Source organism: Vigna unguiculata, chromosome 1, assembly GCF_004118075.2.
Source record: "Vigna unguiculata cultivar IT97K-499-35 chromosome 1, ASM411807v1, whole genome shotgun sequence".
In the NCBI taxonomy this organism is placed as follows: Eukaryota; Viridiplantae; Streptophyta; class Magnoliopsida; order Fabales; family Fabaceae; genus Vigna; species Vigna unguiculata.
This window is the reverse complement of record NC_040279.1, coordinates 32103168-32226409: the sequence shown is the minus strand read 5'-3', so window position 1 is coordinate 32226409 and position 123242 is coordinate 32103168. Positions and strand designations below refer to the sequence as shown.

The 123242-nt window shown below is 30.5% G+C and overlaps 11 protein-coding genes across 13 annotated transcripts; 5 read left to right on the top strand and 6 right to left on the bottom strand.

Annotated features, from left to right (window-relative positions):
• Nucleotides 1-6149: 6149 nt before the first annotated feature.
• On the bottom strand, nucleotides 6150-7742 carry LOC114163065 (LOB domain-containing protein 16-like). The gene is made up of 2 exons (XM_028047130.1): nucleotides 7236-7742; nucleotides 6150-6657 (listed from the first exon to the last, which is right to left on the bottom strand). The coding sequence occupies exons 1-2, from the start codon at nucleotides 7539-7541 to the stop codon at nucleotides 6367-6369; spliced, it is 597 nt and encodes a 198-aa protein (XP_027902931.1). The 5' UTR covers nucleotides 7542-7742; the 3' UTR covers nucleotides 6150-6366.
• Nucleotides 7743-14772: 7030 nt separating this feature from the next.
• On the bottom strand, nucleotides 14773-24190 carry LOC114194611 (poly [ADP-ribose] polymerase 1). Its single transcript, XM_028084952.1, has 20 exons — nucleotides 24012-24190; nucleotides 23736-23785; nucleotides 23423-23639; nucleotides 21878-22064; nucleotides 21434-21776; nucleotides 20861-21056; nucleotides 20625-20786; nucleotides 20386-20446; nucleotides 20223-20283; nucleotides 19881-20132; nucleotides 18504-18738; nucleotides 18291-18403; nucleotides 18143-18219; nucleotides 17850-18010; nucleotides 17272-17463; nucleotides 17049-17157; nucleotides 16566-16648; nucleotides 16321-16458; nucleotides 15908-16090; nucleotides 14773-15105 (listed from the first exon to the last, which is right to left on the bottom strand). The coding sequence occupies exons 1-20, from the start codon at nucleotides 24159-24161 to the stop codon at nucleotides 15058-15060; spliced, it is 3018 nt and encodes a 1005-aa protein (XP_027940753.1). The 5' UTR covers nucleotides 24162-24190; the 3' UTR covers nucleotides 14773-15057.
• Nucleotides 24191-28642: 4452 nt separating this feature from the next.
• On the bottom strand, nucleotides 28643-30400 carry LOC114190804 (pentatricopeptide repeat-containing protein At1g06140, mitochondrial). Its single transcript, XM_028079853.1, has one exon. The coding sequence runs from the start codon at nucleotides 30398-30400 to the stop codon at nucleotides 28643-28645; it is 1758 nt and encodes a 585-aa protein (XP_027935654.1).
• A 329-nt stretch (nucleotides 30401-30729) lies between these two features.
• Nucleotides 30730-40466, bottom strand: LOC114191873 (deoxyhypusine hydroxylase). Of its 2 annotated transcripts, none has more exons than XM_028081319.1 (9): nucleotides 40310-40466; nucleotides 40098-40203; nucleotides 39427-39716; nucleotides 39093-39226; nucleotides 38741-38976; nucleotides 38512-38650; nucleotides 32946-33072; nucleotides 31050-31168; nucleotides 30730-30976 (listed from the first exon to the last, which is right to left on the bottom strand). In XM_028081319.1, the coding sequence occupies exons 3-9, from the start codon at nucleotides 39584-39586 to the stop codon at nucleotides 30944-30946; spliced, it is 948 nt and encodes a 315-aa protein (XP_027937120.1). In that variant the 5' UTR covers nucleotides 39587-39716; nucleotides 40098-40203; nucleotides 40310-40466; the 3' UTR covers nucleotides 30730-30943. The 2 variants fall into 2 exon arrangements, with proteins under 2 accessions (XP_027937120.1, XP_027937128.1); XM_028081327.1 differs by having other exon boundaries at nucleotides 40098-40222; nucleotides 40310-40439.
• Nucleotides 33929-34991, top strand: LOC114191864. The gene has a single exon (XM_028081307.1). It carries the CDS (start codon nucleotides 33939-33941, stop codon nucleotides 34968-34970), a length of 1032 nt encoding a protein of 343 aa, XP_027937108.1. The 5' UTR covers nucleotides 33929-33938; the 3' UTR covers nucleotides 34971-34991.
• A 4611-nt stretch (nucleotides 40467-45077) lies between the features above and the next one.
• Nucleotides 45078-48821, top strand: LOC114182968 (bet1-like SNARE 1-1). The gene is made up of 6 exons (XM_028069813.1): nucleotides 45078-45185; nucleotides 45313-45348; nucleotides 47916-48069; nucleotides 48252-48308; nucleotides 48394-48453; nucleotides 48606-48821. The coding sequence occupies exons 2-6, from the start codon at nucleotides 45335-45337 to the stop codon at nucleotides 48693-48695; spliced, it is 375 nt and encodes a 124-aa protein (XP_027925614.1). The 5' UTR covers nucleotides 45078-45185; nucleotides 45313-45334; the 3' UTR covers nucleotides 48696-48821.
• A 9399-nt stretch (nucleotides 48822-58220) lies between these two features.
• LOC114163022 (transcriptional regulator TAC1-like) lies at nucleotides 58221-58908 on the bottom strand. Its single transcript, XM_028047068.1, has one exon. The coding sequence runs from the start codon at nucleotides 58684-58686 to the stop codon at nucleotides 58285-58287; it is 402 nt and encodes a 133-aa protein (XP_027902869.1). The 5' UTR covers nucleotides 58687-58908; the 3' UTR covers nucleotides 58221-58284.
• A 10890-nt stretch (nucleotides 58909-69798) lies between these two features.
• Nucleotides 69799-71340, bottom strand: LOC114164159 (transcriptional regulator SUPERMAN-like). Its single transcript, XM_028048711.1, has 2 exons — nucleotides 71008-71340; nucleotides 69799-70934 (listed from the first exon to the last, which is right to left on the bottom strand). The coding sequence occupies exon 2, from the start codon at nucleotides 70898-70900 to the stop codon at nucleotides 70268-70270; it is 633 nt and encodes a 210-aa protein (XP_027904512.1). The 5' UTR covers nucleotides 70901-70934; nucleotides 71008-71340; the 3' UTR covers nucleotides 69799-70267.
• A 4025-nt stretch (nucleotides 71341-75365) lies between these two features.
• On the top strand, nucleotides 75366-78332 carry LOC114164456 (F-box/kelch-repeat protein OR23). Of its 2 annotated transcripts, none has more exons than XM_028049143.1 (2): nucleotides 75366-76434; nucleotides 77987-78332. In XM_028049143.1, the coding sequence occupies exons 1-2, from the start codon at nucleotides 75545-75547 to the stop codon at nucleotides 78042-78044; spliced, it is 948 nt and encodes a 315-aa protein (XP_027904944.1). In that variant the 5' UTR covers nucleotides 75366-75544; the 3' UTR covers nucleotides 78045-78332. The 2 variants fall into 2 exon arrangements, with proteins under 2 accessions (XP_027904944.1, XP_027904936.1); XM_028049135.1 differs by having other exon boundaries at nucleotides 75378-76434; nucleotides 77850-78332.
• A 38497-nt stretch (nucleotides 78333-116829) lies between these two features.
• LOC114163904 (cytochrome P450 94A1-like) lies at nucleotides 116830-118477 on the top strand. The gene has a single exon (XM_028048291.1). The coding sequence runs from the start codon at nucleotides 116913-116915 to the stop codon at nucleotides 118449-118451; it is 1539 nt and encodes a 512-aa protein (XP_027904092.1). The 5' UTR covers nucleotides 116830-116912; the 3' UTR covers nucleotides 118452-118477.
• Nucleotides 118478-120215: 1738 nt separating this feature from the next.
• LOC114173644 (cytochrome P450 94A1-like) lies at nucleotides 120216-122091 on the top strand. Its single transcript, XM_028058149.1, has one exon. It carries the CDS (start codon nucleotides 120381-120383, stop codon nucleotides 121926-121928), a length of 1548 nt encoding a protein of 515 aa, XP_027913950.1. The 5' UTR covers nucleotides 120216-120380; the 3' UTR covers nucleotides 121929-122091.
• The last annotated feature ends 1151 nt before the right edge of the window (nucleotides 122092-123242 follow it).

Genomic DNA, 123242 nt, shown 5'->3' with positions numbered 1-123242 from the left:
CGTTGATTCATTCTTTAATATAAAATTATAAATATATAATTATGATAAAAAAGAGCAGTGATTATAAGATATAGTTTTAATATATTATAATTAGTAATTCTGAAAATATAAATATATTTTCTAAAACCTTTTATCTTTAGATAAATTCTAGTTTATGATATATTGAAAATTTGTTTTGTAATAACTAAAAAGTATAATATCAAAATTAATACATGGGAATAAATTATAAGTTATAAACTATTCACAAGTTAATAATTTAAAGACTATATGAAAAATTTAATTATTGAATAAAAAATAAAAATACTATATAATATGTAGTTATCCTATCGATATTAAATAGTAAATATATTACTTAATAAATCATCCATAAAAATTCAGTTACTCAAATTTAAGTATTATATGTTGCCTTAGCTATATTAATATATAACTTTTCGGTTAAATATGTTTTTTTTCAATGAACTTTAAAATTGAAATTTTGATATATTTTAGTCTCTAAAATTAAAAAATGAATGAATATAATTCTTTTACCCCAATTACATATTAATTTTGGTGTGTGTGTCAAACGCGTTTCATACTAGCATAACACGTTTCATGCTATCATTTAATTTGTTTACACCATTAGGTACATTTTCGCTTCAATGTCAGCTCAAAAATACATTTGACAAGTAGAAACTAATTCACGTAATTGGGTTAAAAATACTATATTCATTCATTTTTAAAGTTTGAGGACTATAATGTTTCAAAGTTTCAGACTGAGACGAATTTTAATTGTGTCAAAATTCAATGACTAAAAAGATATTTAATCCATATTTTTTTAATGTTAAATAGGAGTGTCAAAATGAGTCAACTGAATTCATATGAGTTGAGCTAAAAACTAGTCGATTTAGTTAATTTTTGTTAAGTCGTTATAATTTAACTTGACCCACCACAAATTTGTGGATTAATTTTAAAATTATTTTGTTCTTTTAATTTATTGTATATATTGATGGAAGTACAATCAAAGTAAATTGACTTAACTCATCTTCTTATTGTAACAATAAAATCTAAGTCACCAAACATCATTATAAAGATAGCAAAATTATGGTTTCAACCTACATAATTTGACCAGTATATAAATTAAATATTCAAACTATTAAAAAATTATTTAACAACATTATAGTTTTTGAAAAGATTCAAATGTCAATCATATAAGAAGTAATAAATAATTAATTAAAAACTTCTAAAAAATAATAAAGGATTGTTGATAGGTTACTGGTCAATCTACTTTTAACTTAGTATGAACCTATTTAACTCGCAAATTAAGTGAATCAGAATTATATCTAAAAATGTTGATTTTTTTTTCAACCTAATATATCTCAAACCTTGGTTAGACTCAAATATTTTAATGTTTTAAAAAATTATAACTTTAAAATAGATGTATTTTTAAAATTTAAATTGAAAAATAAAATTAATCTAAATAATTAGGTGGAAATATTTCATGTATAGATTTTAGAAAAAAATTAACATGTATTTATAAGTTGTAATTAGACTTAGTTACTAATTTGCTCCCTTTTTGGAAAGGACAATATTGCTTTATTTTGTTTTTAAATTAGGACTAAATTGAGTTAAAGTTTTAAATATATAAATTAAATTGAATACAGATATTGACACATGACACTATCATTGTTAAGTGACACGTGACATTGTTATTACCACGTGATACCACAATGACCTGACACGCGACATAAAAATTAAAAAAGAAATCTAAAAAGTTTAAAAAAAATATTACGAACTGACACGAAACATGTACAAATATTTACAATGTTTAAGTTACTCTAACGAAAAATACCTTATTAAATATTTTTAAAAAATAAAAAGTTTAATTATACTTAAATAAAAACTATGGATTTAATTAAAATTTTTAAACAAATCAGAGGACCAAAGAAATTTTAGCCTAAAATATACTATAAAAGTGAAATCCGGGTTATTGTTTTTTCGTGTAGCAAACTTAATGAAATTCAATAGATTCTTTTTCTTGTATTTGATAAAAAGAAGTAGGTCCGTGTTAGGATCAAACATTTTATTAACATAGAAATAAAATAAATACAAGAAAATATATAGATAACTCTCCCATGTTCTTTGACCTTAAGTACACTCACATTCTCCATAGCATGAATTTAGTTACACTTCACAACATTCTACTACTACAAGAGAATAAAAAAAGTTTAACACTAGCTCAAAGTGTCTTTGGGGTAAGGAACATCATGGACTCAGAACCCATTATATAGTTACTAACATTCACCCCTAAGTTATCCTAGACAATGTGAGACTTTTCAAGACGTATTATTTTCATCAGTCCAACATTCTCCACTCTAATTAAAATAAACACATCTTCATTGCCTATACCAGCAATTATACTCCATCATAAAGAGTATCACTTGAAATCAAATCGTCCTGAAAATTTTCACTTGAAATCAAATTATCTCAAAAATTTTCACTTGGAATTAAATCATTCAAAGAATTTTCACTTAGAATCAAACCAATTCAAACGTCATGATTTGATTGTGATCCGACCTACTTGATCTCCAACACGAGATAATTAATGCCACTTGTCCGATCGACTAAATTTTATCATATAGATTATAGAGCTTGATAATCAACTTTGAAGTTTTTATCATTGATCAATCTTATGGTTTATGTACTTATAAAGTTAATCTTGATTTTACCCAGCAGCAGTTGAAAGAAGCTTTTTAATAGTAAATTTTGTGAAAATGAAGTGCACACTAATATGAAAAACAAAAATTTAGATGACTGTTTAGTCATTTACATAATGAGGGATGTTTTTTATGGTTTTAATAATAAAAAACAATAGTAATATAATTTACAGAAACTTAATATTTTGAATCTTTATCTCTGAGATTATACATTGTTATAAAAGTTTATAATATTTTTCAGTTATGGAATATTATATACTATTTCTTTGTGTCCACTAAAGAAAACTTTTGAATGACATATAAACAAACGTGTCAAATCAATAACAAATAGAAAAAAAAAAATATATATATATATATATATATATATATATATATGTGTGAAAGTAAGGCTTCTTTTTTGGTAGATTCCAGAATTATGGGACCCCATGAGGCCACCGTAAATATTCCAAATGCTGATCATGCATTCTGCAAATTGTGAATAATTAAGATCTACCTTCTTCACTTTCTGCGTTGGGTTTGAATATCAAAGAACAAATCAGTTCCTTAGTTTAGTTTCCATTAAGTTGATGACAGGTAAATGTTAATTCTAACAATGAACAACTTCAATTAACAAACGCGTGTAATAAAGATTAAGAAAATAATGTTTACAATAATACAAATTACTAATCACGATTTTGAATCTTGAAAATAAACAAGTACAAGTGCAACCTATTTGAATCCTTAAAAATCTGCCATTCTCGTTCAGTTAAAAACAAATAGTATTTAAACGCAAACGTGGCTTGCGAAAGTTTCATTTCTTTTATTCTAGTGTGTTGAAAATTTGTAATCTCATAATAAGAAACAAGAAAGGCAGTTACTTGTGTTGTTGTGAAGACAAAGTTCTCTGTCTAATACATGTCAGTGACATCCATGTTAAATCAAACATTTAAGTTGCACGTGTGTCCCACTTTTGACCTAATATCATATATTAATACAAACCGAGTCCTTTCGCCAATCCCGGAGATCAAATATATGCATACATAATAATTCATCATTCATTGTATACATGTTTAAAATATTTGATGTTTCAGAAAACACTAAATTTAATTCCATTAATCTAATTCATAAAATTATATATATCTATAATAAACTATAATATACACCACCCTTCACTCTGCTCTGATCTTCTGCAATTTATTATTTCTTTATTTTATTACACAGCAACTCATCAAATTAAGTAAAGACCAATACCAATCTTCTCTTCTCTGAGCTCAGGTTCCATTCTACTTTATTTTTGGAGAAACTTTTGCTCTCATGTTCAGCTAATCATAATCACTCAGCTTCAACTAAACTAATGGCTCTTCCCAATTAATAATTACTTTTCCAGGTGCAAATAATGGTCCGGCATAAAGTTTTTGCTTTTTTTTTAGTTGTTCTTATCCCTGCTTTAGACAAATTGTGGAATTAATGGCCGTTTAATTGGACTGATTATGTATAAACATATTTTTTTTTTCATGAAATCAATCCTGACAAAGACTGAGGATGTTTATTTTATTGTTCATATGTACAAGTTTGTGTTCATCCAAGGTTCTAAAGGTGGTCCATTAATACTTAAACAACAATTTTCCATGGCCTGCACACTTCATTCATTTTCTTTCAGTCCTATAAGCCTATAACCCTAGCAGATCTTTCAGCTACTTCTAGTTCTGTTTCCAGGATCTACACATATCATAATTTTCGACGTACGTGCTTGATAGAAGCGTTTATTTTAAGGAATAGCAAATTGACGTGACTCCAATTGAAAATTAATACTTAAATTAATTACTATAAAACTCGTTTGCAAAGGCACGTCAATGATTTGAAATTTCAGACTTAATTTATATCTGTTTAGTTAGAGAAACACACACATGCAGATTAAGTTTCGTTATATATAGGAGTGATTATTATTAGGTCATACTTTAATTTTTCCTTGTGTAATGAAAGTGTTGAACAAGATCCCTGTCTACTACTCTTGTCTCCCCTACTCAAGGTTTCACCTATTATTGTGTGTGCACAAGTCTCAGACCAAATTATAATTTCCTTGTATTTATAAATAATTTATGAGGCACACATTGCATGCTTGCTTTTTATTTCACCCATCAAATTACTACGAACTCACCAATAGTGATCGAGTCGCATGCAAGGAAATCATAAAATAGTTTCACGATTAGCAACTTAAAAGTACACTAATGAACTCAGTTATAATCACAAGAACAGCACTTTGATGGGATCAAAAAACAAAAAGAAAGAACAGCACTTTACAAGACCAAGTCGATTCGATACACGGTACGGTTCTCTATTTCTGTCGGTTTATTACTACAACTCTTTCATTGTTTGATCATCACCGTACGTAAAAGTGTCAACACCCCACTAAATTTTATTCATCCTAATGGCTCTTACCAAGTCAAAGCAGTGCGAGGCTCTTTGTTTGATGTTATTTTGTATGAAAAATTAGGTTAATTGGTTAAATAAAAATAGTGTTATGCAGGCATGTATTGAATCGGGGAGACACTTTGTCTACTTGTACGAATACAAAATCATTGGTATATATTGCAATAAGATTAGCATAGTAATGTTAGGTAAAACTACCTGTTAGCGAAGTAGGGTCCATTGGATATACTAACCCTAGGGTTGTTCTTGCCTTTAACTATGATGGTAGCATCTTGCAAAAAGAAATCTTAGAAAAATGTCTCATCAATGCACCCAAGGGGAACATTGCATTTGGATCAAAACGTGTTCAACAAGATGGGGCATCACACTGGTTTTTATGCAACACATAAAAAAAAAATATGGGGTGAAAAAGCTTTATGTTATTAATACGCAATGATTAAGACTCATGTATGATCTCTTTTTGGTCCCTCTGTTGCTTCCTCCTCGAAAAATCGGAAAAATAAGAAATAAAAAGATTTATTTTTGAGTAAACTGAGAGAGGTTAGTGTGTAAAGTATTTGTTCATGTTACTTTCTGTCGCCAAAGAGCTCAGAAACGTGAAAGAGATTATTCACTAAAGTAGACAGGTGAGGCCAGTATGTGTTTGTCTTTTAACAAATCGAGATTAACCCAGATGGGGATTCCCACCATAAATAAAACAAAAGGGTTGAACGTGTCAAGCATTGTGATCTAGAAAGTTGAATTAAGCGTGTGGTTTTGTTGGAAAAAAAGATCCCCATTAAGCGAGGAGGGAGAGGGAGAAACCAAGGACAACTCATAATTCAAAGGTACGCACCATCATTATTGAAGTTTGACAGGCAAAGAATGCATAATAATTTATGACAACCCCTATTTTATAGACTTCCCTTTTGCCATTTTTGCTTAAGACTGTCTATGCATCACTGTAGTTCATTCACATATATAACAAAGCCAACTTAGTTTTCTACACTCAATGTTAATTAACACTGCAAATTTTAGCAAAAGCATAAATATATATATGTATATATCGAGACTGAGCTAGCTAGGCTGTAAAAAATTAATTTCTTTTGGATTGAATCCACAAACAGAAAAAGCCTAATGCATAGTTTAAACTTTAGGCTTATCAGTTATGGCCAGTTTTGTTGATGAGACTCTGATTATATATACAAGACTTGCAAAAGACCATGTCCCCTCAACATCAAGGAACATCCTTCTATGAAAATGAAAAGGCTAAACCTAGTCATAATCAGTTCCTCATCATTCTGAGAGCCAGTTCTTGCAGCTCACCCAACTCATTGTTCTTGTCTCTGCTTTGTATATCTTGCATGCTCATTCCATCATTCATGCTGCTGTGATCGATTGACTCAAGAGAGCTTTGAGGAGAAATAGGGTTCATGTAAGTGGGACAAAATGGATGATGGTTCATTGCTTCTCCTGCAACACTTTGATTCCCTCCCCACTGCTGATTATTATTCTCCATCAGGTTCTGAGCCAGCTGAGCCTTCACCTGCATCAGCTGTGCTTGCAAGCATGCCACCTGCATTTCAACAAAAACACCAAAATGTAACAACATTACAAAAGACTCGGAAATTTTTATTACAGAAACTGTTTGTTTCTGAATAAATTGACTGGTGTGTATTTTATATACAAGCCAATGGTAATAAATATTATTCTTGGAGCACTGGCCCTTGAGGCGTCATAGAAGCCAGAGTTAGGTACCTAGACTTCAAGCAAGAGAAAACGACAGGAGTAGCTAGTTTTCTTGAATGACCCCCATTTTATTCCAAATTTCCAACATAATCTAAATAAACAAGAGGGGTTTCAGAAAGAAAATTAACACGATAAAAAACTGAATTTGATTGACGAGAGACTAGTTGGGTTGATTTTTATGTCTATGTCTACTTCTTGATAAAAAGCCATTACAGAATAAAACTTAAACATACTTTTTAAAGTGTTTTTGCTATTGACATAAACATTTGATTTTGATTAGACAAAAACATCTCTAAAACTGTATTCAAGTTAATGTGTTACTTATTCTCGATGTTTACGAGGAGATATATATAAACACAAAAACTCATGAGCATGATTAATGTTTGAGAGAAGATATAATGGTACCTGTTGTTGTAAGGCAAAAATGTGAGAGACACAGCCATAGACGGGGTCTCTGATACGAGCCTGAGCTTCATAAGCAATTGTGACAACAGCTTCACAACGATCATGAGCTGGTATATGCAAAAGCAGCTTGGAAACATTGCTGGCACCAAACACTTTATGTATGGCAGCAAATCTAGCAGGGCCTTGTTCTGAGCAAAAGTAAGGTGCAAAGATGCAATCAGCTGCACACTTTCGCCTGAGGAACTTGCATGCCCCGCAAGGAGAGCCAGAGCCATTAGAGCCACCATTTCCACTTGCAGAAGCCATAGAATGAGTATAATAGTGATCACAGAAGAGAAAGAGAAAGAGAAAGAGGTGTTGGTGTATTTTATGTTAGAAAAGAAAGAAAGAAAGAAAGGAGCCGAGTGGGAGGAAGTGAATAAAATTTGTAGGCACACGAACACACTAGGAAATGGTGCAAACTAAAATGTGAGTGAAGAGTGTGGTATGGGAGAGGGAAGGGGTCAGGGGAAGTGGGACAGTGGGAATAAGGAGCATAAAGAGTCTTATAAGAAATGTGAATGGGGACATGTGACCCTCATATGTAGGGTTCAGAGGGAACATTTCTTAATGGTGGAGGCATTACATCACTGGTTTTTCTATTGCTTCCACACTCTTATTTATCATTCATCTTTCTTCAATATTACCATACTTATCATTAAATATTAAGAAATTCAAATTCTCGATTATGTATTATTTTATCCGAAACTCAAAATGTTAATTAAGAAGTTATTTATGTAATAATAGCTATTTGTGTGGGGTTGGTGTGGTTGTGGTTTAGTTTAATAAATAAATTGGTTGATTAGTTTTTGTTTTATAATTTTGCGCCGAACGCCGCACCTTGGAAACTGCTGCTGTTTGTCGCTTCCTAACTCAAGTTAGTTGACCGGCACCTGCCGGTTAACTCTACCGACAACTTCCTACTTCTTACCACCCCATTCCACTACTGCTACTTCTTTAATTAACACAAACCTATCATAATATTAGTTTTAAATCAAGCTTAAGATTATTACTTACCACCTCGTTTTAGGAATACTTAACACTTATCAAATATGTTTGTGGTGAAAGCTACAGTGAAAGAACAATTATGTAGATAAAACAAAGATTAAGGGGTAAACCTTATTAGAAAATGTATAAACAAATAAAAGTCCACCCAAGAGATAAGTATGAGTTGATTAATAACATTTAATATTTCCGCTTATCATCTCAAATTTCTGATTTTAACGTTGAATTTTTTTTTCTTTTGCATGTATCCACACCCCTCAGTTTTTAGCGTTCTTGGAAAAGGAGACCGTAACACGTGGATGGATTACAATTAGAAAGGATCTAGAATTTAAGTGGATACTTTTTTACATAAAAAAATAATAAAATCATTTAGTTTTTCTGCATGTGGGGTTTAAAGTTTTTTTATTTGCTATTTTAAATTTTAAATAATGTGGCTTCTTTTAATTATATCTTTAATTTAATTAATATGGAGAGAAAAAAATTAGGTATCATAAAAGAGAAAAAAGTATATAATAGATAACTTATTCAAAATTATATTATAAATATGAAAAATTAAATGACTTTCTTGATTTTAGTAGAAAAACCTTAAAAGAATATCGTAAAAGAACAAAGGAAACAATTAATTAAACTTATTTCTTTATCGGCATTTTGTAAATACTTATTAGCACATTCCTCCATAAAAAATATGTTTAGATATCAATTCAGAGTAGGGATGGCAACGGGGCGGGGCGGGGACGGGTTTCACTATCCCATACTCATCCCCGCATAAAAAATTCATCCCCATCCCCATATCCAAACCCAACGGGTATCAAACTTTTTTCTCATCCCCATCCCCACCGGGTAACGGGTATAATCTCGTACCCATACCCGTACCCATGTTCTAACTACTTCAATATTAATTTTTATAAAAGAAAAAAAATTACGGTAAAGAAAACATAATATTATGAAATATTCAATATTAGGAGGATTTTCTTCGATGCCAAATACATTAAAATAAATTATAATTGTTTATATTTTATATTAGAATACCAAATAAAATTTCATGTGAACCAAAACATTTATTAAATTTGCAAACTACAACATTAATGAACTTAGTTGATAAAATTAAAAAATATTTCAAAAAAGTATAAAAGGAAAACAAATATTCAAATTAAAATATATTTTAAATGTTTGTTTACTTCAATTTTTTAAATTTTAATGAATCTCTTTTTTATACACTAATAAAAGTTATAATATATCACTTGATCAAAATGACACAAAGAACAAATATTCAAATTAAAATATATTTTAAATATTTGTTTACTTCAATTTTTTAAATTATAATGAATCTCTTTTTTATACACTAATAAAAAGTTATAATACATCACTTGATCAAAATAACACAAAAAACAAATAATAAACATAATAATAAAATTTTGACATAGATTTTGTATCTTTTGAACTTCAATATATGTTGCATAGTGACAAAAAAATATTCATAGAAATTACATTAAATTTTTATATTGTAGTAAATAAAAGTTATTTATACAATTAAAGTAAAAAAAATTACAGTATGATTAATAGTGAGTTATAAAATAACAAATAATTAGATAGAATATATCGAAATATTTTATTCTACATGATGAAAATAAACAATAAATAAAAATATTAAAAAACTAACAAATGTGTGTTTTAGAAATAATTTGAGAGACTATCGAAAGAAATCGCACAAAGGAAATCAAATGTATAATTAAGGTATGATAAAATGAAAAAAACCTTAGAGAACTAATTATTAAATTATGTTTGAAGTGGTTAAAAATAAATAGAAATATCATTAGTGACCAAAAAATTTATCATTAAATTACAAATAAATTAGTAATTAAATTGGTCACTAAATCAAGTACCGATTCGATCATTGAATCAGTCACTAATTTAGACAATAAATCAACTACTACCACCAATGACGAAAAATAGTGACTGATATGGGTTACTGACTAAATCAGTCACCATTTCATTTTTTCTTGTAGTGAATTATCATATACTATTCCTAAATATCATTATATATATATATATATATATATATATATATATATATATATATATATATATATATAATTTTAACCACTTCAAACAGAATTTAAAGTGAAACAATTACATTATGATATATTATTCTACATGATGAAAATAAAAACAATAAATAAAAATATTAAAAAACTAACAAATGTGTGTTTTAGAAATAATTTGAGAGACTATCGAAAAAAATCACACAAAGGAAATCAAATGTATAACTAAGGTATGATAAGACGAAAAATATCTCAGAGAACTAAGAAAACTTTTCAAATATCAACATATATACTTAATGGTTGAAAAATAACGAAAATTACTTTAATGAAACAAAAGAGTTCTTCAAATTAAACAAAAATTAATAATAATAATAATAATAATAATAATAATAATAATAAGTAAAGAATTTTTTTATATTACCTTAAATTGAGAGTATAAACATTCTCATGTGAAAGGAAAATTTATAATAAATAAAAATATTAAAAAATAATATAAATATTCAAATGTAACGTAGGCCTTCTACCTTCACGCGGCATTGCTCCGTCAGGCTTTCGTCCATTGCGGAAAATTCCCCACTGCTGCCTCCCGTAGGAGTCTGGGCCGTGTCTCAGTCCCAATGTGACTGATCATCCTCTCGGACCAGCTACTGATCATCGCCTTGGTAAGCTATTGCCTCACCAACTAGCTAATCAGACGCGAGCCCCTCCTCGGGCGGATTCCTCCTTTTGCTCCTCAGCCTACGGGGTATTAGCAGCCGTTTCCAGCTGTTGTTCCCCTCCCAATGGTAGGTTCTTACGCGTTACTCACCCGTCCGCCATAATTTTTTTTATTAACATACATTATTTTAACATAATTACATAAAGGTTATGATAAGATAAAAAATATATTGGAGATGAGAATGAGTTTAATGACAAATGAAATAATTAAAAGAAATAAAAAATAGAATATATATATATATATATATATATATATATATATATATATGGGTTACTTGATTAATTGTGAATATTTTGATAATTTAAACGAGAATGAAGATATGGCGGGGACGGGTATTATGGCGGGTATATGTACATCCCCATACCCATCCCCATACCCAACTGAAAAAGTCGGGGATTCCCCATACCCATACCCATACCCAGTCAATGCGGGGATTCCCCGTTAAAACGAGGACGGGTTTATTTGTCATCTCTAATTCAGAGATTAATTTTCTAATTAGTGGAGAAAATTTTTTTAGTTATTAAAATTTTGGTAATTAATATTATTAATGATCAATTTAAATATCATTTCATAATAAAAATGATTTTACTTATCAACTTAAAAATCAATTATATTTTTTATTTATAATAGAAACTATTTTAGTCACCAATAAATTTTAGTTTATAAATTGATATCTGAATTGGTTACTATAATAACTAATTATTTTTAGTCACTAAAATTAGTCATTATAAATTGTTTTGTATTGATTTTTTATCTTCACCCTAATAATATATTGATGTTACTATTTTATTTTTTCTTTTCATTAGAAAAATATAATTCTTAAAGACATTTTTTTTTGGATAAATTTGATATAAGAAAGAATTAGTAAAACATATTATTTTTTTTTATATGTTTTATCTTCTGTTTATCCAAAACAGGTGAGAAGAAGTTGACTCAATGATTAATGGTAGATTAAAACAGTTGACACATTTCATTTGGAAATGGATCAGTGAATCGACCTATCAATGAGAACAAGAAGAAAGTTTGAGTTCTTATTTAATAAAATAACTTAAATTGATGAATGTAAATGAATTATTTTATATTGATAAATTAATTTAAAGTCGTTTCGAGGATAAATTTTCAATTAATATTAAAGAAATTGAGTTATAAAATAAATTACTTTTAATTTTTGAAATACACCAAAAACTAAAACCAATACATAATGAAAGCTTGAACTTATATATCAAATAACATTACATACTTTCTTTTAATTAAATAGTGGTTGACAGGTCAACCTTCTCCAATTTGTCCATGATATACTCAATTGACAGATAGACTAGTTAAAATCAAACATATTTTGTCATTCTTATATTCCATAAAGAAATGTGAATTTTCGTAAAAAAGAAAAAAAAACTCAAAGGAAATTATATGATGTCCCAAAATACGCAAAATACATAAAAAAAATCAGAAAAGAATTTATATGTATTCTATACGTAAGAAAAATTATGAGTATTCAAAGAGGAGGAGATAAATTTGGTGAACCACACGATGCAGAGAGACATTCTCAAAAGGAGGGAAGAAAAAGTCAATTTCAGTAAGAAACATAAATGGTTACCGCTATTGAAATGATAAGAAGGGGTCTTAGTTATTGTGTTTGATAGAGAAATTTAAAAAATTTATGAAATTAAAATTGTGAAATTGTCAATAATCTGTTGTTTTTTTATTAATGAATTAATTAATTATTTTTTTTAAGAAGCAAAACTTGAATTTCATTAAGAAGTTTATTACCGCATGGGGGTAAATAACCAAACTAAAATACAAAAGATCATCTGGAGATTCATTCAATTTTTCATGAAATAATTTATTCATCCAACTATCAATTTGTGTGGGTAGAACATATCGACTGAAGCAACGCAAATAATCAAATAATTATTTTCGGTGACATTATATTTAGTCTATTATGGAAAAAAAGACTAACAAATATTTATTGAAAACGAAATTATGCATTGAATAAAAATAATATATTGCTTTTTACTGAAACTTTTAAAACATCTACAATATAGTAAGACTTAATATCTCTTATTGCCAGTAACCATATCGAACAAAGATCCCAATTTCCTACAACCTACATATGTCTTTCATTTCATGCTCGTTTAGGAATGAACTGTTAGAATGTACTTTTTATATTGTAAAAGGATCATTCCAAGATTAATGAAGGTGACTTAACAAATATGTGGAGTGAAGGAGAACACCCCTTTTGATGTGTCGTGAAGTTTGATGACTTTTATACACAGTTTGAATGTAAAGAAAGAGGAGGAAAATAGGATAAAAATACAAATTCATATAGGAACAAAAATATTCCACTAAAAATAATGAGAAATGGCGAAAACACCTCTTCAGTTTTTATTTCGTTTCTTAATATTTTTGTTTTCAAATATAAGTAAATGATGGAGAAAAAGCTTTTGGTTAAATTATCTTTTAATTAATCCACAAGCACATTTCATATAGTTCCTTTGCTCTCTCTATCACCTATCAAAACAAGTGTATCTTTTTTCTACTTTTATTTATATCATCCTATCGATACATTTGATTTAAGAGAGACAAGAAGAGAAAAATATCCTTCATTGATTTGTATGGGACTGAAAATATGAATAATGTAGTATTTAGTCTTGTAAACAATAATAGAAAAAAAGGGGGCAAATGTAATAAAATCTGACCCATGGTCCATGACTCTGATTTTTTATGATTGCTTAGAAAAATTAAACACTAAAGAAATAGTTTATTTATGAAAAAATAAATAATTTGTCGATTATATCTACAATATAGTCCGTGTTTAAACTTGGTAGTCATAGGTGTAGCACGAAATTCAGATCGTGTCTATTAGACATAGGATATACTGATAGATTCATCTAACATTAGATATCTCAAAGTCGTTATCAAAATCTTAAATCAAATCTGCATTCTTCAGCAATCACAATACAAAGTCAACTATTGTACATCATCACTTGCATCACTTTCTTGGTTAAGTCACGCTCAAAAGACGGGACTCCAAACGGTTTAATATTATACATTAAGTTCCAATTTTCAAAATTGCACTATGTATTTGCCAAGTCCAAATACTTAGACTAGATTCAGATGAAAAGCCATCAGAAAACACCAAAACACGATAATTCAGCTAAATATCTCAATGAAAAAACGCTGCTTACGTTACATTATCGAACTAAGAACCTTTTGTGAGAGGAACTAGTCAGTGAATCAAAATTAGGCAAAAAGCAGTAAACACAACATATTCAGAGGAACATACGTGATAGCAAACACAACCAAAAAAGACACGAGGAGACAACACTTCGTCATACTTGACAATGAGAAATGGCTGTTTGTATGAAGAAGAGTCAATGTCACGCATGGGTCTTACAAAGAGCCGCCTAAGTTTTAAGCACTCATAGTCAGTCACCACCATAGAGCTTTGCAAACTCCATTAATAGCCATATGCAAGTAACTGCAAAAAAATTTATATATACCTATGACATGATGTCATAATCACCTTCACATGACACATGCAGACCACGTAATGTGTTATGTAACAAAAAACCCCACAGCCATAACCGGGAATCTTGTGTTCATTGACTATTTTCATTACCGCCACTGTAGTCTTTTATCTGGCACCCGGTTCTAATTTCTGAGTAGGTTAGAGAAAAAAAAAAGTAACCTCAGACCAACGACCATCAACTAATTACTAGACTAGGAAAGATGGTGTTTAAAATGCAACGCATACTAAATAAGATTAAAATGGCGATTCTATACAGATAACCGGATCAGAAACTGCATGGCATAACTGCTTACAGGTGACGGGTTTCAACTACATAATCCCCGCACTTACATGCATGCGCCAAAAAAGGTTGAAAGATCTCCAGTCAACTCAAAATGAGACCTCACTAAGACAATTCTAGGGAATCCCAGATGGACTACTACGTACAAGTCAGGTCAAAAAACTGCTTAGTATAGATTACACCCCAAAACAGCAAACTTCTCACAGTGCTCATCTCTTGTGATGAAACCTCACCTTCAACAAGAATTGCATCTTAACCTGTACAAAAGAACGCATCCAATCATCACATGTTTTTACCAAAGAAGAAAAGGAAATATAACATCAGGCTTTATCTGTGCCCAATCCAAAAATGCTCAAACAGAGTATTATGTAAGTAGGTCACGGATCAAGTTTAACCACTGACAATGGAAAAACACAAGCTTACTACTCATGCTAATCAGCTACAGATCCTTGCTAACAGTTGTGTCCTATCTACCATAGGGATAAAAGAATCTTTAGCTTGTTGTTTATCTCAGAAACTGGAGTTTCCAATTATAAAAATTTTAGACATAATCTGTTGAGTTAATGACACCAAATTCTTGGGTCTGGCCTCGTGCTGCCATCAATTAGCTGAAGAAATAATTTTGATATTCTTTGGGGCCTGTGGTAGAGGTGGAGGCCTCAAGTTGATACACCGAGAACAAAGGTCACACCACTGATCCCTTTTTTAGGGGGAAGAGCCTTATGTTTTTGGGCTAAAGTTCAATATCCACTGGCATAATAATGTTATAGCAACCGCTCTCTTTATATCTCTATCATATCAATTTTTTATCAGTAATTTGTTTCTCCTCTTGCACACTATTTCTATCCCAATTAAAGTTAGCCATTAAACATACATCGCTATAATCATCTACAAGAAACTTCAATATAAAAATCCCCAATTTATCTGCACAAAATTGAAACTGCAAACCAATAATGACGTGATAGTAGGAATTTCCCATTCAATTATGTTACAATTTAAGCAAGTATTGCTTGCTTCGTTGGCCTTATATGACAGAAATACACCAAACTTGAAACTTACTTGGGCAGTATCATAAACAATATACTCATTGTACATGAGCTCGGAAGCCTTGACATTTGATGGCACTGGTTTGCCACAAGGAACAGTCACATCGCCTCTCCACTTTGCATATTCCGATTCTTGAGGCATTTTCTTGCCCAGTCCTTTAGTAGAGTGCTTTCCTTGGGGAGGTTTATCCATATACTGTTTCTCAGAAGACAGACAATAAGTATGAAACCAGAAGTTATTGAAAGCAACATTGTGGCTCATTTTGAATGCGAATGCACTTACAAATATTCAACCACATTTGATTCTTTGGATTAACTTATTTGGAGGAAATGGTTATTTTTTTAACTTTCCTGATTTTGTTTTTAGAATTATTACTTTAATTGAAGAAAATGCTAAATTCACAAATTAGATTAAAGCAGACTAGCCTTAGCTTTCTTGAGCTCATAGATGTTTCCAAGTGCAACTTCACTCAATAGCATTAGACCAACAGGGTTTTTCTTATCAGTGAAGCAATACTGGGCACTTTTGCTGACCAGGTCAGCAAAGTACACTCCTTTCCCAAACTGCAATACAAAATATTCAGACTTTAGTACTGCTTTGCAAAGTTAAATTAGGTATTGGTATCCAACAAAATATAAACAAAAGTTAATAAGGGAGTAATAGATGGAACCATATAGCCAGTCGCGGGGGCTTCAGGAGGGGCTATTCTGAGTCCTTGGCTAAGAATGCCCACAAAGTTTGTCAGCCTAGAACCTATATAGACAACAATTTTGTTAGAGGTGCCAATCTAAAATTTGTACGTATTTTCATCTCTGGCTGAAGGTATGCACATTAAAAAGAAATAGTCATCGGTGTGATTATAGTTCACAACTGAAAATGATCCAACCTTACAGTGATGAAAGAAATTTTAGCATAAAAGTTTCAGCTTTTGGAAGTTAGAACTCCTTTGGTCACTGGTTTTGTATTATCTTGGCATTTCTAGAGTAGTCATTATGAGAAGAATTCCTAGAGACATTTTGAGATTGGAAGCCTCATAGATTATCACGTTAAGAAATCTGTTACATGCCTTTCAAATTTTGCACTCTCTCATTGCCTCAGGAGAATATTTCACAACAAACATACAAGCAATTAGCATCACATATCCAAAGCTTACCATGCCATAGGAGCATTCTGTTTCCAAGTTTATCCCTGTAAGGAGCAAAGTTATCAAATTCACCTTCCCTTTCAAGTGAAAAAACTTCTTCCAGCTCAAGACTCCAGTCCTGTATAAATGATTACAAATATAGGGGAAACATTTACATTGTAAGAAATGAAAGAGATCACAGCAGAGACATTAATACACTAAGCACCAACTTGTATACCAAATATAATCATACCGTATGTGTAGGGGCATGAGTATTAAGGAGAAACTTTTTAATTAAACCAAAATCTTCACTATCATGAGGAAGTGGAGATATATCGCAGTGGAGCTTCTTATAACTATCATCAATTGAGTCCTCATTGTTGGCATCAAATCCAACTAATCTAGAGGCTATTTCAATGTCTTGAAGGGCTTCTAACATTTTCACCTACAACAAAAAGAAAGACCATATAGTATTCAAATTAGAACAATGGGGAATCAAATGTGCCAATCCTCATGGCCAAAAGTAATATATTTGATATTCCTTGAACATTATTGTAACAAAGAACAGACTAAATATTTCACGTGTCCAGCATTGTGGTAGGTCAAATTTCAAGACAACAAAACTTAAAAATCAGTAACTGTGTAGTATAAAGTTCCCATTACCGTATTCAAAATTCAAACAAAAATGATTTCATTTGATTTTTTAAAACGGTCAAAATTAAAATATTAACTTCCATGAGTGACGACTTCAAGTAGAAAACTAACAAAATAAGATAAATCAATCTAATTTCATGTTTCATTACAAAACCCCAAACTGAAAAAAAGTACCACCTTGGACTTAAAATCATCCTCATCCCTAATAATATGTGGATGAATAGAAGGGATCATCGTGAAGAACCGGTTGCTGGCATTAATAAGTAAGCTTTCCTTGACTGATGGATCAGGATCAGTAATTTTAAACAGATTTTGTATCTCCGTCAATGCTTCAAACCCTAGGAAGAAAAAGTAACCAACATAAAATCAAACATTTAATGCTTTGATAAAGACTATGGGATTGCTTGATGCAATCAAACAAAGGAAATAGGAAACTACCATAGCTCAGAAAAAGTAAAGTGACAACATACCCTTTTGGATATTGTTTTTGCTTAGTTTCCCAAGTGGCATTTCAGACATATTAATCTCAAACTCCATCATGGCAGATCTACAAAAATATAGACTCAGTATTGCATCATACATATTGTAATAAAATGAAGAGGTATATTTGACTATAACCTATAAGTTTCCACATTGAAGAGCATCTTAATCAATTCTATTAACGGAGGGGGTAATTTGCTGTCATTATCATTTCTTTTCTTGTTTGATACCTGTTTGTTAACACCATAATCCTGCAAGTCCAACATAACAACATTGAGTTGAATATCCACCTGACCAGCGAAAGATGATTACATAACATCAAACAAATAATTTAAATGATAAAACATGTACAATATCCAATGGGAAAAATCTTCCAGGTTGCTTCTGAATGGTCTTTTGTTCCCATGCCTCCCAAGGGTTTCCAGTCTTATCAAGGAATAATCGTTTGAATTCACAGATTGCATCAGATTTTGACATTTCCTCCAGTTTATTTCCTCCAATCTTGTCACTTCCTACTCGACCCCATTTACGAAACAAATAGCAATCTGACCCTTTATCTTCTTGGATTATCTGGCAAATGTAGTAACTTTACATGGGAAGAAAAAAAGTTAGGACAGTGATTGTGAAGACGGGTATAGGGAGATCCGTAGTTGGGAGAGGAAATATTAGCAAAACAAGAATCTTAAGAAAGGAAATGAGGCAGAAAATTCACCAAGTCAATACAAACAACTCAATACGAAAAGAGTTTTAGTATACACCAAAAAGAAGGCTCCAAGTCAAACAAAAAATTATTTTCCAGGTTAATCCAAAAGAATAAAAGCTGGTTTTGGAACATCAATACTAGGCAGTTTTTTATTTGGGACAAAACCAGTGCTGAAGTATTTAAACCATAAATAGTTTGCAAAACACAAATCTATCTGCCAATGGATAACAACTGCGCACAATACATATTTCCAGACAGACTACGTAGTATTCTACACGAATGAAAGTACAGTAAAACTATAATGAGTTGTGCCTTTTCAAAAGCTGCCGTGATGGAGGTGCTGTGAAAAGCTGCTGTTGAAACTAAGTTGGAACAGTGGGTGACAAACGTTAGGTGTTCAAAATGGTAAAATAGAGACCATAAAATTAGAAAAACTTCCAATAAGTTGTTTCTAACTAGAAAGCTTGGCATTTCAAAAGCACTGGAGGAATCACTACCAAAGTACTTTTCATCAAACACACTTCCAATTGTTCCTGTCCAAAAGCGTCAAATGCTACAATATTACCAGACTGAGCCTATATAAGACAATTGATGACAAACAAAACAGGTTTTCGTAGAAAACATTAAAATTCATTTTATACGATGTTAATGTACTAGGTAGATAACTCCTCTCAGTCAAACAAAACTAGGTTTACTTCACCATAATAAGAAATCTTAGGAATAAGATTGTGATCAGCAGATTCAAGACAGTTTTGAAATAAAATTATATTCTCAATTAATGTCCTAGCCAGGAATGTCAGTTACCTTCTGAGGAAGAACTAAATGACACATCAGCCCAACAATAGACACAGCTTGGTGATTGATGTTTTGTACCATATATAGTGTAGCAACATAAAATCTACAAGAATACTTTTAGGTTCAATTTTATTCATCAATGCATAGAAAACAAACTACTATTTCCTGGTTTGCCAACTAAACAAAATTTATACTGAATGAACAAGAAAGCTAAAGCATACTGAACCCACCTGTTAATACCAGTAGACAAATCAGACATATTCAAAGTTGTGTTATAAATGCTTTTTCCTTCCACAAGTATGTGACCAGACTCCTGTAGGCCAGAAGCCTCATGAACAGCACTTTGTCCCTTCACTTTAATGGTGACCATGCTAGAAGCCTCACCAATCATTTCAACCTTGTACATATCAAATGGAAGTCTCTTCTTTTTCTGTATGCAGTCAATTAAGTAGTCCTCTCTGACTATTGGTATTTTCATCCTCCTATATATCAAAACTCTTCCAAGTCAGTGATATTATAATTAGTCAAATAAAAAATGGTTGATATTGACAACTGGAGTCCACTGTGGGTACCTTGCCTTCCGCATCTCAGCTTCATCATTGAGCGCTCCACCAACCACCAAGCAGTTAGTATCTGCAAGTAGACAAGTTGCATGAAACATTACAAAAATTGTACGCGAGGCAGAAAATATTTTATGGAATGTTTTATTTTGGTAATTGTGTCTGCAGCGGATACCTTTCTTTACTTTTGCATGAAAGATTCCACCCATAGCCTTAATTTTGCGTTTCCATTCCTCCTGTAAAATCATGTCATAAAAGATGAGTAAGTACCATATACTGGAAAAACCAAATCAAATAGGATTGTTTCTCAGAATGTTCAAGGGGGAAAGGGAGGGGAATGGGGATGGGGGTGGGCGGACTTTATTTGTGGATGCTAAAGATAGATGTTAAAGGGAAAATAGAAGGAAGAAATACAATGGTGTCATTAGCTAATCCACAGATAGCAACTTTGATATCTTGGAAATTTCCAGCGGATGATTGATGCTGATTAGCAGTAATTTGACTTTCAGCAGATTTTCTTGGTGATGGAAGAGGCAGTATCCTAACTGGTTTCTTCCCTTTTTGAGATTTGAACCACTGTAAAGAGTAAGCAAAAACTTTAGTCATAATTTATTGGTTTTTGTTTTTATGAAAACTTTTTCTTTACAAACCTTTTTAAGGTATTGATTATGTGTTTCTTCTGGGATTTTCCACTTCCCTTCAACACGTATTGGTTCGCATGTAGAGTAAGAACATTTACTCCATTCGGAAATGTATCCAGTGCAACGGTACATTCCTCCAGAGTAACGCAGAAAGCCAGAACATATTGGGCAAAGACCAAGTGCTCCAAACATCATTCCATCAGCACTTAAATTATAAAAAATAGTAATTAGAGTTAGGGAAGTTAAACATATTTTGAAGGATAATATTTTCAGAATGCATAACAAACAAAAAAGAAAAAAACAATGAATTATCTCTCATCCAAACAATAATATATGTGCTAGACTTGCATTCATTTATCTTTTTCTTCCTTTTGATGAATAAATTATGATTTATCCATCACAAATTATATAAGAGCTCAATACCAGCGAGGATGCATATTAGGGGACACCTAACAAACAAACCTAATCCTTTATCAGTAAAACATGGACAATTATAACTTCAAAGAGAGATATATAACAAATGGAACAAGCTAAACACATCTTTAAACATTGAGGGTAAAAATCTGCATGATATTAAATTACCAGCGGTCACGTAAATCAAGTTCTGATCCTGTTGAGTCTTGACCGTTGGCTTCCAGCATTTCACGTAACTCTGTTGTTGTCACCTTCTTCTTGAGATCATCTTTCAGAGCCCAGATTTCTTTGCTCTGGATTTCCATTTTCTTCTCCAGATCACATGCTTCCCCTGTTTCATTATAATTCTTCACTGATGCTTCACTGCTCGCAGATACATCTTCCTTGGCCTTAGCAACTTTTGATTTTCGCTCACTATCAGCATCTTTCCCTCGTTTTATACCACCTTTGGAAGTGTGTGGTTGCGTGGATTCTTTACCCTTTTCAGTCTCAATGTTTGTACTACTAACACCTGAACGGAATCCAGTCAGCAAATAACTAAATAAAATGAAAATAGATTCAACCGTTATGGCAATAAAAACCAGACTTTATTAAACATATCAATCACCATACCCCCCTTGTTCATGGGATGACACTTCTTAGCGAAGTCACTGACAGCTGATTGATCAGAAGATGAGAGACTATTCCATCCAGATAACTTATCTACTTGGATTGATGGGGATAATTCCACGAGACATTTGGCATGGTGCCAAGCCAAACCTTTTGCACCTGGACCATCAGGCTTAGTAGATATACGAACCTGAATCAAAGAAGAAACAGTCAGCAAGGAGACAAATTCCACTATGATTGTGGTTTGCAAAAGATTAGAGAGAATTCTAAATTCTATTATACATCAGGATAAAAATGATATTAAAAAGGATGAGATGAATTGTTGCAAGCATGAATAATTGTGTTGCTAATATGACTTGTGCAGATTTCATGCAATCCTAAAAATGAAATTATGATTTATGAAAGTGGATTTATTTGAATACTCCCGGAACAACTTTTGGACTTTTTAACCTTTTAAGGACTTCAGAATTAAAGGAAATGCAGGAAAATTGGATAGATACATGATTTAGCGTTCAACCCAAAAGCAGTGGCTAGAATTCTGGACAGACTTAGATCCCCGATAAGCACTTCCTACCATGGCCCATCTATTTAACTAGCAAGACAAACATACAAGAGGCCAGAAGACTTTTATTTCTACAGGCATTGCAAATTTGAAGAGGAATATACTTCTTGAAAGTGCATGTGCCTAGTACGAGAGAATGAGCCTATATGCACATGTCCATGACACCACGTCACCACCCACAAAATGCAGCAAACGGGTCAGGTAGCCTTTTTGCTCCTCATTCTTCCAAAACTTCAATTACCCAAAATTTAAGAACTCTGTTGCTGTTCCTCACGCCATGAACCGGCTATCCCAAAAGCATAGCTGTTAAAGACTCGTGAATGGTTTTACAATACAACTCTCTGTAGTCAGGTTAATCAACCTGATGCTGAAAGTTCAACTTTTTATTGGAAAAATGATGACAACAAGGACTAAACTAGAGAATACTTGGCCATAAAGGCTATCGTACCTTGTCATGAACCAACAACCTCAAAATCATTTTGATCATACAACAAGATTCTCAAGAATCAAGATGAAGAATCCAATGATAAAGCATAAAAAATTCTAGTATCATGCACCAGGCTTTGTTCCAAGATTCAACACATTATGGAATAGTAACACACCAGCTAGTAAGCAAATACTAAAAGTTATAAGTTTAGCTACCAATGGAATAATGTTGGGAATCAAATTCAAACATGACATGCTAGAAGTCGGAAGTAAAAATAAAAACTATACATCCTGATAGTTTCCTCCCTTAAATTAGAAACATAGTCCAGCTATTACTAAAACCCAGGTATGTTGTTTTCCAAAGGTTAGTTTATGGTAAACAAGATAAATTAAAATAAAAAATCATTATATTATCCATCTTTAGATTATCAACATAGTTTTGCCTATGATCTCCCTTCCAGATCGCAAAATCAATCAGGTCCAATTAACGCACTCCAATAAGTTCTAATAAGTTAGTTAGCCTTTGGAACATGCCACAGAAGGAAACAATAAAACCCCACCTCTCCTTTGATAATCTTTTGACTGCAATCCCTGCAAGTAGCACGAGAAGTCTGTGAAACTTCAATACCACATTCAGTATCTTTGACAGCTTTTGAGCCTGTCTTTGTGGCAGCGCTGCTGCTGTTGTCGCCACTACCACTGCCACTCTCTATGTATTTTCGGATCTTCTGCTGATCTTCCCAACGAAGCGACTCTAAGTTTTCAACGTCCTCAACTCTACAGGTAAACAGTAGCACACGACAATATACTCTTGCAAATGTCAAACCATAAAAGAACACACATTTAGCGAAAAGAGTAGAAATATCCACATACAGTTTTATCTGATTAGCTTTCTTCAATATGCAAGCCGCATGATTCCACATCTGATTGAAAATAAAATACAGATTAAAACACCACGCTCATGCATTATAACGTTTTCTTGAAAAAACCTCGTGAAAACTTAAAGAATAAAACCCTATGGTTCATCATTACATGCAAGAAACATAAGAAATGCATGAAATGAAATACAATAGCATGCCTAACAAGTACAATAACATTGACGGAAAGTGATGTATATCGAAGGAGAAAAAGAAAGGAAGAAGAAATTACGGGCATGAGGCCATCGAACTTGGTGGATTGGACCATCTTGCCGAGACGCAGCGTTTCACTGGCAATGGGGCTCTTGCACGTCCTGCATGACGATCGCCCCGACTTCGCATATTCGGCCTTCCATGGTTTCTGATTTTGAGGGTTCGACATTCTCTTACTCTCACTCTCCCCACTCCCACTCTTCCCTCCTTTTTCTTCTTATTTATATGCATTTTCTTTTATCCTATTTATTATTATTATTTTCATTCTCAAATTGGTAGGTCAATCGCGTTGGTGGCAAAAAAAAAACAAAGATGTAATGATAATGTCAAAACTAATTAATAGTGTACCACATGCGTGCAATTCATCTCTTATGTCTCAATAATTTTAGTAATAAATTCAAAGTCTATTATGTTAGAGATGGCAAATAAACCTGTGCCCGTGGGTATCACCCGAACCCGTCCCCGTTTTGACGGGGAATCCCCGCTTTGACTGGGTATGGGTATGGGTATGGGTAATACCCGAAATTTTCAACTAGGGATGGGGATGGGGATATATATATACCCGCCCAAATACCCGTCCCCGCTTAAATTACTAAACTATTTATAATTTATTAAATAATCTAAAAAATATATATAAATAAATAATATATTTACACATAAAATATAATATATTATAATATAATATAATATAATATAATATAATATAGTATATATACATATAAATAAAATATACTTTTATATATATATATATATATATATATATATATATTTACACATATACATGTAATATAATATAATATAATATACATATAATATATATACATAATAATATAGTATAATATATATAATATATACGTATAAAACAAATTAATCATTTAACTAGTGAGATCTTTTATAAACAAATTTATAACATGACAAATTTATAAAAATTTAAAAGAAATATATATATATATATATATATATATATAAGCATAAAATATCTGCGCATATACATATAATATATATACATAATAATATAATATATATTATTATATTTATATTATTATATAATATAATATAATATATACTTAAAATAAATATATATCTATAAAAAAAATATATATATATATATATATATAAACATAAGATATCCACACATATAATATATATACATAGTAATAATAATATATAATATAATATAATATAATATATATAAATAATTATATATATATATATAAACATAAGATATCCACACATAAAATATATATATATACATAGTAATATAATATATAATATAATATAATATAATATAATATATATATATATATAACATATTTCTCATTCTCTTTATTTTTTGTTATACACTTTGTTTACTCTCTCAATTGTCTGGTTTGTTTTTCAAGATTTAATTTTGAAGGTAATTTTTCTTCTTCTTATTACATAATTTTTACTCTCTGTACATGGTTATGTTCAAATAGGTGTTCCTCAATTTCATTCTATGAAATAAATTTTAGGTTACACATTTGATTATCTTTATTTATTTATTTATTTTCATGAAAATGTTTGACTCTTATTTTGTAGCTATTCTTTTTGTTACTTTGGTTATACACTTTTTTACTCTCTTTTAATTGTTTGGCTTGTTCTTTAAGGTTTAAGCAGATCTTCAAGGTACTTTTCCTTTTATCATAATCTTAATTATACATTTTTTTTTTCCGTTATGTTATGTTCAAATGCATATTCTCAAATTTGGGTCACACATTTAATTATCTTTACTCCTTTATGATAATTTTATTTATTATTTATTTTTTGTTTCATGATAATGTTTAATTATTTACTATAGAGGCTTTGATGTGTACAAGAAGTTGGATATGGAACTCAAACCATCTAGGTAAGTTACTCAAATTTATTAATATTTTTTGTTAGTATTTTTTGTGAATTCTCATCTAATATTCTACATTTGGTGTTTGTAGGTGTTAAAAAATTAAAAGAAAAAGATGTTCTCATGAGTGAAAATGAATCTGATGAAGAAGGTACATTATATTCTAGTAATTAAAATTTTCAATTTCAATTATTATATCATATCTAATTTTTCATTTTTTTTCTATGTGTAGGTGGATCGAATGCAAATGAAACCACTGATCATTTGTAAAATTAATAAATATTTTGGTTATTATAAAATTTTAGTAATGTGTAATTTTTTAGCTTTTATATAATTATTTGAATTTTATTTAGTTGTTATTTGATACTTTAATTTGAGATTTATACTATTATAATATTTTTCTTAATATTTGACATCATGAAAATCAAAAAGAGTATGTTATTTTAATATTGAATATTTTGATAGTATCATGATTCCGTTGGTGTGATTTTTAAATTTTTTTTATAAAAAATATTTAATTGATATATGGAACAATAAAAAAATGGGTATGGGTATGGGTATAAGAAAATACCCGTTACCCGGTGGGGATGGGGATGAGTCAAAAGTTGTATACCCGTTGGGTTTGGGGATGGGGATGAATTTTTATTATGGGGATGGGGATGGGATCATGATACCCGTACCCGCCCCGCCCCGTTGCCATCCCTAATTGTTGTTATACATTATATAAAGCTAAGGGAAAAAATTGGAATGTGTTAACAAGTTTTTTTCGGAAACAATTTTTTATCGAAATATTTCTTAATTTATTAGGATACTCGATAATTTATTGTCTACAGTGCTAATTAAAAGGAAACTTACGAAGTAACATTGATTCCTTTCCTTTCAAGAGAAAAATGTTGTTGATGATGAGTGTCTTTTTTTTTACTTTTGGGATCCCACGTGGTGTTTGTCTCAAATGTAGTAATGAACAAAGTTAGATTCAGGTCAACCTTTCCATGCTTCTTTTTAGCCGTCTTTTTCCTTTTTTTATTTGTTTGAAGAGAAAGTGGAGAAATAATTACTTCAAACATAAATTTTCAACTTCTCCCTTCTCCTTTTTCTATTTGATTTAAATACAAATTTCTGTATAGTTTTCTCTAATGATTGGTAATTGTTAGTTCTTAAGTGGGTATTCACCAAAGTCCCACATCGAGTAATATGAAGAAGAGAGCAACAGAAAAATACTATAAAATTAAAGAGTTAGTTTAAGAGTTGTCACCACAACTCTCTTGGGTGTATGAGGGGCTTGGATAGTTGTGTCATTTGAAAGTTTGCAATTTTTGCTAGAAAAATTGCACTATGAAGGGTTTGCAATACTATGAAAGGTTTGCAGTTTTGGTCCATAAAAATTGTATGAAGGTTTGCAATTTTTGCCAAAAAATTTGCACTTGGGTATCAGAGCTGAGGTTCTGACAAAGGGTTTCTAATCAAGGGAGGAAGAGGAGCAATTTGGCATACCAACCAGAATCAACATCCTTTTGAAGGGAGTGGAGTTCATGTGTGGTGAGATGCTCCCAGCGATGTTTGATAATGTTGGATCTGCATGGTGAGTGTGGAGCTCGAAATGTCCAATGGTGGTGTTTTGCATGACTCACGCGATGCTTCGTCAACAGTGTTGCGTCGTTGTGTTGTGGTCGTGTCGTGGCTTGACCAAGGTGGCGTTATGATGGATTCCCTTTGAGTATCAGTGAATTATTAGTGACAATGATGTAAAAGTTGTCGACAACGAGTCTGATGTGCAAAGCGGTGAGGACCGTTGATGGGAAAGATTGTCATCATCAGTGAGTCTGTGCATATCACCAGTCACAAGAGTGGTTCAAGCATATCTGTTGGATCTCTAGTGGCAAGAGTGGTTCAAGCATATATGTTGGTGGTGTGTCAAATGTTTGTTTCATAGCATGTGAGACTTTTGGTGAAGGGATGATATGTTGGTTCTCAAGTGGATATTCACCAAAGTCCCACATCGAGTAATATGAAGAAGAGAGCAACAGAAAAATACTATAAAAGTAAAGAGTTGAAAAATACTATAAAAGTAAAGAGTTGGTTTTAGAGTTGTCACCACAACTCAATAAGTTTCTTGGGTGTATGAGGGGCTTGGATAGTTATGTGTCATTTAAAAGTTTGCAATTTTTGCTAGAAAAATTGCACTATTTGTGTCAGAAAAATTGTATGAAAGTTTGCAATTTTTGTCAGAAAAATTGCACTTGGGTGATAATATACTTCTTGTTGAGTGGTTGTAGATGTAGGCCTTGAGGTGCCGAACCACGTTAAATTTCCTGTGTGCTTTTATTTATTTTTCTACTCTTATTTGTGGGTGTGCTTCCGCTTAAAGAGATGACATTATTATTTTTAGTGCGTGATTTCCCAACAGTAATTACCATCTTAGTTTACTATCGCTCATGGGCAACTCATCTTGTTTTGTGGACAAGAAGTATGCATAAAAATAAAATGAAAGTCACCTACACTCTCAAAACCATGAGGTGCAGAAGCTTCAAGAACTACAGTATTAGCCGTTGGTAACTTCCCCATTGGCATAATACTAAGGGCAATCATCTACTCATACTAATTTTAACACTAAGAAGGTAGATTAAACAGGAACTTTTGTCGCATTAAACAATTTCAGGATGTTGAGACCCAACAAACTCTGAAGAATCCCAAAGTCTCCACTGTTTTACAATGCACATGTAAGAATACGAAATTTGGTGTACTTCTCTGCAATGACTAATCATAAAAAGGCCTTTTCTCTCATTTCTCTACTAAGAATTCCAAGTATGACTGATATCTGGGCTTGTGAATGCAAGTGTATCATTGGAACTAAATACACGTAACTTATTCCTAACTTCAATTGAGGAGAAGCCAAGACACTTATTAAGCCCCTCTTCAGCCACTGTCATCTTTCCTATCCCATCGATGTACATGTTTGCCAGTGAAGCTTGGCAGGAGAAATCATCATTAGGCTCTACAAGTGAAAGCCTCTTCGCTATTTCTTCAGCAAGTTCAACTCGTTTATGGAATCTACATGCACTTAACAAAGTTCCCCAAGCATTAAGACCAGGTTTTATGGGCATGTCTGATAGAAAGGATAATGCTGCATCAAATTGACCAGCTTTAGCCAAGATACCTACCATGCAGGCATAGTGTTGCTCAGTTGGAGAAATGCCATTATCTTTCATAGAATTAAAGATCCTCAACCCCTCCTGAACCATTCCAGAGTGACCGCAAGCTGATAGAACTGAAGTAAATGTAACAGAGTTGGGCACCTGTTTTCCGAATACAATACACTCATTTTGTGTCATTTGATAAAAAGTAGAAAGGGCTTCCAAATACAGGCCATGCATTGCGTATCCATTTATCATTGCAGTCCAAGAGACTACATTTTTTACCGGCATCATACAGAAGATTTTGTAAGCAGTTCTGACACAACCGCATTTTGAATACATGTCCAAAAGAGAGGTATAATTCACCACATCTAATTCAACCATGTTTCTAATCACAAATCCGTGCACACTTTTTCCTTGTTTCAAAGACCCCACACCAGAGCAAGCTAGGATCACGCCTGACAAAGTAACCGGATTTGGGGCGGTTGAATTTTCCAGCATCCTTTTGAACACGGACAAAGCTTCACAAAATTTCCCTTTTTTGGCACATCCATTGATTAAAGCACTCCATAGAACCACATCCCAGCGATCATGAGCTTTTTCAAACAACAAAAATGCATAACGAGTAAAGCCACATTTCATATACATATCTATGACCGATGTCAGCAAGCAGGCATTCACCAAAAGATTGTTCTTTATGCATACACCATGAGATGCTTTCCCTTCTCTCCCAGCCAAGACGTTTGCACAGGCTCGAACTAAGCCTTCCATTGTGAAAACATCGCATCGGAAATCAAAATAGTTAGTCATATTAGAGAGTAGCTCAAAAACGCGGGGTTCTTGCGAAGATTTCAAATACCCCTTTATCATAAAACCCCACATAACGGAGCTTCTGTAAGAATATCGTTCAAACAGCTTGTGGGCATCGTTCAGAGAACCCAACTCAGCATACATGTTCAAAAGTGCTGGCACGATAAACAGGTCTCCTTCCAACCCAGATTTGATGGCCAAACAATGAAGCAATCTCCCATTATGAAAAAACATCAACCTCTGACTCGCTTTAATGGCAAACACCAAGTTGAAGCTATCAACTGCATTGCCGTCACTTCGCAAGTCTCGGAAAAGCTTCAAAACATAATCATAGAGACAGCCTTTTGAGTAACCGGCGATGATGGTGTTCCAAGAGTGAGGATTCTTTGCAGTGATCTGATCAAAGGCTTTTGTTGCAAGTGGAAGAGAACCCGATTGGACATAAGCATTGGTGATGTTGGAACCATAGAAAACCTCCCTGTAGAGCCCGTTGATGATGACCTGAGCGTGAAGTTGCTGAGCCAAAGAGAGAAACTTGGCGCAAGAGAAAAGGGCATTAAAGGTGTTGAAAGGGTAGCGTGATAAAATGAGGGGTGCACTACTCATGATAATTTGGTAATAATAATGTAAGAATGATGCAGAACGACAGAGGCGTGGAGTCCTGTGCACTAACAGCTTCGGATGATAATAAAATTAAACCGATACCCGTAATCGCGTTTCCGTCAACCTTAAAGGGCACATTCATTGTTTGTTTTATTTATCCTAATCTTTTGTTGTTAAAAAGCATTTGCATCAATTTGATGCTCGCGAGAGTAGGAAACATTATTTTCCAAATGGAGTTGCCATATGACTATTAGACAGTACATAATGTTGACAAAAATTATCCTGAGATCGTATAGCCATAGTAGAAATATATTATTTAGAACAATCCTTAAAGCTTCCACTTCATAAAATATTTTTTTTCATAAATTAACAGAAACATAGTTAAACTCGTGTTTATGTAAGAGTAAGGTTTCTAATCTCAACAATTGTAAGTAAAAAATTCTACAATTTCTTTGTATGTAACTGCTTTTGTCTGCGTCTCTTCGTCTATTCTCATCCATCCGCTCCTTCTATTATATATGTTTTGGCAATACCGCGGGAAAACATTTAATGCACAGTTGGAGTTGGCATGAACAGAAACTGCATCCAATAGAAAAAAGGTTGTGTCAACGAACATTGAAGCAAAAATATGCATATACTCAATAGTGTATACCTCGAATGATTTCCCTGATCGTTCAAATTTTAGCATGCTTAGAGCAACTTCGCAACTTTGAGAGACAAGAGGCTCTGGATCTGCCGTAAATTCCTCAAGAAGTGCTACACTTTGATCATCTAAGGCACACAAAAAAACAACTATTTAAACAATTCACAATGTAAATAGAGATATTTCTGAAGTTTGCACAAGAACAATGTGACACTAAATGGTTAATTACCCACAATCTGTTACGAAACTCAACAATCACAACCAAATATTATATTAAAGACTGAGACAAAGAAAAAGTTCTCAAAAGAACTTTGTAAATGAACTGAAACTTGGCATATGTTATAGCCATAAGATTGGTAGATAATATACTACCTGAATCATGGGAGTGAGAGCCAAAGGCATAGCTGATATTACAAGAGATTTTCTTCGCATTTGTATTATATTTAAAATTATTAAATAGTCTTTCACTTTCTTACCTAGTTATGTTTTATAGTTTATGCTTGGATGATAAATTGTATATTCATACTTTCGGCAGGTTGCCACCACAAACTCAGAAATTAAAATCACAATTGACAAAAGAAAAATAACCTATCATATATTAATCTTCAAAGACCAACAGAATGGTTGCGCGTGAAAAGATTTTAATTTTCAATCTGAAAAACAAATAGAAGGATTATGCTCAGAAAATATTTGGCACCTCAATCTGAAGGACAGATAGACGGGATATGGTGAGAAATGATACAAGGGTTACGGTGAGAAATCTTTTTACCACTCAAACTGAAAGACTGGTGTTACTTACGTACTAAAATTACTACACTCCTCCAACAAGCATTTTGCGTAATATTTTAGTTAACAGTGAGAAAAAAATTTCTAAGACTCGTAGTGATAGGTTAAAACCAACACCTTTACACCATTTTCTTTATTTATTATGTGAACGAGGTGTAAATGAGCTATTTTGAGCCGGATCAGTCACAACCAGTCACAACCAATCACACCTAGAGATAGTGACTAGAAAAACTCGATGCAACAACCCAAGTTGGCTTGGACAGTTAATTACCGAAAAGGAGAACTAGTTGATATTTGACAACTACTATCTAGTTTTTCCTTTTATGGATTTGTTTGAATAAATTCTTTCCAATATTCACAGAAGATAATAATAAGGAAAAATAAAAGTAACTTTTCCACAAGTTAAAACGAAAGTTTTTTCTTCTCCTCAGTATGCTCCTTGGGCTCTTAGAGGTAGGTGGAGGGAATGCATTAAAAGTGGTGAGGATATGAAGTTTATGATATCTCACATTTTTCGTCAAGACAACCATTGGGCAGACAGGCAAGCTAACTTCGGGGTTGATAATAAACTTTATTTTAAGTGGTTTACTGTTGACATTAGCTAGAATTTTTTCAAAATAGGCATATCAACTCCCTAACTACCATTTTATTTAATCCTTTCGAATGGAAGTTTACATTTGTATGATCAATGTTTTTGTATTTGTTTTCCATTTTATATGTAGTTTTTCATGTGATGATATATGACTGATGGACTTTGGGGGTGTAAGCCTAATTGAGTTGTTAAGGTTCATTGTAACACCTAACATGAGTTTTTTTTTTATAAAAAAAAACGAACTTCGGTACAAGTCAAAAATCATCTTTGGGAGAAATTATGAGATAGGCTCTATAAATTAAGAGAAATTTTCTTCATTTTTCTTTCTCATTTTCTTTTTCCATTAGTGTTAGGGGAGAAGTTCATCTAAATAGATTTTAATATTATATTATGAATTCCATTTAATTTTATGATATTATTGCAGTACTCCTTTTACACGTGGATGGCATCACAAAGCACAACATTCTTTTAACTGCATTACTTTGACAGTAAAAGGAATCTCGCCATTCAATTTTTTGCTGAAATACCTGCAATTGAACCAAGAGCTTCAGCAGCCTCATGTCTAACCATCGGGTGCTCCTTCACATCTTTAAGTATATTGGATAGAGCAGCAGAAGCAGCTTTGTCTTGCAATTGACCCAAAACATATGCAACCTAACCATTACAGAAAGTACAAAAAATATGGACGATTCAAACAGGTGTAGGAAAATAAAAATCACATCATAAAATATCCACCTAATACTATTGTATAAAAAGTTTAAATGACATTTTTATACTTGTTAGATGATATAATATTGTGTTTAGTAGTTGGGCTCAGCCCATTATGTATTTCTGGGTTTGACCCATTATCAATATAAATAAACTATCCTTTGTGTAGGGTTTACACAAGGGAGATTAATCCCCAAACCCTATTTCATCTTATTTTACATTGTATCAGAGTCGATGGTTAATATCGGCTCAGACGAGTGCAGTACCAGTATGGTCCTAGTATCGAAAGTCTTCCTGACAGTGAAAAAGTAGAGCACTATATAAGAATCAAGACCCATAAACTCATTGCCTTAAGGTTTTGGGTTGAGAGTGGTGTCAATGCCTTATGTGGTTGGGCTCAGGTCTCATTGGTTTGTTGTATCTCCCCAGTGATACACCCTCCTTAAAAAACCTGACAAGTGGTATCAGAGCTTAGGTTAGTTTACTACAGCCACTGTCCAGCCGCTCATTGTCGCCGCTTCTGCCGCCGTCACCGTCACCGGAGCTGCAGTTTCGACCGACGACCAGACAGTTTTGTTCGTCTCGGCCAGGCGACTCCAACGCCGCAAAGATCGCCGCCATCGGAGTTCTCACGCGCCTCCATGCGCTGCCGCAAGCTCTGACAGCCGCCCCCTCTCCGCCGCGCGTGACGGCGCGTCGCCGGTCATTTTCTGCGCCGATCAACTTTGCCTGAATCGCCTTCTTGAGCTCTTTCTGGATTTGTGGTTGTTGTTTCAATCGGAGCACCTTGAATTTTTAGGGTTTCTCCCTCTATGGCTTCTTTCGCTGCTAATTCGGGTGTGTCGTCTTCAAGCACTTCGTTGTCTGAACCCTTTGTTTATACCAACTACATCAATGTGCATTTATCCATTGACAAGTTGGATGGTACAAATTACGCGACATGGGCATCCGATATCAAACTTTGGCTCAAGAGTCAAGGATATGAAGATCATCTCACCCAGAGTGTAACTACAGTTGCTGCAAATGAAGTTTCCCGCTGGACGAAAATTGATGCCCAATTATGCATCGTCATTAAGTCCACCATTAACTCTTCGCTGAAACAAATGTTTCGTTCATATGAAACATGTTCAGACAAGGCACAGGCCAAGTTGTTATACACCAATGACACTCAGCGTCTTTATGGTGTTTGTCAGGATCTTTTCACGGTTGTTGCTCCGCGGAGTCCTGGACCCATGGCTGAATATTTGGGCAAAATTCATGCCCTTTTCCATGAGTTTAATGAGTTATTGCCTCCGGCCTCCACTTCAGCTGAAGAACTTGAGCAACGATCAAAGTTCTTTATGTTGTTGGCATTACATGGTCTTTCTGATGAATATTCCCATGTTCGCGACCAGATTTTGGGGTCTCCTGTTGTGCCCAACTTCACTGCTACTAGTTCTGCCCTTTTACGTGTGCCAAGAAAACAAATTATTGATACATCTACTTGTGTTGATGATTCCTCAGTCTTGGTCTCTCAGCGGGATGATCGTAATCGTTCTCGCAAGCCGGGAAAGGGACAACCCAAGTGTGACCATTGTGGCAAACTAGGCCACAAGATTGACAAATGTTATGCTCTACATGGACGTCCTCCTCAGTCTGCTGTAGTGGTTCACTCTGATCCTCCTCCCCGATCAGCGACTGTGGATCCTGCTTCATCTGATACCGCAGGGCACCCTGCCATTTTCAACGACTTTCTCAAATGGTATGAGGAACGTCAGAGTTCTAGTTCCACTACATCTACCTCTGTTGCACGCACAGGTACATCATTTGTTGACCTGACTCACTCTGATTCTCTTGGTCCTTGAGTTCTTGACTCAGGCGCCACATACCATATTACTAGTAACAAATCTTTGTTTTCTTCTTTGTCTTGTCCGGATCATTTACCCTCAGTTACAATGGCTGATGGGTCTACATCTCATGGTGTTGGTACTGTTAATATTTTTTCATCCATATCCATTGATCATGTTCTTTATGTTCCTGGGTCTCCATTCAATTTATTATCTGTCAGTCGGCTAACTCGTTCTCTTGATTGTATTATTTCCTTTACCAAAGATTTTGTTTGTTTACAGGATCGAAGTTCGAGACACATGATTGGCACCGGATGTGAGTCTCATGGTCTGTATCATCTTCGTCCTCCTTCGCATGTTGGCGCAGCTATGGAATCACCATCCCTTCTTCATGCACAATTTGGTCATCCCAGCCTTGCCAAACTGCAACAACTTGTCCCCAGCTTGTCCAAGTTATCTAGTTTGTCGTGTGAGTCTTGTCAATTAGGAAAGCATAGTCGTAGTTCGTTTCCTTGTAGTGTCTCACAACGGGCTTTGTCCCCTTTTGCATTAGTTCATTCGGACATTTGGGGACCTAGTCGTGTTAAGTCTACTTTAGGTTTTCAGTATTTTGTTACCTTTATTGATGATTATTCAAGGTGTACTTGGTTATATTTAATGAAAAATCGTTCTGAGTTGTTACCTATTTTTCAATCATTCTTTCATGAAATTAAAACACAGTTTGGGGTTTCTATTCGAAATTTGCGGAGTGATAATGGTCGTGAATATATCTCTCAATCCTTCAAACGTTTTATGGCTTCTCAGGGCATTCTTCATCAAACATCATGCGCTTATACACCCCAACAAAATGGAGTGGCTGAGCGCAAGAATAGGCACCTTATTGAAACAACTCGCACTCTTTTAATTCATGGTGCAGTTCCTTCACATTTTTGGGGTGATGCGGTTCTTACTGCTTGTTATCTTATTAATCGCATGCCTTCTTCAGTCTTGCAGAACCAAGTTCCTCATTCTATTTTATTTCCTCACGACCCTCTTCACCCTTTACCTCTTAAAGTCTTTGGGTCCACATGTTTTGTTCATGATTTTAGTCCTGGCTTGGATAAGTTGTCTCCGAGAGCCCACAAATGTGTCTTCTTAGGATTCCCCCGCTCATAAAAAGGGTATAAGTGTTTCTCTCCTTCCCTCAACCGTCATTTTATCTCCGCTGATGTCACCTTTGACGAGTCTTCTTTTTACTTCACACACCCCTCTTCTCGTTGTGAGCCACCATCTACTACTATAGATATCCCTGTTGTGTGTGATCCTCCTAGTGTGCCCACTTCCAGTGCCACCTCGGATTCTCCTCAACCACCTCCGAGTGTACCTATTGCGGATAGACCACCTCTTCAAGTTTATAGCAGAAGACACCGTTGCCAACCACCAACACATGACTCACATCAAGTGCCAAGTTCTTTGTCTCCTCCGGTTCCAACAACCAAGTCTGATCTTCCCATTGCCCTTCGTAAAGGTATGCGTTCTACCCGTAATCATTCCCCTCATTATGCTGCTTTGAGTTATCATAGAATCTCTCCATCTTTCTATACATGCCTTTCGTCTATTTCCTCTTTGTCAATTCCAAAATCTTTAGGTGATGCATTAGCCCACCCTGGTTGGCGTCAGGCCATGCTTGATGAATTGAGTGCTCTCAGGCATAGTGGAACATGGGATCTTGTCCAATTACCATCTGGAAAATCTGTTGTTGGTTGCAGGTGGGTCTATGCTATCAAAGTTGGCCCTGATGGTACTGTTGACCGTCTCAAAGCTCGCCTTGTTGCCAAAGGTTACACACAGATCTTTGGTTTGGATTATGGTGATATTTTTTCTCCAGTGGCCAAGATGGCATCTGTTCGCTTATTCATTGCCATGGTTACTCTTCGCCAATGGCCTCTTCACCAACTTGATGTCAAAAATGCATTCCTCAATGGCGATTTGAATGAAGAAATTTATATGGAGCAACCTCTGGATTTTGTTGCTCAGGGGGAGTCTTCTGGATTGGTTTGTCGTCTTCACAAATCTTTATATGGCCTAAAGCGTTCTCCTCGGGCCTGGTTTGGAAAATTCAGTAGTGTTGTTCAACAATTTGGCATGTCTCGCAGTGAAGTGGATCATTCAGTTTTTTATCGTCACTCCAGTGTTGGATGTATCTACTTAATAGTATATGTTGATGACATTGTTCTCACAGGAAGCGACAACCTTGGCATCTCCCTCTTAAAGCAACAACTTTGTCGTCATTTTCAGACCAAAGATCTTGGAAAACTCAAGTATTTCTTGGGTATTGAAGTAGCACAATCCAATAGTGGTATTGTCATATCTCAGAGGAAATATGCATTGGATATTCTGGAGGAAACTGGGTTAATGAATTCTAAAGCGGTAGAAACACCCATGGATCCTAATATTAAACTTCTACCAAAACAGGGGGAGCCTTTCTCAGATCCTGAACAGTACAGACGATTAGTTGGAAAGTTGAATTATCTCACTGTTACTCGTCCTGATATTTCCTTTGTTGTTAGCGTGGTGAGTCAATTCCTTAATTCCCCATGTGAAGAACATTGGAATGCAGTCATTCGCATATTAAAGTATATCAAAAGCTCTCCTGGAAAAGGTTTACTATATGATTCCAACTTTGATACAAAAGTTGTATGTTATTCAGATGCTGATTGGGCAGGATCTCCTTCCGACAGAAGATCTACTCCTGGATATTGTGTCTCGATTGGTGGTAATTTGATCTCTTGGAAGAGCAAGAAACAAAGTGTTGTGGCAAGATCTAGTGCAGAAGCGGAATATAGAGCTATGGCTTTAGCCACATGTGAACTTGTTTGGCTTAAGCAATTGCTTCAAGAATTGCAATTTGGAGATGTCACTCAAATGACACTCATATGTGACAATCAAGCTGCTCTTCACATTAGCTCTAATCCCGTCTTTCATGAGAGGACCAAACACATTGAAATTGATTGTCACTTCATTCGAGAAAAAATTCTATCCGGGGACATCAAGACCGAGTTTGTCAACTCAAGTGATCAATTAGCAGATATTTTCACTAAGTCTCTTCGAGGACCTAGAATTGATTATCTTCGTAACAAGCTTGGTACATACGATTTGTATGCACCAGCTTGAGGGGGAGTGTTAGATGATATAATATTGTGTTTAGTAGTTGGCCTCAGCCCATTATGTATTTCTGGGTTTGACCCATTATCAATATAAATAAACTATCCTTTGTGTAGGGTTTACACAAGGGAGATTAATCTCCAAACCCTATTTCATCTTATTTTACAATACTCAAGGACAACTGGCTACTTTCGCCATGACAATTTAATGTTTATTCCATTCCAAAGAATAGTTCCACAGGCAAAGTATAAATGAAATATTGAATACATAACTATATAAAAAAGGCTAGAAATAGCATATCACCATGCAGCTCACACCTGATATACCTTCATGTATAGTGCATAACTTTTAAACTATTCATACAAACCAGGTAAAATAGATAAATCTTACAATAATAAGACTGAATTTATCAAACCTCATGGCGCAGTAGAGCACTTTTCGAGCTCAAGGAATCAATAATAGAAGCAACAGCTTCATGTCCACCATCATTGCGAAGTGCAAAAAGAGCTGCATAGCGTTCATGCATCCCTTTTTCTTCATCAAGAAGTACTTCCCTGGTGTTGATAGATACAAGTTAGCAACCTGCCACTTACTCCGTCAAAATAAGTTTCTTTCTAGTAACAGTATGAATGAACCAAACAAACCTAAGTTGTTGAACAGAAGCACAAGAGGTCGCTGGCACGGCTGGATCAACAGACTTGAAAGGCGATAGTTCAGTTGCAGCCAATTCATCAGTATTGCCAGCATCTTTCAAATGCTGAATTCGTTGAAGAGCCAACTCACATGTTTCTCGAACTTCCTCGGCCGGATCCGAATCCAAACTATTCTTCAGGAGAGGAACATTACCTTCTGAACCAATAGCACCCAATGCCTCAGCTGCCTATGAAATTATAACAAAGCCAATCGTCTCAATAAGAACAAGAAGCAAGAGCAGGGCAGCAGAAGAAGAAAATTCAAAGACCCAAAATAAAAAATAAAAAAAACAGAAAAGGGTACCTCATGGCGAACAATGGGATGCAAAGAGAGATCATTTAGAACTGAAGTCAAAGCAGGAATTGCTTCAAATTCCTGCATTTGACCCAACGCAAATGCAGCTTCGTGCGCCAACAAATTCGATTCATCCCTTGTGGCTGCCATGGTAAAGAGAATGCAAAAATTAAATGAAAAAAAAAAAACAGTGTGCGGAGTTTATTACACTAGGACATTCTAATGGAGCAAACGAAGCAGCAGAAATAAAATCATGTGACCTAAAACGAATTGAACGATAGAATTTTTTGTTAAGAAAAAGAGGAAGAATCTCTTTAGGGCTGTGAAGGTGGGAGAGACAAACCGAGAATAAGGGCATCGCGAGGGGCGGGGCCTTTGAGGTTGCGGAGAGAGAATAGTGCCCTGAAGCGCTCAGAAATTGGCTGGGATGAATCCAGCAACAACTCGCACAGGAACTTCTCCATCTCAGAGGAAACCAAAGCGACGTCGTTTGACGAATCCATTCTCGTGAGACACCTTCTCTACCTTCCGCAGCACACCAGCGAATCAGATACGGCTGTGCTTACAAAAGAGCCGCTCCTAGTTTTCTGTAGCTTTGCTTCTTTTAGCTGTTTCGGCTCTTCAAAACCAATACTATAATAAAATAAACTGCTTTAGTTCATATATCTTTTTTGTTGGGAATCTTTCGACTCTGCGAATAAATACATTTATTAAGCCATTTCATTTAGTTTGAAATTTAGAGTCTTAACACCTGCCTATAAAAATAGAACCATAGGGTGAGAATTAGGAGAGTAAAAACAAAAAGATGAACATCAAGTGCTGCCATATCATAGGGGTGCATAAGAGATTTACCCTCTCCGTCTATCTATTTGTTCTTAAAGATTATACCCATTGTTTGAGTCCATATGCATCTAAGACTACAACCCATATAAAACGCCACATCGCCGCCAATGTTTAAAAACAGATGATAAATCAAACAACCAAAGTATTGGTTATCAGAAAACTAAAACTTACCACACTGTTCAGGGATTCACCTCCACCAACGGAACTTTAGCTCGACCACCACTGGAATCCTTCTCCGCCTCTTCAGAACGACGAAATCGACACCAATTTCTAAGACCTTCAACGCATCAACGCAGCTTAGGGCAGTGTTCAGAAGGGTTTCTCAAACACTTATGATTTTGAACTACAATACTAAATCACAAGGGTTTTAGGAGATTGCTTACCAAACTTGTGATATTCTAACCGCAGACCTCAAGAATGGCACATGACGTGGACGAATCAGAGCAGCTCTCTGGAAGCGGGATTTCTTTTCCTGGAAAACGAAACTCTTTTGCTTTACCCTTTGAAGAACAAATAGATGTATTTTACTTTATTTTATTTAATATTCCTCCCGCATTAGTTTTATACTAAAAAAAATACGAATATTTAAGTTTAATCACACGTAACGTTCATGGTTCGTTAAAAAATCTTAGGTTATCGATTTTTAAGTCGTTTTAATTAAGTTTTAATTTTTTTTTAAATTTGTTTTAATTTGGTCTTTTTTATATAACATAACTGATGACTCTAGGAATTAGAGATGTCAAAAAATTTGTATATGTTGGTATCGACAGATAAAATCCGTAATTGGTAGAAAATAAATATTATAAATGGATACCCGCGGGTAACTCATACGAGTATTTGTAATACTGCATGTTAATGGGGTCAAATAAGAGTATCATAGTATTCGTACAAGTGGATACCTTGTACTTGCTCTATTCTAAATTAAATTAAAATAAATAAATAAAAAATATTACTAAAATATTAACATATTGATTTTGAATGAGTTATTTTCTTATCAATTAGTTTAAAAAAAATCATTTATGTGTAAACTCTCATTCAACACTATTTAAATGAGTTATTTGTACTTTGTTTAAAATTTATAAATGTTATGTATTGTATTTTATTTGAATTTACGATTAAAATATATTGTTAAATATTTATTTTTATTTGTTTGTAAATACCCGTGGTACCCTTGGATATCCATGGATATTAAATAATTTATGCGGGTACCCGCGTAACGGATACCCAACAAATATGGGTACGAGTACGAGACAGATATCTATCCAACGGGTGGGATACGGGGGAGCTACTACCCGTACCCTACCCGCCCCATTGACATGCCTAGTAGGGATGTCAACAAAATTTGTACTCGTAGGTATCCACAGAGAAAACCCACAACGGGTAGGAAATAGATATTGATAATGGATACCCACAGTAACGGATACAAGTACTTTTTATACCTATACCCACATGTTAACGGTGTGGGTACGAGTATCATATTATTCGTATAGGTGGATACCATACCCACTATACTCTACTATAAATTAAAAAAATAAGTTATTAAAACATTAACACATTGAATTTGAATTAGTCACCTTTTATCAATTGGTTTAAAAAAATCTCCATTTATTTGTAAATTGTCATTCAACCCTCTCTAACTGAGTTATTTTCACTTTGTTTGAAATTTAAAGAAGTTATGCATTGTATTTTTATTTGAATTTATAATTAAATTTTTTATTAAATATTAATTTTTTTTTTATAAATACTTGTGGGTACCCGTGGATATCCATGGATATTAAAAAAATATGAGGGTACCTGCATAACGGATACCCGCACGGATATAGGTACGAATACGAAGACAAATATTTATCTAGCGGGTAAGATACGGAAAGTTACTACATGTACCCTACTAGCCCCGTTGACATCCTAACTGTATGTCAAATGTGTAGGTTCATTTTTTTTTAAATCTTTATAATTTTTTTAAATTTAAAAAAAAAAACAGCTGACACATGTCAAATTAGGATTTTGTTACGTGTTAGCTTGTGATTTTTTTAATTTTTTAAAATTTGTTTAAAATATTTAAAAAAAAAACTGTCACGTGTCAAATTATGATTATACCACGTGTCAATTATTTATGTCAAAAATTTTGATTTGATTTATTCTAAATTGAGTCAAATATAACTTTTATATAAATATTATAATAATCTTTATTATAATAAATATTTTTAATCAAATTAAATTTATTTAAATTTAAATTTTGCATTAAATTTTATTTAAAAAATTTGTTTTAATAATTTTAAAATAATTTTATAAATTTAAATTAAAATTTTAAAATAATTTTATATAAGTTACAAATTTCAAATTTAAAATTTAAATGTTTGTAATTATTATAAAATTATTATAAAATTTTATATTTAAATTTATAAAATTGTCTAAAAATTATTAAAACAAAATTTTAAATAAAGTTCAATACAAAATCTAAATTTAAATAATCTTAATTTAGTTAAAATATTTATTATATTAAAAATATAATTATAATATTTATATAAAAGTTTAACCGTCTCTCACTCTTCTATTATTTTTTTTCCTCGTCTTTTTGCGTCCGTTTTAGCTGATGTTGTCTTGTGGTAACTATTTCTTCGACTTTAAGTGTTAGCTTATCATTAGTTCATAAAAAATAATAGGTACAAGTTGGTGCAAAATGAATTAAATATTTTAATCTGTTTTGTTGAAAAATGGGTTAATGAACCATTAATAAATTTCCTTTTAAACTTTTGTATTTTTAATATTTTGTTTATATATATATATATATATATATATATATATATTAAAAGTATGTTTAAATATATAAATATTTTTTAAGTTTTTAATTATTAATTAATTCTTTTAATATCATAATTTCATATAATTATTATTCTTGGATGTTAAATTTAATTTATCAATATTAATAATTTAAATTGTATATTATGTAACATCCCGTTTTCATAGTTTTTAAACTATTAAATAAAACATTTAAATTTTAATAATTCAGAAGCAGATGATGACGTAGGCCAGTATAATATATAATACAGTCATCCTAAAAAATAACCATACATACTTTGATCAACATATACAGCCCATATACTACTAAAGGGTTACGAAATACCCGATCAACTAAGCAAAAGAAAGAAAAGGCTACATATACTACTGGTACGTCTAATGTAATCATCTTACGTTCCGGAGGGGTGTATCCTCACCTGCACGATTATCTGCTCACGCCATTCAATAGGGACGATCATTGCAAAAGTAGAAGACACATAGAACACACCATAGAAACTAGAAGGGTAAGCTAACTTGAATGAAGAGCAAACCATGCAATTTATTTTATGCTAAGGCAGAAAACAGGATTTAATACACAATCTATCAAAAATCATCCAATTAATCCCAACTATAACACCACACACCATTCTAGACTCGATATTCAGATTATGTAAGTGGCATTGGAGCTCTTGGTGACTTGCACTTGAGATGGTTCCTAAGCTCTGCAGAGTTTTAGGCACAAGGGGTATTCACCCAACCACTCTCAAGGTAAATCCCATTACCTCTATGATGGATCGGATTCATAGACCAGGACCTCTTGCTACTCCCCCCGATGTAATCCATTATACTCTACTTGAGTCTTAATGGTTACTAGGAGCGTCAGGATGTCACCAATCTGAGTCCTCATGCCCTTACATTTACTAAACCACATTCCTTAGGATTTCCCTTGAAACCCTATCTCCAACATGTTCCCATTCACATCAAATTCGCACTCAATCCCATCACACAGTCTAACATGCATAAATATCACATACAAGATCAAATATCATCATCTTAAAGCAATCAATATAGCATCATGTAAGCAAAATAGTGAGAAAACTAAGTTCTGCAGGGAATCTCGCTTAGGCTAGAGAGTCTCGCCTAAGCTAGAGAGTTCATCTCGCCTGGGCGAGACATCATACAGTGGCGAATTAAAAATCCTGGGCGAACTCTCGCTCAGGCTAAACTGGCTCGCCTAGACGAGATGTTATCTCGCTCAGGCGACTCCAACTCGCCTAGGCGAGATTTCGCGCAGTGACAGGGGTGATCTTCTGGTATTTTCGCTCAGGCGAGAGCAACTCGCCTAGGCGAAACTACCAGGAAATCCTCCATGTTCTTCACATGCAAGCTCGCTCAAAAACATCCCCCACTCAATTTCACACACCAGCAGTCTCAAACACCAATTAAACAAGCAATCATGCAATTAAAGCACTCACGAACACAATTCACATCAAAATGAGTTAAAGAGTTAGCTTCCCTTACCTATTCTTGAGTTAAAGTTTGGGTGAAGACAACCTAGGAGAGGGGAGCAGAATTCCTCAGCCCAACCTAGGAGATGAGAGGCTATGAGTGGAGGCAGCAAAAGGCTCAGGCGTGGCTTCCTCTCCAGGACCTAATCAAAAAGCAAGGTTGGTGAGAGGGAGGCAAGGGTCAAAGAGAGGGAGACAGAGGGGAGAGTTGAGTTTGCAGAGAAGAAGAAAATGAGAGTGGGTTTGACTTTGTTTCTGGAAAAAGAGGAGTGTTGCATATTACACCTTTCAATTAATTAAGTTAATATTTTAAATTATTTTTATTTTTAACTAATATATATATATATATATATATTAATATTAACAAGCTCACTCATCTTATCTTGCTTGTCTTTCTTCGTGCTAATGAACAATCTCAATAACATTTTTCTTATCGCCATTAATATGGAAGATATGTTATCTATCCATGATTAGATTCTTCATTCATTACTAATCCTTTTTTTGTTCTGGTTCAACCTTCATTATTGTTTGAACGAGGACAACGATGACTAATTTTACATGTTTGATTCATTTATGTTTGTCCCATATGCAAACTACTAAAGTGGATGAGATCTAGGGTGGAAAGGAACATAAACGGATTTTGTAAAATATAAATTACCATGATAATTTAAATGAAGAGATATAATATTGATCATTCATTGATGTATAGTGAACAATTGTGCACTTCATCAGGTAAGTAACATAATGAAGCCAACATACTTTTGTATTATTGTATCTTTTTAATTAAATTTTAAAATATATTAATTATATATTTTTTACACTTTGTTTAATTTATTTATTTCAAGTAAACAGTTTGTTTGTTGACAGAGCATATATAAACCCAACAGCCAATTTCTTTCTTGTTTTCGTCGCTCCTGCGTTGCCCTCTGCTCAGTTGCCGAGCACTATCAAATTTCCTGCTACGCATCCTCAGGTTCGCTCGCAACTTTCCTAGATTCCTCCGGATCTGATTTTTTGTCTTGTGCATTGTCTTCGCTTCTTTTGTTTCTTTATGAGAATTATCTGTTAACTAATTGAGATAATTTTGTTCATGGAAACAGAGATTGGACGATCTCGCGAGTCATGAATGCTAGAAGGTTAGTAGCCATCACTGGTAGATTTTGAAATTTTTTCTCTCAAGAAGCTTCGTTATGTTGCGATCGTTATTTAATTCGTTGGTGCTTCCTAGGCTAGGCAATTCTTGTTTTGTTTATCCGGATCCACGGATACGGCGTGGTTATAGGATTTGGATTTAAATCTCATGATGACTTGATTGGTGAATCTCAGTTTTGTAGCTGCGGTTTTGTTTTAGTATGTTGCAGCTTTTCTGTACATGTTCTATTTGCTCGATAGGAGTGAAATTGTGTGGAAGGAATTAGCTAGACTGGTGAGGCATAGATATAGAGTTGCGCCTCTTGTTCTTCTGGAATTCCACAATTCGTTATCCTTGCATTGATCTGTCGACTTGTGTTATCACTTATCAGTGGCATGTACACTCCTGAATCGGATACGAGGAGTGTTGTCGGAAGAACTCTTAAATTGATCCAATAACGTGTTGTGTTAGTTAGCAGTGTGACAAAATAATATCTCCATGCCAAATTTCAAGTTTAGAAAATTAGGAATTGAGAGACAATATTTTATTAAAAAGCACAAACAAAAGCAAGGAAATACTCTCATAAAGTTGAAGAAAAATTACAACATCTCTCTCTAAGTGCTACTAGAGGAAAATTACACTCTCTTTTGTAATCAGAAAAACACTTTGAGAACTCTATATTTTTCTCTCTTCGATGAGATTACTACAGCTGATATGAGATGATAAAACTGACTGAATGAGTTGCTATTTATATGGGTAAAACCTCAAAGGCTTCCAACACCCACCTAAATACAGCTGAAGAAATTTTACATGGCCGTAAATGCATGGAAAATATTTTGAATTGGCAATTTGTTCCTTGAAAGTCTTATTCAGTGTCACTAAGGTCCCTCTGAAAGTATTAACATTAAGTACCTAAAATTGTGATTTTGTCTGTCACTTTAGCCTTACTGTTATAAACTCTTCCTATTAAGACATCGTTGTTTTGATTCCTTAACTTAACTACTTACTATCATTTTTTTCCCCTAAATTTAACCTCTTATAGTCATTTTAATTTTCGAATTTAAGCAGTTACTATCATTATTGTATCTAAACTTAGTGAATTCCTGTCATTTTAATGGAACTTAATTGAAACTTCCAAAGTTTTTGAGATGATTGTAAGTTTTTTTTTATCAGAAAAAAGAAATGATAGTAAGTGGTTAGGTTTAGAAACTGAAATGACACTGGTGGTTAACTGAGATCAAAATGCTAGTTTGTCACGTGGGGGAGTTTTCTAGTGGCAAGACTAAAATAACGGACAACTGATATTTTTAAGGAACTTGTTTTGAATTTTAATTCTCGTAGAGACTTCAGTGACAGTAAATTACACTTTCGAAGTTTGAAGTGACTATTTATCTGAAATATTTTTTTTACTTTCAAAGTATATAATACGACTTTTTCGATTCCATGATTTCATAATATTGTCAACTGGTGTGACTTGAATGTTAGGTCAAACGTGAGCATGCAACTTGCAATCATAATGAAGCATGTGATCATATAACATTTATTCACTATCTCCAGAAAAGTTGAGTCTATAATTATATATGTATGGTCAATTAGTTTGATTTGAACATTAGGTCAAATGTTATGTTAGCATGTGAAATTGAAATCAGATTCCTCCCTGTCCCCCTCTTTGAATAGCATGCTTTATATGCTCCAAGAATACAAATGGTAGTTTTCTATAATAAATACCTTTTGTAAATATTGGTTGATATTGCTTATGCATTATCAAATTTATTTTTATAATCTCATTGATCTTTAGTCTAAAAGCAGCAATGATTTTGGTGAACTGCTTTCTTGGCCCTTATATCCCAGTGTACCGTCCAACTTGACAAAGAGAACTACTATACTTTATCTTAAGTCTCTCTTCCTAGTTTAAGTTATAGTTTATGTCTCTCTTCTTCAGTTCCGTCTTAGTTGTCAGTATATGCAGTATGACATGTATTATGCTATAAAAAACACCCATCATTTGATTTCTTGCTCAGATATTAAGATTTCTCCCCTACTATCTATCTCTTTCTGTACAGGTGAGGTGGGAACGTTATTATCCTGTACGTTGAGAATTATGCCTTAGTTTTTTGTTTTTGTTTAACTATTTGATAATTGTACCATGCGCTGCTTTAAATAAACTCCTGTACATGAGATGCAATCAGTTTTTAGTGATTTTTTAAGTTTGTTTATTATTCTTGGGAGTGCATAATTTTGATCCACTATCAGTATGACAGCACAATTTATCCATTTTCTCTCTGTTTATAAAGACCAATACAGACTCTGGGCAGTATGACCTATCATGACTTTTTTGTAAAAAATTTAACCTAATAGTATAGTAAGTTGAAATGTATATGGAAAATATCATTCTGTTTTTCTATTTACTTTATTTATAAATCTTGGTATTTTATGCAATATGGAGAGTCTCATGTCTTATGAGACTCCTTTCTTTTAATCAGTTTAACTATGTAGAAGGGAAATTTATCCTGTTTGTGTTTGTCATGTGACCAATCTTTGTGGCGTGGCTTGTGCTTGTTATTGTTTTAGAGACCACCGTAACAATAGAGTTTCCCTTTTCGATGGTATCGAGGAGGGTGGCATCAGAGCACAATCTGTTTTCTCCTCTTCTCATGAAATTGATGAACATGACAATGAGCAGGCATTGGATGGACTGCAAGATAGAGTCAGTCTACTGAAAAGAGTAAGTTTAATATTGGTATCAGTATACCCTAGACCTCATTTAGTTGTCCTGTCCATGTAAAAACAGCTAAATATAAAGTATGATGGTTCATGCAATTCTTAGAACTGTAGTTCATGTAGCTGTTGTATGATGGTCCAAATCAACTTGCACGAATTTATTTGTTATGGGTGTGATTGCAACAGTTATCAGGTGATATCAACGAGGAAGTGGATAGCCATAACCGCATGCTGGATCGAATGGTGTGTTCACTGAGACCGGAAATTTCTCAGCGTTTTTTCTTTTTGTTTTGCTTTAGTGCTGGCTGATAAGATGCTATTAATTTAGGGGAATGATATGGATTCATCAAGAGGAGTCCTTTCGGGCACTATGGACAAGTTTAAAATGGTATGTATTCTTCTAGTCCTTTATGACTTTTGAATGAGTGTTACTTTGCAGTTTTCCTTTGCTTTTTTTTATTTTCGTTTGGGGTTAAAGAAAGGGCGTAGTGTAGTGGAGTTTGATCCATGCCTGTTCGAGTGATTTTGTGTCATCTTCAGGTATTTGAGACCAAATCCAGCCGGAGAATGTTTACGCTTGTAGCATCCTTTGTTGTGCTTTTTCTTGTAATATACTATCTCACTAAGTAATTTGATCTTTCATTCAATAGTCATCTTTACTCTAGAGGAAGCTATTTCCTCTATTACTGTAATTAATGCTGCTGCCCTGTAAGATAATGTTATGTATAAAGGTTTGATGTTTCAAACAGGTGCTCACATCCGATTTGCCTTATATTTTCTCTTTCCGTTTAATTCATGCACATGGTTTGAGTTAAAAAAAGTATACGGATGTAGAAAATGAAGATATTTTTTAGGGTTAAATATGTTTTTGGTCCCTTAACTTTCAGTGAATTTTGGAATTAGTCCATTTTGAAACTTTGAACCAATTTAGTCCTTCATCTTTTGAAATACGTGGATTTAGTCCTTTTAATCAAATTTTGTAAAGTTTATTTGACATTTCAAGCGCGTTTCACAATAGTATTTGACTTAACATTAAAGTAAAAATGTATCAAACAGTATAAACAACTCAAATACAATCCTAAAATGCGTACGAAATATCAAATAAACCTAACAAAATTTGATTAAAAGGACTAAATCCACGTATTCCGAAAGATAAAGGACTAAATTGGTCCAAAGTTTCAAAATGGACTAATTCCAAAATTCACTGAAAGTTAAGGGACAAAAACATATTTAACCCTATTTTTTGTTTAACCCTATTTTTTATAACCTTTTGTTAGATTAGGGTTTTTCAACTCTTTCATTCAGTTGGTGAGTTGTAACTAATCTGTTGTAATTTTGGGCTATAAAAATATTTTGATAATAAAATAAGCAGAATAGTTCAGAAACATTTGTGTTGAGAGTGTGTAGTGTGTTACCTGAGTCCATTTCTTACCTGAGTCCAGCAGTATAGCCGTGAGTGTCTGTCGTGCACTGCTGTGAGGAAAGGAGGCGGTGGAAAAGATAGATAGAATAGGCTGCAGTCACGTGAAGAGGTGAAAGATTGTGACTTGAAGGGGTGGAAAGGTTGAAGACAGTCACTTGAAGAGGTGGCAGGGAAAGAGTGACGTAAAGTGAATTTTTTATAAAGAAGACGTCTTTACAAATTGGTATCAGTTTAAGTCGGTAACTATGGTTATCAACAAGGAATTAGAAAGCAGGTCAATATTATCGAAAATACCTTATAACATATATCAGCATCTCAATAAATTATTCAGCAAAAATTAACAATTATACAGCAGTTCGTTGAAAGTCTAATCTCGTCTTTAGCTTTGTTGAATTTGGGTCACCAATAACCATCTACATTGAGTATCCAAGAATCTTCATGTTTCTGCTTCAATTCTTGGGAGTGTACAACTTCAATTTTCATCTTTTGATGGAACGGTTGGAACGAATTACAGGGAGTGGAGAGCTAAAGTTGAATAACTCTTTGAATCGGAATCTATGACGGTGAGGAAAATTGTTGCTGCTATGCATGGATGGAAAATGGAAAAGCTTTCTCTTGGCAGCAATATTACATACATCAACCTTCAAGAATCAGTCTTGGCAATAAATTTTACTGGATGTACCATGCCGATTTGAGGAGGTTACGGATTTTATGTTAAAGAACCGAATTTGGAAAGAATCCTCACCAGATTTCGAAATTTAGTACGCCTTTTTTACGGATTTCAAAAATAATATCGGATTTTGAAATCCGATTAAGGTTCTTTTCAGGTTTTCAAATCCAGTTAGAATTTTCAATGAATTTTGAAATCCGTTTATTAACTCTACCAAATGAACAAACTGAAATGCGTACTTATGTCTCTGAAAGGAAGATGAAGTAGATGAATTAAAATGAAGGAAGAAACGCATGAGAAAACATGAGAACGCCGTTGACATAGCTAAAACTTAAGCGGAAGAAGAAGAATAAGAGAACGTCATTAGAGCTCTAGTGAAAAAGTGATTTAAGGCGAAAAATGTTGGGGTGCAAAAAGAAAGTTCCTTAAAAAATTGAAATGCATTTACGAAAAAAATAACATAACTTTGTAAATTTTATCATTATTCTATCTGTCGGATGCTGCGATTATTTTAAATGGGAGAGCTCACATTTCAGTTTTGGGCTAAAAAAGTAGGAATGACAAAAATATCTTTTTTTTTGGGTATTTGCGAATAAAATCTACAACGAATAAGTGATAGTAACGGATATTTGTTATCTATATGTATTTCGATACTCATTTATAAATCGGTATGATGCGGTATCATATTATTTATATCCACATGTATTTGTTACTCACAAAAACTTAAAATTAAAATTAAATTTATGTTTTATTAAGTTAAATTTAATTAAAATTATATTCTAATTTATATTTTATTAGACAAAATTTAATTTTATTTAAATTTTATTTTTAAAATTTTTAAAATTAAATTTATGTTTTATTAAGTTAAATTTAATTAAAATTATATTTTAATTTATATTTTATTAGATAAATTTAATTTTAATTTTAATTTAATTTAATTTTAATTTAATTTTAAAAATTTATAAAATATATTTTTTAAATATTTATGAGTATCCACGAGTACTCATAAATATTTTTTAAATGGATATCCACACAGGTAACAAGATAGGTAACAAGTGAATTTTTTGTTACGGATTGAATCGTGAATAACTATAATTCGTGTTCGACCTAATTGTTGTCATCTCTAACTACAAGACTCTTGATAACATTGGACCAGGTAACAAGATGACCAACTTTCATAATCGGTAGATTGATTTGTTCAAGTATGAGATCAGAAAAACACATTTAGTTCTGTTATAAATTAAACTTCCTAAAATAATAAAAATGTTCAAAATTAATTTCATACTTTTACTATAATTAAAATTAAAATATAATTTAATTTAAATCAAACATCCACACACATATATAATTTTATTTATAAAACGACCATATGTACTAGTAGATTTTGTCCAGCTAACTTATTTCCTAAAATTCTGTTTACATAAAATAAGTAGAAGAAATGCAATAAAATAAGAAATTATCACAAAATACAGTATTTTTCATTTTTCTATCGTAAATTTTAAGATTTATTTATTATAGTTTAAAAATAAGAATAAATTAAAAAAATGATACAACGTAAGCTATTTTAAAATTCGATTAAATATCATTGGATTTAAATTTAGATGCAGAAGAGTTAGGTGGTTAATAAAATAGATTGTATAAGATATTTTTCACCCTAAAATTGATATAATTTATTTTTTTAATGTTTAGTGTACAAGATAAATGTTTCTATTCAAGTACAGTTCTCTTTTTCACTTTATTTATATACTCTACATATTTTTCTCACATACGTCAGCATCGTCACTTCACTATCTATATAATTCATGTTATGGATAATGTTTGTTTGATATCCTTATAAGAGGTTTATATGTCCTCAATTTTTTTTTACAGACGTTAAAACTCAGCTATTTTTTTCACTCAATTTTCTTTTATGTAAAATTAACATTACTTTTTCTTTTCGCAGATTTTCTTTTTAAGTACTAAACTCCTTTAGTAGATACTAACAAAAAAAATTCCCCTTAATTAATTGCTTAAATTATATATATATATATATATATATATATATATATATATATATATATATTCATGTACGAGAGTTTACAATTTATTTATAATAATTGTTGCATAGGAAGAAAAAATACAACTATGCGCAGTTTTAAGATAGTTATCATATTAATTAAAATTTTCTTTTATCTTATTATAGTTTAACTGTCAAAAAAAAGAGAAAAATAAAATATAAATAGGATATTTAAATATAAAATAGTGGTGATAAAATTGTGGATACAATTCAAACATTATTTTTTTTATCAGTAAAAATAAATATATTAATAGGAGCAATACGTTTGTCCCAATCCAAATTTAAAAAACAAAGAAAAAAAAAAACATCAAGAACTATTCTAAACTATACATATTTCTTTTTCATAATTGTTGTTCACCAAATTACAATTCAAACATTCTATGAACCAGGAAAAATAAAAAATCTAATGATTATCGTCCCAATTTAAATTATCACTTTTGGTAGATTTTTTCATGGATTCTTATTTTGTCCTTGGTAATTTATTTATTATAATTTACTTTCTTGCAAAACTTCATTTTCATTTCCATTTCCATCATTTTTATCTACTTTTTTCTCCATTTTTATTCTTTTTTGTTTTCTTTTGGAGAAAAATGCACGAATTCCTGATTGAAATATATATTCAAAGAGAATTCAACAATTTAAATATAATTGTGACATTGGTCTACAACCAACGACTTATACGTCATGTTCGTGTTAATAATGAAATCATAAAAATCCTTACACTCTAATTCATAGAAAATTTAACATTAGTTTAGTAGTCCAATTAACAAAAAAATTCACATCAAATTGATTTGGTTTTGTTTCAATTAGATCGAATCAAAATTCTAAAAAAAAAACACATAATCTGAAAAAGAAAGTGGATTAATCATGCGAGGATTAAAATATAAAACCCATACTTAAATAGGTAATTAGACTTTGTTTGGAACAAGGAGATTAATCATCTCTTTCATTTTGTATTTTATTAATATGTTATTTATAACTTTGTTTGCAATATTTATTTCTACGACAACTCAGGCATCGATCCAAATATAAATTAAGAGAATTAGTCAAATTTAAATTCTTTTTAATTCTAAACCATTTTTGAAATAAAATAAACATTCTTTATAAGAAGTGAATAATGAGTATAAGTATCATAATAAATAAATATAAAAAAGTTAAATATCATTTAAAAATAAAAATTCATAAACTTATTGTCTTAAAAAATTATGATCAAGACGAGTGCTAATCCATTATGAGATCAGATTCGTGAGTTATATAAATAAAAGTTACTCACACGAATAATTTTTTAAATATCCACCCATTGCGGTAATTTGAAAAAACCAAACAACCTAACAAATACTGTTAAAAAAAATAATTATAAAGAAATGCTATAATTTTTTTAGGTAAGAATAATATTGCTTTGTGGTGGGTCCACAAGTGAGTGACCAGTGACCCTATCTTTGTTTTATCACTCCTTTTTGTGTACTGACACTTCACTTTGTCCGTTGTCTTTGCCTTTTCAAAGTGTCACGTAGCGCCAGCGCTACATGTTTTAGAAGCAGGATAATATTCCAACACTTCACAACTGTCTTCTTCATTTTATCCTACAAATTTCAAATTTAAAAACAGCAAATATTCTCACCACAAAAACCATGACCATGTTTAACTCTTGAAATTTGAAGATTTTTGCATGAATAACAATCTAATGTATTATGTGTTTTCCACGTTCTTTTTGCATGGATGCCACAGACATATACACAGATTTGACCAGCAAAGTAGCAACTCATCGAAGTGACACCTCTTGTTCATTCATGTGTGTACGTTCCTTAGACTTTGGACTCTCATACAGATATTTTCTTGCCGATTCTGGGGATTTTTTCAGTCACCATCTTCTAAGAAACCTTACCAAAATGGGAGGAAATTTTTTTTTCCTTTTAACCCACACAATGGAATCATAAAAGAAAAAGAGTCAAAAGATAAACGATAAACCAGTATCAATTGCGGGGCACAACCCGTATCTCAGTGACAAACACATGATAATAAGAGAAAAAGTAGAACAGTGCATTCAAGGCCAAGTCATGCAGAAGCTCCATCCATGGCCTGCTCAAATGTTCAAATATATGCAAACATCGTCGAAAATGAGTCAGAAGTGAATTTTAAGCTTAATTTTATCGTAAAATCGATCTATAAAATGAGAATTGGATTCCATTTATATATTCATAAATTTTTTTATTTATTTTTAGTTGAGGTAGAAATTTTAACCCAAAATCATAACTCATACATGTTTTTCAACTCTTTTCTTTTCTGTTATGTTGTCTTCCATTTTTCATGTTTTTCTAGATTTTAATTAATGAACACAGAAGCTAATCGTATCTATCAGGAATCTAGGACACTGCTCAATGTAGTAAGGACCGTACAGACAGGTTACTTTACACATCATTTTCACAAACTGTTTGTATGTTGTTCTAATTGGTTTTGTTGCATGCATTTCCCAGATATCACGCATCTCTTTTAAACCTTTTTCTAACCACATGCAATTCAGCGAATAAAGATTCTGCGTAGTCACATTGAAAGTTATCAAAGATATACAAAAATGTATACACTGTTCAGTTTTGGAGTAAACGTATCCAAAAGTGAAAAAGAAAATGGCTATATGAAAATAACTCGTCTTGGAATAACTTTCATTGCTGCTAATAAGTTCTTATTGGCTATCGATGGTCATGAGTTTAATGTTTAGAAGTTCGATGGTTCATATATGTAACCAAAAAAAGTCATTCCTGGTACAAGAGGCAGTTTAATTTCATTAGAATTAATAAATATGAAAAGAAGTATATCGTCATCTTATTGTATAACTAGAGAGAATTGAAATTTACCTTTCCTAGGAGTTATAATTCGTTCATGATGACAAAATATTGCTCAAACATATTATTTACAAACAGAAATAAAGACATGTTATCATTATTATTCTTCTTGGCATCGAATAAAGTCTACATTATGTGTAATTTACACTTGGTTGAAAAGGAATAAGTTACATCATTATGTGTAAATGAGTGCAAAAGAATGTTGGCATCTGGGTAAAGTGTGATGGACATTATTTATGTTAATTTACATTCCTTTGCTTGCACTTAATAGGAATATCATATTCATAACTTATATTTTTTATATCTTTCAATTTTACATTAATTATTTTTTTTATTTCTCTATTTTTTTGTCCGTCCGTCTGTCTATTATAGAAAGACTTGATAAAAAAAATACAAATAGAATGCCCAAAATACTTGTCTTTTATATATATATATATATATATATATATATATATATCATAAATTAATGGAAATCAATATTTGACTCATGAAATAATTGAGAAGCTGGGAGTCCTCTAGGAATGCTAAGGAAATGCTAATGCATAATACTGATAAGTATACGTGTGTTTATAATCATCACTAAAAAAACTCATATTTTTTGTTAATTTTAATTTAAAATTTATTTGTAAAAAATATTTATAAATTTTGTTATAAAATAAAATTACAAGAAATTGTTGTCAATTTTTTTTTAAAATATTTTGTATAAAACACTTTTCGCAACAAATTTTGTAAAAAGTACTTGTAAATTTTATAAACTTTTAGAAAATAATTTCCCACGAAAAAATTACCTGTCAATTAAAATTTTTTTAAAAAAAAATAGGAAACAGTATTTTTTTGCAATCTTTTTAACAAATTTACAAGAAAATTTTTATGTAATATAAGAATTTTTAGCCATGAATGTATGTCATAGTTTTTCTTTCATTTTTAGACCGCTCACAACACTTTCGTGGAGTTATATATCGAGACCATAGGTTTTGTTTTTTTGAAGGATATGTAGCAGGTTTGTTTTTAGCCTGTTCTTTATTACCTATCCATGAAATGTAATACATGATATATATGAAAACTGTTTTCATACAATGAAGTATTATCTTGTTGGTTTTTTTATCAGAATACTGTACCTAGTGCAGATGAGGAACAAGGTAGGTATAATTGTGTAAATAGGTTAAACCCTAAGTACTCTAATATAAATATATAGATTATTTTCTGATTAAAAGAAATTTAACTCGTGAAAAGTACGAGATTTAATAACCACTCACCCGTTAATTCTTAAATGAAACCAACAGATTGTGAAAAGTTGAAAAAAACAGTAATAGAGACATTTAACTCCAGGTGAGCAGTAGTAAAAGTAATTTTTTTGGATGAACTATCAAACTTGGGATTTTATTTGGGGGAAAATTAATGATGAGGTGATTTAATGATTAGATGAAAGAGAAAGAGAAAATAAGTCATGAATTCGATTATGTTTTGTAACTATTTGAAAAAATAAGATTATTTGATAATTTTAGAAAAAAAGAATGATAGAAATTGTAGGTTAACTCAACATTGACAAAAATTAATAATTAACTTTTGTTAATAAAAAAAGAAAATTTAAGATGAAAAGAATATTTATATTTTCATATATATTATTTTAAGTTAAAAGAATATACTATATAATCACGTAAATGTTTATGTTTTCTATTTTTTTTTCTGAGGTTCATGTGTATGCTCTCTCTATTTTTTTTTTTTTCAATAATTTTTGTTTTTTGGATAAATAGAATCATGTGGGTGTTCTAATCAATATGTATAATCAGAATACGAAAAATAAAAAGGTTTGACACATACAAAATCAATCACTCTACATATTACAGATCAAAAGATAGAGATAAGAAAATGTATTGAGCCTCTACATGTTGGTGAAAAAGTCTTTTTACTATATATTAAACTCTACTTCATTATCATTAATACTTGACGAGAGTCATGCTAATATATAAGCAATTCTATAGTTGATAAACAAAGAAATAAAGCTATGTCAAATGCAAATCTAAAACAATGGAAAGAACTCAGATACACAAAAGTAGATAAGATTGAGAAAATTTTAACGAAATCTAGAAAGAACTAATGCTACATTTACTGGAATCATTAACATGCCCACACTTATTTTATAACCCAGACAAGCAGTTCTCCTAACCCTAAAAGAGAAAAAATAAATCAAATTGTTTTTCCTTTATATAAGGATTGTTCCGTATGTTATTATTGTATTTTTTTTATTGAACAAATAATTAGACCCAAATTTATATATTTTTTGACTATTACTTTTGGTCAGAACTATATATTTTATCTGGATAATATCAGTAATAAAGCATACATTAAATGTCAATATAAATTGGAGGAATGATTTTTTACTTCCGATTAGACAGTAACATTAAAAATATTTACAGAATTGCAGCAAAGCTTGCTTTCTCTTTTTTTACAAATCACCGACACCTTTTTCATGCTATAGTTTACACTACAGGTAGACGAATCAAAATGAATCATAATTTTGTAATCATTTTTCTTATTGCTTCAATACCACGTAAAACAAAGAAATTTAATTTCAATGATGTAGAAGCCACTACCCTTGCATCTTTATATTCGAAATTTTAGTGAGCAATACATATATAGGAAATAATAATAACATAACATACCTAATATGTTTTCTTCTGTATGGATTTAGTGACCTAATACTCATTCTGCCGGAGCAGTTACGCTATCGATAACCTGTCTTCTAACAATGCAAAGAAAAATGATTTATATTTTTTATGGACACAGTTTTTGGATTACATGCTCAGAGATTTCTTAAAAGAGTACAATACATATATAATAGAACTCACCTAATTCATTTCTATTGTAAACAGCAAGGAATATCTGAACAAAATTTAAAACCATCACCAAAAGGAACATTCACATAATTAGGAACTTCAGGAGTACTACTTCTGGTGTAGAACCCTAATCAGTGCAAGACATTATTTGAAGAGAAAATTTTTATTTCAGCAGTACCTTACTCATAAGAATTCTGAGAATCTCCAAGCTTTGACTTCATGCTGGTTCAAGCCATGTCTTCTTAATGTCCATAATATAGGGCCAAAAAGCATATATATATATATATATATATATATATATATATATATATATATCAAAATGAGTTGCTCATCTGATACATATATATCAGTATACATGCTTGATGGATGTATAGCATGATATGTATATGCATGCTATGGATGATGACCCAACCTGAGCTCCAAATCGAGACCATTCTCTTGAGTGTCTTCAAGCTTGTTCTTAATTTCATGAAAAGACAATGGATTAGAGTAGAAGGTGAAATTTGTGGTCCTCCAATCCTGCAGAAAGAGTTGAGCATGGGAAGGTGTAACAGTGAGAGCAGTGGATTGGGTTGGATGTTGTAGGAGATCTGCATCAACTTTGTTAGAAGAAGTTGAAGGTTTGATGTTGGTGTTGTTGTTGTTAGCCCTTTGTTTTCTGTGTATGTTCATGTGTCCACCTAAGGCTTGTGCTGTGGTGAAGCCTCTCTTGCAGAAGATGCATTCATAGGATCTGCCAGTTCCAACCAGATCATGGTGAGTGGTTTGTTGGTGTTGTGGGTAGTTTAAGTCCATGGTGAAAGGGAAGATATGGACTTAAGTAATTTGTTATAGGAGTTAATAATTGTATATGTGAGACATGGAGAGAGTCCTAAGAGAGGGTATTATTATAGAAAGAAGGGTGGAGGTGGTTTCGGGAAAAGACAAAATGAGGACATAGACATTACCTACCTATAATTAATACTCATGTGTGTGATATCTGTGGAAAAGTCTTTGATGTTTGCAGAGATAAGTATTCTACAACTACAAGCCGGCCTTTCAATCTCTCTCTATTTCTCTATATATATCAGATCTGAATACGGTGTTTTTTTTTGTTACATATTTTATCTTTGATTAGTATTCTTTATTATGATGTTGATTTATTATTTTTGTCAATCTGTTTGTGTGTTTCTGTTTCTTAATTATCTGTCAAGGATTAATATCTCAAAACCTTTTCTCTTTTTCAAATTAAAATGACATGATTAACATCCATTCTTGTACGCAAATCAAAATTTTTCATATTTTTTCCCAAGAAAATTATTTCTAGCGATGAGATAGTTAATTTAGTTTTCATCATAAAAAAAGAATGGAATTGATTAAATATGTTTTTATCTCTCAAGTTTAATAGAAATTTGTAATTAGTCCATTTTCAAAACTTTCGATCAATTTAGTTTTTCATCTTTAAAAATATGTAAATTTAGTCATTTTAACCAAATTTTGTTAAGTTGATCTGATGTTTCAAGCGCATTTCATGATAGTATTTGAATTGTTTACACCATTTGGTAAAAATGACTAAATTCACGCATTTCTAAAGATGAAGGACTAGATTGCTATAAAATTTCAAAGAGAAACTAATTCCAAAATTCACTGAAGGACCAAAAACATATTTAACCCAAAAAGAATATATATGATTTAATGTTTTACATCCAATTTTTTATATCTCATGAAGTATACATTTTATTACGAATATATAATGATACTTCTAGCTTTGTTATTCCTTTTAATAAACTTTTATATGAATATAATAAATGATCGATAAATTTTAAAATCTCAACATAGATGTCAAAGTTCATATAAATATATTATACTACCTTATTTGGAATGTATGATTTTTTTTTTTTTTATGGAAGTGTAAATTTAAATTGAAATGGACTACTAACTTAAATTAAAATGAGGTACTGTTTTAAACAAAATGCTTGTCAGAAGTTAATAAAGTTCTTTGCCTTTGCTTAAAAGAATTTAATTCAGTCAAACAACAAGTCAACTTATTTATAAACACACATAACATCAATTAATTAATTTTATATATATATATATATATATAGTTGTCAAAATGGGCTCGAACTCACGAGCCAACTCGTCTCACCACGGATTCGGACCGGGTTGGGTATATATTTGTTTACAAATTTCAATACGGGTTGATTTTTGATCTGGCTCATCCTGGTTGAACCCATGGTGAGTCGGGTTGACTCACCAACCCGCAAATAAAGTGTTTTTTATTAAGTTGGACTTTACATTTGGGTTATGTTAGGTTATTTCTTTTAGCCAACACATAAATAATTTGTATTTTTTTTATTTTGGTTTGTATTTTGATTGTATTAAAGTTTATTTAGATTTTAATTAGAATTATAATTTAATTCTGACTAAAAAAATAAAAAAAATTCTATTTTTTTTAATTAAGTGAACGCGTGAGCTAACCCGTTTAACTCGTCAACCCATGGTGGGCCGGACCGAGTTCGAATTTTTTTGACTCGTTAAAAAGTGAGTCGGGTTGGGTTGACTCACTAAATCACTAACTCGTGGTGGGTCGAGCCGGGTCGGGACGGATTACTAATTTTGACAGTTCTCTATATATATAATGGAATTTTTATTAATCTAATAATTAAATTATAGTTATATATTATATTGATTATATTCTCATAGTATATATTCTTCTATAAAATAAAATAACTAATTAAAAAATTATTGATATTATTTAATTCTATAAACAATTAAAGAAAGAACTTCTTGTAGGTGGAAATAAAGTATTATCGCCAATGTATTTTGTAAATATGTATAATGCTAAATTAGTAAATAATAATATTATAAGTCAGTATACAAAATAAATTTATATTTATATTTATTAAAAACAAAATAGATGAATGGAGAAAAGAATAGAAAGTAATTAATGATGGATAAGGAAAAAATGGAAAGAAAATAAATAGTTTTATAGAAAATATGTAAAAATAACTGTTAATTTTTTAAATTTAATAAATAATTATATTATGAAAGATATAATTGAAATTATGAAATATTGACACGAAATAGAAAATCTTCTTTGTACATAGTTATAAATAACCATATAATAATACTTCTATATTTTTTTTCTATACATTAATCTATCATGTCAAAATATTACAAAAACAGTCTTATATAAAATATTCATGAAATTTTATGTGTGTATATTTAGCTTTATAAGAAAATAATATTGCATGAAAAAGGCCATGCATGCAAGTTCCGTATGTCAAAGAAATAATTTATCTACAGTAAAATCAAATATTGATTTATTTCTTAAAGTTTCGTAAAACACCAATTAACCGTGAAAAAGAGAGAATTTCCCTAACCCTAACCCTACATATATGGCAGAGGGTTGTGTGACACTTAACTTACTTTCATCTCATCTCTATGAACGCATTACAATATATTATTTAGAAATTAAAGTACAAAGAATATGTTGTTGAGAAGCAGAAAAAAAATGTTTGATGAAGGATTTTTACGAAACATGCATTGAATATATAGTATAGTATATAGTATTGGGAAGGAAAGATGGTGGAAGCTTCGTGGTGTAGAAGAGAACATTAGATGGTAATGTTGGTATGCTATTTGTAGCTTCTACTTGTCCTTCTGTTCAAACTGGTAGTGACACTTCATCGTATCACTATCAACATACAATGCCCTACCATTCATTCATTCATTGGGATGATCATATATGCTCATTTGTTCTCTCATTTCTAATGTGTCAATCACACTTACATAATGCTCCTTTAATTAAGAGATACACCTTTGCTTAGCCTTTTTGCTGTCTAGATAAAATCCAGCTATATCTTTTGTTTATTAATTTTCTTTTGATACACACGAAATTGAAAAAAGGAAAAAAAAATTATAATTAAGAATACGGTTAATTATTCTTTTGATCTTTGTTTTTGCAGAAAAGTGTCAAATTGGTCATCTAATTTATTTTTATCTTAATTTGTTTCTGACATTTTTAATTTGATACAACTTGATCCTAATTTTTTTAAAAGTGATTCAATTTGGTTGTTGTCGTTAGTTTTTCACAACATTGTTAAAGTCAGTATCACATGTCAATTTGTGATTTTATTTTTATTTTTTTGGAATTTATGTTTGATGTTTTTTGAATTTTCTATTTTTAACTTTTTCACACGAATCACTTCATAGTTTCATAGTTGTGTCATATGCCACTAGGAGCAACTCAACAGTTTGGGAGGCCCAAAGCAAATCTAAGAAATTAGACATTTCATTTAAAAATTACTTTTTGGGTTTTTTCCTTTATGTAAAATTATTTATTAAATTATTATAATTAAGTTCATTTAACATTTCTTTCCTAGATAATGAGGCTAATTTGTTTAATCTTTATTGAGACATTGTTGATCTTAAATCAACTTTTATTATATTTAGCTTTGAGAAACTCATTTTGACTGAAATAACTAACGCTGAAATTGTTAAGATTATTTTATAAGCTATATATGCATTTGGAAAAAAAATTATTATTTTTTTATATAATTAAGAATTTCAATTGCTTATCATTTTTCAAACTTATAATTTCCCTTAAGATATTTAATTATGAAAATAAATCAAATCCATCAATATTCAACAAATTATCATGTTTTAAAGATTTTTTAAGTTTTAAGTATTTTTCTTTCAAAAATGTATAATCTAGTAAGTTTAACTTTTAACACTAAGTAAAAAATCAAAAATATCTTCATATATTTTAAATTATTCAAATTTATTCATAACTCCTGTTTGTGATGCAATTAAACATCAATATCAATATTTCTCTTTTTTTGGATTTTTGAATAGTGTGATTTAAATTTTCTAGTTGACATATCTATATATTTTTCTATGAAATAAAAAATGATAATGTATAAAACACTACTCAAGATAAATATATAAAACAAACGAGTTAAAACAATAAAACCTGATTTTGGTTGTTAAGAAAATAAACTCGATAGAAAACTTGTAGTATTTTGAAGTCTCAAGTCTCTTTTTTGTTCTCTAGTCTCAACTTTTTCACAAACTTACAAAGTTGTTTATTTTAAGATTACTCATTAATAAAAATAATTAAAAACTTATTGCTTTTCTCAACTCGATAATAAGTCTTCTTTCCCTAAACTTGTATTATCTTTCTACAAAAAAACTCAAATTTGAATTATACTCCAATTAATTTATTATCTACCAAAAGGCTAAACCGTCATCTATTTAATAGATTTGGAGAAAAATGTATTTTCTCGTGAAGATATATGAAAAAAAAAACTCTTGAAACCCATAAATGGAAAAGTATCAAAAAATAAAATTGAGCAAAAGAAACACATTTTTAATTCTAATACAAATTTAAAACAAAATAAAAATAATAACAACACAAATAGAAAGAAAAAATGTACTAACCAAGAATGAAAATGAAAAAATTGGTACACACACAACATGAGATTAAAGAGATTTAAGGAATTTGATCTGCTGAAATCCTACAAAAAGGACAAAAAGGACTCTTAGTAGAGAAGAAAGGAAGGAGGGGCAAGAGAAGTCATAAAAAAATGAGAGAAGAGAATAAAAACAATATTGATTATAAGAGAATAAAGATAACTAATCACTCTCTTTTTGTAAACAAAATTTTAATTTATTAATACAGTGTTTTAACTCATTAATTATCATTTTTACTACTCAAAAGTAATTAATTGTATAATTAGTTTAATAGTGTTATATTAGTAATAAAATATATTTTCGAGGTCTTTTAATATTAAACATAATTGTATAATTTGTTTAATAGAGGTTATTTAGTACTAAAAAAAATTGAGACATTTTTTTCTTATACATAATTTTATAATTAATTTAATAGAAAAATATTAGTAGTAACTTTTTTAGGTCTTTTTTACCTTGAGGCCAAAAGCAAGTGTTTCACTTACTTTATCCTTGAGCCGATCCTACATGCTAGGGTTAGAGACAATAGTAGTGTCATATGGCAGAGTCGCATAGTCTCAATTTGGTCCATAAATTTAATTTAGTTCCAATTTTTGTAAAAATGAAACAATATTGTCATACACTAAGTTGAAACAAAATTTATTTTTTGTATAAATTTTATGATGATATTTTTACTTAAATTTGACATTTTTATTAAATATTTCTTGACATATATTTAAATTAACTTTAAAATTTATACAAAATTGAAATTAAGAAATAACTTTTGATAGAGATAACAACTATAAAAAAATAAAATTAAATATTTAATTTAGAAGAAATGACATGAGTAAATTGATATACATCCTTTTATATATATATATATATATATATATATATATATTCCATTTCACATTAAATTTAATACACACATTCAGATTCTTACTAACATGATTTTAAATAAATTTTAAAATTTGTTTAAAAATATTTGTAGAAAATATATTTAATAAAAATATCAATTTTAGTAAAATTAATATCATAAGATTCATACCAAAAATAAATTTTTGTTTCAATTTAAAGAAGAACAATATTTATCTATTTTGACAAAAAGTATGACTAAATTGAATTTAAAAAATAAATGTAGAAACCAAATTAGGACTTTGCCCACATGGGACTGCCATATCACTCTGCTACTGTCATGTTACACTACCATGCAAAGTGGTACAACTTGAAGTGACATGTGTCAAAACAAAATTCCAAAACAAAAAATTAAGAAAAAGTAAAAAATTAAAACAAAGTACAAATGGAGACGTTACAGTAGCTTTAATACCGTTTGTGAAAAATTATCGACAAGGACCAAACTAAATCATTTTAAAAAAATTAGAACCAAATTGAATCAAATTAAAAGGTCATGATCAAATTAAGACAAAAAAAACTTGAGGTCCGACTTGACACTTTTCAACAAATACAAGCAGCAAAGTATAATTAAACCTTAAGAATATTACTATAAGAAATTATTTAACTACCTATAGAATTTTATTGACGAAAATAAATATATCGAAAAATTGGTAGATAATCTAGAATAATTAGTATTGACGAATCTTTTCGTCAATACATTGGCACCACATTTCTCTCATTGAGTTTTGGCCATTTCATGGTAAATTTGTCAATAAAATAAAATTTTGGTTACTAACAAAAAAAATTGTCGATAAATCCTTGGATAGATTGGGTGTCAAATTTCGTGCCAAATCTAGAATAAGTTTACAAATTAATTAGAGATGTATGAGAAAAATAAGAGTAGAAGGAGAAGAAGGAAAATAAGAAGAATAATATAAAAATATTAAAGAAAAAGAAGAAGGAAGGAGGAGGAGGAAGAACCAAGTCGCGATATTTATTGACGAATTTTGTCAAAAAAATTGTGCAAGCAATTTACCATTTGGTTAAATAAAAATTATTATTTAACATTTGGTTAACAAAAAATATTTGTTGTATTTATTCAGAAATATTATTAATTTCAAGAAACTGTTAACAGGTATTCTAAATATATGTGTTAAGAGATAAAAAAAGGTGTCTTTATTAGAATACAAACAAAACATGTTTTTCTATATTTTTTTCATATAATTTTACATATATATTGTTAAATTTCTTGAAGAACGTCCTTCTTATTAAAACATCCTATAGTTTATGAGGAATGATGATCTATTACAGGAAAAAAAGTGGAATATAAGACAATGATAAAAACAACGACAAGAAAACGAAAGACATTTTGGCGAGTGTGGTGGGTTTTTCTACCAAATTGCCTCGTCGTATTAACATTTTCTTCTTGGATGTTTGCCAACACGCTTTACTTTGCTTCTCTTTGTTACTTGTCTCTAATGTACGATTAATTCATTAATTAGGAATTAGGACGATAAACTTCTCAATTTTCTTCTTTATTATACATACGTGTATTTGTACTGTACTTTTGACCTCACGTGTCTACATTTTTATGTCACTCAAGCAAACAAATACTTCCTCTAACACACTTGTTTTCGTGTCTCTTCTTTAGCAATGACAAGTGATGAAGTTTCATTAGTCATGAATGTTGTCAAATCGAGTCGATTTAATTAATGTAAATCGCACAACTTAATATACTTTAGTAATCTACATATCGCCCATACTTTAATTAGTATGTGCTTATAAAATTATAATACTTTTTTGTTCACTCCAAGATGTTATATTATTAAACTCTTTATAAAGTTATTAGGTTTAGATTAATTTAAAATGTGTAACCTTTGTTATCATGCTTTCACACACTCGTTAAAAAAGTGTATCAAATAAAAACACTTTCTTATTGAGAGCAGAAAAGGTATGCATAATAGTCAACATTAAAAGAGAAAACGGTGGTTATTTTAAATAGTCACAAATATTTTTTAATTTTAATCAATTCAAATTCTTTTAGATTGAATCAATTTATTTTTTTAAAATTATGCTAACTAAATAGTAAAATGAAAAAAAAAAATTAAACAGATTCAAACTCATCGACAAGTATTTCACGCACACGTTTCAAATATTTAACTTATATAAAACACGATGAGTTCTTTTATAAAATTATGTTGGGAATAACATTAGAGGCAGATGAGATAATAATCTTTATAATGGACGGCATGCTTTTTAAACCGTTGACCGTGTGTATTTGTTTTTTTTTTTAATCAGCAAAGATAAAAGTTTTATGTATATTGAAGTATTTAGGAAATCCCAACTCGTATACAAAAATATTTTACAAAGTTTTCTATCATTTCTTCCTTTTATATAGAAGTTGATTGGTTGATGTTAAAGGAAGAATAACAAAGCTTAGAAAGCTAAATTAGTATGTAGAAGCTCCTAATTAACAAAGTCATTTGTCTTATTCATTTAATTTTAGAACCTGACATTGATATTATCATAAACAATGTAAGATTTTTAATACAACTTTTTATTGAATTTATTAACGTATTATTCGTGAGAATTGATGTAACTGAGAGTTAGGTTCTAAAACAAAAAAGAAAGATTCATTCAATTTTATAAGAGGTCCATTTTTTCTAATTCTAGAATATTTTATTAAGAATGGATATACAACTTTTTATAGAATATATTAATTTATTATTCCTGAGAAATTACCTAATCGAGAGTTTGGTTTTAAAACAAATAAGAGAGATTCATACTCAATTTTATAAGAGGTTTACTTCTAGAAATTAGAATGTTTGGTTCAATTTCTTATGATCTTGTATAGTGATTTTGAAAGTTTATGTGTTTCAATTTTGCATCGTAACCCTTTCTGCCTTTTGCTGATGATGTTGTTAATGAATTATTGGCATAAGAAATTAGACTTCATATTCATAATGATCCCAATACCAGTTCTTCTTCTGCTCCATTTGTTTTTGCAACTTCAAACAAGTTTTTTATTGGATATGACCAAAAACAACATGTTTGTAAAGTTGTTTTTGATGAGTGTTCGTACTACAAATAAAAGAATCATTGTAAATATCAGTGTCCTTTGTTGCTAAATAAAGCTAGACCTCAACAACAATCTTCACAACAACATCATTGAATATAATGTGTATTTTTCTCCATCTGATTGTTTTGTATAGGATCGCACATCTCATAAGGTGATTGAGATAGGTCGTAGGCAAGGTAGACTCTTTGTCTTGAATCAGTTCTAGGAGTCCGTAGTTGTAGCCTATAGTGTGGATTTATTTTCGTTTCATTTATCTTCTTCTTATTAAGCTTTTTATTGTGGCATTCTTGTTTAGGTCATGTGTCTGCATCTCGTTTAAAGTTTTTAGCATGAGTCTTTGGTACTTTTGACAATCATGATACTTCTTATTGTAGTGGTTTGTAAATTGACAAAATTTTTTGTTTTACCTTCTAATAAAAGTATTTCTTCTATTCTTATTCATTTTGATCTCGTGTAATCTAATGTGTGAAGGACCTTCTCCTATATCTACCAAAGGAGGTTCTAGATATTATGTTTATTTTATTTATGATTTTACTTGTTTCACATGGATCTATCTTATGAAACGTCAGTCTGATTATCTCACGATTTTCAAAAATTTTAATGTTTTGGTAAAGACTCAACACTTTGCTACCTTAAAAACATTTCGTTGTAACTTGGCGGTGAATACACTTCTAATGATTTTACCACTTGCATCCACACTTCTCAACACTCGTCATCATCTTCTATTTTATTCCTTCGACTCTACAAATTGCAAATATATTTACTAAGTCGCATTCTATTTTACGCTTTTGCTTTTTATTTAACAAGCTCTCAATGTGTTTAACCGTAACCCTGTCCCTTTGAGGGAATGTTAACATAAGTCCATTTTCTTGTGACTTTTAAGGTTAGTTTTATGTGTATATATAACATATCTCTTGTAACATTTCAATACATTATTAATAATACACTATCTCCTTCGTATATTTCTTTATTTTCTATCCTTACGGTTGGCTTATTCCAGATGAAGAGAGGTGTAATAAAATTGATGAAAAGTGATAATTTTGCATAGAAAAAGTATTGAAGAAATGAGAGGGAAAGAGGTTGGGTTGGTTTGTGATGGTTGATGGCAAAGGTGGTTTGGGAGAGGAAAAGTAAATGAGTGAATGAATGGAAGAGGAAAGTGACGTGCGCCGACTAGCTTACTTTAACCCATTCCTCATCTTTCACTAGAACTGCACTTTTGGCAGCTTGTATTGTACACCCAAATGTCCATTTTCTCTTCCCCCACTTTCATTATTCCTCATTCATACTTATGTGACATCATTGCATTGCACTACGTACACTTCCATCATTTCTTCATTCCTTTTATTTTTTCAAACTTCCCCAAACAACCATAATCAATCTCTTTAATCACTCTTTGCTACTCATTTTCACAGCCCAAGAGATATACACACACAGAGAGAGAAAGAGAAAGCATAGCATTCCCTTTTTCGGATGGTACTGACAAAAACTGTGCGTTTGTTTTTAGGGAAAGGTCATCATGGTTTGTAAGCCACACATCACATAGGGAACATGCAACATATCTCATGTTGGAAAACACACAAGGCTCCCATTACACACACACACACACACCATACACACCAAAACGAAATTGAGTTACCAAAGCTACACAACAACACTATGCAGCAAAATTCATCTCTCTGCGCTCTATCTCCACCTTCAGTTTTTGACAGTTTATCTGAAAAGGACATCAAATTCATAACAGGTTGAATGTCCCTCCTCACTCTCCTGACATTTTTTCTGCTTCTCCCTTTTCATTCTTCTCCTCTATTATTACGCTTACGTAATCTCATACATCTTTCTACTTTCTATTCTTTTGCTCTTCTCAATCATCGCATACCATTCACGGCGCTTTCACAACCACCCACACCATTAAATACCTGCTTATCATATTAAAGACTAATCTTATTTTCATTTCACTTTCTTTATATACACAACCTCTTTTTCTCCTTTTAATCGTAAAACAAACGTATAAAGCTCAGTGTAGGACTAATATTACTTATAAATGTTTCATATAATACACTAACATATATACCATATTAAAAATTTCATTTTAAGACAAGATTATTCACTGCTTATTTGTCAATATTTTAATTAATGAAATTTCAATAAACAAATTACTCGTACGGTGTCCAAGGTGTTCAGTGATTTTCTTGTGTTGATTTGATTGTTTATTTATATATGTACATTATTATATATCAATATTATTGCGAACGTTATTATAAAAACATGATGTTTTGTTTTGGTCTCATTGAATGCTGTTTGACCATGGTTATATTAGGTGTTTTCCAAGAAAGAACAAGACAGAAACCACCCTCAAAATACATCAAGACTATAGGTGCGTGTATCAAAAAGAATATGCATGTATAATTTAAATAATATCTATCTGAATGATCACGTGTTCGTCATCTATCTTGAGAGACTGAGGAAATTAATTATAGTTTGTAGGAATTCATACTAAATATTTATATTCAGTCAAACTAAACAAGAACTCTACTCATTGACTGTCAGATCAGATGATTAAGGTGGAGATTTTTTAAAAGAAACAGCCATGTCTTCCACTTGAGTTGAGACATATACAACAGTTCCGAGTTTGATCTTCTTTGTGGCCTTCAATTTTTATCACTTGGCTTGTATCAAACTGATATTTTCCTAACCTTGGATCGATCATTCAAATGGGTACAAACTAGAAAGAAACACTCCTCTTCTCCCCCACAAAAGAAAACAAACAAAATAGAACCATTGCAACCTTAAAAAATGCAACCAAATTAGAACATCTAAATTAACAAATATAAGATCCTTGAGATACAGAATAGAAGAAAAAAACAGCTTATATATGGGTTAAAAATATAACTAGTGCAGGAAGTTAAACAAATTCGAAGTTACAGACTCGCAGATCTGCCAATATTTGGAAAATTGCACCGAACAACATAATTAGTGCCCCAATCGTAATTCCAAATCCAACTTCTCTGGTTGTTTAAGAAACCCTATTCCCAACTCCAGCTTGATGCTATGCTCATTACTCTTACAAACCTTGCATTCCTCCCCCATTGCACAACCTTGTACTTCTTCGACTCCCAAACCAATCTCTTTGTTCTTACAAATCTTAATTTCCTCACTTTCCCGAGGAACCGAGAGAGGAAGAAACTGGGAAGATGCGAGTGTTGGTTTCTTGTCTCCATTGAGAGAAACCGGAGGGGTCAGTGAAAACGACAAAGTCAAAGAAGGGCTATAAAGTGGAGAACAATGAGCACAATTCAAAAGGTCGGTGTTAGATAGACACGACGATGGAGAAGAGGGTGAAAGATGAGTGGAGTTTGGCATAATGCTAGGGTTAGGTTTAGGACACTCAGAAAGCCATGATGATGAGGGTAAGGAAGATCTCAACCTTGCCCTATCCCTTCTGTGAACATTCATGTGGCCACCCAAGGCTTGAGCAGACTTGAACTCTCTTTTACAAAAGCTACAAGCATAGTTTCTCGCAGGCCATGAACTTCCCCATGAATGCTCCTCAAAGCCAAACCTATCCCCTTTATCCGTGTTTCTGGTGAGATAGTTTCCTTCCATGGAACTCTTTGTCTTGTTCTGTCAAAAATGTAACCTGCAGAAAGAAAGAAAATCAAACATAGTATTGAAAAAATTGACTTTGTTATATGGATCTAGGTAGTTCTTACTTAGTTGTTAGGAGTTCAAAGGTGGTGAATAGAGTGATCCATAAATATGGTGATGTTGAAGCTGAGGTTGATATATAGTCTGAGGCAGAAAGTGAAGATCTTTCTCAGCAGGCGTACTTCATCTGCCACCGTCTCTGCAGGTACTGTATTTGGATATTTGTTTGCAAGTATAATGGAGAAGCTGTGTGAAAGTGGTATTCTCTTTTGCCTTAACCTGGTAAACTCTTGCAAATAATGCTTATACTATATCACACTCTATCTAGTGCCTTTCACCAGAATTTGACTTCTAGAAAACATATACTACTGAATCATCCTACACCATGTACCTATGCTAGTTTAGCCCGCCACACAGACATAGCTTTATTCTTTGCCGTTGATCTGTTAAAAAATTTTAAATTCGGAATAAAAGAGAAAAATGGGTGTTCATTAATCTCTTTCTGGTTAGGGGCAATGGAGTTATTCTATCATAAACTAAAACCACAGTTTGTCAAATATATGTATCACAAATAGATCATCAATTAAAATTGGTGTTAACAAACAGATGATAATGACTAATTAAGAAGGTGCGATTCATGCTTCACAATCTTTAATTTCTAGGTTAAATATTTAATTACGAGTCTTTTTTTTTATTTTATTTGTAAGTCACCGCATAGAAGCTCTTGAGAGAGATTTGGTCTATGATGCTAGTACCATTGAAATTACGGTTACGATTTTACTTTTGAAAGATATTTCAAAATATTAAAGAAAAAAATATATTACCCTTCATGTCTTAGATTTATAGAAGGAAGGAGTTTCACCCGAAAGACTTATCTGAAATTCTTGCGAAAAAGATTTTCAATACAAGGAATATATTTTGGGAGAGACACAACTCTAATAAAACTTGAGCCCAACCACATAAATTATTAACACCACTTTTAATTAAAAATTTTAAAATAATAAATTAATAAATTTTTATTCTTATATAATGTTCTACTTTCTTATTTTTATATGATATAAATCTTTGAATAATAAAAAAATAGTAAGCTAAAGATAAAGATTGGTATGCATATAATTTTGTTTACAGTTGACCGATATTTAACCTAAATTAATAATGTATAAAATAGGATATATAGTAATCATATTAATTTAAATTATCGTTATGGATACCCTTGCTTTCTCAACTTACATATATTTGATTACTTAATTAAAGTGTCAAATCACTATATTTCTAATCACACTAACCTGCATGAAAGTTGATTTAACAATACATATCGCAAGCAAAGGGACAAAGACCCTTCTCTCGAGTTTGTTACTCGCGATAAAATAAAATATTAGGATTAAGTACACATATAGTTTCAATTTTTTTTTTCTTTATGCTTGAAACTCGTCTATTTTAGTTCATATATATCATTTTAATTCTTATACATTTTTTAGTTTCTTAGTTTATGAAGATTAAACAATTATAAATAACATGTTTAAAACTTGAAAATAGTATATAAGAATTAAAAGAACAACTATAAGAGCCAAATAATAGTTTAACATAATACAGTTTAATATTGAATCAAACTTTATTCATATCTTTTAATAACAGTATTATACATTATATTAACCGAGGATTAAGTCAGTATAGATCATTAATATACATATTAAATAACCTTGACGTAACTCTTATCTATCAATGGATAACCTTTCTTGTTGTAACCAAGCTATCGCGAATCAGTAATGGAAAAGTGTACTGAATAATAAAATCAGTAAAACAAATTATAGTAATCCTTTTATAGGCTATAACTTTCAACTTTCAAAAATACATTTAAAAATACTACTTAAAAAAAATATTTTGTGTCAATTTTATTTTAAACTTTTATTCATAAAAAATACTTACAAAATTTGTTATGAAAAAAAAAATTACAAGAAATTATTACCATTTCTTTACAAGATATTTTGTATGAAACATTTTTCCTACCAAATTTTATAAAAAATACTTACAAATTTATAATTTTATACGAAATAATTATCAATAAAAGAATCATTTGTCAATTAAAAATTTAAAATAAAATAGTAAAAAAATTATCTCTTCTTGCAAAATTTTTTAACAATTAATTTTTTTAACAAATTTATAAAAAATCTCATAAAATATGAAAATTTTAAATGTAACTAATAAAACAAGTGAATGCACAATATTATTGAAAAAAAAAATGTTTCAGGTGGACACTATATTAATTGAATAAATGGAAAATGGAGAGAGAGAAAATAGACTAGATTTTTTGTTTAAAAAAAATCCTGTGAAGCTTGATTGGTGATCATTATTTCCAATAGATGTCCTATTAGTTATTCAAATATAAAAGAAAAAAATGCCAGAATTGGAACAAATCACGTTGGATGACTATTCGATATTTTGATGATAATATTGATTGTAAATTTAAGTATTTAATGATAACAAATTAGATAAATTCAAGTAGTGTAATGTTATGAAGTTTGTATCTCGGCCATATAATTCATAAACATATGAAATATGTACAATCTTATCTTATATGCTCGTGTTAGCTTTAGACCGATTTTAACTTAGATCGATACAAATTTATAACTAATTTTTAAATTACATTTTGCATTAAAGTGGTTTAAAAAAATAAAATGTAGTTTGCAAATATTAAAGTAGTTTTATAATGTCTCCATGTTAAAAAAATAAAAATAAAAATATAAAAAATTAAAATAATTTATAATTCTTATTTATTGTGTGAATGAAGGGATGAGTGTGAGTGAGAGCACGGGGAGAAGTGTGCAAATGAAAATATGTATGGATGGAATATGAGTGTGAAATAAGGATATGAATTTGAACAAAGGAGACGAGTGTGGGTAAAAAAAGATCAATGTGGATAAAGATATGAGTGTGAGAAAATTTATAAATGTTAATAAAAAAAATTAGTATGAATGAAATTTATATAAAAAATAAGAACGAATGAGTGACAAAAATTGTGATGTTTGTAAAAAAGGAAAGGAAGTTAAGCATTTTTTCAAATATAAAAATGTTTTATCTACTCAAAATCCTCTTAAACTAGTATTCGTATGAATTATTTGACCATTCTTAGGCTAAAACTATTGGTTGAAATTACTATGCATCAATCTTGGTTGATAACTTTTCTAGTACTTGCATATTTTTCTTGCATCAAAGAATAAAAATTTCAAGTCTTTAATAACTTTCTCAAGGTTATTGAAAATGAAAAAAATATTTAAAAATCAAATTTTTAAGAAGTGATCATGAAGAAAAATTTTAAAATGAGTTTTTTTTTAATTTTTTTGTGAAAATAATGGAATATTACATTTTTTTTTTACTTTTAATACACCGATAGAATGGTCTTTTCGAAAGAAAAATTAGATATTTGAAAAAATTAGCAAGAACAATATTAAATGAAAGTAATTTATCTAAATATTTCCGAAGACATGTAATAAGTACACATATTATGTTCTTAATAGAATTCTCATTATGCCTATTTTGCAACTTCCCTTTGAGATTTTCAACTATACGAAAAGAAAAAAAAAATGAAAAGAAATAAGATTTCTCATTTGAAGGTTTTTGGACTATAAATGCTTTTTAAATATTTCAAAATAAAATGTTGGTAAATTTGACTTAAAGGTAGATGAACCTGTATAGAGTTTTTAATAAAATGACTTTAGTAATGGAAAAACTTAATCACGTTTGTCGAAACAAACCATGAGATAAAATTTAGAGTGAAAAGAATCTTTTCTTAATCTTGATAATATAGGATAAATAGACAAGTCAAAAGAATATTTTCCCAATTATTAAAGAAAAGTAAAATGATATATTGGAAGTTAGTATACACTTCCAAAGAAATGGAGAACTTTATAAAAATCTTTCCATTAATTAACCATGTTATTGAAGGTGTATCTGAGAATTTAAAAAAAACAAAGGAAAAAGGTAAGTAATTTATGTTTGCATGTGGCCAATAATTCTCAAATAACAAATATTTCTAAATTAATATTTATGGATGAGAAGTGGTTTTTGGCTATGCAAGAAGAATTACATCCATTTGAAACAAATCAAGTATATGAGATCTTGGCCTAGAACAAATGTTACTAGTAATAAGTGGATGTTTAAAAATAAGCTTGATGAAGATGGTGAAAACTTGTTTTTATATCTAGTTGAACAACCAAGAAAACTTGAAGCCACCAAAATTCTACTTGTTTTTATATCTAGTAAGGAATTTAAATTATTTTTACACTAATAAATGGTGAATATTTTAAGTCAATAATATGTGTTCTATAAATATTAAAATACACTTCCATATTAAAAAAAAAAAAAAGCTTAACCGAAGTTATGGATTAAATTTTGTGAAAGACATGGAAGTGTCCAAGTGTTGGTTGGATTGGGAGTCCCACAGAGTGTGTTGTCTTGGTAAAAAAGAAAGAAAAAAAGAAAGTGTATTATCTTTTTGCCCCTGAACATAGCCAAGTGAGGAAATAGTAGAAGAAACAGAGAAAGTAGCAGGGCAATGCAAACGCAGCGAGGGAGCGTTGACACACACCCAAAGATCGAATCCCGATGAATTCCGTCTGTGATGGTGGCGCCACCGTAATCCCGGGTCTCCCAAACGACGTCGCGGCGTGGATCCTCTCCAAGGTGCCATACTCGCACCACGCGAGACTGAAAAGCACTTGCAAATCATGGAAACTGCTTTTGTCTTCGAGATCGTTCCTAAACTCTTTGAATAAGAGGAACCATCTTCTCTGCATCTTCCCGCAGGACCCATCGATCGCGTCGCCGTTCCTCTTCGACCCCAACGCGCTCGCCTGGTGCCCGCTCCCTCCCATGCCCTGCAACCCCCACGTGTACGGCCTCTGCAACTTCGCCGCGGTGCCTCTTGGGCCCCACCTTTACGTTCTCGGGGGTTCCCTCTTCGACACGCGCTCCTTCCCAATCGATCGCCCCTCGCCCTCCTCCGCCACCTTCCGCTTCAACTTCCACGACTTCTCCTGGGAGCCACGCGCCCCCATGCTCACGCCGCGGGGCAGTTTCGCCTGCGCCGTCGTCCAGGGGCGTATTCTTGTCGCCGGCGGGGGGTCGCGCCATACGATGTTTGGGGCTGCTGGGACTAGGATTCGGTCGGTTGAGCGGTACGAGGTGGGGAGAGACCGGTGGGTGGCGATGGATCCGCTGCCCGGGTTTCGGGCCGGGTGTGTGGGGTTTGTTGGCGGGGGAGGGAGGGAGTTCTGGGTGGTGGGAGGGTACGGCGCGTCGCGGACCATATCCGGGGTTTTTCCGGTGGATGAGTATTACAGGGATGCAGTGGTGATGGGATTTGAGGGTGGGGCGTGGCGGGAGGTTGGGGATGTGTGGGGGGACGGGGAGAGAGTGAGGGTTGGGAAGATTGTGGTGGTGGATGATGATGAATGTCCCACGCTTTTCATGCTTGATGGGAACGAGATTTTGAGGTACTTTTCGGCTTGTACTCACGAATTACATTGGGATTCTGTGGTTTTGATTGTTTTTGGTATCGTGTTTCATTTAATGTGAACTGACTTGGTAGTGTTGTGGTATTGGGAAATGGGATTATGAATTTTTTTTTTTAACTTTCGGGATCAGTGATGGAATGTTTGTGAGTAGATTGTTCTGTTTGTTACTATCGTTGAATGTTGGTCTGGTGTAAAACAGGGCTGGTTGAGATACTATTGGGTGATCATTCTTTCTGCTATTTTGCATTATGGTTTTGCTAAGTGGAATTGGAACAAGTATGTTAACTGTTCAGGTTGTACCTTTTATGATGGTGTTGGAATAAACTTTTTTTCTAAGACAAAAAAGGTTTGATGAGAGGTGTAATCATCTTGGCTTGTGAGTTAAACTAGTTCCTTATACATATTTCAAGTTTTAATCAAGAATAATGATTTTACTATTGCCGGACAAGTTTGTGCTTTGTGCTTGGAATTGGAGCCTTTTCTCTTTATTGTTAAGCTTGACCTGTCAATAATACGGTAGTTGCTGATTTTCCACTGAGAAATTGTTTTCAGGCCCTTGTTTGGTGTCTGGTAGTCAAAATTACCCTCCAGGTTGTAGAATCGTACGTTTAAATGTTGTGTCATATTCTGTGATTCTGTTCACCGGTGAGGACACAATTTTCTGGAATTGGAGATGAATCATGCTTTTACTTGTAATGTAATAGCTCACTTTGAATCTTCATTTCTTGCTATCCTCTAATTTCAACGAAAAGCATTTTCTGGGTTGGTCACCACAAAATATATCATTTTCACCCCTCTAAAACTTACGCACCTAGACTTTGACCATTCATTTCAGTGTACTTAAACCAGATATCACTTTTTCCTTTCAAAGTATCATATCTCTATGCTTCACTGGACTATGTTGCTATGTTACTTCTGCTAGGCAATGTAGTGTAACTGAGACAGGTGATGATGCAACTTTGATTCAGAGCTTTTGGGATGTCGGACTTCTACTAGGCTCAATTTTGTGGTTTTTTGCTTCTCCTGATTCTGGTTTGTGTGTTTTGTTGCACACATTCTTTGTTGGGTTTACTGGTTTGCGTGGCTCGGACTGACTGAGTGTTGGTTTTCCTGGTTGTACATTTTTGCCCCATGTCATTTCTTGTTGCCATTTGGTATGTCTTTAGTAGTAGTTAGAACCTGGAAGCATTTTTTTGATTGAAGGATTGTCTCTGGTAGGTTATACTGTTAGAGGCCTTTGTCCTATTTATTTATTATAAGGCTGATGCAAAATAATTGAATGTGTGTTTTAAAGATGTTAAAAAATGTGTTTAGATAGTTGCATTATTGTGTTTTGAATGAGAATGTGTGGTTGAAGATTATTGACGATTTTTGATGATGAATACACCTTGCAGATATGAGATGTGTTGCAATCGTTGGGTATACGAGTGTCGTGTGCCAAGAAAAGCTCCTTACAATTCGTCATTTGGTTTTGTAGTATTAGCGGGGGAGCTGTATGTAGTGACACACTTATGCGTTGTTGATTTTTCAGAAACACGAAGGTCGAGACAGCAAAAGAGGGCAGGAACAGTGTTCATTCAAATCTATGACCCAAAAAATAAGAGCTGGAGATCTCTAGTTTCGAAATCACCTTTCAATTATCCAATAGATATTAATAGTGCTGTATTCAGCTCAATTTCTCTATGAATTATGCTCTTGTATAGTATAAGAAGGATCATTGCTTCCAACCTCCTTACTTACTTGTATATGTCTGTATTTATCATATCTTCATCAAGGGGAGGAGTAACCTATTACACCCTCTTTTATAAACAATTTTTTAATCCTGTTACTCTATTATTATTCACTTTAATGTTAGACTCTGTTCCCGTGGGCTACAAGGAAACACAACATTTCAACACCTGTTCAATTATTACAAATCAATATCATATTCTAATAACTGGGTTTGGATATGTAAATTTACTAGAAAATCAAACAAAAGTATTTCATTACACTTTCTTTGTTATACATTTTATATGGTGCAAAGATTAAAGAAAAAAATGAATCATACTCAGATTATACATTATATATAATTGATCACGTAAACACAAATAATAATTAAATGTTTTAAATTATATTGCATTATATTATAATAAAATGAATAATTAAAATAAAAGTTAAAATAATTAATAAAATAATTTTTCCTGATTTATATTTCTTGATATATATTTTATATTACAAAAAACAAATGATTAAAACAATAAATAAAATAGAATTTATTAATTAATTAATTTAAGTTTTGATTATTATTTTAATATATTTTATTTGAAATATAATTTTTTCTCTATTAAATTTTTTTAATAAGTTTTTATTTCAACTTAACAAAATATAACTAAATTTATATTTTGAAAATTTATCTTTTCAAATTAAATTATTTTTAAAATTTATTTTATAAATTATCTTCTAAATATATTAATATGCAAATAAATTTATTATATCATATCAATGAAATATACTTCCAATTTCCCTCTCAATTCAAATAATCACCGTAATTTTTTTTATTTCATTTACCTTCTGCTTCCGTAAGTCTTGTGACCCATTAAATGAACGTGATCATTTTCCACCCAGTGAACATCTTAGGTGGACACGCATCATACCGTCTCATTAAATCCTTATAAACTTACATAAATGTTTTAGTTGAAATAAATTTATTAGTTCAAAATCAAATATGTGATTGTACTTAGAGATGACAAATAAATTCGTCTCCGTGGGTATTACTTGAATCTGTCACTGTTTTGACGGAAAATCTCTACATTGATTCGATATGGATATGGGAAAGCCTTGACTTTTTCAATTGGTATGGGGATGTACATCTCCTCGCCATAATACTCGTCCCTGTCATGTCTCCGTCTCTGTTTAAATTATTAAAATATTCATAATTAATTAAGTAACTATATATATATATATATATATATATATATATATATATATATATATATATATATATATATATATATATATATATATTCTTCTAATTATTTGGTTTGTCATGAAACTTATTTGCATCTCCAATATATTTTTCATCTTATCATAACTTTTATGTAATTATGTTAAAATGATGTATGTGAATTAAAAAAAATTTATGTCTCACATTTGAATATTTTTATTTATTGTATATTTTCCTTTCACATGAGAATGTTTAATACTCTCAATTTAAGTATTTAATAGCATAAACCTTTCATTTACTAGGTAATATAAAAAAATTATTTACTTATTGTTTTTAATTTTTGTTTCATTTGAAGAACTTTTGTTTCGCTAAAACAATTTTTGTTATTTTTCGATCATTGAGTATATATGTCGATATTTGAAAAGTTTTCTTAAATCTCCAAGGTATTTTTTATTTTATCATACCCTTAATTATACATTTGTTTTTCTTTGTACAATTTCTTTTGATAGTCTCTCAAATTGTTTCTAAGACACACATTTGTTAATTTTTTAATATTTTTATTTGTTGTTTATTTTCATCACGTACAATATTATTTCTATATATTTATATCTAACTAATTTTTATTTTCTAACTCATTATCAATCATACTATAATTTTTCACTAAATTGTATAAATAACTTTTATTTACTATAATAAAAATTTAATGTAATTGTCATGAATATTTTTTTATCACCATCTAACATACATTAAAGTTAAAAAGATATAAGATCTATGTCAAAATTTTATTATTATGTTTTATTTGTTCGTTGTGTCATTTTGATCAAGTGATGTATTATAACTTTTATTAGTGTATAAAAAAGAGATTCATTAGAATTTTAAAAATTAAAGTAAACAATCATTTAAAATATATTTTAATTTGAATATTTGTTTTTCTTTTATATTTTTTTAAAAATATTTTTAAATTGTATCAACTAAGTTTCATTAATGTTTGCAGTTTGTAAATTTAATAAATGTTTTGATTTTGATAAAATTTTATTTCATAGTCTAATATAAAATATAAACAATTATAATTTATTTCAAAATATTTAATATCGAAAAAACAACAATCTTCCTATATTTGATAATATTATGTTTCCTTTATCATAATTTTTTATTATTTTAAAAAATTAATTAAAATTAATATTGAAGTAGTAAGAAAACGAGAATGAGTATGAGTACGAGATTATACCCATTATCCGGTGAGGATGATGATGAGTCAAAAGTTTGATACACGTTGAGTTTGGGGATGGAGACGGGGATGGAGATGTATTTTTTCTACAGAGATGAATATGAGATAGCGAAACTCGTTCCCGTCCCACCCTGTTGTCATCCCTTTGTGCTAAGGCTTACATGATTTGGATAAAATTTCTTTAAATATTTTTATTTTCTCATTTTTGTCTTCTGCGTCTCAATTTTTTTTTTCTTACATTCTAGTATAAACAAAAGAATTTTAATTTGAGAGAAAATAAAGAACATGTACAAGTTGAACGGTTGCAATGGTAGTGAAAATAATTTTTTGATAAATATTTTATTGAAAAAATTGACAAAGTTTCTATATAAACTAATCTTTTATTTTTTTATAAATTATAAAAGTTAAGTAATAAAATTTTAGAATTTTATTTTTACCAAAAATAATTGTTTGTCAAGTTTAAATTTTGTCATATTTTTTATAGCAAAATTCAACTGGTCATGATTTGTTCGTATTTGGAGCAACGCAAAAAAAGGAAAAGCAAAAGAAAAAAAATTGCTGGCATGTGAAACATTTATAAGTAAGATGCAAGTCTATATACTGTCTATAAATATGCTACAGTTATAGTAGGAACTCTTTGACCGTATTCTTTCATTGTGACCCTCGTGCCAGCAAGGTGAAAACACACACCAAACATCACAACTTGTTTGTGCCTTGTGAATATAATTATTGTTTTATAATTTTGAATTGAGAAGTAATATATATATATATATATATATAATATTTAACCTAGTTTTAGTGTGTAGACGAAGTTGATTGTTCTAAAAACACAGGCTCCGCGTGGACAGCAAAAGGGTCCGAGGTTGCGGTCGTAATAATTTTCATTGCTGAAACCGTTCACGGTCAACATGAAGCAAGTTTCAAACCATGTCATAAACAAACAACAACGTGAATACGATCTATTTGAAAAATGTTTTGCATGTTGCTTGCATTCCATTGTTCCACCGCATCATATTCTTTATATATCTCGTGGTGTACAAACTCATTACCATCTTCGTTTTGTCTCTGATTTAGTTGGAGAGAATTAGTAGAAATGGCTGGTTTTTGTGACAGAAGGTTCCTTTTCAGAGTTCTGCAAATTGTGGTTGTCATGATCACCATTTTCGTTGCTTCTCCCGATTGTGGAGTAGGTTGCAGTAGGCCGTTACTGTTACATCATCAGTGGTGGAGAGAAGAAGGGCTTGTTTTGCAGTCGCTTCCGAACGGCCCTGCGCCACCGTCAACGGGATCTCGCATTCACACATTATAAGACAGCTCCAAATGTTGTCAACACTCATTTTCTATCTAATGTTTCTATACAGATTTATCTTTGAATTCAAACATGAATTTTCTCTTTCGTCTTGGAGTAGTAAAATGCACCTAACTGCTATCTTTAAAGTCAATTTATTTCTTAGTTTATCGTTAAAACGTATAGTAACTTTCCACCATCACTTCTCCGTGAACGCATATCACTTGATCATTTATATTCAAATTAATTTTCAAAAATATGTAAACATATTAAGAGTTTGATTCAAGTAAGATGTCCCGGATATATAAGAAAAAAATTCATGTATTAATATTTTAATCGTATTTTTTTAATTTAAAGTTGTATAAAAAAAATAACACGTACAATAAATTCAAAAAAAAAAAAATAGTAATTCAAAATGGTCACTCAAGTATTTCAAATGATACATTCCCTTAACTCGTCTGCTTTCATTGAATAAGGGTATCATAGCATGTTTTTGTTTTGTGAATTAAAAGCAATTCTTAGTGCATTACACTTTGTTTGGCTAGTGGGTTTGATTTGTATAACCATAAAGATAATAAAGATAATTTAGGTAAGAAAGGGTGCAATTTATGCACTTTGTGTGGTGCATCCGAATAGTCAATTCAACATATTTTCTTTAAGTGTATGATATCTAACTTTACCTGGAATCTTTGTTTTAAATGGTTTGGAGTATTAACAACATAATATAACCAAACCTTACAACATTTTAATCAATTTTATATGTTTGGTTTGAATATATAAAAAGAAATAAGTTATGGAAGGTGATGTGGGTAGTGATGATTAGAAGTATATGAAAACATAGAAATTCCATTGTATTTAGAAACGACCAAAGGAATGGTGAGGAAATTTTTGGGATAATATAGTTAAAATCTTGGACATGATTGAGAAACAAAATGTCGAAGGCAAATTTTTCATACTCTGATTGGTGTTTATGCTCAAAATCATGTTCAATTTGTCTTACATTAGTTCAAAAGTAAAATAAAAACAATGGTCTCATATGCTATAATTAATGTTATTATCTTTCACTCTAACCCCTTATTGTCATCACTTATTCTATGTGTTGTTTTGTTAAGGTTTTTAGGCAAACTTTTGCAAAGGAGATAGTTATTATATTAGCAGAAAGAAACTACTCTAAAAAAGAAACTGTCATTTGCTCACTCTAGTGAAAAAGATGATTTCCGAGAGTTTGTTGGATCTCATTTTTTGCAAATTTATTGTATGTTATATATACATTGTTAGATTTATCTTTGTGTGAGATAACCCTAAGATAGAGTTGTATACATATATTCTTTGTAATATTTTGGATCTATAAAAATCACAAGATGCATCTCATTTGTGTTTTGTCTTATACGAAACTTTGGTGTTGTTTGAGGATTTTGTATGTTGATAAGAAATTTAATATTCATAGATTTTGTATGTCTTGTTCTTTTATTTATATATTAATTATTGTTGATAAAAAAAAATAGATTAATGCAGATAATATTTTCGGACCTTTTGCATCAACACATAAACACTTCTAAAAATGAAACTATCCAAATTCTAAAATTATTCGTTTGAAACACAACAATGACTTTACTTTACATTTAAGAGTAAGGAAAATAAGACTCTCATGTAGATTGATAAAAAAAAATAAAAAATCATTGTTCAACATGCGAAGACTTCAAACTTATCATCTACCTAAAGGACGTCAGTTATACATATCACTTATAGGGTCTTTCTTCCTGCACCTCCAAAATTTCTTCTACACCTCTAAACTTTCTTTAAATTCCTATAAAACCCTTTGACCATTTAACAAACTCCGCAGACACCACACCCCCAAAATTATGTAGACTTCCAGAAGTCAAAATATATGACTTCCGGAAGTCAAAATATATCACCGGAAGTCGATTTTCGGAAATCAAAAATCATCATCAGAAGTCGACTTCCGGAAGTCAAAAATCATCACCGGAAGTCAAAAAACATCACCGGAAGTCGACTTCCGAAAGTCGAAAAACATTACGGAAGTCGACTTCCGTATATAAAAAAATTATATATTTTATTTTATTTTATTTTTTAAAATAGGTATACAAAATTATAAAACATTTAAATTTAAAAAAGATTACTTTAAAAAATAAAATAATAAAATAATAAAATTACTAAATAAAAAATTGAAAAAAACAAATGAAAAATAATTAAAAATATATATATATATATATAAACCGGAAGTCGGACTTCCGTATATATATACAAACGGAAGTTGACTTCCGGTATTAAAAATTATAAAACATATATATTTTATAAAGTTTTATTATTTTAATTTAAATTATTTTTTAATTTTATTTTTACTTTTACTTATTTTATTGATATTATTATAATTATTTTATTTATATATTTCATGTATATTATTTTATATTTTATTTGAATTTTTTAATTTTGTTTAAAATATAAATATTTAATTTTAATCAAATTTTAAATTTTTTTTAATTATATATCTTTTTATATTTTTAAATTTAAATTTATTTTTATATAATTTATTAAAAATGTAATAAAAATACAAAAGAATTAAAAAATATATTTAAAATAACATATATAAATAATATATAAATAATCAAATTTAAAATAAATAAAAAATAGGAATATTCTTGAAAATCGAATTTTAGTGATATATAATTGATTTTAAATTTGATTATTTATATATGTTATTTCAAATATAATTTTTTTAATTCTTTTTTATTTTTATTAAATTTTTAATAAATTATATAAAAATAAATTTAAATTTAAAAATATAAAAAAATATATAATTGAAAAAATTTTAAAAATTTGATTAAAATTAAATATTTAAATTTTAAGTAAAATTAAAAAATTCAAATAAAATATAAAATAATATACATGAAATATATAAATAAAACAATTATAATAATATAATTAAAATAAGTGAAAGTAAAAATAAAATTCAAAAATAATTTAAATTAAAATAATAAAACTTTATAAAATATATATGTTTTATAATTCTTAATACCGGAAGTCGATCGTTTGTATATATATACGGAAGTCCGGCTTATATATATATATATATATATATATATATATATATATTTTTTTTTTTTCATTTTTAAATTATTTAAAGTTTTATTATTTGAATTTAAATTATTTTTAATTTTGTTTTTCAATTTTTTATTTAGTAATTTTATTATTTTATTATTTTTTATTTTTTAAAGTAATCTTTTTAAATTTAAAATTTTATAATTTTGTATACGTATTTTAAAAAATAAAATAAAATAAAATATATAACTTTTTTTTATATACGAAAGTCGATTTTCGTAATGTTTTTTGACTTCCGAAAGTCAACTTCCGGTGATGATTTTTGACTTCCGGAAGTCGACTTCCGGTGATGATTTTTGACTTCTGGAAGTCATATATTTTGACTTTCGGAAGTTGACATCCGGAAGTATTTTTGGGGGTGTGATGTCCGTGCGTTTCTTTAAATGGTCAAAGGGTATTTTGGGAATTTAAAGATTTTTTGGAGGTGCAGAAGAAATGCTTGGAGGTGTAGGAAGAAAGACCCCACTTATATCCTTCATGCTCTACTTATAACAGAGAAACTCTTAATTTACAGGCAACCCATGATTTCCAAACTCTAATTTACAACAAAAGAACAGCCACACATGCAACAAAAGTTCTCTAATTTTACATGCAAATGAAGAACCGTAGATGCACATGCAACAAAAGTACTTATGAATCAACACCAAATTTCTCTACAAAAAAAAAATAATAACTTTCCTTATATTATATCGCAAATGGGTGATTAAATTAATTAAAATTGAGTAAAATATTAACAAACTGCTTTCATTATAAATTTAATTTTACAATTTTAGTTTAAATTTTTTATAAATAAAATAAGAAAATGATGAATTATATTTATAATATAACTCAAACAAAAAAAAAATGCCTTTTAAGTCTACATTTATATTTTAGGCAGAACTGGGTTAATGCATAGACGTAGCTCGTGATTATAGTTTCAGAAAGTCTTATTACGATAAAAAGAGTTACAGTTTGTAGCGAATACAAATACAAATAAATAATATAACAGACAATTTACATGTACATGAGAACTGGAAGAATTTGATGGTTTCTGAGGGAGTTGCAAAAAGAATAGTTATGAATTTGAGTAACAATGTGTTTGTTTAATTAGCCATGCATGCAGATTTGAAGGTTTGTTCATGGACGAATTGGATCTGGACTTGATGGCTTGAGAGGGCCTCGTGGAAGAGACTGCAACAACGTTATTCCATTGTTTTCCTTTAGCCACTGATCTTCTTCTAACGCTCTTCCTGCAGCTCCAAGTTCAGGAAAAACAACGAAAATGGTGAAGATGGTTACTACCATTATGAAGAGGATCATTCTGAAAGACAATGCCATCACTCACACTATAACTCTAATTCTGCTGAATTTTTATGTCAGATTGGAATGAAAGTGTTAGGCTCATGAGCATTTATGTATATATAGGTATTTGAAATTTTGAATTGACTTGGTATATATGGTTTGAAGATCAAGAGAAAAGTAAATCCGACGCTAAAACACCTCTTGTCGGATGCCAAACACCGTGTTGCCTAGAAACCGCGATTAATTCATACATTCAACTTCTACCTTTTTTCGATTTCTATATATCAAATATATCTGACTCAGTTTTTCTTTCACGACGCCACTGTTATACGATTTTCCAAATACATATATATATTGACCAAGTCACATTCATATATTTCAAACACCATTTTCTAGTTATCCGTGGTTGAATTTTATTTTATTTTTATTCAAAGATGGTTTATGTAAATAGATTTTATATATATATTTTACATACTATACGAGCATCCATGTAAATTAAATTGCATATTTTTTTTAAAGCAATTGAATTACATAAAAATTGAGTGCTTTTCTTAAATATGAATATTTTTATTAAAAATATATCTCTATAATGCTATTATAGTAATATTAGAAATTTGTCTTGAGTAAGACCCTTTTTTTTTCGTGTACATACTAATTGTAACTCTGTAAAATATAGTAATACTAGAAAAAATAGAATGTAAGGAATTTTGATAATAAAAAAAATCATGCTAGCATTTTTAGTAGGTCACTTCAATTTTTTTAAGTTCACAAATCCTTACTGCTCAAACTAAATTCTTTATGATTTAGGACTGGTAGTCTAATATATACCAACCAAAACCTTTGTTGCATATTTTATGTTTCAAGAATACATTTTTTTTAAAAATTACAAAGATAGATAATTTTTTAACCAAATTGCTAGATATGAGTAATTACTATTTTAATATACAACTTCACAGCATTCAAAAAATAGAAATTATATTTTAATGCATTATATATGATTTTATTTTAGAAAAAGCTAAAATTATGTTTTAAAACAACTTTAATTAACTTTTAAGTTTAAATTGTATTTTAAAGTACGATTTTATTATTTTTTTAAATAAAAATTATATTTTAAAATATGACTTATTATTTAAAAATAATAATTTAAGTATGCCTTCTTCGATATAAAGTGCATACACCTATACGAATTTAATATTTTTTGAAATCTACTTGATTACTTTTGTAATTTTTTTCTAAGTCAGCTTTGTTATATAAATTATTGTTGTGGTTATAAAGTTCATGATATGAACAGTAGACAAAAATTGCCAATCGGGTAAAGAGAAACCAAATACAAATAGAAGTAAATAAAGTATATTCAAAGTTTTTCAAATGTGCAATATGAATCACTAAGTTTCATGGTTTTTCCTTAATTACATATCTATAATATTTAATTGATAAATACATTTAGCACATTATTCCCTGATATATCAATATGTTAGTAAATATATCTTTCGTCAGTTTAACTTAAGGAAAAAAAAAAATCCTTGACACAATTACTATCTTTTGAACACTTATTATAGAAAAAGAAAAAGAGAAAGTGAAGTAATAACTTATTTGATTTTGAAACTGTCAAAAGACCGTGAATACGCTGAAAAAGAAAGCAGATCCCAAAGACTCCCAACACCATGTTTGGCTGTTATTAATTTCTCCAACATAACATGAACAATAACGTAAAATAAACGCCCGTGTTGCATGCGAACATGTCAAATTATCAATAACCTATTTCCTATATGTCACAAATGGCGTCTAATGCCTTGTCAGCAACATTAGCTTATTGAGAACTCAAGATGTGCTCACCCATACACCAAAAAGAAAAGAACAGATTTATGACATAACACTGATCAGATTCAATGGATTGGAACAACAAACATGAAAACAATTTTGCTGAAGATCTTTCAGGGCCAGCCCTTGTAGTTTCAACGAAAACCTTATAATTATCCGACTAAAACACATACCACATCAACTCTCAACTGATGCAAATGCAACATTGATTTTCTTGAACACCATATATATTAATTCAACACATCATAGTAGATGTTAGCCGCCAAATAAATGAAATCCCAAGAATAAACATAAGCGAGACATTGATCACCTGCAGGTATTTTGGAAGACAGTATGTTCTTTAACACTTTATTATCATATAAAATAATATGAAACAGTGGAACTAAATAGACGTGCAGCCAGAACGATAATGTTTTCTATGTGGCTAGTGATGTCTTGTCTGAAACATGCAGAAGCTGTGTAGAACAATGAATGTGTCAGCGGGAGCATCGTTCCATTGTTTCCCACCCTAAGTTTAAAATACTTGCGATAACTCAACTATAAAAGGGAAGATCGAAGAGGGCATTCCCTGAGAAACACAACATTATATGAAGAAACAAATGAAAGTATAGAAGGATGAAGAGGACTAATAAGGAGATCTCTCATTCTGCGTTTTCAGCTGCTTACATCTTAAGTTCTCTGCTTTGATGAATTCAGTTATACATACAAATCTTAATGAAAAATTCCTTCAAATATATGTTCTCATTTTCTTCCCTGATTCATTTCTTTAATTGCTCCTCCAATCGAAGTGTTATTCTTATATTGTGAAATGTATGCCCCGAAATTAAATATCGATGTGATTAAATTTGTTTCACAATTATTTAATTTTTATTGAAAATTTTAGTACCTTCATAATACCATTAGTCTTCACTAGCTAGTGTGTCAATTAATCACTGTTGAACTATTCGTTTTCTAAAGAAAAACTCATGACATTATTAATCACATAAATGGATACAACCATATTTATTTACTTTGAAACACCTATAAATCAAAATTAACAATATTTATAAGTTAACTATGTCAATACCATTAACCATTTTTTTTTTATAAAAATTGAATCATACTTACATACATAATCAAAAAACAACCATTATATATTTGCCACTTGTTCAGAAAAACTAACCATTGTTAAATATTTAAATAATTTGGTGACTCTTCTAATTAGAGCAGAATATTAATGAAACTACTCATTTATTCATTACCTGTAACGCGATCTCTCATATATGGAAGATGTACGCTATTTTTGAATAGAAAGATTATCGGTGTATTACAATTAATGATGCTCATCTATTTATGTCAACTGATCATACATTTGATCATTCATTGAAATGCAAGGAATTGCTGTACTTGCAGCAAAGTCTATATCATGAAGGTTATCATAAAAAGGTTACATCTCATTATTATGGATATGAAAATTTTACATCGATTAGAGAGAAATTCAATTTAGAATATATATAAATGCAGATCACATCTTACAGGCTCATTTTGTGAAATTATTATTGTGACCAAACGTTCTTAATTTTAATTAAAGAATTGTATCCTATTACAATTAAAGTAGAATAGTAAACAAGTATAATACAGACCAGCTATACGCTCTTGCATACCAAAGATGGTGGAGTTTCTCAGGCACCCCAAGCAAAGAGAAAAAATAGTTAAGAAAATAGAGTAAGAATGTGTTTGTTTAGGGCTTCACAGGTTTTTTATGTATGAACTGGATCTGGACTTGATGGCTTCACAGGTCCCCGCGGAAGGGCCTGCAACAAAATCCCGTTGTTTTGCCTCAGCCACTGATCTTCTTGTAATGTTCTGCATGCTTCTCCAAATTCAGGAAAACCAGCAAAAATGGTGAAGATGATTAGTAGAAATGCCAAGAGGATCATTCTGTTAGACAATGCCATTTGTTGCGGTTTTAAAGTAACTGGTCAATGGATCAAAATTATAAAGTGCTGCTGAGATGAGGAACTGGAACAAAATGAGTTTTTGAGTATAGATGGTGAAAGGTATAGCACCAACCATATTTATATCTATAATATGCGTAGGCAAGAAGCTATTTGATCAATTGACTGGGTATGCATGGTTGAAGATTGACAATTAACTACCTTAAACAACATCGACGATTAAAACAAAAGTAAATTACCCTCTTGTCGGACTCCAAAAACTGCTGCCTCCAACGGGCTTAACAATCCAGATATTCAACTTTTACCTATTAAATATATGAAATTTATATTGTAATTAATGACTCTTTTGTTTAACGACGCCACTGTTAACTGATTTTTAACGATATTACTTGACTCAGTCTTGATTATTAGAGTGTAGAGATCCCCTTTTCTCAGTTATCCCTGGGTGATTTTTTTTTTTTTTTTGTTTAATTCACGTGATGGTTCAGGTAAAGAGAGCATTATGTTCCAAAAATACAAACACTCTTTTCAATAAATTAAAGGTATGCGATTTACATAAACTTCACAGCTTAAAAAAGAAACTCTTTTTTGTTTTACTTCAATTATATATATATGTTTATAAAAAAATACTATGGTAACCATCCTTTAATTATATCTTTATAAGAACGATATATTTTTAAAACTATTAGTAATAAAAGTATGTTTAATTATATAATATTAAATTGTGAATCTTCTTTTGGTGCTATTATAATATATTATACGGAAACTAATATTAATATAATGAGGAAATCAATAATGGAAATAGAAAAGGTCAAAAGTCCGTGAAACCCTAAAAAGACAAAGCAGATGTCAATTCTCAAAGACTTAAAAGTACATGTATAACAGTGTTGGTATGTTTGGTCCTTATTTCTTGAGCATAAAATGAACATAAAAGCAGAATAAACGCCGCGTAGCAAGCAAGCCTGTTGAATTGTCAAACACTTACGATGGTTTTTCCCTAGCCACATTTTTTTTTTACTTAGCTATAAGATCTTTGATTACATCACTGAGTAAAAAAGGGGTACTCAAATGGAAAATAAGATTCTAGTGTACGAAGAAGACAATGAATTAGAATATCACAATTGAAAAGAAAAATATAATATGCTGAAATCTTCCGAGAAGAGATGGTTTTGAACCAGTTTTGCACAGTGAAAGAGACCAATTACAGGAGGAAAATAAGTGGTTTTGACTGGAAGATGGATCTTCAAATTACACAACAAACTCTACCTACATGTACAGTGCTTGTAAATAGAACATGAAGACAACAAAACGAGTTGATTTAGTTTAGAGTCGAAAAAACTGGCAACTAGGGATAAACCCTCGAGGAAAAGGATGATGCTTTGGATGAAATAAATGTCTGTTTTGCAATGTTGAAAATGAGACATTGTACCATATTTTTTTTCATGTATGGTATGGTCTATAAATTGTGGCTACACTCTATAAATAACTTGATATTTCCATGGTACACAACAATAATACATTTTTTACAACACTCAATCATGATTCTAAATAAAGTTATATAAGAAAAACAGATATCTATATGGTTTTCAGTTTTAATGTGCATTACACATTTATTATAACATTTTAATTGATTGAGTTTGAACTGATTTTAGCATTAAGGTATCTTTAACAAGTATCGACAGATTGGTTGACGACCAAATTATCCAAACAAAGATGACACAACATCGGAGTGAACATTAATTTTTTAGACTTAATATTATAGACAAATTTAGACTTTAATTCATAAATTAATCATAATTTTTTATTCATAATAAAAACTATTTTAAATACTAATAATTTTTAATTTATAAATTGATATCTAAGTTAGTCTCCATAATAACTAATTCTTTTTTGTTTCTAAAATTTGTTGTTATTTAATAATTTCCTTGTAGTGATATATCTAACTTGACCTTGGCCAAATTAATTTAAACTCAACATGGACTATAATGATTTTAATTTAAGGATTAAGTATCACTACTAAAAATTCTCATATTACATGAGATTTTTTTGCAAATTTGTTAAAAAAATTTGCAAGAAAAGACTTTTTCCTGCTATTTTTTTTTAAATTTAATTAGCAGGTAATTCCTTCGTGGGTAATTATTTCCTACAAAATTATAAAATTCGCAAGTATTTACTACAAAATTTGTTGCGGAAAGTGTCTTATACAAAATATTTTGCAAAAAAAATTGGTAGGAATTTCCTGCAAAAAAATTTTCATAACAAAATTTATAAGTATTTCTTACAAAAAAAATTTCAAAACAGAGTTGGTAGGAAATATGAGTTTTTTTAGTAGTGTATGTTTGTAGTCCTTGTATTCATGTGAAATTGGAATTCATCCATCTGAAAGCTCATTTAAAATTTGTCTCTATACTTTAGTAATGCATGAAATTCATCCTCTAAAATATACATTGTTAACTTTTAGGTGACCTATCTAACAGTCATGTTTAATGGACCGACAAGTTAGAACACATGGCGGCTACGTGATTTACATGTGTAATTTAAAAGAAAATGTTTTTTTTTTATATTTTATTTTTTATTTTAGCTCTGAAGAATGTATTTCATGTATTATTAAAGTATAGAGACAAATTTTATAAATGTTAAATAATAACATTTATATAAATTAATATTGAAATGAAAATAATATATTTTAATTCTAAGAAAAAATTTAAGTCTAATTTGAAATTTGAACATTTTTCAAAAATTAATATAAACGGGTTGAATCAAGTATTTATTGAAATATTAAGTATTTTTTAAATTTTAAAAAGTTAAAACTTATTATAACGTAATACATTATTATATACAATTAATATATTCAAAAATATGTGATAAATTCATTAGTTTTCTAAATAAGTGTAGATTATATATTCATTCAGTGAATTTAATGAATTATAAAATAAATTTAAATATTCACTAAATATAGATTAAATTATTTTAAAAATTATTTGTACATTATATATTCATTAAGTGAATATATATTCACTTAGTGAATTTATCACAATTTTTGTAATATATTAATTATATATAATAAAATATTAATTTATAAGATGTTTTATTTTTTAATTTAGAAAATACTTAATATTTTAATAAATACTTAATTTAACTAACTTATATTAATTTTAGAAAAGTGTTAAATTTTCAAAATGACTTTAAATTTTTCTTAAAAATAAAATAAATTATTTTCATCTCAATATTAATTTATATAAGTGTTATCGCTTAACATTTATATAATATAATAATCAATTAATTAGCTCAAATAACTATTACTTCTGTTTTTAGTTCCTGTGTTTACATGTGAAATCAGAATTTTTCTCTCTTTCTCAAAGTTTATATAAAATTTGTCCTTAAATTTTAGTAATGCATGAAATATGTTCTTCAAAACTAAAAGAAAAAAAATATAAAAACAAAAAAAAAATTAAAAAATGAAATTACACGTGTCAATCATGTGGTAGCCACGTGTTCTAACATGTCAATCGAGTCTACATGGTTGTTAGACACATCATCTAAAAGATAACAACGTCTGGATGATAAATTTCATGCATCACTAAAATATAGGGATACATTTTATTTTAACTTTGAGAGATGAACGAATTCCAATCTCGCATATAAATACGAGGACTAAAAACATACTTAACGCTTAATTCAATCTCAACCAAATTAATTTCACCTCAATCTTTTTTAGAATATTTAAACTAAAGCATCTTTAATTCTACTTTAATTTTTATATCTTTATATTAACAAATATTTCTCATTGGCTAGAGTATTTACACGTCGAAATTTGTTTGAGCATCATTGACTGAACTTAGTGTAAGACTATCATCCACTTAATCTTATAGTTGAGCATCTTCAACTAGGGGTCAATAAGAGCATTATCAAAAAAATTCTAAAGTTAAGGCATTTTTTTTAATCAATCTCAATCAAAACATCAATATTTTAATCTTCATTAATGCATATTTAGCTTGACCTTGATTGAGAAATTTTTCATTTAGCCTTAATTGTGACCTAGGGTTTAAGTCTCACCCAAAAAAACTTTTTACTCAACTTTGGCTACAACAATTTTAACTTCATTTACATTAATGAAAAAGAGGTCAATTATGTCACATGATATGTATTTAATTACAAAGAATTAGAAGTCAAAAAAGTATGGTAATATTTTTGTAAATAAAGAGCACGGGATAATGTCTTTATTTGTTGATGAGTTCATTGTAGGTGTTTTTTGGTGATTGTTTCGATAATTTTTGTGAGTCTATCATTATGTGTTATATATCTCTATAATTTTTTTAGAATCTTTACAATAAAAATGCATAAATATCTCTAATATGATTATTTTTATTTTAAATATTGTTGTATTTTGTTCGATATACATGTAGAACAAAATCGTTGTAATTAATATTTTTTATTTTATATTATGCTTTTAAGTGAAAACTAAATTATTATTTAAAAAAAATACTTTGAGTATTATAAAATTTTATTAAATTTATGTCAAGAATTTTGTTCAATAAAAATTTACAGTTTTGTCCGACATAAATTGACATCATCTACAAATACATCAAATTATTAATAGATGTAAAAAATTAAAAATATTAGACATGAAAAAAAAAATTGTCGTAGTGTCAACTAAAATACCTTTTAATTCAATTTTGTCAAATATTCTTATATTTGCTTCAAACAAAGTATTTTTAACTCAATTCATGCTATTTTCAATTTCTCTCTAATTAAAGCATCTTCATTCAATCTTCACAGACATCTTTAATTAAACCTTAACGATCAATCCATTTTTATCTTAATTTTTATTACGAAAATTTTATCTAATTTTTTTGTTAGATCATCTTTTATACTTGGACATTTGTATAGAAATGATAATAAAAATAATGAATTTTCATCTAAAATCATTATAAATCACTTAATAACTTTTTTAGGAATTGTTATTGGTGAAGAGTATTCGTTGACTGATAACATTAATTGTTCATCTTGAGTAGAGTTTTCCCCTCCTAACCACATATTTAATTGTCTATACACTTAATAATAATTATTCTCTAATTTCATAAATCTGATATCATCTCAACCTTTATCAAGGATTAATATTCAGTGTAAAAGTGATGCGATAACATCTTCACAAATAAATACAACTTTTTACCTTAATTATAAATTTCACTTCTTTCAAACGTGTTTAATTTTTCCAACACGAATCGTATATATAAGTTTATATCTCAACAATACTTTTTTTATTTAACTTGGTTGAATGATATATTGACTCGTGTCGTTTGTGTGATTTGTGTGTATATATAATAACACCGCACTTGAAAGAACACCTTAAAATAAATTAATTTACAATTTAGAATGATTTAACAAATCCAACATTGTGACGGTGGAAAAACATTTAAACATGCAGTAATAGTTTCTCATCCTTACACACTGAGATTGATTATGATTTTGTGTTTCCTCAAATGCATCCTTGCTGTGTGAATTGACTTTCTCAGTACTAGTCATTTCAAAAGGTTTGAATTTGAATTTGAATTTTATTTACAAATTTAGAATAAATCAAATGTACGTAACTTGAACGCCAAACACCCGGTCATGTCAGTGTGATCATAGTATATTTGGGTCAAATGCAAAAGTCCAATTGCAACCACATATAAATTAAATACATCTTCTTCAGTTTTTCAAATATAATAATAATAATAATATTATTATTATTATTATTATTATTATTATTATTATTATTATTTTACATGTACACACTCTTAATGCGAAATATACGAGGTTATGTTTGATTTTTATTTTGAAAAAATAATTTCCAATTTTGAAATGCAAGTATGCAGTGTTGCTGTGCATGAGTGTGAAATAAGATAAAACATCTTCTGGCTATTTTTATTTAAAAACAAACTTATTTAATAACTAGTTTTCAAAAATCAATACATGAGAAATTAATTATCGAATAAAGTAGAATTATTATAGAAATTAATTATCAATGTAAAAAGATGAGAAGAAAATCTAACTCTTGACTAAACTTTAACATTTTCTCTACATTGAATTAGTCACAAGACCGCTGTTGGAAGGGAAAATATTAGTGTAAAATTAAAAATATTAAAATCACTTTATTCTAATAACGTAGTTAATTTTCAACCTAGAAATGCGTTATCAAAGAACAATTAGTGACTATGTAGATGAGATAGCTTAACATTTCATGTTACGTTCTAGGGCAATATAAATGAATCGCAAGTCCAATAATCACCCAATATTCTACGAGAATGTTTGAACAGATAAAAATGAAGAAAACTCTTTGGAGGAAAAATGACTTTTGGTAATGTTTGTCTTAGGAAATATAACTTTTGAATGGTGGAAATAAATTATATGTGTAATTTGTCATAAATTCTTACTGATCTTCAAATATTACAAAAAAACATTAAACTTTTACAGTATATTTTTTATCAGAAAAAATTTTGTATATATATATATATATATATATATTAAAATTTTTAATCATGAGTTATAAGAATAATTTATGAGAGATAAATATATAAAATTATGTCAGATAAACATCAAAAGCATTGTTTGGATTTGGGGACCAAGTTCATTGGATGTGTACATAGCGAGTTTTTTTTTTTCATTATTATGAGCGGAAGTTGAATTTATTACGTCTTTGAAAATTTGGATTTTAATGGCTTTGTAGATGGAGAAGTAACATTGTGATCACAAAATTGATGGTTCAAAATTTTAAATATATAGATGTCATCTATTACCCAAAACATATACTCTTACAACCATTCGTAATTACATTTTTATTATATTGAAATATATAATTTTATTATTTTTGTGAGTAATTATTTAAAAAAATAAAAAATTGAATTATATATATATATATATATATATATATAATTCTATAAAAATGGGATTAAAAAATTATGCAGCTATTATTTAAAAAAATATTGAATCATTTTGAAATAAAGAGAAATTATTTAGTTTTTATAAAATATAAAAATTATTCAATTATTTATTTTACTAAATAAATAAATTATTTTCATTTATTAAAAGGTAAAACTGTCAAATTAAAATATGACATCAAAAGAGAGTTACAAAATGTATATCCTCCTATAAAATCTTCATGTTGAAAAAGATTGATATCAAATTAATTATAAAAAATTAAAAAAAAACTGGATAAAATTGAAAAAAAAAATTACGAAGAGAATTGAACAGAAATCTTGACAGATATTTTTTCTTAGCACGCACGCAACTAAAAATTGAATTGACATCAAGATAAATCATATAGAAAGGAAAATGCGCTATGCCTTGAATAAGTTCCCTAGATTACGAATGAGGTAGATTGCCTTGAATTTCATGCCATCACAATCTCATGGCCCATCTCTCATTTATGGCTTTGTCTTGAATTTTTGTTTTATTAAAATTTAATAATTTTTGATAACATAATTTAAATAATTTATGTATCTATAATAACATATAAAGAGATTCCTTTTTTTTTGTCCATATTTCAAAATTTCAATTTTATCCTTTAAAATATAATTATTTATTAAATTTTTGAAAATTGACCATTATTTTTACAAACTTTTTATAAAATCGTCTATCTCTACATTTTCTCTTTTTTTATTTACTAACCGTTATTCTCTCATCTTTTCTGATATATCTCATTTTATTTTTAATAAATATAATTTTATTTTATATATTAACTTAATAACATTACAATATCTTCACTTACTATTATAATATCATGCATATGTAAAAAATGCGTACACACAGGCGTTATCGCCCGTGTTTACGATAGTATGAACAATGCAGCTTACATGTTGATTTTCAATTTTTCAATTTTTTAACTTTTTTAATTAAAAAAAATTGTCCACGTGTCGATTTATCATCATAGGTGTTAATCTCAATACATATGTCGGATTCAATAATTAAATAAATATAATTATTATAATATTATTAAAATATAATTATTAAATATTTTTTCTAATAATTATATTCTAAACATACTAATATTTTTAAAATTTACATTTAAAAATATTAGAAATATTTAAAAAATATTAAAGTTTTAGATTTAAATTTAAATTTTATAAATATTAATATTTAGAATATAATTATTAAAAGAAAACATTTAATCATTATATTCTAATGATATTTAAATAATTATATTTTATTTAATAATTAAATCTAAATATTATATTCAATTAATAATTAAATCTAATAATTTATAATTAAATTTAAAAAATAATTAATAAAAATATTATTATAACATTTATATAAAAAATAAATTTAATCTCAATTAGGGATGCACAAAATTCCTTCATTTTAACAGAAAAATGGGATTGAATGAAAGGAAAATAACGAGATTAAATCGAACAAAAGAAAATTACAACCCCACAAACTAACACATGATATTAACATTGATACATGATGTCTTAACACATGAAATTTTTTTAAATTAAAAAAATTTAATAAAAATCACGAACTAATACAAAACGTACATTAACTATTTAAACACAAATAGCAAAAGTGTAACATCTCATTTAATTATTAAGCGAAATTAAAGGAAACGTCACACAATATTAATATAGTAGCGTAATCCTGGGGTCCTTAACACAACCCCTACAAAAACTCGGGCACACCATGATGCAAAAGGGGAGCTGAATACAAACCTAACAGAGAGTATAGAGTAGAAATGCATAAAGAGATACATGGGCCATAGCCCTAAAGAAAACATGAAGAAAAGCTCCAGTCCAGATGGCTAAGTAGCGGAATCACCATTCCCTTGTTGACCACGAGAACTTCGCCCATCTGCTCCCATCAATCAAATTGATGATCATCGCAAGAAAGAATAGCCACATACAATACAACCATACAACAAAACGGGTAAGCTAGAGCCAACAACATATTCATCATGCAGTCAAATATATTTTCATCATCCCATATCCATACAACAACCAAACATGTTATGACTCTTCATTCAATACACTACGACTCGACTCGACTCATCCGGATACGTATAACTTGGTCGGATTCAGCGGATGCTTGCACTTATGGTGGATACCTCTGCTCACCCCCGAGCTACTTGATCCTAAGCTACGTAATACAAGTGTTACGATGAATCAAATTTCCCTCACCACAAGGTTAGCCCTTAATGGATTTCAGGCCTCCTACTACTCTCACCACAGGAGTCAGTCAACTCTAGGTGAGACTAACTGGCTCCTCAGAGTGTCAGGATGCAATCTTACCTTGAATCCTTACCTAGTTATACAGATGGGGCACCACCATGGACACCCACTACCAGGGCCATGGAATTACGTCTCGACCACTTAAGCGCAATCCCAAAGGTCCCACCTAGAGACCCCAAGGAATTTACACGCTGACACAGACCAACATTCATAAAACAGAAGTAAAAGAATATTAAATCATATTTACAATTTCGTACCAATCCCTGAGATTAATTTCTCATTCGTATCACATTTCGAATCCATGCCTCTGATCATCACCATCCCATGAGTCTAGGGCCTCATCTCATATCAATACCATGTCCCTTTAGTTTCAAACCACACATTCTTTTCACATGCCAAGTTTCCCCCAACACCCATCATTCATCATTTATGAATCATGTCACGCATATATAGCAAACCATTAGGCATATATCCATACACACATACATGTATCTCATCACGACAGTCATACCCATACAATTCCAATCATAAGAGTGTAAACATACAACCAAACACAAGGTAGTCTCGCCCAATCCCTTGCTCAGGTTGAAGGGTCTCGCTCAGGCGAGTCCCCTTCGCCTAGGCGAGGGCTCGAAAAGGCCATTAGGAAGCAACGCGGGATCTCGCTTAGGCGAGACCCCTCTCGCCTGGGCGAGATGCTCGCTCGCTCAAAAACAAGGAGCGGGTCGCCTGGGCGACCACTCGCGTAAATTGGTCTAGGCGAGCCCCTGTTTTTCTCGCCTAGGCGAGACTGACTCGCCTGAGCGAGATTAACAGGTCTCGCCACTGTTTCACCTGCAGCAGCCATGTTTTCCGACCAAACAACTCATGCAAGATACTCCCGCGCATCAAAACGAAAGATCAAACCATACAATCCATCGACCAACTCATACACAGATCAAAAGAATGACTCGAAACTAGAAACCCTAACTTCCCGTACCTGGAAAAAGGGCTAATAGAACTGCGACCCGGGACCTCGGAGCACAGCAGCTTGAAAGACAGACTTGCAGAACTGGTGGAACAGCGGAAGACACGATTAATTCAAACTTTAATCGGTGGAACACGAATGTAAAGCTTTAGAAAGTAAGTACAATAGTTTTAGAGTCACTTACGTGGAGTAGAAATTGCTAGTTGAGCTCTTGGGACGAATTGGTTCGAGACAAGGACAAACCCTAGCAGAGCTCTAGCGTACCAGATAGGGAAACGACTGTGGTTTCTGTGAATGCAAGTAAAAGTGGAGCGTTAGAAAAACTGGAACAAGTTTTATCAGTTGGGCCAACTCTAAGCCCAAGCACAAGGGACAACCCTTTACTCTAGGACAGAAAATAGTAAGCCAAAATTAATGGGCCTTACAAAAAGTGACTAAATTAATCAAAATTGTCAAAAATAAAAACCCAATTGAACGTGAAAAAAAAATCAAATTAAACAAATATGATAAGAAAAGAGCCAAAAAGTTATTTAAACATTTATTTATTCATAAAGTCTGGAAAACAAAATAACAACTAAATATTATATTTCATAATCTCCCTTTTTAATCATGGTATGTAGTATTTATTAAGTTTAATGTATCAAAAGAAATTTAACAATGAAGATTGTTAAATTGGTTCATAAAAATTTCTCAAAGGACTTTATTATATTATAAATAGGAAAAAAATAGAAAAATATGATAAGTGGTACGATTTGCTACTACTTGACTAATCTGACCATACAAGAACAATGTGTTTAATTCGAAGAAAAATATAAAATAATAAGTATTAGTTTTACTGTTTTTAAATCCAAGTGCTAATTATACAGAAATATAAAAATATACTTAACCCACTTTTTAACCATATACATCAATTCCATATAATCATATTTAATTATATATATAAATTAATTACAATTATATACCTCGTTTTTAATATATGTTTCTCATTTGTCAATTAAAAAACTTACAACCTGTGTTTCCTTTTTATCAGAACTTACAACATGTGAATTAATCACTTATTCCTTTGTAATGATTAATATCTTTTCAGTTGGTGCATGTAATAAAAAATACCATATGTTTTCTATTTAAATAGATGTTAGAGGTTATCATGATATGTAGAGATGATAAAACATGTCAAACTTTGATAGCTCAAGTTACTGTTTGTTTTTCTTTTAACTAAAAATTAAAATTAAAATAAAACATAAGTTTTTTTTTACTATATTACTTGAAGAATATAAATATATAATAAAAGTGAAATTTAAACTAATAATATTTATAAATCAAATTTTAATTATTAATTATAATAAAATATTTTAACAGATAATAATCATTTTAAATTATATAATAAGATATTAATTAATCAGTTACAACGTAAAAATATAATTATAATGTATTTTTAATATATAATTTATAAAAAAATAATTTTAAAGATATAAAATTAAAAAGTTAAAAAATTAAAAAACATATTTAATGGATAAGCTTTAATTAAAAATAATCTTTTATTTCAAGAATGTTAATACTTTTTTTATCATCGTTTTTTTTACTAAGATCTCAAATGATTACCAGATTTCTATTAGTCTCAATTTAGTTCATATTTTGTTAAAATGTGTAAGAATTAGGCCATTTTTGTTAATATGGTACTAACCACGTTAAGTATGTGTCATGTGTCCGTTTCTAATTTTTAAATTTTTTTTTTTGTCATGTGTAACGTCAATGTCGTGTCACGTGTCAAGATAGTATGGTGACATATCAAATGATTGTCTGAATCTATATTTTTGTTATTTTGATTTCATTCTAGTTCCAAATTAAAAAAAAAATCAATTTCATCCCCTCTAAATTGAGACTAAATCTAACTTTTATATAAAAATTATAATTATATTTTTATTAAAAGTGATATTTGTATTACATATTTTTAATAATATTAAGTTTATTTAAATTTGTATTTTACATTAAATTTTATTTTAAAATTTTAAATATATAGATTGATAAATTTCTATTTCAAATATTTGTATAATATTATATATCAATAATTTCTATAAAAATGTTAGAGTTTGTTTTAAAATAACAATTTTATAAATTCAAATGTAAAATTTTAAAAGATTTATAACAAGTTAAAATAAATATGTTTAAAAGTTTAAAACAAAATATAAATAAAGGTTAATGTAAAATATAAATTTAAATAAACTTAATATTGTTAAAATATTTAATAAAAATATCATTATAAGATTTATATAAAAGTTAAATTTGACCTTAGTTTGAAGGGATGAAATTGAAATATTTTAAAAAAATTTGGTATTGAAATGGAATCAAAATAACAAATATATGAATCAATTTGAAATTCAGACAATGATTTAACACGAATAACCATACTGACTTGACATATAACATGAAATTGACAAGATACATGACAAGAATAATTTTTTTATAAAAATTAAAATTAATTAAAAAAATTTAAAAAATGAGGAGGTGATACATGATAATACTTAAAACTGTTAGTACCTCGGGAATGATTGAACTGTTACACGTTTTTTAAAATATGAACATAATTTATACTAATAAAAATTTGAAAACCTATTTAAGATTTTGATAAAAAAACAAAGAATAAATCGTAATTTAACGTTTTCAAAATGATAGGTTCATCATAACTTTAGATTGATGTATGACACATTTGCCACGGATAAATCAAAGTATATCTCTCTCCGAATGCGAACTATATATATATTTTATGGTTCCAAAGTACTCTTGTATTTCAGTAGTGAAATCTTGACTTGTTAAAAGTTTTCGTTGTTTCCCAAAGACATACACTGTCTTAGGGTTATGGTTTAACCTCTCTGTTTCAATCAATTTAACAAAATATAAGAGATCCATTTGTTTGAAATTTGAGTCGCTCATTGAGCCAGAAAAAGTCATCTTAGCCTATAGTTTTAGATTAAGAGATTTGTAGCCAAACAGAGATGCTCTTATACATTGGAATCGCCGACTGAACAAGTAAAAGATTCAATGGTCAATTTAAAAACTCGTCATCTTTTGGTGGCAGTAATATCCGGAAAGGAACGTGTTAACTGTTTAAGTCTCTAAAACCCATCTTTCTCTTTGTTAGGTCCAAGAACAACAAAATTAGTAATGCTCATAGTTAAACAAAATCAAATCGAATGTTAGTTGGAGCTTTGAGCAAAATTAGGTACAACCATTTTTTTTTTCAACTTTAAACGCACGCAGCCAAGGATGACATGGTGACCGCGCCAATCTCAATTTTTTAACGAAAAAAAATTGTGGCCGTCCTAAAATATATTACAAAACTTGTTTTTTTAACATGTAATTATTTAATTTTTTCCTCAGTCATATTATTTTATCGTCGACATGCTTAACAGCCCCTGCTTCAGCCTGAGAGCAGAAAGAACACATAATGATTAAAGAGCTTAATCCATAATTTATAATGGTTTTCTTTTTAATGCTAAACCAAAGATTAGCATATACAATAAAGGCAACTAACCTGAAAGAATATACTACACATGTCCCAGATTACTAATATATATATTGTGTGAGAGTATCACAATTGTTGGAATGTGAATACAAGTAAAGGAAAAAGCATTTACATGTGAAAACATGAAAAACGCTAAAAAATAAAAATAAAAATGGAAATAATTAATCTACAACCACGTGAAACGTGTGCACCGAGATTGCAATTGCTCCGATGACACATCACGTAGGACAATTAGGGTTTATAGGGTCCTTAGATTCTTGTTTTTTCTTGAATCTAAAAGGAGTAATCTGTGTAGAGAGTGAAGGTGATGGAATCAGGGATGTGTGGGATCTCCACCTGATGGTGGTGCCGGTGCGTTTGGAAGGGACTGAAAGAGAAGACCATATTCCCATGACCATTGATAATGTAAGAACAATGGCCTGCAAGCTACTCCAGATTCTGGAGAAGCAACGAAAATCATGAAGGTCACCAACAGAATCTGCAAAACTGTGGAGAGGATCCTCCTGTGAGAGAGAGCCATTGATGACTAGTTGCAGAAACAGTTACTAGAGCAAGGTTTTGTGATATGAAAGTGGAAGGGGACAGACATATACTAGGTTTATATAGTGGTTGTGTTTGAATTTTTATAGTGCTTTGATTTGACTATTAATGTTTGAAGGTTGAAAAATGGGAAGCACCATACCTTGGACTCCAAAACACCCATATACGCGCTACCCAGTATCGCGTTAAAAAAAAAACATGACCTCGTCAAAAACTATATAGAAATTGTAAAGAACATACGTACGTATGTAAGCATCTAATAAGGTTACTTAATTATTGATTAACGTTGGGTTATACTGTGCTTATAAGTAGTTAAACCAAATATTATCTATTCTGAGAGATCCTTTCATGAGGGCTTCTTATCACCTTTTTCTCTCCTTTTCATTGCTCTGCTGCATGAAAGGAATTTTTCTACAACTAACTTTTTACACGTGGATACTATAACAAAACGTGAAGTGTACCCGTGGCTTTAGCGGCAAATCTCATCGTACAAAGGAATATCGAGGGTAATTCAAATTCAAGTGACGGGAAAAACAACTTTTGATTAATTCAAAACATAGGAAGCAACATAGGAAAAGAGGGAATGCACTAATATATTTGAAGACGACCCGATCAAATGCGAGCAAAGAAAAAGAAAATTGGCACCATCGATCTTCGCCACCAGGAAGTCATACATGACCAATTCATCGTCCATCTCTAGGTTTCGTAGTGTGATCAATTTTTTTTTTTAATTCTACGTTTTACAAAAGAAGTATAAATTTTCACTTTAGTTGTTTTTTAAAGGTTTATGTGAAATATAAAATAGTAAAACTCCTTTCCGATATTAGTATATGATATAAAAATAAACAAAATGATAATTTTTACGATTTTTTTTGGAAGTCAAAGATATTTTCTCAACCTGGGTGTACCTATCCTTGACGTAATCATTTTGTATCATATGTATTACATATCATATCGATCGCATATGCATTACATAAAAATAGAGGTTAATTAAATAAATAGTTTATTAAATGTTGAAAATAAATGTAAAAAGTTTTGACTTTTCGTTGTGCATATTCATATTGCCATGACGAAAATGAGTTTCCATCACATCAGCAAATTGAATAAAAAAACGGTAAGTGTCGAAAAAAAGCATACGAAAACTCTGGAGAACAAGCAAACAACACGAGGTAGTTTCAGTATTTTATTCATTCTCAAAAATATTTTGAGAATGAAAAGTAAAAAAGGGTGCAAATAGTAACGGTGTAATATTTGTAACTAGTGATGGGCTAAATAAGCTTATGGTGGCCCAATTCTATAGGTCGAAATACTTGTATTTCAATCAAGCTATTAGAATCTTAATCTCACCCGATTAGTGCGCATGTGAGGAAAGTACGGAGAAAAAATAGTATATAAATACCATTTACAAAGTCAAATATATTTTATTTTCTATACCCATAAGCAAATAAATAAGGAAAAAGGCAAATGTCATACCCAATGACTTTATTTGCTTATGTTTACAACAAATAATATATTTTAGTAATATTTTTACAATAAATTGATACATTAAAAATAAAGTTCTAGTGAAAAAATTTATTAAAAAAGGCCTTACGTACATTAAGCAAACCCATACGCTATGGATAAAAATAGATAAATTAGATTAATTGAATATTATTGTATATTAATTGCAATTTGTTCTTGTTGGAGTACCAAATCTCACCAAACACTTTCAAAGTACAACAATTAGGTGGAACATCCTGAATCACCCGAACCCCGAAAATTGAGGTAAGGAAAATCATCAAGTCAATTTGCTACACTATTCCCTTAACAAAAAATATGCTCGAATTCAAAACTCCTTCCATTGACCCAATCATACATACACACATGTAATAATGTCCATATTTGCATTTTATCGATGATCATGTACATATACATAGATTTATTAGTTAATTAAATAGTGATATACTTATTTTAACTAATGTAATATTTTACAATTGGAAAAATAAAAATATTGTTTTAATGCTAAACTAAAAGAGTTACAAACAAAAAATTAAATAAAAAACAGCGTCTAACTCAATTAAAAAAATCATCAAGCATTTTTTATTTGATCACTAGTTATAGAGAATAAAATAAAATTCAACCTAATATATTGTATTAATTACGAAACATAATGTTCTGATACTATAATGATTGCGAAACAAAATTGTGAATCAAACTAGTGGAAGATAAAAGAGACATATGGAAGATTAGATTTGTATCATAGTTAATAATCACACATTAGCTCATACAAATTGTATATCGATTTTTTAATATTTTATAACATAATGATATATTGTTCTTACTTTTTAAACAGAAAAATGCAAGGCTTAAGTTTTGTTAATAAAGGGATAAATTCATGTTAAGCCTTTTTCTCACCATTTTGTCTTCAAGGCGTTTGCTGGTATGTTTATAAACCTGAAGCATTTGTAAAATTGAGTTTGCTCAAATTATCTTGAACTTTTTTCCACGTTAGAAAATTAAATTACTTAATAGTATTAGCATTAGTCGAGCATGACAATAGGTTTTGATGAAAAAGAAAAAGAAGATAAGTCAGTACACAAATGTTCCCAGATAACTAAAAGATAATAAGATTATATTCTTAAATAAGCATTGAGCATAAAAAAAATTTTACTAGGTCAATTCAAAAATAGCCATTAGACAACAATGTTCTTTACACTAGTGTAGAATCGCATTTTTACCTCACCTTATAGGCTTCGGTTGACAAGGAACCGAAGCATATAATGGCGCGGTGACATTTTTGCAATGTCAGGCAACTTTTATGCCTCGGTTCAAGAAAAATCCGAGGCCAAAAGGGATTATAAACTTCGGTTCAGAAAAAACCGGTGCCAAAAGGGGTTATAGGCTTCGGTTAAAAAAACCCGGTGCCAAAAGGTCCTCCCAAAAATTTTAACTTTCCCGCTATTTTTAATTTTTCATTTTGAACGAAAAGGATTATACCTCAGTTGTCCAAGAGCCGGGGCAGAAAATGGTTTTATGCCCCGGTTTTTAATTAAACCGAGGAAGAAGAGTTAGGTTAAAATAAAAACCCAAATCACAAAAATCAGCACTTCGTCTTCTTCTCTGCTCGCGAGGTTCTTCTTCCCATTTTCTCTGCATCAAGTTCTTCTTCTTCTCTTAAGGTTTTTTACCCAATCCTCTCTAAAGTTCCAAACTTTCTTTCACACCAACATCTCAGATCCAACATGCAATCACACAAACTTTCTTTCGTTTTACTTTCTCTCGAAGGTGACGCACATGGAGGTTTGATGGTTTGCGATTCTGGTTCGTTCGCGGGCTAATGGTGCAGATGCGTCGTTCTTCGTTCTAGTGCGTAGTTCTTCGTTCTGTGGTTTCTCGTCTCAGGCGCAATCTGTTATGGTGTTTTGGATATTCTTTTTGCAGGTTGTTTGAAGGTGGTTGATGTGCTTCACGATGTAGGTGCAGATCTGATGGTGTTTGCGTTTTCTGGTTTAGTCGCGAGGTGCAGCGTGATGGTTGGCGTTGCAGATCTGTGGCTTCAAAGTCGTGAGGTGCAGCGTGATGGTTGGCATTGCAGATTTGTGGCTTCAAAGGTGCAAATGTTTGCAGCGTTCTTTAGGCAAGAACTGCTAAGAGGAACTGGAGAAATCCCATTAGGGAGGCAACCGTTTAATTTTTTTTTAATTTTTAATGCATATTATGCCTCGGTTCCCTCCATAACCGAGGCAGTAATGGAGAAATATGCATCGGGTCATAACCGAGGCAGAAAGCTCATCCCTTTTTGACTCGGCTAGATATGCCTCGGGTCTTTAACCGAAGTCAAATAGTCAAAATAACCGCGACCAAAACCTTTATCTGCACTGGTGTTAGTGTGAATATATATATATATATATATTGTTGGACTAACGTTCATAGTAAAAACACACATAGGATAAAGAAAGATGAAGTTTGAAGCAAAAATAAATGAAAGTGAAACTTAAACAAACTCAATTAAAAGTACAAAGTCGAAAAAGTTACAAGTTGTTAGAGGACACATGTGATCAAGGTGATTCATGCATTTAAACGTACAAACTCAATTCACAAGATCATTGACCAAACCCACAAGGTGATAAGATGATCAAGTCTGAATTGATAAAAAAAATTGGAACATTAAAATTGATGACCAAATTAATCAAAAAATTATCACATTATCAAGCTATAAAGATTACACAATATAATGTTCAACATTATTAGAAGATATTTTGGTCGAAAATCGGAGAAATATCAAATATTATTAATCTTATAAAAGGAAATATTCTCTTAAAATATCATTAAATAAAAAAGACTTATTACTACTTTGTTGCAGAGTTAGCAGCATATAATGAGATCGTCGAAATGGAACATCTTAAAAGAAAATTTGATGGAATGTGAATACTGACTTACAAACACAAAAACACGTATAAAAATAATATCTTGTAACAATTCATAAGAAAATGTCTTTTTTTCCTCTCAAAGCATAGAGACCCTGCTACATATGTTACACCCATACGAATGAAAAAAAAAAAAAAAAAGGAGGAGAATAGTTTTGCGAGCATATTTAAGAAGGTGGTGCTTCATTTCATTGCATTGCATTGCATGATGGGTTAGGTGTGAATGGGAAATCCTGCAGAGGGTGGCGCTGGAGCGTTTGGAAGCAACTGCCAAAGAAGGTCATTTTGGCGGGACCAGTGACCACGTAACAATAAGGGCCTGCTGCAAGCTACTCCTGATTCCGGAGAAGCAACAAAAATGAAGAGGATGAAGAGAACCAGTTGCAGAACTGTGAAGACCATCTTCCTGGAAGAGAAAGACATCATCTTATGTTCTTCTCTGAATCTCTGATCTTATCTCTCTCAGACTAAATCAAACACAGAAAGAAAAGTAATGCTTAAGGATATGGAATGTTTTTATGAGAAAAATGGAGACACTAAACAACGTTTTTATAGAGGTCGGATTTCGCTCCACTGTCTCCTGCTTTGACTGCGAATGCTTTGAAGGTTGAAAGTTTGGAAACAGACCTTGGACTCCAAACACCAAAAGACGCGCAACATATGGCTTTGAAAAAACAAAATGTTTAAATAAAAAAGATGTTTCATAACATTTTAAGAACTTGTGCTATGTTTAGTTTCAGAGACTAAATCATAACACTCGCGAAATTCAAGAACAAAAATATTATTTACTTATAGGCTTAGTTATAATTTTAATATCTCAATTATTGTAATTTTTTTAATGTACTTATCATAATTATTTGATTTTAGTTTTCATTGATAAGATTTAATTGGTTGTTCGGATAGAACAATTTGGCATGTTAGTGCCTCGATTACGTTAATTAAAATTAAGATGTAAAATATAAAACTTATGATTATTTACGAGTTAAATTTCAATATAGGTAGGATTATGAGAGAAAAAAAATCATAAAATCATAAAATTGTATAATTTATTATTTTTTTATTTCTCTCCACTAACTTCACATTCTCATTTAAATGTATTAAATTCAAATAAAATTTAAACTTAATTAAAATTTAATATAATTAAAAATTCATTGTTATTTATTTTAACGACCACAACATCCTAACATTCATCTTCTTGAATTAATTTAAATTAAATATTTAACTTGACCTTATTTGAAATTAATTTAAATTAAAGTAAAATCTAATTAAGACTGATAAGTGATATTTTAATTAAAAGAAATTTTAAATAAAAATAAAAGGTGCTTTTTACTACATCATTTACATTTTTAAGTGTGTTTCAATTAATTGAAATAAAACACTATTTTCTATTAGGATTGTAAGGATTCACAAAGTCGTTAATTTTGTAAAATTTAAGTATGGTAAAATATTGATAAAGAAATTAATTTTATTTTAATAATTTATCAATTTTATTATAAAAAGTATTTTAGGATTCACAATTTTATAAGTTCTTACTGTCCTAACTGTCCTAACCGTAATCTCCATTTCTCAATCCCAGTTGTAGGAATGACACGTGACAATTAAGTAATTTTATTATATCAAGAATCAAAATTTTGAGACAAATGTTAAAATATGCAGTTATCATATTTGACAAACCAAGAAAGTTTCCAACTAAACCTTATATTTATTATTTAATTCATATTATTATTCAATTGTTGGTGGACGAATAAATACTCCACCTTATGCATTTCCCAGCATTTACATGCATACAAGTGCTAAAACCTACTCCTTCTATTTTTTAATCTTTTAAATTAATCATCAGTTTTCAACAAAATTATATTTTTTTAAATTTATTCTCAAATAAATTATATTAATACTTTTCCGTCGATAAAATTAATTTAATTAAACTAGTTTAATAATTAACATATCCATTGTTATTTTTTATCTTACAAAAATCATGCTCATTTCGGGACGGAAAGAATATATATTTATTATATAACCATATAATATGTGACATTAAATGCAATTCATATAATATATTTTTACTTTTAATTTTGTTTTTCTCGTATACTTGTTCTAAAAACTGATTCTTCCAAATTCAAAACCAACTATAAACATTCTTTCTTTTCTATGGAAACATTTTCTTGTCAATTCGGATGCTTTCATTTCCATTTTCACACTTATATAGTTTAGAACTTTTTTTTTATCTTACATTTTAGATTTGCAACATCTATAACTATATATAAAAAGAATTTTCTCTTTTGTGTCCACATTTCATAATTTCATTTTTACCCTTTACAATGTATTTATTTATTAAATTTTAAAAAATTAACTGTTACTTTTACAAATTTTTATAAAACTATTTACTTATCTCCTTTTTTTTTCCTATTCATCAACAGTTATTTTCTCATTTTCTCCATACATTTCACTTTATTTTTTATAAACATAATTTTATTTTGTTTATTAACTTAATAATATTACAATATCATAAACTATTAATATAATATCATACATATTCAAAAAATACGTACATACAGACACAATAGCACTTGTGTTTAAGTTAATATATTCATAAAAAGAATAAATATCTTAATTATAGATTAATATGACTAAGTGTTCCTTTTTTCTTAACAATTCCCATAAGGAAATTATTTATTGATACGTATTTGTATTGGAAGAATACTATATATTGTTGTTGCCAACGATTTTCCTTGATTATCAATTCTTTTAATGTTTTTAATTTACAAATGAGATAACTATATTCAATATTTGTTTTGTTAAGATTTCTGCACTTAAAATCTTTTTTTGTTCTACTTTTTCTATAAATATACTATTATTATGGGATTTTATTTCCTATAAATATATTATTATATATTTCAAAGTAAACAGTACTTCTTCATGAGAAAAAAAAAACTAAAATAAAAACTTTATGTAAGGCTATTGTATGATCAGTTTTGGGCACAAACGAATGTTCTACGAGAAATTAGCAAATTGAAATCGAATAATTTTTATGATCCAAAATCTTAAAGAAATTTCTTTTGAATATTTTGTTTGAACAAATGCAAGTATTGACCAACCAAACATGATATCGGAACACGGTAACACAGAAATATGCATAAAGTTTTTCTAAAACTTAGAAATTATGCTAAGTTATGTCTTGTTTCAGGATTTAAGGGATTTATAACTTAGAATGTATCAAAGATACGTGATTCAAACGGCAAAATGGTCATTCAAAGGGTAGAATTTGACATGGTTTAGTAAGAAAGGAAAGAAGATAATGAATTAAAGACATAAGGAAGCAACCTAGGAAAAGAAGCACATCTTCTTCTTCACGGTCTTTAGTCATTCACATGAATGCTACCGTTCAACTTAGTATATCTATACTTCTTCCTTTGCTTTCATCGAAGGAGTCCAAAGTCCAAAGGGACTATTTTTCAAACTATATATTAAGGGTAAAAGAAGCTACACTACAAATAACAATGAATTTATACACCCGAATACATAGTATGCATTTTGTTTAGTATATGTTCAAAATTTATATATAAGTTTAAATATAAAATTGAGTATCATAGGAGATAAAAGAACCTATTACTTTTAAGTTATAAATAATATTAATATTTTATACATGTTAACATTAAAAGAAAAATTTTAAATAATAACAATTTTTAGAAACAAAAAATAATTAATTATTATAGTGACGAATATAGATACCAATTTATAAATTAAAAATTATTGATATCTAAAATAATTTATATTATGAATACAAAATTATAATTGATTTATGAATAATATCTAAATTAGTCACTAATTAATTATAATTAGTTTATGAATTACTTTTTAAGTTAGAAATAATATCAATATTTTATACATGTTAACATTACATGAAAATCTTAAATAGTAACACATTTTAGAGACAAAATAATTAGTCACTATAGTGACTATTTTAGATACTAATTTATAAATTAAAAATTATTAGTATACAAAATAGTCTTTATTTTGAATAAAAAAAATTATAATTGGTTTGTGAGTTAGATTCTAAATTGGTTAATTTAGAGTCTTATTCATAAACCGATTATAATTTTTTATTTATAATAGAGACTTCATTTATATTTTCAAAGTCTAATATGTCTTAAAGTAAATATATAAGCAGGTTCAATCAACACACATGAATGTTCGGTACTCATAGAAATGTAAACAGTGTGGAACTACACTAGGTTCAATAACCTCTTCAATGGTTAGGTTACCTTCTAACAAAAAACATAAAATAAAATAATAACATTACAAAATATCGATAAAGATAATTACAAAAACATTCATTAACAAATACTTCAATATTTGGATACATGAAATCATTGTCCACTTAAAGACAACAATATCTCATGCTTTCAAGACTTTTTCAACACAAAATTACCTCAAATCTTTGTAGAACTTCTAGGTTTATTTGATATTAAGACTTTCCACTTGACTACAAATTTAGGTCCTTGAAGAAACACATCTCATATATTTTCACTCTGAATGAAGTTGACAAACCTTGATGACAAATACTTCCTGATTCATATCTCATTGTTAGTAGACATTCAATTTTTGCATTTAAGTTGATGTAAATTGATATTAAATTTTAAATTTTTCTGGTAATGAAAAAAAGAAATGAGAAGGCATGTTAATAAGTTTTCTCTTCTTTGGCTACATGTGAATGAAAACATAAAGCCTTTGTTCAAGTATTTTCAGTATTAAATTCTTTTTTCTACCTCGGACTTTAACACCACATCACTATTCAAATTCTTAGTACAAAAACAAATGACGATGCAAAATATGGACGAAGATGTCAAATAGAATTAGAAATATATTTGAATCATTTATAAAATCAGAAATTAAAAGAAAAAGTGAAAATTTTGATGTCACAAAATGTTCTAAAATAAACTCCAAAGGAATTATTTCCTTCCTTTTCCCTCTATTTAGACTATATATATTTTAGTATTAAAATATGTATATGGGCTTAAATAAAATACCTATATATTACAATAAAAAAATTAATATATTTTTTAAAATCTCTAGTTGAAAAGAGTCTATACCTAGTTGCAAGTGAAAAGAAATTTCACTTTGTATATACAAGTTTCTTCTTGAATTTCATTAATTTCACACCTTTTTCTCATTTTAGAATAGATCGTTCATAATATGAAGTTTATTAAAGAAAGAATGGAAGGTGAGTCAAGAAATTAGTGGAGTGGAGGAAGAAATTAAACCCTCCACTGATTCTTTTCAACCCAAAAGAACTATTCTGGGCTGCCACACATGTTGCTAGGCCGGGACCATTTTTCTTACTATTGCTTCTTGCACCTCTACCATTAATAATTGCATCTCCACAATACTAGAAAAAGATTTACGCCCTGTTTGTTTCCGATATCTACTGTTTCTAAGGAAAGCGTGAAAACTAAAAAGAATATACACGGAAATTGAGACAAAACTATTAATTTAAAACATATTATAAATTAAACCATTCAAAATGAAATTTAAAAATATATTATTGATTGTATTGCTTTTACTTGGGAGCTTGGGCAAGATTTTGGAAAGTTAATTTATGCTGCTTAGATTTTACTTAAGCAAAGCATAAGTAAAATGAATAGCATATGAAGCAAAATAACTTAGTATTGAAATGGTTTGAAATTTTTTTCTCTTTAGAACAAAAAAAAAATAATAATTTGGATACTTAACGTAAACAAATAGGTTGTGTTTGATTACGTATGTGATAGGTCTTTCTTCCCACAAATCGATATCTTTCTAATATTAAAAAAAATTAATATTCTAATTACGACATTTCCAATTAATAGTTTACAATTTGATTTTTATACAACATTTCATTGAAATATTATAACATAAGAAAGTTACAAATTTAAAATTTTTATTCTTATATACATTCTGAATCATAAAAAAAAACTATTTTTTTAATTTAAAAAATAAAATACTTTCAACTAATTTCTTGAGCTTATTAATGACTTGGGTTTATTAATCTCTTCATTTAACTATAATATAATAATATAATCATTATGGTTTTAAAATTAAATTTAAATATACAACATAAATTAATCTTTATATTCTAAAAATCAAAATATAAATAAAATATTGAAATACCGATCTTATAAGATTTTTTTGTTAGAACAAACCTGATAAAAAAAAGTTTTAAAAATAAAATGGTACATGATTCTAGATGTCAAATCTATAGTAATCATTACGTTGGAAATAGATTAGTAATTAAAATTTGTTTGACATCTACTCCAAGAAATGTAATAAAATTAACATAGATGTTTCTTTTTGCAAGAAAATGGTAAACTAGCATCTTCTCTACAAAAAATAAATATTTCTTATATCTACACGCTTGGTCAGAATTTATTTCTCATTAACAAATTATTTATGTTAATAAAAAAAATTTATTAAAAAAGTAATTTAATATACCATTATGTAATCAATCAAGTAGTGTGATATTATTTTGGCTGATATAAGAGCTAATTAGCACAAATTAAAAGTTAATTCTTTATGAAATGAGTTTTTGGCATATATATATATATATATATATATATATATATATATATATATATATGTGTGTGTGTGTGTATTATTCTACCCAAATCATCATAATTAAAAATTACACAATTATTTCAACTATATTTATTCATTATGTAGTATTAGTTTTCAGAATAAACTATAATGAATGAAAAGTATTCATCTTGCGTCCAAGACTTCGAACGATGTTTATTATTATTTTTAATATGCTTAAAATAACAATTCTTCACTAAACATTCCCATCAAACTTGACACGCGACTTAACTTCATGTAAGTATCAACTTTTCAAATAGAATTAAAAATAATAAATATTATAAATTATTGGTCGCAGTTGATTAAAAAAACGACTAATTTGCTAACGTGACGAAATGCAAGAAAATTTATTACATTTAATTACAGTAGAACATTTTTTTATAAAAAATTTAAATCATGCCAAAAGTTTCTATTTTTTTTAACAAAATCTTAAATAAGTCCTCTCTTTTTATTTAACTCAATTAGTTTTTTATTTTTAAAAATTTGTTGCAACTAGGTTCTTTTAGTTAGTAATATATTAACATTGTTAATTATATGTTACCTATTTATAATTTTGGTGCTATTCTTTTAATTTTTAATTTTTTTAAAAAAAATTGTTACATGCCAATCTGATATTGTGCCATGTAGCAGAGATGGTGTGACATGGCAGTGGCAGTGTCATGTGTTAGTATTGACAGTGAAAAGTCTCAAAGTAGTTTCTGTATTTGTTATTGTCTCAATTTAGTCCCAATTTTTTTAAAACTGAATCAATTTCATCTATATAATTTTTATATAAATTTTACGATGGTATTTTTACTGTAATTGATATTTTTAACAAAATTGAATTTATTTAAATGTATATTTTGCATTGAATTTTATTTAAATTTTGTTTTAAATATTTATATATCTATAATTTATAGATAATGGTTAAAGTTGCTTTAAAAATAAAAACTTCAAAATTCAAATATAAAATTTTATAACAATTTAAAATAAATATATTTATTTAAAATTTTACAATTCAATTTATAAAGTTGTTATTTTTAAACGAACTCTAACACTTGTTTATAAATTATTGATACATAAATATTTGAAATAATATTTAAATAAAGTTCAATGTAATATAAAAACTTAATATTGTTAGAAATATCATTGTGACATTTATGTAAAGGTAAAATTTTGTCTCAATTTAAATAGGGATCGGAATTTATTCAATTTTAAAAAAATTGAGACTAAATTGAGATAAAATAACATACAGGAACTCAGAATTATATTGAGACTTTTCATATTCAATAGTAACACGTGACATTGTAAATCACATCACATTGTCTCTATCACTTGGCATAACGTATGTGTCAATTTTTTATTTTTTTTTTAAATTATAAAAATAAATTAAAAGAAAATTTTAAAAAATTTTAAAAAATCAAAAAAATCACATTGAGACGTGTTAGATAAACCTTAAACAATACATGTCAAAAATAGTTGTTGCCCTCTACATTTTTCTTGTTTGAGAAAGATGTTTGATCATGCAAGTCTTTGCCACTGACCACAGTCATGGAGTATATATATTTGCCTGTGAAGTTTCTTTATCGTCAAAAATCCTACAAGAACTGCCTCAGTTTTCAATAAACAACAATGATTCCTACGCTGTTACTTCCTCTCTTCTTTGTCTCTGTTCTTCCTCTTTTCTCCTTCTTCTTCCTTGGACCTTTTTCCCTGAAACTGAACACAAAAGATAAACCTTCTTCACATGACAACATTGTCCTCCCAAAAGCATACCCACTCATAGGTTCCTACTTGGCTTTCAAAGCCACCGAAAACCGCCTTATCCAGTGGTTATCCGATCTGATCAAAGTCTCACCGGCTGCCACTCTCATCCTTCACGGCCCCATGGGCAGCCGCGAAGTCATCACAGGCAACCCCGCCATTGTAGAGCACATTCTCAAGACCCGTTTCTCCAACTACCAAAAGGGCACCACCTTCACTCATACTCTCTCCGATTTCCTAGGCAAAGGAATCTTCAACGCCGACGGCCACAACTGGAAGTTTCAGAGACAAGTAGCCATCCAACAATTCAACACAAAGTCACAACGCAAATTCATGGAACAAGTCGTGGACGAGAAACTCTCCAACCGTCTCATCCCCATCCTAGCGTCAGCAGCACAAGAAGATCGAACCCTCGATATGCAAGACATTCTTCAACGTTTCTCGTTTGACAACGTATGCAAAATCGCGTTTGGATTCGACCTTGATTACCTGACGGCGTCAGATGAACGGAGCAAGTTCGCGCAGGCCTTCGAAGAAGCAATGGAGATCAGCACCAAACGGTTCTCCGAGCCGTTGCCGTTAATCTGGGAGATCAAGAGGGTGCTAAACGTAGGGTCGGAAAGGCGGTTGCGAATGGCAGTGAGGGAAGTGCACGAGTTCGCGAAGAACATAGTGAGAGAGAAGAAGAAGGAGCTGAAAGAGAAGGAAACGCTGGAATCCGAGGACATGCTTTCGCGGTTCTTGAATTCAGGGCACTCCGACGAAGAGTTTGTGACGGACATAGTGATAAGTTTCATACTAGCTGGGAAGGACTCTACTTCCGCCGCGCTTATATGGTTTTTCTGGCTAATATGGAAGAACCCGCGTGTGGAGAAGGAGATTGTGAATGAAATAAGGGAAAATTCAGAGACTCCGGTGGCCGATGAAGCGAAGGATATGGTTTATACGCACGCGGCGTTGTGTGAGAGCATGAGGCTGTACCCTCCGGTGCCGATTGATGTGAAGGAAGCAATGGACGACGATGTTTTACCGGATGGAACGGTGGTGAAGAAGGGGATGCAGGTGAAATATCACGTGTACGCTATGGGGAGGTTGGAGAGTATCTGGGGTGAGGATTGGGCTGAGTTTAAGCCAGAGCGGTGGTTAGAGAAGGTTGAATCCGGAAAGTGGAAGTTCGTGGGAAGGGATTCCTTTACCTATCCAGTGTTTCAGGCGGGTCCAAGGATTTGCTTGGGGAAGGAAATGGCTTTTATGCAGATGCAGAAATTGGTGGCCGGCATTCTCAGGCGGTTCAGGGTGGTTCCCACGGTGGCTGACGGTGTAGAACCTCGCTACTTTGCTTTCTTGACTTCCAAGATGGAAGGTGGCTTCCATGTCAAGATCCAGAAAAGGGTTCTCTCAGACTGAAAGCCAATTAAGCAATTATGTCTAAATTTATAAAACAACTTAAAAATATTATATTATTATATTATCGTAATAAAACTTTCAGATTGTGTTTAAAGTAAAGATTATCAAAATATCGTTATTTTAAGAAAGTCAACATGAATTTATGAACCAGTAATCTTATTTAAAATGTAGAAGTAAAAAAGAAAATTGTTGTTCATCTAACAGGAAAATTTCAGTGTAGGAAACAACAAATATACAATCGTTTAAGAAGAATGAAAAGAACCAACAACAAAGATGTCAGATACATAAACGAAATCAAAATTGTTAACGCTATGTTTTCGTTTGACTGGAGTAGTTCATTTCATTTGTTATCCTAAACACATGTTGTTATCTATATGATAATTAGCTTTGATGAAGAAGTATAACAAATTACAAATTACAATTAATCTAAACTGCAAATATCAATTTTTTTTATTACTAATCTTTTAATTAAGGAAAGCAATGCAACGATGTTAATTTAATAGATTAAAAGTTAATTTATGTATTCAAAGTATATGATAAGAATTTCAATATAGTTAGAAAGGGGATAAGAGATGGTGAAGAAACTTTTGCAACAACATAGTTAAAAGCTTGGACACGGTGAATAAACAAAATATTAAAAGCAAAATTTTCATACTTTGATTAGTATTTCTATAAAAAAATATGTATTCAATTTGTCCTATATTAGTTCAAAAGTGAGATAAAAACAAGGGTCTCATTTGTTATAATGTTTTTATTTTTCATTCTAATCCATTATTGTCATCACTAATGCTATGTGTTGTTTTGTTAAGATTTTTGGGCAAATTTTATTGTAAAGCAGAAAGTAATGTATTAAATTATTAAACAAGCTATCCTAAGAAAATAATCTCTTTTTGACTCTAATGAAAAAGATGATCTAAGATTGTTTGTTGGATCTCAATTTTTTGCAAATCTATTGTATGTTAGATATAAAATGTTAGATTTACCTTGGTGGGAGATAATCCTAGGATACATTTGTATAATAAAAGGACTTTTTGTAATGTTTTGAGTATATAGAGATCACAAGATATGCATCCCATTGTGATTTGTCTTGTGGGAGATTTGGGTGTTGTTTGTGGGTGTCTATGTTGAAAAAGGAGATTTAATATACATAAGTTTCAATTTCTCATCTCTTATGTTTTTATTGGTCTTTTTGTATAGGTTGAGACACTTTTATTTTTATTTATATATTGTTGATAAAAAAATTAATTTTGTTGTTGGCAAATATTTTTCATAATCTTTCAATAAACTATTCAGTTTTTGGATTCAACTTTCTCTAATCACTTACGTGGCTTAAGCTTAGTTCAATTCTTATTAGAGCTATCAACTACAGGTTTGTCACTTAATAAATCAATATAGTCTGACTCACTTACTAGTGAACTCATTTTTTTTTGTCATTGATATATTGTGATATAGTGTTCTTAAAACTTCTTATAATTCAAACTCTCTTTTAAGTAATGTGCATGGTGTGACCCACATGGATGTAAGAATATTAGAAGCTTTAAGAATATTTGATTAGAACATTCAACGTGTTAGTTGTCCTATTACATGTATTCTTACTTTTTAGAGACGTAGTAGAAATATACGAATTATTATAATTTAATAACTTTATTAATGTTTATAACATGTATTTGAGCCAAATAGTAAGTGCAACAAAAATATCCTAAAGCACTCAAAATCCACTAATTGTAAACGAAAGAAGTGTCCACCACGAGGACACATTCCATGCTTTTTCTCCGAGCCTTCCTCTTTGACTGTCCAACGTATCATTCTCTATATATACACAAATTTTCCTTCACGACCAACATATCTAACAAAGTACATCTCAAGATTTATCATCCACACATTTAAAAGTTAATACCGAATTCCGATTAGTCGCTAACACCTACGAAAATGATTGAGATTCTTCTGAATATGCAGCTGATAGCTCTTGTCTTCCTCTTCCTCTCCCTCTTCCTTCCCCTCTTCTTCTTCTCTTTCTCACGTTTCAGCAACAACAAAGAGGCTGCTCCAAACAAACAAACCGTTACTATCCCAAAATCATACCCACTCATTGGCTCCTACTTTGCCCTTAAACGCGTCGGCAACCGCATTATCCAGTGGGAATCTGATATACTCCAAATCTCACCAGCCAACACGTTCACCTTCCACCGCCCACTGGGCCACCTCCAAGTCTTCACTGCCAACCCAGCCAACGTGGAGTACATTCTCAAGACCCGCTTCTCCAACTACCAAAAGGGCTATATCGTCATTAGTACCCTCTCCGACTTCCTCGGCACGGGGATATTCAACGCCGATGGCAACACATGGAAGTTCCAAAGACAAATCGCCAGCCATGAATTCAATACAAAGTCTCTCCGCAAGTTCGTGGAGCAAGTGGTGGATGCCGAACTCTCCCACCACCTCATCCCCATCATGGCTTCAGCGGCACATCAAGACCAGACCCTCGATTTCCAAGACATCCTTCAACGCTTCACCTTCGATAACATCTGCAAAATCGCCTTTGGCTTCGACGCCAACTACCTGACGCCGTCGGTTGAACGGAGCAAGTTCGCGGTGGCTTACGAAGAGGCGACAGAGATAATCAGTAGACGGTTCCGCCAACTGTTTCCGTTGGTGTGGAAAGTGAAGAGGGCGCTTAACATAGGTTCGGAAAAGCGGTTGCGAATGGCAGTGAGGGAAGTGCACGAGTTCGCGAAGAACATAGTGAGAGAGAAGAAGAGGGAGCTGAAGGAGAAGGAATCCCTTGAATCGGTAGACATGCTATCGCGTTTCTTGACTTCGGGGCACTCTGATGAAGACTTTGTGACGGACATGGTCATAAGCTTTATATTGGCGGGGAAGGATACAACATCAGCAGCGCTGACGTGGTTTTTCTGGCTGCTATCGAAGAACCCGCGGGTGGAGAAGGAGATTGTGAAGGAGATAATGGAGAAATCGGAGGCTCCGGTGTACGATGAGGTGAAGCATATGGTTTACACGCATGCAGCGTTGTGCGAGAGCATGAGACTGTACCCACCGGTGCCCACGGACACCAAGGAAGCGGTGGAGGACGACGTTTTGCCGGATGGGACGGTGGTGAAGAAGGGGATGTTTGTGACTTATCACGTGTACGCCATGGGGAGGTCGGAGAGTATTTGGGGTGAGGACTGGGCGGAGTTTAAGCCGGAGAGGTGGTTGGAGAAGCTTGAATCCGGAAAGTGGAAGTTTGTGGCAAAAGATTCTTTCACTTATCCTGTGTTTCAAGCTGGTCCCAGAATGTGTTTGGGGAAGGATATGGCTTTTATGCAGATGCAGAGTGTGGTGGCTGGGATTCTTCGGCGGTTCGCGGTTGTACCCACGGTGGCTGAAGGGGTGGAGCCCAACTTCATTTGCTTCCTTTCCTCCCAGATGGAAGGTGGTTTTCCTGTCAAGATCATTGAGCGGGAAACCACAAACTAGTTATCTGGGAGCGGTGGTGTCAAATAACTTTTTCAATGTTACTATCATGTTTGGGATTTGACCTTGAGCGTGAGCTTTATGTTTGTTTTAATTGTTTGTATTCTTTTGACTGTGTTAATATTCGTAATCATTATTATTTGAGAGAAGAAAACAATTGTTTTAACATTCAGAGTTATTTGACACCTTACTTTTAAGAATAAAGTAGATATTAAAAATAAATTTTCATATTTGTAAGAAAAAAAAGGATAAAATATTAAATATCAAATGAGTGATTAATATTTTTATAAAGTTTATAATTTAGTCGTATTTAACTTAAAATCGAGTCAACCTGTAACTTTTCTGATAATAGTAATATCGATTAACATGCCTTTTTTTTACCCATAACCGGCGGATTTTTTCTCAATTTTTTTTGAAAGTTAAAATAATATATTCAATTTATATATTCAATATTTTTATTATTAATTCAATAAAAATTAATACATAATTTAATATAACTATAATTATAATATATATATATATATAAATAATATTGTCATTAGTTTTTTTATATTTTTGAATTTATCAAATAATTGAATCATAATTATATTTTTTAGCTATTTTTTTCAATGTAAATAATCATATTATCTATAAAATATTCATTTTTCATTTTACTAATATGCACGTATCGATTCAAAAATCATCATAAACTTTAATTTCATGATTGTTATTGCGATGAGCAACCCTATTGTTTTGTTCTCATATTCACTTCTTTTTTATCAATTTAAAAAAATAAATTTATTCTTTTATTTTTTTTATCAATATACCTGTCTATAAAACAAATTTAAGACTAAAAAATAATTTATTATAATCTAATAAAAAATTGAGAGACATAATTACTAAAAAAACTATGATAATCAAATTACAATTAAAAATCCTCTATAGAAAATCACACATTACATTATTTGCTCTTCTGTATTTATAAAAAATGAATATACAAAAGGGTAATGAGATAAAAAAAAACAGGACTAAATATTAAACAAGTATTACACTACCAAGTGAGAAAAGTGAAATTTTTTTCTTTAAGAATAAGAGAAGATATGAAAAAGATGAGGACAAAAATAATGAGTTTCTGTTTAACTTTTTTTTTCAGTAACAAAAGAAATCAGGTAAGAGTAAGAGATGAGTACAACACGTGAAAAAACACAAACAAAATGTGAAGAAAAATAAAAATTATCTTAACAATTTTTTTCTTTATTATATTTAATTTTATATTGTACTATTTATTAAAATTAAATGTTGTACTTTATAAATAAAAAATAAAAAAAATACCTAATT

Bases quoted from the DNA above. Each gene is read 5' to 3' on its own strand.
- LOC114163065 (XM_028047130.1), bottom strand. From the start codon at position 7,541: ATGGCTTCTGCAAGTGGAAATGGTGGCTCTAATGGCTCTGGCTCTCCT. The intron at 6,658-7,235 runs GTACCATTATAT...GTTGAAATGCAG, and splicing joins TTTTTGCCTTACAACAACAG to GTGGCATGCTTGCAAGCACA.
- LOC114194611 (XM_028084952.1), bottom strand. From the start codon at position 24,161: ATGTCGAACCCTCAAAATCAGAAACCATGGAAGGCCGAATATGCGAAG. The intron at 20,787-20,860 runs GTTTGTAAAGAA...TACTCTTTACAG, and splicing joins ATAATCAATACCTTAAAAAG to TGGTTCAAATCTCAAAAAGG. The intron at 16,091-16,320 runs GCTAGTCTGCTT...TCTGAGAAACAG, and splicing joins ATGAGCTCAAGAAAGCTAAG to TATATGGATAAACCTCCCCA.
- LOC114190804 (XM_028079853.1), bottom strand. From the start codon at position 30,400: ATGAGTAGTGCACCCCTCATTTTATCACGCTACCCTTTCAACACCTTT.
- LOC114191864 (XM_028081307.1), top strand. From the start codon at position 33,939: ATGGCTTCTTTCGCTGCTAATTCGGGTGTGTCGTCTTCAAGCACTTCG.
- LOC114191873 (XM_028081319.1), bottom strand. From the start codon at position 39,586: ATGGATTCGTCAAACGACGTCGCTTTGGTTTCCTCTGAGATGGAGAAG. The intron at 38,977-39,092 runs GTACCCTTTTCT...ATAATTTCATAG, and splicing joins ATCCCATTGTTCGCCATGAG to GCAGCTGAGGCATTGGGTGC. The intron at 38,651-38,740 runs GTTTGTTTGGTT...TATCAACACCAG, and splicing joins GCTTCTGTTCAACAACTTAG to GGAAGTACTTCTTGATGAAG.
- LOC114182968 (XM_028069813.1), top strand. The intron at 48,309-48,393 runs GTGTGTTCACTG...CTATTAATTTAG, and splicing joins ACCGCATGCTGGATCGAATG to GGGAATGATATGGATTCATC. The intron at 48,454-48,605 runs GTATGTATTCTT...TGTCATCTTCAG, and splicing joins CTATGGACAAGTTTAAAATG to GTATTTGAGACCAAATCCAG.
- LOC114163022 (XM_028047068.1), bottom strand. From the start codon at position 58,686: ATGGACTTAAACTACCCACAACACCAACAAACCACTCACCATGATCTG.
- LOC114164159 (XM_028048711.1), bottom strand. From the start codon at position 70,900: ATGGAAGGAAACTATCTCACCAGAAACACGGATAAAGGGGATAGGTTT.
- LOC114164456 (XM_028049135.1), top strand. From the start codon at position 75,545: ATGAATTCCGTCTGTGATGGTGGCGCCACCGTAATCCCGGGTCTCCCA. The intron at 76,435-77,849 runs GTACTTTTCGGC...TACACCTTGCAG, and splicing joins GATGGGAACGAGATTTTGAG to ATATGAGATGTGTTGCAATC.
- LOC114163904 (XM_028048291.1), top strand. From the start codon at position 116,913: ATGATTCCTACGCTGTTACTTCCTCTCTTCTTTGTCTCTGTTCTTCCT.
- LOC114173644 (XM_028058149.1), top strand. From the start codon at position 120,381: ATGATTGAGATTCTTCTGAATATGCAGCTGATAGCTCTTGTCTTCCTC.